We start from the raw sequence: 101,397 nt of genomic DNA, 5'->3' as shown, positions 1-101,397 counted from the left end.
GGGGCTACTGAATGTTGTGCTGGATATTAATTTCTTTAAATACCTTTTATTGGTATGGTTATACAGCACATTATGTTGCACGGCTGCATCATACTAATACGATTCATTTATAAACATCCAATAATATAGATCATGCTGTGTTATAAGAAACATGTTAATATTAATTGGTCTTTTGTACATTTTGCTTCTGTTGGTTATAGGATACTCAATTCTGTGCCTTGTAGGCCCCTGTTCTCTGAGTCAATCATCAGTAAAATGAGCAGCATTCCTTTTCAAATATAATACATTTCTATTAATTTACACTCCCCCGTATACCACATGTTCAGCTTATGGTGACACATTTATGTTGATTTGGATTTAATGAGTTGGCAATGCCCTTAAACATATGCTACTAATAGCTTTCTGCTGTAACAAATCTAGATTCATCATAACTGAATAGAGGTAGTGAAAGATATCTGTATGTTCCACACATGAGGAATTCCAGACACATTATGACATTAGGTTATCAGCCTTTACGATAATCAGACCAATAAAGCTGTTCAAGTAAACTAGACAGAAGTCATTCAGCTTAGCAGCCAAGTATTTCCTTATCTCCTCTTAGTTCATTCATTCAGAAACATCAAAGGCATCAAAAATAGACTTATATCAGTTATTCTATTTTTTTAATCTCTGATGATTCTAAGCCTCAAATGTACACATACATTTTCTTCTTCTCATGATTAACATGTAAAGTCACAGACATTACAATGGTTTCAAATGGTTGTGTACTTTGTGCAACCAGAACAGTGTAGTTGTAACAACTGAGTGATTAGAGACATTCTCATTTTGCTCAAAATGAATTAGGCCTGTCATGATCATGAATGTTTGAGTGATGATTACAAGTACAAGCCTAAAGTGGTCAAATTGACTGATTGGTTACAGTACTGTGCAAAGACCACTGTTACTACTGTAACTTTCTGGATTTTTGCACTGTTTTGTGTGGTAATTAGATAACTTTCACTGATTTAATTACCAGATGAAACAGCCATTTGGTACAAGTTATTTCATTTTCCAACATCAGATAAAAATTAACAGGAAATATAGGAAGTCTTCAATGCTAAATAATACTAATATTTAATGTGGCCACCCCACTGCTAACTCATCCAACCAATCTTAAAATCAACCAACTTGTAAGACTGAACTGTCTTAAAAGATCTGAAAGCAAGCCTCCTGAAAAGAGTGAAAGCTGTAATGAAGACAAAAGGTGGACACACTAATTGCTGAAATATTATACACTGCTCAAAAAAATAAAGGGAACACTTAAACAACACAATATAACTCCAAGTAAATCAAACTTCTGTGAAATCAAACTGTCCACTTACAAAGCAACACTGATTGACAATCAATTTCACAGCTGTTGTGCAAATGGAAAAGACAACAGGTGGAAATTATTGGCAATTAGCAAGACACACTCAATAAAGGAGTGGTTCTGCAGGTGGGGACCACAGACCACTTCTCAGTACCTTTCTGCTTTCTGGCTGATATTTTGGTCATTTTTGAATGTTGGTGGTGCTTTCACACTCGTGGTAGCATGAGACGGACTCTACAACCCACACAAGTGGCTCAGGTAGTGCAGCTCATCCAGGATGGCACATCAATGCGAGCTATGGCAAGAAGGTTTGCTGTGTCTGTCAGCGTAGTGTCCAGAGGCTGGAGGCGCTACCAGGAGACAGGCCAGTACACCAGGAGACGTGGAGTCAGTAGGAGGGCAACAACCCAGCAGCAGGACCGCTACCTCCGCCTTTGTGCAAGGAGGAACAGGAGGAGCACTGCCAGAGCCCTGCAAAATGACCTCCAGCAGGCCACAAATGTGCATGTGCCTGCACAAACGGTTAGAAACCAACTCCATGAGGATGGTATGAGGGCCCGACGTCCACAGATGGGGGTTGTGCTCACAGCCCAACACTGCGCAGGACGCTTGGCACTTGCCAGAGAACACCAGGATTGGCAAATTCGCCACTGGCGCCCTGTGCTCTTCACAGATGAAAGCAGGTTCACACTGAACACATGTGACAGACGTGACAGAGTCTGGAGACGCCGTGGAGAGCGATCTACTACCTGCAACATCCTTCAGCATGACCGGTTTGGCAGTGGGTCAGTAATGGTGTGGGGTGGCATTTCTTTGGAGGGCCGCACAGCCCTCCATGTGCTCGCCAGAGGTAGCCTGACTGCCATTAGGTACCGAGATGAGATCCTCAGACCCCTCGTTAGACCATATGCTGGTGCGGTTGGCCCTGGGTTCCTCCTAATGGAGGATGCTAGACCTCATGTGGCTGGAGTGTGTCAGCAGTTCCTGTAAGATGAAGGCATTGAAGCTATGGACTGGCCCGCCCGTTCCCCAGACCTGAATCCGATTGAGCACATCTGGGACATCATGTCTCGCTCCTTCCACCAACGCCACGTTGCACCACAGACTGTCCAGGAGTTGGCGGATGCTTTAGTCCAGGTCTGAGAGGAGATCCCTCAGGAGAGCACCTCATCAGGAGCAAGCCCAGGCATTGTAGGGAGGTCATACAGGCACGTAGCGGCCACACACAATACTGAGCCTCATTTTGACTTGTTTTAAGGACATCACATCAAAGTTGGATCAGCCTGTAGTGTGTTTTTCCACTTTAATTTTGTGTGTGACTCCAAATCCAGGCCTCCATTGGTTAATAAATTTGATTTCCATTGATGATTTTTGTGTGATTTTTTTTGTCAGCACATTCAACTTTGTACAGAACAAAGTATTCAATGAGAATATTTAATTCATTCAGATCTAGATTCAAGATTCAAGAGTTTTATTGTCATGTGCACAGCAGAACAGGCAGTTGCACTGTACAATGAAATTCTTACTTTGCTAGGATGTGTTATTTGAGTGTTCCCTTTATTTGTTTGAGCAGTGTAGTTAGCTTTTGATGCTGTGTATAATTTTCTGTTAAATAGGCTTCTGCTTTATTTCCTGATGCGGAAAAATGTATAACTTGGCTGTTTTGACTGGGAGTGAAATCAACTGGTGACCTCTGGCTTTTGCACAGTTCTATATGTTGCTTCATTTTAAAGACACAGCTCAAGCTCAAATAAACAAGCAATACTCACTGCTGCCCTCTAAATACCGCCAGTTAGAGCTAGAGTAAGAAGCATTAGAGTCAGAGCATTTGTTGTTTTTGTAAGATCCATGTTTCAATTCATTGCCTCAACCCAATGAAAATACACCTAGTTTATGTTCACATTATGCAATAATTGTGACAGGCCTCAAATAAATATAGATAATAAGTGTAATGACATTCAGTGCTGCATGTAGATTTTTCAGTTTTTCAGTCGGCTTGTTGAAGTAGTTGACCATTAGTACATGCTGTTAAGTACATACTAGATCAGCATTGGGAAAGAAAACATTGTCAAGGACTGCAGCTTGCCAGTTGAGCCTTTTTTCCCTTTGATAAGCAGTGCAGCTCCTCACTGGCTGCAGAGTTTATACTGTTTAAGTGCTTTATATTTAACATTTACATACTGTTTGGAGTTTTACATCTCATTCATCTGAAATTGTTATGTATCTTTATGTATTATTGTAGAAACATTCAGACAGTCGCTATTCACAGTCTCTGTATTTCCCTGTTTTATGATATTTTAATCTTTTAGTTCTAATTTATCTTCTGCTATGCATTCTTATAATTCAGACTTCAGTAGCTTCTCAGTAATAACATAAAACTGTTCTTTTAACTTTATTCCAACATTAATTCAAGTTTTTAAATTAAAAAATGATTACAGTGCAGACCTGAATGCAACCTAGAAAACATCTGAGAAGAAATCCCACCTAAGAATTTGCAATCTAACAATGTCTCACAGTGCCGTTAACAATGGAAAGCTGTTTTAAGCACCCATGGGTTAGACTCTCGTCAAATATGCTGCCCACCACAGCAGTGCACAGTCCTGTGTAATAAAGAGCGCATTAAGCTGATCTTAAACACACACAGATGATCACCGCAGGCTGCAGACTGGTATTAGGATACAATAGGAAATACATTTTTCTTACCAAGTCATTGAGGTGGACCCAGGGTAAGTGCGCTACCGTTTACAACTTGCAAAGTGATGCATTTCTTCCCCAATTTTGAACATCATTCATTCAGGCTCTTTGTTTTGCCTCCCTTTTTTTAAATCTGTTTTACGTGTTGGACCGCTGCGATCACTGCTTTGGATTTGGAAGGTTGTGCTCTGATATATGTTTTATCCACAAGTGCAGTTGCTTGGAACTAATTTCTTGGAACTAATCTCCCTGTTTGTTTCATGCATGTAGAAAGAGCAAGAGAACATTCAAAGTCCAGATCTTTAAAGGAGAACTCCAGCAATTTTCAACCTGATCTCTGTCTGATGCATCTGCAGCATATACTTTATTTCCACAAACAACAATTTACATATGTTTCTGTCTACTTTTATTATTATAATGAATATTACATTTACACATTTGTAATAAAAAGACATTTATAATAAAAATAAACTGGCAGGTGGTGAAACATCTTCTCATTTACTGCTATTATAAGTGAGTAGAGTGCTTTAATCCTTTAATTAATCCTTTAAATAATGAAAAATGTATCTACCGCTACATTTGTTGTAAAAGTAGTGACATCCTACAGAGGTGGGGCAGTCTCCAGAATAAGCTTTTCCGATTGAAAGAGTAGGAAGACTCTCTTCAGATGATGTATTTTGAAGGTGGAAAGAATATTAGAAAAATAGTTTTCATTAACTTGTGAATATACAAGGAAAGCTGATAACTAAAGGAAGTCAAGTTTCTTGCTTAACCCCTTAAATGGTCAGGGCCTACTGACAGGCTCAAAGTTTTATGACACACTTCTGTAACCTAAGAATAGCCCAACCAGTTTGCAATAAAGTCCCTGTAGTGACTGAATAATAAGACTTAGTTTGTAATAAACCTGGGATTTTTTTTTTTAACTTTTATTTATTGTTTTTTTCACGATATACAGTATACAGTACACAACCAAACAAACAAACATCCCCCCCACCCTTCCCATACCCTTTGCACTAGCTGGAAGAGACATCTTAAGAGAGGATAGAGTATGCAGTCACAATAAGCATTTAAACTTGCATTTTCCTGTGTATATATGGAGCAACACAAAAAAAAGGGGATCCAACATATGTAACAGATGGTAAATAAAATGGTATTAACATTTCTGTTATTTGGAAGCTACCTTATAGGCCTTAGTATATATCATTCTGTTATGGCTAATAATCAATGTGTGGGGAGGTCTGACAGCGATTCAAAATATTCAATAAAAGTTTTCCAATAAAAATAAATTTTTTTGTTGATCCACGCAAGGTAAATTTAATTTTTTCCAACTTCAGAAACATCATCATGTCTGTGAGCCAGGAGCTAAAAGAAGGGGGCTTGTTGGATTTCCATTGTAGTAATATTCTACGCCTGGCTATAAGAGAAGCAAAAGCCATAATCTGAGATTGTTTAGAGGTTAGTTGCAAACTGGAATCCGGAGTCCCAAAAATGGTGATGGAAGGAGATGGAGTTATGTTGAGATCCATGATTTTGGACAATGTTTTAAAAATGGAGATCCAATAGGATTGGAGTTTGTGGCATGCCCAGAACATGTGAGTTAGATTAGCGGGTATGCCCCCACACCAGTTACAGGTCTGATCTATGTGGGGATAAATCTTTGTGAGCCTAGCTTTACAATAATGAACTCTATATATGACTTTAAATTGAATAAGTTTAAAACGTGCGCAAGATGCCGATGTGTGAACTCGACGTAAAGCCTCCCTCCACCAGTCATCACTAAACTTGGTCTCTAGTTCTGCCTCCCACTCAAGTCTTTGTTTCTGAGCAGAGCTGTCATCTTCATGAGTTAGAATAAAGTTGTATAAATGCGAGATTTGGCCTTTCTGATCGTGTGTTAATTCAAATAGGATGTTGTGTGGGTCGGTTATAGGTAGTGTTGGGAATGATGGACAATGGGTACGCACAAAATCCCTGATCTGAAAATATCTGAACAGATTTCTTTGGGGGATCTCAAATTTCTCACGGAGGTCAGGAAAGTTAAGAAAAATTTTTGTGTTCTCATCAAATAGTTCTTTAAATTTGGTTATCCCTTGCTTTTCCCAAAAAGTGAAGGAGGAGTCCATGGTCGAAGGTGTAAAAAGATGGTTGTTCGTAATAGGAGCGTGCAGGGAGGCGTGAAAATCTTTAATGTGTGAACGAAATTGGGACCATATTCGCAGAGTTGAATAAACAATAGGATTTGTGGATTTCCTGGCAAGCGCTATAGGAAGAGAGGAGTGGATTAAGGCAGGAAGTGAAGATTGATTGCACGATGACGCTTCTAACAAACACCAATCGGCTCTAGGAGTCTGAAGCCAAAATATGAGTTTCTGGATGTTAGCTGCCCAATAATAGAAAAGAAAGTTGGGTAGAGCTAAGCCACCCTGGGAGTGAGGTTTCTGAAGCGTTCTGATACTTATTCTGGGGGGTTTGCCGTCCCATAGAAAAGATGAAATTAGTTGGTTTAAAGATCGAAAAAAGCTTTTGGGTATAAATAGAGGGATACATTGGAAAACAAATAGAAATTTGGGCAATATTGTCATTTTGACCACGTTTACTCTGCCCATAAGGGTGAGAGGCAGACTTTTCCATTTCTGGAAATACAGTTTAGTTTTCTGAAGTAATGTTTCTAGATTAATGTCATGTAAGTGAGAAAATTTGCGAGTAATGTGGATTCCTAAATACTTAAAATTTGAATTTGAAATGCGGAAAGGGAGAGTCGACAGATTATGAGAAGGGTCATGATGGGTGATTGGAAAGCATTCACTTTTCTGATAGTTTAGTTTATAACCTGAGAATTTACCGAACTCTTCAAGAATATGAATTATTCTGGGAACAGAGATTAAAGGGTCAGTGACAAACAGTAAAAGGTCATCTGCGTACAGAGAGAGGCGATATTCCTGATCTTGTCTGATAATGCCGTGAAAAGCAAGGGATGATTTCAATGCTATGGAGAGAGGTTCTAGTCCAATTGCAAACAATAGGGGAGATAACGAACAGCCTTGACGTGTTCCTCTAGTTAAAGAGAAATATCCTGATCTATTATTATTAGTATGTACACTTGCGTAGTGCTTGAGTAAGTGTGGGGGGAAGACATTTGTTATCAATCGCCTCCTGATACATTTCTAAAAGTATAGGTGCCAATTGGTTACTAAACTTTTTAAAAAACTCTGTAGGATACCCATCTGGGCCAGGGGCCTTGTGGCTTTACATGCTATAAATGGTCTTAACAATTTCCTCTAATGTAAGGGGAGCATCCAACTCATCAGCTACATTAGGGCCTAATTTGGGGATTTCAATGCTGTCAAGAAATGTATCCATGGGGGAATAGTCTGTAGGGAACTCTGATTTATAAAGGGTGGAGTAGTATGAGACAAATGTGCTATTAATTTCTCTCGGTTCTGTTGTAATATCCCCAGTTTTGTTTTTTATTTTATCAATCCATCTAGAGGCCTCTTTCTGTTTCACTTGATGGGCTAGTAACCGACTGGCCTTCTCTCCGTATTCATAATAAGCACCCTTAGACTGTAACAGTCTTTTCTCTGCTTGGGTTGTAGATAGTAAGTCAAATTTGGACTGCAATTCCGTTTTCTTTTTAAGCAAGTGAGGATCGGGATTAGAGAGGATCTGATTATCTATATCTATAATGGAATTTGTTAAATTTTCAAGTTCTATATGGCGACATTTGTAAACATAAGCTGAATATGAAATAATTTGGCCTCGAAGATATGCTTTCAAAGATTCCCACAGCAATGAAAATGAGGTGTCTTCTGTTTTGTTGTTTCTCAAAAAAGTGTCTATTGAGGAAGATATAAAATCTTTAAACGCATTATCAGACAGTAAGAGCGGATCGAGTCTCCAGTTTAATTTGTTTTTTTGAAAGTGGTGGAATTTAATTTTCAAAGAGAGAGGGGTGTGATCATAAATTACGCTCGCCAGGTAATCCGTAGAATCAACCGCTTCGATAAGTTTTTGATCAATGAAAAAGTAATCTATATGTGAGAAGGTTTGATGAACTGTAGAAAAAAAAGAGAACTTTTTCCCATTGGGATTATAGTGTATCCAGGGGTCTACTATACCATTTCTGCCCATAAATGAAGAGAATATCTTAGACATCATTGACGGTAACAAGGATTTGGGGTCCGAACGGTACAAATTAGGGTCGATAGCACAATTAAGGTCTCCTCCCAATATCAAAGAGTGGTTGTCCATATCCGGTAGGGAAGATAGCAATTTGTTTGCAAAAATGGTGTCGTCCCAATTAGGTGCATATACATTAACCAAAAGAACAGGAGTATGAAATAGGACTCCAGAGACAACAACATATCTGCCTCTGGGGTCAGAAATTACCTTTGAGTGTTTGAAGTCTATTTTCTTATTAATTAGAATGGACACACCCCTAGCCCTACTGCTGAAGTTTGAGAAAAAGGACTGACCGATCCAGGAGCCCTGGAGTTTGGCTTGATCTTTAGGGCGTAGGTGTGTTTCTTGTAAAAAAGCAATATCTGTTTTTAATTGTCTTAGATGTGAAATAATTTTAGACCTTTTTATTGGACCATTCAGCCCCCTTACATTCCATGATATGAAATTAACAGGAAGTCCATGAGAAATTCCCCCGCAATTAAATGCGTTAGCCATTATATTTAACAGAAGAAATGAAATAACAGAAGGTAGCTTTGTGAGGTATTCTCAGCCCATAAAATGATTGTTGGATAAAAAGAAAAAATATAAAAATGATAAAAAACACACCGAACGTGCTTGTGGAACTCCCAGCTAAAGTGCAACCGGTATAACCCAAAGTCCCTAAGCCCCCTTCCCCAAACGAAGACGGCAGCGGGTTATCCCAATTTCGCGGTTCCCAGTTAACCAACATTAAACCAAAAAATCCAAAACACATCGACAGAAGGCTCCGTGCGAATATTGAAGTCGGAGCACTTCGCCTCAAAATACTAACCCGCAAACGTTAAGCAGAGCAACAACATAGCTCGCGTATTTAGCTTTTCTGGTCTCATATAAACCCAATGACCCAGTACTTTCAGTGTTTGAGTACAAAATAACAATCAGGTACAAACAGTTCCAGTTACTCAAATAGTGAGCAGAATCCTTATGAACATTGTGAAATTACTACCTGAGACGTGGTGAATAAATGTCTAAACTCTGAGCAAGCGTTCAGTTGGCACTCGTCTAAAGCAGTCCAGTTCAGGACGCCGCTCGTGCCGGGCTCTCCACTCGGTCTAGGAACACCTGAGCTTCTTGGGGGTTGTCAAAAAAGTGCCTCTTGTTGTCGAGCAGCACCCACAAACATGCTGAACTTCAAGCCTCTTTCATACAGCCTGGATTTCACCTGTTTGAAGCCTGCTCTCTTTTGAATGATACTGGTGCTAAAAAAAAGCTGAGTTCTCTACTCCTCCGGAGCACTTTCTCTTTATCCTGAAAGTAGTGGAACCGGACAATCATTGCTCTGGACCTTCCAATCCTGTGAGCCCGGTCCAGAACCGGCGGTGTCGGAACGCACTCCTGTCCTAGTATCTTCGGGAGCAGGTCTGCCACGAAGCCCCTGGCATCAGAGCCCTCCACTCCCTCAGGTAGGCCAATAATGCGCATGTTGGAGCGTCTGGAGCGGTTCTCCAGGTCGTCCTTGTCGACGAGGCGTTTGTTCTCTGTTTGGAGTTGGGAGAGTGATTCCTCCATACTCACAATCCTGTCGCTGTAGCTTGATAGTGCGGATTCCAAATCTGTCATGCGTTGGTTCTGTGAGTCGACCAGTTGACGAATGGAGGAAAGTGAAGCTGAGATTGGAGCTAGCGCCTTCTCCAAAGCCGAACTGATCAATGTGGAGAGAGTATTTGTGAGCTCCGCCATCAGGGCCGCGCGTAGATTTTCCCATTCCGCGGGGAATCCGGCTGAGGGGTTAGCTTAGCTTCAGTTAGCATTGACTCCTCGTGAACAACTTCTTGACCTTTATTCCTCTGCTGGCGTTGCGACTTGGTTGTCATTGTTAGAAGAAAACAGCTACTGAGTCAGGTTTTATGAACTGGAGTATTTTTGAGTGCTGTAATGAGCTGAAAAAGTTCGAATTCGCAGCAGCCTCCTCGCCATGCGTCTTCCCCTCTACATAGCCAAACCGGAACCCATAAACCTGGGATTTTAAGTGGTTAATTATAATGGAGAGAATGGATGACTTGAACAAGAGAAATGATCAGATGAGGGTGACAACAAGCTAAAAGCTAAGATTAGTAAGGTAACTACCTGGCTATCTAGATACCTTCAGTTTAGTGGGGGTAAAAATTGTTAGACTAATGCTATCTGACACCACAGTGATTCCCAATGCTTAATACATGCTGAGTATTATAGGGAGAGAATACAAATGAACATAAGCATGACATCAATATACAATTGTGAATTCTGAGGCTGAGAGATATAATGCTGTGCTGCATAATACTGCATAACATCACAAACAACAAGTTTAATTTTAAACTGCAATTCCCTGTTATAGGAAGATTCATTTATTCTGCTAGGGAAAAAGGATAGTTTCCTTGTATGTGCTGTTAAACCTGCAATCTATTAGTCAATTTGATTCATTTTAGATAGCATTTTAACATTATTGCTGCTTGCCCAAAGAAATTCACAGAGGGTAGATTAATTTTCACCACCTATCAATAGTAGTTACAACATGAAATCCAGACATGCAGATGTTGACATCCACTGAAGAGGAAACTGTTTGTTTTCTAAGTTAAATACAGATAGCGGTTAGTTCACATGCAGATGGTGAGCATACATCATCATGCTAGTAACATTCAAGTTAGAATATTGACTTCGTAGATAAAAGATACAATTGCTTGCTTATATGTATTGAGGATCTTGCACATATGTGTTCTTTGCAGCAGCTATTGTAGCTCATATTGTAGGTCAGCTTTTTGGTGAACATCTGTTTTTAGTCTGGTCACTAATAATTGACTGGGACATTTCCTGGTGACGGCACAGCTAAGTGGTGTGAGGTGTCCCCTATGCAAACAGTGTTAGAAGCATTGTGTAGCAAGGTCAATTTGTTGTCAAAGGACCAATGTACTTGATGGCCTAGATTGATCATTACATTGGTAGTTGGGTTAATGCACTGGCAATACTTGAGCCTGTGCAACGCCAAAATAGAAATTGCACATTCTTAGCAAGTTTGGTGAAACATATACATGTGTAGCAGTGAAAGATAACTATAGAATAGGCATTTTTTGCCTTACTGGGGAGTTAGAAAGGTCTAAGACGCTTCCTATTTTATGTAGGGTCGATGTAAGCCTATGGGTTCTGACAATGGGGTACCTTCAGGGCCTTTTAGGCCTTCACAGAATTATGTAGTTAAATTCAGCAGGTATGTTAGTAAAGCTCTTATTGAATTGTTAGGTTTTAGTTGAAAAACAAAATGGTTAAATTCTTGACATGCCCAACAGAAAATGATCCAGTAGGGATTTTTTTTTCTCAGTGGTATCTAAACAGATACAGCCAAGCAACCTTTCCCATTGGTTTGACTTCATACAGTTGAATTTTAAAGCCCATTGCATCACATTAACTACCGGCATTATTAGGAACTGACAGAGGAATCAGTTTTGTTTTGATTTCCAGTAGGTGGGACTAATTTTGGAAGAAGAAAATGTCTAAGCATTCTCAAAGTTCTAGATATGTCACTGGCTGTGAAGTGATGGCCTAACCATTGTGTTTCAGTCAGATGTTAAAAATGTACAACAGCAGCAGCTGTTGGGTTTGTGATCTAATAAACTTGGAACTGCCTCTCTTCAGTGTCAAACGCTGAGCAAAGCCTGTTCAATATTGTCCAAGGTTTCAGAAAATGTCTGAAATGTGCAGAGCAAACTAATACAGCAGCTTAAAGTTGTCCAGGATTCTGTTAAAGATGCAGCAGCTGAAGCTGACTTCCTATTTGCCAGCTTGTTTTGCGAATTTTCCATTCAACCTTAAATGGTGCTGCAGTTACATTCTGGCGCCTGTACAAGCTGTCACATTTAAGGTGGAACGAAACATTTGATTAAGAAGCTGGCGAATAGGAAGCCAACTTCAGCCTTGTTTAAAGATAAACATCAGCTGTGCCTCTTGACAGTGCAGTTCTTTGAGAAGGGGATAAAAAGTGCCAGCATCCCCTTCACAGCCTGGAGTGGTACATTTCTGCACATAATGTGCCATTGTCATTGGCACATTATAACAAAGCAAGTATACCAGCTTGGCTAGAACGTGGGCTGGTGTAAATTTGAGGGTATACATATTAATGAGTCAAGACTGTTACATAACAGTTTAAGATGGGAATTGGAATCGGCCCATTTCATTATCCTCTTTTGCAAATGCAGGGTTTGCATTTGAAGGAGGAGACAACAGTGTTTGAGGTTTATTTTATTGTCGGTTCCATGTACCAAACTCTCCTTAGTCACTCATGCCACTGTAATTATAGTTCTCCATTCTATGGCACATTTAGGAGTAGTTGTAGTAGGCATTAATTCTGTATGTCTTTTTTTTTTTGAGGAGTTAATTTGTGCCTAAACAGAGGCCGTTACACACTACACAGGACATAAAATGTTAGGCTATTTTGTCAGGACTTGCTGACTCATGACTTGGTCAGTGCTCCTCCAAAACCTAATAATGGGTCATTGAAGTGTATTCACTGATTGTCTTGGGTCATTGATTTCCTTTAAAATTTGCATGTGCCCTTTCGCATTAATGTTGTTTTACGTTTACTAGGATGATCAGTGTACACACTCACAATCTGTAGGCTCTTTTTGTCTTTTTTCATTATTACTAGCACAATTGTAAATTTTGAAGGTCCTTTGAGCAGCTCTTTGCAACTCTTGTTTCTTTGTCAATCTATTTGTCAAAAACATTCACTGAGGTTTTAAAACTGCATCATGCCTCTGTCTCCCAGGTTGGTGTGTGTGTATGAATGCTTGCAGTCATGGCTCCAACTCACACATCTATCAGGGGTGGCATTTGCTTTCACCCTTGCATTCAGGACACACAATGGGCTCAGAGCTGGGCAGTGATGGACTGAACTCAATGCCAGACACTGCTGATGGATTTGGCAGACTATAGCAGTTGAAGGCAGTGGTTTGCACTTTAACAGCCTGGCTGTTGCATCAGGATTCTTAATAAAAGAAAAGTCATTTTTTTCTTTTCTTACTGAAACCTTGCATATAGATTGATACCAATACAGAGATCACAGTTATGACAGTTATTTTTATGCATTTAACCCCTTAAAAGGCCAGAGACCACCGGCGGGCCCGAAATTTTAAGACATACTTCTATAACCTAAGAATTGTTCAACCAGTTTGCAGTAGAGTCCCTGTAATTACTGCATAATAAGCCTCAGTATGTAATAAGCCTGGTATTTGTTTCTCTTTCAGGAAAAAAAATACATGTGCAAATGTGTGTAAAATTAGACTATTTACATGAAAGGAACTGGAGGTCTAGAATTATACTAGCAGATTGTTAACATTAGGCTACATGAGGCTACTATTGTTATCACATGACTGTTCTGAAGCTGTTCTTGATATTTCAGGCTAGATTTGTCCAATATACCACTGCCGATACATCGTAAATATCAGGTTACTTTTTGAGAACCACTGCAATCTTCAGTAGAGCTATTCGAGCTAGTTTTACAGTCCTAAAGTCCTGTAAAAGTTTGGGCACTCCTGGTCAAATGACAGTTTAAGGGAAAATAACTCATCTGCCCGATTTAATATAGAATTACTGTTTATTTGCTTAATTTAACATATTGAGGGGCAAAATAAATAAATGAAGGGACAAAATAAATCCATTGTGGCCTGTGCAAAAATGTTGGCACATTTTATATTTTATGTTGATTTTTTTTTTTGAGATTGAGCAAAATGTCAAAAGTTCATTTCCTGCAGAAGATGTGTTAACTTATTTATGTTAAACTTATTTCACATAGGATATCAAGAAAAGATGCCATTAGCCCATGGTTGTTCAAGCTTTTGTATATATAAATCTGATCAAGCATTTATGCTAATCTGTAGCTTTTCTTACCTTGGAATTTAAATTCATGATTTGTAGTATAATGTATTCCAAATGACCTTAACTTGGATTCATTGAACTGTGTGTGCTCAGTGGCCTAGAGAAACAGGCTTCCATAAAGGCCTTTTACCTGCGATCACTCCTCCGCATCACTGTCCAATCAGCAGCCATGCTTTTAGTCACTCGTTCACACTGCATTGGGCAAACAGATGTGTGTGTTTCAATGTTTGTCAATGTCAGTTGCTTAACCATTTTTCAGTGCCCAATAAGTGCTCTGGCAGCTGGACATGTGTGCACTGGAAAAAGTATTTTTTCAAAGAAGGCACACAAATGGTTATTTCTGCCTCCTTCTACCCATACACATGCTTGCATGCACATACACACATATACTCAAACAGATGCGTACAAACACACACACAGTCCACACTGCTTTGCCTCCTCTGGACCCTGGGTGACCCAGTGTTGCGTGCTTCAAAGACCAACGTTGCCTCGCTCATGCTATCAGGCTAAACCCACTCCCATTCTTCTTATCTCCTCCTCCTTTTGGGCGGTACAGCTGTCAGACCAGTCCTTTGGATTCCAGGCACCAGGGCAGAGCAAGTTAAGACTCAGCCAGGATAGAATGAAAGGAGAAGTAAAAATAGAAGAGTTGGGGGTTCACATATCAGTAGTGAGGGCTTAAGCTTGAAGGAAGGAAGCATTAAAGTTGAGACAGGACTTTATAGATAGACCCACAACTCTCCCGCTTTAAACCAGTCAGTGACAGGATTCCCTAAGAGCTGTGTTGGGGTGCTGTAAGAATTTCTTCAGAGCCAACGCTGACCACAATATTACACTTGCAGCTACCTGTTTGATTCACACCTTTAACAGGTAAGTACTGTGACAATTTCTCATGGCCTCTGAAGTTTTTTTATGTATGAAGTTAGAGTCTGTGCAACTTTAATAGTCTGTCAGATTTATGCAGCAGTAACTGTATTAAGAGTGAAATTCGAATAGCTTGAATTTCAACAAAAGAATGCCTGCTAACTCCACTTTTCTTTAATGTGTAGTATGTTAAAACACATTGGACTGTGATTTATAGTACTGTAACAATTTCCAATTCCCAGTATTTATGCAGCTGTAACTCGCTTTATAGTGAGAGTGCCGTATGAATTTCTAGGAACTTAATGCTTCCACTAACTCTACTACTCTGCAAAAGCTAGTCTTTTCTGTAACACAGGAGTGGAGTGTGGTGATTCAGGTAGCACACAGTGTAGACTAATGTGCCCCCAGGGCAGGTTCCTGGAAGTCTTCCTGAGTTACAGAGCAAGAAACTGCTCACAACTGTCCCTTTCACAGCCTTTACACAAGCTTATATTATTATTATTATAATCTTCTTTTCAAATGCACCAGGGAATTCCTAAGCCTCTGACAAAGAGCATATTTTGAGTATATGGAACTCACACTGAGGTGTTTCATGTGGGCTTGGTATGATGTAATCCCGAAGACTGGATCTGCAACCTGGATCTGTGAAAGAACATGTATTTGGCCCTTTGCCATTTATACAAGTTGAGAAAAGCTTGCTTTCTTGACATTCTGGTGTGTCTTGACAGTGGAATGATTAATGTGGCAATTATTTATGGTAGTTGATCAGCCCTTAACACAATACTGAGATTCCTGTATGTAAATGCATTGTCCCCAACTGGGTATAGCCACATTTTATACCACACAAAAAGGATACAACCACAAAAAACTGATTTGAAAACAGTTATTAATGAGTCAGTAATGAGATGTTTCTGTAGTGACTCTCTAAGACACAAGTGACCTCTGAGATAGAAGTGGGACTTATTTGGCATACGCTCAGCGAGTTAACCAATACTTTGCCTTTATCAGCCTACAGCTGTCAAAATGATTTTTTTTACACATCACATTATGTAACACTTGCTCAAGCTTTTGCTTCTTTTTTTTTTTTTACCTGGGGCGTAGTATGAAGGCCCTGCCCAAAGTGCAGATATGTGCCCAAACAGTGCTTGACAGTTCTCCGTCACCGTTCTGTTCAATGCAAACGGACTGAAGAATGCTGGGTGGGTTAAACCAATGTCATGCCAATGTCTGAATATAGTGCAGAGGAGTTACTCTATTATTCCTTCAAGAGTTAAGCTCATGCATTGGCTGAGTGCAGCCTTGATAAGCTTTAAAAAGGAGTTTTTAGATTTTCAATTAGCATTTTTTTTATCATTATGTTGGCCGATTGGCAAACACACATGTACGTGTGTGAATAAGTAGGAACGGCTAAATGCACCAGCAAAACAGCAACTACAGAAAATTAGGAGTAGTTTACATGACTTTTGCATTTCCAAAAATAAACAAGGCACTATGTGCTGATGTTCAGCTATTTGAAACTGTGCAGTTTGTGCAGTTACTGTACACTGGTTGTCACTGTTTTCAGGGTCTTGCCATCTTTTATATGGTACATGCAGTTTTCCAGAAGTATTGATGATACTCATAATAAACTCAGAAAAACACATTGTAGAATAATTTGTCACAGTAACATGTCATTATATTTCCCACACCTCTGAATACTCAAATGCAATTAACTCGCTTATGTCTAACAACTTAATAGAGTATGATTGGGAAAATGCCACTGAAGTTTTTCTGATTCAGATTAATCTAGAGTGGTGAAATTCTCTATAGTTACACCTTGTGTGACCATCAAATAGTAATGTTAGACATTTTTTTAATACACAAGTCTTTTATACTTTTATTCACAATTAAAATGGGATTTTTACTTTTTTACTGAAAAGCTGTACATTTAATATGATATATTAAACTTACAGTTTATCTGTATGTTTCTTCAATTTTGCAAAATTGCTACATTTCTTCATATTTCTGATCAGGCAAGTTCAGAGAACATATGGACCAATTCGGATATGGGCACTAACGGTTTAAATTATTGACATTTCTACAGTTTCTAGTGTTAAGCAAAAGAATGCTGGCCCACTTGCTGTCATTCGGCCGCTCTCTGGTGCGAAGGAAGAATGTGGACTGTCTGGAGGACTCCAAGCTGTGCCGCTGCCTCTCTACGGTGGACTTAATCGCCCTAGGAGTGGGAAGTACACTAGGGGCTGGAGTCTATGTACTCGCTGGAGAGGTTGCTAAAGGCAACTCAGGCCCCAGCATTGTGGTGTCCTTCCTCATTGCTGCCCTGGCCTCCGTAATGGCAGGCCTGTGCTACGCTGAGTTCGGTGCTCGGGTGCCCAAGACAGGCTCAGCTTACCTGTACAGCTATGTGACTGTAGGTGAACTCTTGGCCTTCATCACAGGATGGAACCTCATTCTCTCCTATGTAATAGGTGAATATAACAAGCTGTGGGACCATTTGGGTGTCTGTTTAATGTTTTGTTATCCCTGAAACTCTAGGGGCTGGTATAGCCTATGACTGATAGCTGAAGAATAAACCTAAGGTTCAAGGTGTTAAAAATCATTGTATTGTCAAATTACTAGTTGAAAGTATTGCTTCTTGATCTTGGATTTTCAAGTACAATATTGCATTCATTTTTTTCATTGTAAACACACAATCTGGCTGTATTTTGATGCAGGAACCTCAAGTGTTGCCAGAGCTTGGAGTGGAACCTTTGATGAACTCATTGGGGGCCATATAGAGAAATTCTGTACAACATACTTCAGAATGAACCTGCCTGGTCTAGCAGAATACCCAGACTTCTTTGCAGTTTGCCTTATCTTACTGCTTTCAGGTATTTTCTTTTATTCAAATGTTTGTTGGCCATGTGTCAATGCTGTGACAGTTAAGTGTTTCTCATATCATATCTTTTTTGTCTAGTAGGCAAGTTTGGGCATCTCCCTGATGTGGGTGAATGTTTTCTCAAATCCAGTAAACAAAGGTAGAGCAATATCTAAGCAATATCTAAGTGGCTAAGCAGGAGCTGCATTGACACAATGAACAGAACATGTCAGGGAGTTTTGGGGCATGGAGCATCTGGCATTGTGTTAATATCTAAAGTCTGTTGGCATCTGCCCCAATCTACTATTCCCAAAAGACTGACATTTGACTTACTGGACTAAGCATGGTGTTGCAAGAGGACACTCTGGACGCTATGTAAACAGAGCATTTCTCTTTTTAATTGTAGTAAGGCCACAGAGCCATGTTGGACATGAGAAGCTGAGGTTTACAATATGTAAAAGTTAGAGCGTGAAGCCCTCTGGTTCTGCTTGTCTAGGCTATCCAGAGCATGTACATAATATTGATTGCATTTTTTTACTAAAAATAAAAGGGGACCTAGAGTTGAGCTTTGTGGAACACCATGCAGTTATGTTGACTGCTCTCTTATTTCTTTGTGTTTTTCTTAGGCCTACTTTCCTTTGGCGTTAAAGAGTCAGCGTGGGTCAACAAAATTTTCACAGCTGTAAATGTGCTCGTGCTTATGTTCGTCATTATATCTGGGTTCGTCAAAGGTGACTCTCTCAATTGGAACATATCTGAAGAATCCCTCATAAATGTCACTATTGTGACAAGGTGAGAAATATTCTATATAAGGAATAGGACACCTTTTCCCAGTTCTAATACAGAGCATAAAGTTTCAGTAAGTGAAGAAATTACATTAAACTCACACTTGTGCATTACAGGAATCTGTCCTACACTGGAAATGTCACAAGTGATTATGGAGCTGGAGGATTTTTGCCTTATGGCTTTGGAGGAACACTAGCTGGTGCAGCAACATGCTTCTATGCCTTTGTAGGATTTGACTGCATTGCAACAACAGGTATAAACATAATAAAACAGACATAATAATAATAATGTATAGACATAATAAAAGAGCTTGTCCTGGTTTTAGTTAAAGTCACTAATTGTCAATTAGTATGTATGTAATGTATGAATCATTCATTTTTATGACGGAACATAGCAATAGAGTGTTCCATATGTTCTCTTGATCAGGTGAGGAGGTGAAGAATCCTCAGAGGGCAATTCCCATCGGTATAGTTTCCTCCCTGCTGATTTGCTTCTTGGCTTACTTTGGTGTGTCTGCTGCCCTCACCCTCATGATGCCTTACTATCTTCTGGATGAGAAGAGCCCACTGCCTGTGGCCTTTGAATATGTTGGCTGGGGACCTGCTAAATATGTGGTGGCAGTGGGCTCACTGTGTGCACTATCAACCAGGTAATTTTTGTTCCCTAACTTCGACTCGTCCTCACGGATTGGCTTTTAGGAATGTACATGTTAGCTGTAATTTAACGGCATATCAGAAAGCGAGCTGTTTACAAAGGTGAAGGTGTATCTAATTAGAAAAAAATCACTGTCTAATGTGATGTGCTTAATTGGGTCTATTGTGGATTGATTCCTAAAAACCTCTAATGGCTCTATTCTATGGTGGTGGTTTGTGTGAAAGAGCTGCAAGCATACATGGCCTTGCACTAGTGTCCAATCTCAGCTTTGTTGTGGCACTCTTTCAGGACAAAACCTAAGCATGCCCGGTGTCTTTCGTTTTTCCTGGTGAGTGAAATCAGTGATCGATTGTGTGCTCAGGTGAACGTTCAACAGTAAAGTCTGTGTTGTAGTAGAACTGGAACTTAACTATGCAGGGTGAATGCCCTATGGCAAAAAAATTGGGTACTCCAGTTCTCCAAAAGTATTTGAAATCTACTTACATGACAATGTCTGTCTCATAATAAAATTCTACTGTTTTAAGATAGTACCAATGTAATTTGCACTTTTATGAACACAGTTGATATAAAGATACCTATAACTTTATTACAAGGCCTAGAGATGATCCAGGAAAAATAAAGATGCCATGATTGAACGGCTAAATCCCTAAGTTCTCATTAAATGCTATATAGTGCCCACATTTGAAATCTCTAAAAGGTAACCTACCAATCATGACCACTATATAGCGCATAAGAGCTTTTGGGGATCTGGTCTTTAGCATGTAATCGTAATGCTCTGTGGCTGTGATGCGGTGTGCTGGTGTGAGGGGGTTGCCTGACTAACGTGTTGGTCCTATGCATGTCTCTGCTCTATATGCAGTCTGCTGGGCTCCATATTCCCAATGCCACGTGTAATCTATGCTATGGCAGAGGATGGGGTGCTTTTCAAAGTGTTAGCCCGAATCAATCCTAAGACGAAGACCCCACTTATTGCCACAATGACCTCCGGTGTAGTTGCAGGTGAGAGCTGGGGGTAAAACTTGCTGTGTAAAACTGGCGGCATGTTCCACCAGGCAAAAGTGAATGTTGAATTCTAGGCCATCTTTGGACAGTCAGAAATATTCCTAATTACACAGAAACAAACTCTTAATGGACACAGAACGGAAATATCGAAAGAAAGTTATACAGCTAAAACACAATGCCGGAGCTTGGCATTTATTTGTTCATTCACAGTTGCCTGTGGTGTGTCGTATGTTCACATCTGTCAAGACTTTGTGTTTGAACCATGACCCCATTTTTTGTCTCTAGCCTTTTGGGCGCCATGTTTCCTCTGCCCCGCATTCTGTTTGCCATGGCACGAGATGGCATACTATTCAGATTTCTTTCCAAACTGAGTAAGCGTCAGTCACCAGTAGCTGCCACTATGGCAGCGGGCACCACTGCGGGTAAGCTCCAACAGAGAGAGGCCTGGCACGGTCTGCTGTCTTGTTGTGTGTCAGTCTGGGTGGCGGTACAGTGTGTGCATGCTTGGGCTTGACGTGGTGGAGGATGCATGCTGTTGGTCTGGTGGTGGTAGTGTTTGTATGAATCTGGATGATCTATTTGGCTGCAGATGTGGGGAACCCTCTTTTGCACGTATGCCTTTTTCTTATTTGATTCAGTGTATGAAGGAATAATAATACCTGAGCTAAATGAATCAAATGCATAGAGTTGCTGCCACATCAAAAGCCTGTAACTCCAGTGTTTTGTTTACTTTAGTTTACTTGGTGCTCATGGCAAAGAAAAATGTTTTCTTCAAAAATGTTCACATTGAGTAAAAACTAATAGCCACTAACTAGCATCACATTAGCATGGTGTGATTTGATGTTGTGGATGACCAAACATGGAGTTTGAAATACTGGTCTAAGAGGTTTTAGAGAGCAAAATAGCACAGAGAAATTAGAATAATTACTTCAGTGTAAATGGTTTGACTTGGTCTTTCTACAACTATAGCTGAAGTTAATGAAACTGTGAAAGAAACTAATGCATGCAAAACTATTACAGCTATAATGTTATGTTAACCTAGCAAAAATCTGTACACTGACTGCATATTTCTATAAAACATAATCAGTTTTTTATGCCCGTACAGAAGTTATGATCTGGGCAGAGGTCTCTGTAGTATCAGCTGTAGAGAGATTCTCAGAGAAACAAGGGAAGTTGAAGACTTTGATGCTAGCAGGGGTGAGTTCAGTGGGTGTTCAAAGACGGTACACAGCTGAATGGTGGGTAGAGAGTAGAGTACAGCAGAAAGCACCAGGCAGAGGAGCTCAGGGAGTTTTGTTTGGGAGGCCCCTGTGAGTGTTGTGAGTGAAGTCCATACTGGAGTGGTTTGGGTTTATTAGTGTACAGTGCAGGCCTGCTGAGTGGAAGTTTGGGCACCTGTGTCAATGCACTGGAGTCATGGGGCATGTCTGGAATTGATTGTTTTAAATTTTAAATCAATAAAGCGTTTGCATCGTGTCTTCATGTCAGCTTTGTTGTTGTAGGATTCTATAATCATTATACATCATTTGTTGAGAATGCATTGAAAGTATGATGACTGCTGTACTTTTTTCTTTATAATAACTACCGCATTGAAAAAATGCGTATGATGCATTGAATTTACCTGATTCAAATGAGTACATTATTGGTATATGAGTTGTATTAGTTACTTTGGCAGTAATTGGGCTGATATTTCTTTTATTTGTGTGGAAATGAATCAAGTAAACCCAAAGCATCACTTTTTGCAATGTGAGTACTCCTTTCAAAGATAATAACCTGACTTTAAATTTGTCATTTTTTTCATGGATTTCGCTATTTAGATAACCTCTTCTTGAAAAATATGTACACAGATTTGTAATGTAGTGCCGGCACTCAGTGTGCATCAATCAGTGCTTATAGATATTTGATTTTAGTTATGAAAGCCTCAGTCAGCAATACATGAGGGATATTTTTTAAATCATTTTTCATTTTTATTATTGTTCTTCATTTATTTTATTTTTTTTATTTTATTTTAAAGAAACCTAAAATTTTGGTTTGACCAGAAATAATAATGGTGTGCCATCAGCTGTCCATGTCCTTATTCAGCGCTATACCTATAAAAAAAAAGGCAATATGTGCTCGAGTAAGTGTGCATGCTACCAGTGTGTACGAAAATCCTTGATTAGGATTTTCATAATCCATGGACCTTTTCTGTTGTTCTGTTGCGTTTGATATAATTTGTGGTTTGAAAGATGCTCACCAGGAATTCATAACATTTCAGTTTGACATTTATAACAACAATTTGGCATAGCCCATCTTAGGCCTGTTTTGTTCAAATGAATATCACAGTCTCACATCTGGGTGAATTCCTGATTAAGCTCTTTTCAAATATTCTCTTAAAGCCATTTTTGTGTCCTGTATGTGTTTTGCACTTAATTATTATTGGATGCTTATAATAATTGGATGAATAATTATTGGATGCTTATAACCACCAATTAGCATCATATGGACTGTATCCCTGAATCATTAAACTTCTATAGAAATTGACAAAAGTCTAGAGCTATTCTTAAAGGCAGCTGCTAGTAGTTTTAGCTTTGTAACATAATGTTGTCTATTTTATAGATAGCTGTATGCCATGCAGTGTCAGAAAGCAAAACTGTTTGAGATTGCTTAATAACTCAAAGTGTTTAATGATCTAGGCATGCATGTTGTGTGGTGTCAATTGGTGATATATAGCTGCTATTATTAGTTAGCTTCATTAGCCTCTAAACCTTAAAAAGTGAGATTTGGACACCAAACATGTCTTTGTTGATCAATTTAGGTCCATTTTTTTAGGTTTGAGTTCTTACCACACTATTCCTTTAATGTGGTCTTTACATTGTGTGCAGTGTAATTTAGTGTCTTTTGTAGGACTAATGCCATTTAAATTCACTGTAATACTTTATTATGTCTAATCTGTGTTTTTGTGTGTCAAACTCACAGCTATCATGGCTTGCATTTTTGACCTTAAAGCCTTAGTGGACATGATGTCTATTGGAACCTTGCTGGCCTACTCTCTCGTAGCTGCTTGCGTTCTTATTCTCAGGTCAGTGCCTATGGCTTCACTCTGCAAATTTACTATGTACTGCAAAACTGGCTTCCATGCTAAACAAACTTGCAAGCAGCTGTAGCAAAAAAATATAACAGCCTTCCAGATACGCCCCTGTGTTGCAGCGAATGTTATTGGATTAGGCCCATGGTATAATCAACTGAATACAACTATAGTGCAGGTCTCTGTAGCTTCTCTAGTTCGTAGATTTGTTTATTCAGCCTTGTTTTTTTCCAATAGGCCCACCTTAAAAGGGCTCAGAGTTTACCAAAGTCATAAAAAATGACCCATGTCATTTTTTTGACCCCTGTTAAAAAAAACAAAAAAAACAAAACAAAAATAAAACCCAGGAATTTTAAGAATCTGTGAAGGGTTGACCAAAGAACACATACCTTTAATGCACATACACCAAAAGCTATTTCAGCAGTTGGAAGGAGGGAGGAGGGCGTGCAGGCCTATGAGAGGCTAACAAGGGTTTTGCAGGCAGGGTGTCATAAACATGAAAACTGTGCTCACTAATATAATCACACCATAAGTGCTGCAGGGAAAAATCTGATTAGCACCCCATGTAAACACATTTTAGCATGATGAAACAGCTTTGTTTATTATTTTAGCATGTTTTCCCCTAGAAAACGTATTACTTTTGTTATGCAATAGCTCTTATTACATAATTACAATACGTTACATTTGGAGTATAGATTTGTGATTTACTTATTGATTTGTTTATTTCTTTATTCTAATATGAGGTGACAACAAAATCATTGTGAAAAACATTTTTTTTTCCTTTCTGCAAAACAAGCCCGCATGTACTAACACTCATTTTAAATCAAATTCAAATGATGAAGAAGCTTTAGTACTTCATCAAACACTGTATTACCTGAAAGTTTGTAATGCAGTAACTGTGGCTAAAAAATAATATAGTCATTGTCAGGGACTTTTAAGGGTTATATGTCCAAATAAAATCCCGTTTCAAAAAACAGTGGAGACACTATGCAAAATGTAACTGAAAATCATTTCTACCCTATATTTAATTGAACATATCACAGACAAAATATCAAATGTTGAAACTGAGAAATTCTATGAAAAATATATGCTCATTTTGAATTGAACACCAGCAACACATCTCAAAAAAGCTGGCAGGGGGCAAAAAACACTAGTAAAGTTGTACACAAGGGGGTACACAAACTTGTGCAGTGCTAAATAAAACATCTGGTGGAATCTCACGATGATTGGGTATAAAAAAAGCATGATTGGGTATAAATAAGCATCCGAGCACCCCCCATCTTTCAGAAGTAAATATGTGAAGGAGTTCACCACTGTGTGAAAACTATATCACGATAATTCAAGAATAATGTTACTCAATATAACAAAGAAAAGAACTTGTGGATTTCATCATCTGCGGTGCATAATATCTAAAAAGACTCCAGCGAAAACTTTATATGCAAGGGACAAGGCTGAAAACCAATATTGGCTGACTGTGATCTTCAGGCCCTCAGGTGGCACTGCAAACGTGTTGATAAAATGATTTTGACCTTGTAGCCTGTAGAAAATACTCCATCATAATCAAAAGCTTTTATCATTTCCCACCTAGTGCTCATGATTTATTGAGCCATTTTACTCTGATTGTTATATTCTCTTTTTTTTTATATTTGGGGGTTTCAAAAGTAACAGTTCCCATTTGTATAGTCATTTATTATACAGCTAAACCAGCTAGACTATTTGTCATGAATGTCAGGTTCCACTATGTTGTGACTGATAGCATGGACATAACAGACCTTATGTTTGATGATAATTGGTCATTTGTTTCAGGTACCGTCCAGACTCTGTACCTGAGAACAGCAGGATGAATAAAGAGGGAGAGGAGTCAGAGCTGACTGAGTCTGAGTCTCACCTCAACAGGCTGAAGGATGGAGAGATGACACTGCAGTCACTCCTCAGCCCCTCCCTGCAGCCCACAAAAGGCTCCTCCAATGCCGTCAACATTGCTGTTGGGGTTATAGGTCAGCATCATGTCTTTTGCCACATCCTCTGATTCAAACATCATTGATTACGTGTTCATTGGTTTTCTTTAGTAGTTACGTAAGTAGCATTTCATGACACTTTGTTTTCTCTAGATAATGTAACAGTTTTCCTCTGAGACGTGAGACCACTGGTGCTCTGACCATGTATTACCCGAGCGAGATTTCATTCTCTTTTTGCTGCCTCCATTGGTGAAGACTAATCTCACAGCTTTTCTCAAAGCAAAAACAGTTTGGTTCAGAAAATGCTGCTACGCTGCAAGCACAAGGGTCACCTCAGCTCCCACCAGCGCTACTGACCAAACTACTACTCAAATAGAAACTTGTTGACATAAAGTATAAACAGGCTGCTAAAGCTGATGCTAAGTAAGCATCACCAGTGGCTAACACATTTTCAACTGAATGGAGCGATTGTTCAGTTTAATTGCACTCATTCAAAACAATGGGGACAGTATTTAGTGTGATAAGTGTGTGGATGTGATGCAAAGATCGCAGCATCAGGGCTGTAAGAGCAGAGAACAGACTGTATAACTGTACACTCACACACAATACACAACAAAGATACATACATAACATGAAGATCGCAGCATCAGGGCTGTAAGAGCAGAGAACAGACTGTATAACTGTACACTCACACAATACACAACAAAGATACATACATAACATGAAGATCGCAGCATCAGGGCTGTAAGAGCAGAGAACAGACTGTATAACTGTACACTCACACAATACACAACAAAGATACATACATAACATGAAGATCGCAGCATCAGGGCTGTAAGAGCAGAGAACAGACTGTATAACTGTACACTCACACAATACACAACAAAGAAACATACATAACATGAAGATCACAGCATCAGGGCTGTAAGAGCAGAGAACAGACAGAGTCTAAACTGACTGAGAAAAGTGTATAATGTTGAAAACAAATTTATAACTAAATCAACACCCTGAATGCCTCAGGTTAGCAAGTGGTGATCAAATCACAAGACAGATAACTTGACAAAAAATATCTATTAATAATAATAGCACCACATACTTACTATACTTAAAGTAATAGTGTCAGTGCATTATTTATTAATGAAAAACTAGTGTATAGTTCATCGTATGCCTTTATTGATTTGTGTTATATATTGCTCTGTATGAGTTATTACTGAGTATAAATAAATATTAAAATGAGAAATGATTTCAAGCTTTTAAGTAGTGTGTAGATGAGACACTGAATGCCATTTGTTTGAAAATATGCACGTTTCAGATTGCTTGAAACTGAACCTCGCACAAATACTTGTGTATGTGTTTTCTCTTTCTACAGTCGTTACAGTATGTGTGATCAGTGCCATCACTACACATTGTGGACAGGCCATTCTCAGCATGGTGCCCTGGGTCCTGGGAACACTAGCAGTGTCCTTTGTTGTGTTTTTCATTTGCATCATCTTGGTCTGTAGACAGCCACAGACAAGCAAGAGGGTGTCCTTCATGGTATGTAAACTAGAAAAAGTGCAAGTGAAAAGAAAATGTATAGTTTTCCCCAGTACCCCAAATGTAGTCAATCAGCCAAGATGTTTAGTGTCAGATGTTTGCTGCTTTAGTTTTGCACTGAAGCTATGAGGCTAATGTAAATAACAAGTGATCAAAGCTCATACCCAACCTGTTAGCACTGTACAAAGCACACAGCAACACCACCACGTTTTACAAACTGGACTGTTTTGTTAAGCAATCTCAAGCGGACATGTTCTCATTGTTTCTTATACTTTCTGACATTCTGTTATCTATAAAAATGGGTGAAGGTGCATATAAAAGGCTTTAAGCTGGCTTAATCTGGTTTTATCTGAGCAATGTATTTTTGTCCATTTTTATAGGATAATAGTTAAGTCCTACAAGCTAAAGTTTTCTTGGGGACTACTTAGCTTTATAACTCCCTGCTTGTACCTCTCTTGGATGTACCTGTCATGGATCTGAATGAATTTCAAGAAAATATTTTATCATAAAACTGTCAAAAAACAATGACCCTGGCACCAGGCAACATATTCATAGCCATTTTATATGATAACTTTCTGTGAGGGAGGCTTTTAGAGGCACTAAACTCTTCAGATGTCTAGCTCATATCATTTCAAGCAGGTCAGTGGTGAGTTAAGCATTTTGGAGGAGGCTAAACTGGTTCCTATAAGCTTCTATCAACTACATTTGCCCCTTAGCCCCAGTGCAAAACTAAAGAAGCTAATAGAGTCCCAGAGGAAGGCAGTCATATTTCGACTGATCATCTACATTTAGAGTAAAATGGAAATGGTTTAAATTGGTTTTTTATGTCATATGTTTTGTTTTAATGACCTGAGTAGCAATAGAACATATCTGTAGATAGATAGATAGATTCAACTTTATTGTCATTACTCAGTACAAGTGCATGGCAACGAAATGCAGTTAGCATCTACCAGAAGTGCAAATAGTAGCAATAGTGCAAAAAGAGACTGTGCAATGTGTGCAATAAATAGACATAGTGCAACAAATTATAACAGTATATAGAATAAATTACTATTATAGATATGCAAAAATAGATTCACTATAGGTGTGTAGATATATACATGAACATGTTGGAGATGTACACTGTATTGAATAACTAATATCTGTAATAAGTTGATAGCAAAATGGATGAAGAGACACACGGGCCATCGCTATGAAATGCACATGCTTTTTTTGGCACAGCTTTAAATAGTGTTGGATGCAGTTTGGAAAATGCTTGTGTAGCACAGTGAATGTAGTTATATAAAGCATGTTGTGATGAAAAGAAAGATAAATACATAAATGAAACCATTATTTATACTTAATCTACACATTGAATACACATTTCAGTAACATATAAATATGACATATATGTATATGTGTACTTTTATTTACATATTAAAATCTCTATTTAGACATTTTAAGGCATATTTATTTACATATTTTTCATTTATTGTACATATATGTATTATTACATATTGCAATATATGTACTTATACGAAAAAGCATTGTTGGGAAAAAATGAAAAGACATGCCCCATTTATTTAAGCCACAGCCAACATCAAAAGCAATGAGGTGCATCAAAACAAACCTGCTTAATTTGCTCCCCAGACACCCCGGCTATGGTTGCATCAGTGTAGAGGTGATCTGTTCATTGCAGTCTGTTTAAAAGTGTTTTTGTTTGCTCTGCAGGTCCCGCTCTTACCCTTTCTGCCCATTCTGAGTATATTTGTCAATGTTTACCTCATGGTGCAGCTGAGTGGAGACACGTGGATCCGTTTTTCTGTCTGGATGGCTGTGGGTAAGTGCACACACACTGTCTCTCTCTCTCTCTCTCTCTCTCTCTCTTTCTCTCACACACATTCACACACACACACACACACACACACACACACACACACCAAACAACTTATTTAAGCATGGCCAGTAAAACTGATGAAGTAGCAGTTCATTAATACACATAGTAGAACATTAACTATATAACGCCATACTTTATACCCTTACATATATATACTACATAACTTTATACCCTCCTGTTTCATTATCTAATAGAATAAAATACTCAAAACCATATTGTATCCCTTTGGATGCTTGTGTTTGACTTTTGTTGTGCAACAGTCAGAGACCACTGTCTCTTAATTTCAACAACCTAACAAGCATTCAAGACCTGGTAGACCACAGAAACTGTCATTATTAGATAAACCAGCTAACTTCCAGAATCTTAAACTGTTACATAACAGTCTTCACTCATTAATGCACCCAAGATTTACATACATCAGCCCACATTTGAGCCCAGCAGTAAACAATGATAACGGAGCAACAGCAATGAAAAAGGCTAATTCTGTGCAAAAATGTATCATTCCAGGGTGTGAAGATAATGTTGGCCCTTTTCATACCCTTCGTTCATCTTTAAACGTGGCTGAAGTCAGCTTACTATTCAGTAGCTTCTTTATTAAATGCTCACTTCCACCTTAAATGCTACAGCTTGTACAAGTGTCATGATGCAACCACACTACCATTTAAGGTGGAACAAAAAATTCACAAAGCAATTTGGTGAATAGGAAGCCAACTTCAGCTGCCACATCTTTAACAGGAGCCCGGACAACTTTGATTCAAACATGTTAGTTTGCTCTGCACATTTAAGTGACCCTTATTAGTCCCACAACGGGGAAATTTCACCTCCGCATTTAACCCACCCGTGAAGCGAAACACCACATACACTCTAGTGAGCACACACACACTAGGGGGCAGTGAGCACCCTTGCCCAGAGCGGTGGGCAGCCCAATATGCAGTGCCTGGGGAGCAGTTGGGGGTTAGGTGTCTTGCTCAAGGACACCTCAGTCATGTGCACTCAGCTTTGGGGATCGAACCGACGACCTTCCGGTCACAAGGCTGGTTCCCTAACCTCCAGCCCATGACTGCCCCATTTCATGCCAGAGTCAAACATTAGACACTGACAAGCAGCTTCACTCTGTGTTTGACATAGAGAAGAGGGGCATTTTCAACTGTATTAGCATCACAACCACAACAGTAACCTGTAAGCAGCCATGCTGTGTGATTTTGTCCACTTTCTGACAGTCGAAGCCTGATCGAAGTTTCATAGTGAGCTTACACCTTTAATTTACTTTCTGTTGTTGTTGAGTTTTTAGAGTTTGTTGTTTGATTTTCAAGTAGCAAGTGTAGGTCATGTTAGCTACTAGCAAGATCAAAGTAGCTAGCATAGCTAACTAAACAGTGTGACGACTGAGCTTATTTATTTAGGTCCATTTCATTTCCCTGCCTGTGTCTGTTTCGACATGTTGCTTCTGTGTGAGCCATCGTGGTGCCTGTAAACCAGGAAATCACAGCCGAGCTCATCAAATTCATGAGCCCCAGATTAAAGGTTTTAAATGGGAGTGCAAAACCAAATCTGTAGTTGTTCATGGATATTTTGACTAGAAATAAAATAAATGAAGAATGGTCTCTGACTTGTGCACAGTAATGAATGTCATTTTTTTCAGACTTCATTTTTACATTGTTATACATTAAAATTAAATAAAATATATAATGTTTCTATTTAAAAATAAAAATGGTATAAGTGCATTATTTTTATTATTATTAGTAGTAGTAGTAGTCATAGTATTAAATGGTTTACTTGGAGTGTTTTTAAATTCTACAGTAGGAAAGAAAGGATAATATGAGTGAACCATAGACACGTAAACTGAAATGATTTACTCTCAAACTTCAACAGGTTTCCTCATTTATTTTGGATACGGTATGTGGCACAGCAGTGAGCTCCAGAGGCAAAGGCAGGCCACTAATGCTGCGCCAGATAAAAAGATGATGCAAAACAAGGACACTGCTGTGGAAAAACTTGTCCATCCGGAGAAAACCAGTCAGTTTTAAAGAATTAAAAATGATGCCTTAAGACTGTTTCTCTTATCAGCTATTGGGCTTTGTTAACCCCTTGACCAGCTGACAGTTCGGCTCTGCTCTGCACCTCCCCTAACAGGCCTGGTTTAGGCACACTGCAGAGAAATGTTTTGTAGCTTTTCTCATAAGATTGACATCCTCATGAATGCTGTGATGCGTGAATGTTATTATAATGCACAATGTATGAAATATGAATGTAGTTCTCAGTCAGCACTGTGCATTTTAATGAGGAGAGAGGAAGACAGTTTTAAAGACTTCAGCTCAAAATAAGTGAATGAGTTTAACACAGTAACTGACTGTTGCCTCCAGTTGTAGTATGTTTATATGCAACACCTTTAAAGGAATACTCCATTATTCTCCAACCTAATCTCTGTTTGCCACATCTATAGCATACTGTTACCATGGGCAGTAATATCCTTGTATTTATAACAGGATTGAACAGCTTTTGATATAATGGGAGTCAATGGTCCGGTGCAGGAGTGGCCATTATAAATGTGTTTTGAGTAGTGTTGTCACATGTTAATAACATGTTAAAATGCCTAAAGTGTAACACCACTGGTTTGTATGTATATACTAATTTCACTATATATGCATTTTTTTTAATCACCCTTTGAATCATTCGTAGTTCCACCCTGAAGCCCAGCTGTTTGCGTGCAGTTGCTATGATGCTGTAGCTGTAGCCCTCTCATTTAAACACAGCTTTTAAATGGTAAGTTCCATTGATGACTCCCTTGATAAAAGTGGAAAAAAAATGTCCAATTACTGACAAGCCCTGAATTTGTTTATGATGGAAGTACATTGAGTCTAAGGAAAGCAAAACGCAACGCTGATACCGGTAATACCAGTAACATCAATAATGCTAGAACCAGAAGACACCTTCAGCAGTTTACCCTGGACAGCGCTTGTAGGATATCTATGGATAAACCAACAAGGAACACACTAACAAAAACCATAGCAAACTGTAAATCTCAAGTTCCCCTTAAGACATAACATGGTGGTGTGAGAGCAAGAGGATACAGTTGTGGAAGAGTTGGAACATGCAGCTGCTGTTGCTCTCACTGGACATCGGTGATGAAAATTGGAAACTACATTCAGAATTTTTTCAGAATGATTTTCATGTTCAACCCTGCGTTCACATGATGAAAAAATATTGAAAAGTAGTAGATACATTCTGATGAAGCTTATTTTGCCTACTAACATAGCTATGACATAAATGTACAGTATGCATGTAGTGTACAGCCCTACAGCCCTATTCGAGCTGGAATCACTGGTGGCGGTGGTAGTTTAATTTAAAAGGGTTCAACAAGCCGATTTGTAAGGGACAAAGTAATTACCCTAAATGATTTCAGAAAGCCAGGATCGAATTGTCATAGTCCAGATGTTAACTTCATAGTCAAGATTATAAGAATATGGTTAAAGAATCCAAACATCCAAACAGAACAGCATTAGGCCAGTAAAGTGGACATATTTGACCTCACAAATGCTGCCCAACAGAACAGAATAACATCCATCCATCCATTTTCTAAGTCGCTTCTCCGTCAGGGTCGCGGGGACAGAATAACATTATATATAATATAGATCCCCCTGCGACCCTGACGGAGAAGCGGCTTAGAAAATGGATGGATGGATGGATGGATAATATAGATTACTGCACTTCTGTTTTGAATTTGAGGATAAAGGAACTGTACCAAATCGAACTCCCGCTCAATAAAATTGTGCTGATGCCAGGATTTGTTATTATACTAACATGAAGTTGATTGAAAAAGGACTAATATGACTGATGGAGCTCTGAGTTTGAGATAATTTGCTTTAGAATTATTACTTTGCAAAGTGGAGGATTGGTACTGGATTAAAATCATGATCTCTTTGGTTAGCACTCAAATTACATAACCGTCCCAAGTAAAACTAATCCAGCTTGAATAGGGCTTAAGGCAAATGTGATTATCACAATTAAATACCCAACATAAAGTGATTAATTATGATTCATTATTTCAATTGTTTGACATTTCTTTTATCAAATAAGCACAGAGAAATGTCACATTTACACTACAAATGTGGCAAATAGAGAATAGGTAAAAAAATGTGAGTATTCAGACAGTGAATAGACAGCTCAGAGAGTGTTTGCCAGTGCTAAAATAGTGTTGTCAAAATTGACCTTTAATTTACTAATGTAGTTACTCTGAGTTACGTTACACTTTTTCTTAAATCTACTGACCATGACCAGTATTTCTAAAAAATATATGTATATATTTTTAACTGTTTTCTTCTCATTAGCGCTTTGTTAAGGATAACAAAAAAGAAGAAAGTCACACTCACTTCAAAGTGCCTATAATAAGACTTTTTGTTTTATCATATTACAGTTTGGTGTACCCATGTCTATACTATCCTGCAGAGTTGATGGTGTCACAAGTGGCATGTAGTATAATTAGAATGTATGCAGCTCTATTTTGGTAGTCTAACTCTAAGGTTACATTCCTTGCTCTGTTTATGTTATAGACTGTCATGTCTTGTTTTGCCGTGGTCACTGTAGACATAGTCAAGTCCAAACAAATAGTCTTTCAGACTCACAAAATCAGTATAAAAAGAATCAAGCATGTTTGTCTTTCTCGAGAGCACAGAGAGAATAAGTGTTATGTTCGTAAGTATTTTGTAATAGAATGTGATATTAATAGCCTTTTTTTTGTCTTTCTTTGTAATTTGTAGAGATATAAAGACAATATATACAAGTGTAAATATTTGAGAACAAGAATGAAAGAGTTATTTGATGAAAATATCTGCGTTGGTATTAAAGCACCAGCTTTTGTCTGTTTTGTCCATAATCCGTGGGTATTTCTAATGTGGCCTCTATGCATTTTTTCATTTGTTTCAATTAAAGTGCTTTAACCCCTACAGACTGGCACTCCAAATGTGCTCTGTGTGTCTTACTGCTATACATCACTACTGCTTATAGTATTATAGTGTGATCTAATGATCCACATCACAGACCCTTTAATTGACCGCTGATACGCTGGAAAAATAATGCACTGAATTTGTTTTGTTTTCTTTCAGATGTGTACATTATTTCTACATGAATAAAATATAATGTCAGTACACATTCATCTCTGTTTACTCTATTCATCTAGAAATGATCTGCACATTTGCAAAAAGCAGATTCAGTGCATTTGACCATCGCAAGAAATGTTGCGCTGCTTATTATGAACCAGGAGTGTTCAGTCTGCACCACTGTTGTACGATTTAAATGGCTTGAAAGGAAGTTTGTGCTGAAAGTCACCGAGAGATTTCTGCTCAGATACTTTTGGCTTTGCGTCATTCGTAAAAGTGATCCTTCTGATTTCTTCTGTAAGACCTGTACAGTGCCTTTTGAAATAAACATTAGTCTTAATAACACGACTGTGTCACAGAGTGGATCTATTAAATTCAAACATCTTTTTCTATACATATTTCAAAATTAATAAAATGGGTCACTCCAAAACAGGATGAAAAATATAACCATCACCATATCTGTTGTAAGCATCCTTACATGCCTCCTATAGTGTTTCCACAACTGTAGAGTAAGATGTTCTGGTTTTAAAACTGGGAAACCCCAATTCTGATAATGTATCTTGAAGCTGGGAGGAAAAACTAGGCTGTTTTTTTTTTCCTGCTAGCTGGCTAATGGAGAAGGAAGGCAGCTGATGTTACTGTTAGAAAGCCAAATATATGTCCGTTTCATTAGCTTCTAAATCAGATGGATTTCATTATCCTCAGTGGTTGATGCATCTGCATAGGAGGGATGGACAGAAAAAAAAAAAATACAAACTCATGTCACACTAAAGGATACAGTGCAGTGCTACAGAATATTACAACACAAAGAAACAGTAGTAGGGTAAAATTCCCTTTCAATGTGCTTTTTTAAACTAAATCAGGTTATTCAGCAGTTTAAACATACCAAGGACATATCTAACATGTACCCTGAACCACAGGAGAATGGCTGTAGTTGAATTCAGTAGCTCAGCACAGATACAGCCACATTCTTAGATGCCGCGTTACCTGTTGTTCTCTATCTGAGGCGATACGTCTGCGCGTCCGCCATATTGGAAAGGTCAAGGTCTGTATGTGAATAAATTGACTTGTACTGAAAGATGATGAGTCTCAGGATTAAAGCGGCCACAGCTTCCTAGTAATCTAAGTTGCACGGACTGCTCTCGGCAGCTTTTATTGCTTTAATAACTAATACCGCTATTAGCCTTTTGCACCAGCAGACAAGTATTAGTTAGCGTGAGTTGCGGTACAATCCCAACCCCCACGCGTCAGGAAATCCATGTCTTAATCACTTCTAATCTTAATTCACATAAAATAAAGTCCCCAGAAACAGAGCAAGGTAGAAAGTCGACTTTCTATTGGCCAGCTTCTGCTCGAGCCTTTCGTTCCATCCTCAGTGTTGCAGCCGTCACTTTCTGATGCCTGAAGCTGCAAATGAAAATGAAGACAAGAAAATGTAAATGCAAACCTCTTTTTACCATTTCTTTTTCCAAACATCTAAGCAAATATCCTGCCAAAACTGAAAATGAAATGAAATACCTTCATTTGCAATTTCATTTTTCACACGAGCGCAAGCCGTTTGTGACAAAAGTAAAAATAATTTGAAAACGCCTGTTTGTCATTTTTTTAGTCGTTATAGAATAATGACTAAACAGCCTCGGGCAGCCCCAGCCATCTAAGGATAAACACGCCATGTTTCAGATCTGCTGACCAAACAGACCCAGAGAAAAGGTATCAGACCAAACGGCCTCAGAAAAAACTGTGAAAATGTTACACTTGCATTTATATCGAGATACACCATAGCTCTCTAAGTCATACGAACCAGTCTGTGCTCGACCAGGCTTGTGTTTGGTCTGATAACTTTTCTCTGAGAACGTTTGGTCTGATGCCTTTTCTCTGAGGCCGTTTGGTCTGATGCCTTTTCTCTGAGGCCGTTTGGTCTGATGCCTTTTCTCTGAGGCCGTTTGGTCTGATGCCTTTTCTCTGAGGCCGTTTGGTCTGACCGTATTTGTTCTGATGTTCAGTTTCACCAGATCTGATTCATGTTGTTTGATCTGAGATCTGAGTCAGGTGTTTCTTTGATGATGATGGCGATTCTACCGCAGACAGCTGAGGATGTCCTAAAATGTACCACGTAGCCCTGCCTCGTGCTAATGAACATATATTTACATGTTGGTCAGTTAGAAAATGAAAAGTGAATCTCCAGCAGGTGGCGCTGATGTTGGTTTTCATTTTCCTTTTCAATCTGACATGTAAAGCGCTTCAGTGCAGAAAACAGAATCACGGACGGTCACTTTGCTGTTGATTTATCCATTCTGCATTTTCGTTTTACTTTAAAATATTAAATTTAATTTAAAGAAATGAGAAAGTAAACTTTGCATTTTGATTTTAGTTTTGACACGTATCCTGTGTTTCATGAAGAAAAGCCAAAGCCAGAATGAAGTTTGTGTTTTCTTTTGTCTGTTAGCATCTTCATTTTAGATTGGTTTTCGTGAAAAAAACAGAATAACGACTAAAATGAAATGACAAAGAGGCATTTTCAATTTATTTTTACTTTTATCACAAACGGCTCATGCTCGTGTGAAAAATGAAATTGCAATTGAAGGTATTTCATTTCATTTTTCAATTTTGGCAGGATATTTGCGCAGATGTTTGGAAAAAGAAATGGTAAAAAGGTTTGCATTTACATTTTATTGTTTTCATTTTCATTTCCTTTTTGGCAGGATTTGCCTTCCATACCATTTAAGGTGGAATGGGAAATTGGAACAAGAAGCTGGCAAATAAGTTCTTCGGGTTTGTGTAGGTGCTAATGTTAATCTATTATGAATATCTACACGGGTTAAGTAATGCTTTAACTTACCTATCTACAAAGCCTTAACCATCACGGTAAATAAATAACTACATAAACTTAAGATGTCATTTTGGACAGTATCTTTTATAAAGTACCGCTCTGTAATGGTACTGCAGTCCAGCAGTGATGCTGACCGCCCTAAAGTGGCGGCGCTGTTGACGTACGTGGCTGAACCCAATGTGGCATCTAGGTAAGTATATTTATTTATGTAGCTCACATTGAAAAGTCATTCATACCACATTCTACCATTGTTCCAAATGTAGTCAATTACCCAAGACGTGTTTAATGTCTGAAATTTCTTGAGTTTTGCACAGGACCTAATGTAGCTAATCACTCATTTTTCTCAAACTTAGACTTGCTTTGTGTCTTAAACAATAGCGTAACTTTACTGTTAACCACACAATGCACAAAATTCAAACTGCTAGTACTATAATTAGCTCAGCAACAATTTTGTCCATTTTTAGAGACAAAAGTGTCATAATTGATCAGAAATCACATAAACTGAGGCACAGTAGTCATGCAGTTTGCACAGTGCTAATTGGCTTTACATGTTATCTATTATCCTTGTAGCTCCAGCGCAAAAATGAACAAGCAAACTTTAAACACCACAATGTCTTGACCGATTAACTGCATGAGGGGTAAGTGGGTTTTTTCACCAAACTATTTTCTTCTGAGTGCTTTAACAAGTGATTCTGATATCTCTTGCTGCAATAGCTTAAGCCACCAGCTGTGGGAGCTCTTTCATCTGTTGATCTTTTTGTCAAGCCATAGGCCAGTGTTTCTCCATCCTGGTCCTAGAGGTCTGCTGCCCTGCACATTTTAATTATTCTCTTGATTTAACACACTTTAAGTCAATAATGGGCTGTTAATTAGCTGGTAGGTTGGAAGCAGGGAAAACACTAAAATGTACAGGGGGCCCCCAGGACCAGAGCTGAGAATCAGTCTTATAGACCACAGTCCTTCACACCCTCAGCACTGCAGAGTTAAGTGCTTCTCAATGCAAATACAAATCAAATCAATCAGTCAAATACAAAGCTTCATCTAGTCAAGAAATTATCAAATACTTCATGAGCTTAATTAGTGTGAGGAAAACCATCAATCCCTGCAATGCTGTAGGTTCCCAAGGAGTGAAGAACAGTGCCAGGGAGGTTATGTAATAACAGTATTATGTGAATATTTGTGCATTAATCAAGAGTTTAGTGGAGAAACCAGAGGCATTTTACCTCATTTTCCACTGAAAGAAATCACTGGGTGCCAAGGCTTGGCTGTTTCTGAATATTTTATCTTTAAATAAATTGAATTGGTATCCCACTAAGTAGTAAGTCCAAGTTTATTGCATAAATCCTGCTGTTTTTGGACAAAGTGTCCTTTGCCCCACCAGAGGGCACCAGAACATTTTGCATAATTTTTGGGTCTGGTGGGGGAGTTGGAGGGTTGAAGGCATTCCCCTTTTCTTGCAGAGAATGACTCCTTCAGTGTAAACAGGTCAGTTGGTTCTTGGTTCTGGAGAATGTTATGCCTTCTGTAGAACCTGAAGAAAGCTCAGAACTGTCCCTGCACCATGAAGCTCTGGGTCTTCCTCACACTAGCACTGCTCTTGCTGGAGCTCCAGAATGGTGAGCCTATCTCCTTTTTCATTCTTCTGCTTTGTTGTTCAACTCCCACGAACATCCTCAGCTATAATTTTGAAAGTAATTGTGGGCGTGTGGCTTCTGGAGTTTGCCAGGAGTGATATTGGTGTTGGTGGGAGCGATGAAGATTCCAGACTCAGGGAGTGAGGTTGGGGACAGCAGCGAGCTCTACTTTGAAAAAACAAAATTTGTTATTTGGGATTAAACTTTTTAATCTCTTCTCATATTTAGTAGAGTGACATATTTCATCACCACATGCCTATTTCAAGCATTTATTGAAAGTAGCTTACTTTTATCTAGATATCGAACTCTTCGATATGTTTAAAGTCCAACTCTAGAGAGCTAATTTTAGAAACACTTTTATGAACATCTTTTACAAAGGTGCACATATCAATACATCCAATGTGAACACTGTCTACATCTTATGGCTCCATTTTGTGCAACAGATAAGTTTTATGTTAAGTGATCTGATCTTTTTTGCACATTTTGCACTAGTATTTGAACAAAAAAGCCCTATTTCCTGCTCTGCTGTTTATAGAGCTGTGGGTTGGAAACACGAAACGGATTAGCTTTCCAGATGGGAGAGTTCTGCTGAACTGTTCTCCTTCTCCACTCTCTGGCTCTGCTACTGAAACACTGAAGAAAATTAGACACACATTACTGGTGAAATGGCATTGCTTTTTCCATTCCTTATTTACATGGCAGAATAAGGGAATTCTAAAGTTGTGACGCTAATTTTCATTGAGATTCCATGTTACCTACATGCCTGCCATGTAATCTACATTTCTTGTAATTTTCAGATTGTTATAAGCTGCCAATAAAGCTTAGAAGTTCCACTAATGGCTTTGCACGGCACATCTTTCTCATGCTGACCCAGGTGCAAGTCGACATGTCAAGCGACAGAAAGATGCTCCTGAGAACCGTCTCAGACCAGGACGAAAGAAGGTCAAGTTGCGCCCTCCGGATGTCAGAGGAAAATCTCAAACCATTCTCACCCAGGTTCTGAACAAGGGCCGGTTCCTACGTCTTGGTGATACTCTAACCTTAAACCCTGGGAAAACGTTGGAACTAAGATGTAAAGGAACCAAGATTGGCTGGGCCTACCCTTCTTACTTGGACACCTTTAATGACTCTCGCCTCAGGTACTCCACTATTTTGCTCAGCAAGGATTGGAGCTGTGGGTCTTTCATTCAGGTTTCTCTAAAGATCTAATGCTACTTAAACTGTCAGGTGTTGATAGAGATTCCTATGAGTTTCAGCAGATCTTATTTTGTAATCCAAACTCAGAACAAACAAAGCGTAATATCACCTACTCTAGGGGTCACCAGTCTAATCCACAAAGGGCAAACGTGGCTGCAGTTTTCATTACAATCAAGCAGGAGCTCTCCTAATTAAGGATGTGCATTCTGACTGGTTTTCATATTCAAGTATCCATATTTTTGGTAGAACAGATATCTGTGACATATCCAGTTAACAGAATAAGGAGAAAACTGGAAGGAAAAAATACAACCACGACCTCTGCAGCCATGCTGACCCTTTGCACTTACCATTGGTGACCCCTCATCAACACCAAGAAAGTCCAACTCTTTTGGGAACCTAATGAAGTGACACCTTGTAGACTTTAATTTCAACCCATCTTTTCTCTGAAGACTATGAAGTTATTAGCGATGCTAATTAGGACTGAAACCCATTGGAGTACCTTATCTTACGTGTGTTTGATGACTCCTTTGTTATGTTTGTATCAGCATTAAGCAGCATGAGAAGTTTGGTCAGTTGACCCTGACATCGCCCTCTGCAGCTGACACAGGAGAGTACAGTTGCTGGGTGGTGCTCTGTGATGGTGAAGAATGTGAATCTGATCGCACCTCTGCCACTTACATATACTTTACAGGTACACTAGCATGTCTTAGAATGAATACCAGGTTTAAATACTGTTCCTGATAATGTTGCAGTACTAATATATTAGGCCCTGACAGTTAATGTCGTTCATCTCAGAGCGTAGATCATGCAAATATCTTTGTCTCTCTGCAAAGACAAAGATGAGCTGTTTGTCCCTTCGGCTATCCACTTTGAGATTGTGTACCTGAGGCCCGATAAGTCAGCCACTGTGCCCTGCCGAGTGACGACTCCTAAGGCCACAGTCTCACTGCACAGGGAGGTGCCACCAGAGGAAGTCTTTGCTGATGGAAGCCTCATCTCCTACAACCCGACTAAAGGTTTCATCTTGCAGAAACCCAGTCCAGAGCACGCAGGGGCTTTCTACTGCAAGGCCAACAGCACCACGAAAACCACCCCTCAGGTCTCCACTAAGTACCAGCTGCTCTATGTTGAAGGTCAGAAGGATACTGCTTATAAAGATGCAGGCATGTCTATTGAAGCACATGTAGAAGACTGATAGTTATACATTATTTTAAAGGAATACAACATTTTTCGTTTGCTGCATCTCTGTCAGCATCTATGCAGTCAGATAGCATAGCCAAAAAGTTCATTTGGACCCATTTACCAATGTCTTCCTAAGTTTTTTCATCAATTTGTTCTTGAGAAATGTTTTAAGAAAAAGTCAGAGCAAGATTCATGTGTTCTTAAACCTCAGAACTGTTCACACCTTTGTGCTCTTGAGTGTGTGTACATTCTGTTTTTACCTAAGAACAAATCCCAAATAAGAAAACACTGGTGAATGTCAGAATCTTCATGAAAACTGCATAAGTAGTTATGCAGTAGTTATAGTCACGCAGTCTCATCCAGGTTCTGGACAAGGACTGATTCCTACGTCTTAGTGATACTCTAATCTTTAACCAGAATCCATTGACTCTGAACTTATATAATATCTCGACTTTTTTTTGTGAACATAAATTCACTCTAAAATTGATGCCTGCAACATGTTCCGAAAAAGCTGAGACAGGGGAAATTTAAGACTAGGAGCACTGTGAAATGTTTATAAAACATCTTAAACAGGTGATGCAGTCATTTTTGGGTGTGAAAGGAACATCCAGAAAAGGAGTAACGAGCAAAAATCGGTTGAGGCTCACCGTAGATTCATCCGTAGAAATCCAACAGTTTAAAAATGATGTTCCTCAAGCAAGCGATTGCAAGCATTTGGGGATATTTCACTCCCTAAAATACATAACATCAAAAGATTCAGGGAATCCAGAAAAATCTCTGTGCATAAAGGACAAAGCTGAAAAGCACAACTGAATGCCACACCTGCCTGTATGCCAGGTTAAGACTGCACAGTGGAACATGTAAGTCAGCAGCATGCAGAAACACTACTGACATCTCTGGGCTTGATCTCATCTGAAATGGACTGATGCACAGGGGAAAATTTTGGTAGACCAAAATACATGGAAATAATGGGCATTATGTTCTCTGGGCCAAAGAAAAAAGACCATCCAGATTGTTACCAGTGTGAAGTTCAAAAGCCAGGGTCTGTCATGGCATGGGGGGTGTGTTATTGGGTGACCTGCACATCTGTGAGGGCATTTTTAATTCTAAACACATTATGGATGCTGCTTTCTAGACAATGTCCTTTTCAGGGGCAACCATGACTACAACAAGCCACATTCTGCATGTGTTTCCAAAGCATAATCAGAGAGTGCAGGTGCTGCACTGGCATTTCTGCAATCTAGACCTGTCTCCCATTTAATCGTGTGCAAAATACACCAATAAAAGGCTTGTATGGTTGAACAGTTGAAGACTTGTATAACAAAAGAGTGGCAAATACTATCGGTTTGCTTCTTCAGTGCCCAAGTAACTACTGAGTGTTGTTAAAAGGAAAAATGATATAAATCTGGGGGTAAACATGCTCCTGTTTTTCAGAACGTGTTGCAATCATCAAATTTGGAATGAGAATATATTTACGTTATATATATCACATTCATAAAGTAAAACAGCATTTTGTGGTTTTATACTGTTTTTAAGGTAATGCAGGTCAAAGAGAGTTTACTAATCACTGATTTCTGTTTTATCAGCATGTCACATACCATCCCTACTTTGTTTGTAGCAGCACAGTGAAAAAGCGTTTCTAATTACTTTTGATTTTCAGGTATATATGCCCGATCAGGCAGGGGTCTGTGAAAACAACACCCACACGACTACATACACTGCTCACATATTACCACAGATTCATCTGCAAAATTTAGCTCCATTTCTAAAAGAATGAAACCACTGACTGAAGTGCAAAAATATGTGTTTCCCATAAACGTTTCCTGACAGAATTCACTGGCTGCCTGGTTATAAGAGATTTGAGCCTGAGGTGCTTTCCATTCTTTTCCTTTGTACAGAGAAGCATGCCAAAAATGTTGTCCATTATAATCAACATTATGCTATAGAATGGTAGATGAAGATTAAAGTAAAGAAACTCAGGTATTTGGACGACAAGCACCATGTGATTTGTTTACTGCCGTGTGTATCCTCTCCCCACTTCCACATTCTAGTACCCAATGGTCCACCTTTTGCAACTATTGAGGCCTCTTCAAATGAAGTGAGTGGAGGGGACATCTTTAACATCACCTGCACTGTTCTGGGGGAGCCTGAGGTTGAGGTCAGCTTCAGCTGGAGATATCCCGGCCAGGTAAATAGAATATTGCTTTCTGGTAAAGGAGAGAAAGAGACTGGACATGATTCTTACCATAACAGAACATCTAACACCTAGCAGCAACACAGTGCAGCCTTCGAGTCTATAAAAAAGTGAGTTCTAGACTTGTGCTGTTGTATTATATTTGCTGTCCAGTGGAGGTCATTGGTCATTACTTTTCAAACAGGCCAGTTTTGCAGATCAGTTTATCATGTTTAGTTTATGGATGATTACCACAGACACTTTCCATGTATTTGGAAATTAACAGAAAACTAAAAACATTGAAGCATCTACCAACTGGCTTCTATTAGACAGTGCTTAAAATGATTTTGGGACACATCTATTATGTTTTTTTTTTTAACAATTATTTAACTTAATGTATTATGGCAACTGTGCATTACTGTATTCAGAAGTGCATAATTTCAGCTGTATTACAACTCTTCAATTAAAACTGTGTTCAACTGCGCAAAACAGAAACTAGACAAAATCCACTGAAATGTATTAAAGAACAAACCAAGGTACTGAGATAAAAAGAAGTGAGACATAGCAGAACGTGAAGGATATAAAAGGGTGCTCAGTTATTTGTACATCCCTCTGTACTTTCACAATTAGCAATGTAAGTAACTCAGACTGTTTACCTTTTTTTACATTCCATTCCAGGACCAGAGACCCGTCAGTATTCAGGACTCTTGGAGGTTGATAAACAGAGGCATGGGCCACACCACTCGCATCTCCCAGAGTGTCATGACTGTGGATGATGTGGAGACTATTGATTTTGGGAACTACATATGCACAGCCAAAAACACCCATGGAGAGACATCTGTGGCCACACTTGTGAACTCATATGACTAGTTTTTCCTAAACACCCAAGAAAGCATTAAATCTATAACAGACTGCTTTTACACAGACATCTTACTGCTGATTTGTATCGCTGGTACCACTTTACAGGGATTATTCAACATAAGGCTAAGGAATAAATGACTTTTTTGAAGGGGAAGCAGATGTTTTCATGTTAAGAAAAAAATAAAGTAAGGTTTTGTATTGTCCAGAGTGCTCATGTGTCTATGTGCTTCATAAATGCTATAATCATTATGTGTAATCCCTCATGGAAGCCAGTGTGTTACATGTCTCTGCATTGCTGGCAGTGAAAACAAAATAGGGCTGATGGTGGAGCTCAGTGTGGAAAGTGTGCAAAGCCTCTAATGGACTCCGTATGTGGAATGTGCAGTGCAGGCTCAGTGCTTATTTTGATTCAGCCTTAGACACTTTTTCCCCATTTTTCCTTCTCTCGCACTAGTTTTACTGAATCTTTTCTGTATTACTGCTGCCATTGTTAACGGATTTTGTAAGTTACCATGAACATATATCCATAGAAGGCTCCTACACTTTGAAACACTTTCAAGAAATGCAGGGAAGGAAGAACTTCACATTGTGACAAATCAACTTAATTGCTTTTAATATTACTTTATTTGCATATTTCCAAGAGTTTCAGTTTCACACCAATAAATTTAAACACCCACACACATTTCGTAGTTAAACAAATCCAAACATCTCATACATGTTCCTATTTCGTTTCACTTACTCATACAACCCCAACAAAGATATTTGAAATAGTCAGACCTGCAGTAGGAGGTTTCAGACAGTGAGGGGTGCTCTTGAGGCCATTGGAACATGCACGAACAGTCACTTCTTTTGGTCCCATGGTCATATAAGCTAGTTAGGGAAAATAAATTATTTTATCTCTTTCTTCTGGGCTCAATAAGATTCTAAACCCGTATTCATATTTTAATGCAGTTCTTATAGTGGCAGAGTTTTATCACTAACTGGAAGCAGTAATGAGGCTTTCTAATGCTCTGAAAGTTTAAAAATCCAAAACACTTTACTGACTTCAAATTCATGTGACCACTGAAGCCAGGCTTAACTGCAGCTTTCCTCAGACAAATATCCTCATATTACATAAAGTGTGGCAATCGAGAATTATGCCATGAGTTCATATACATTTGTATTATTTCAGACTTTTATCTTGCTCTTCAAATAAAGGGGATTAAAAACAGACAAATCTAACTATAAAAGGGTTTTTTCTTCTGGGAAATTTCCATGGCTAGTTGATACTACGCTCTTGTTCTTATGGTAAAATAAACAACGGTACACAGCTTAAAGGCTGTTAGTGGTAAAGCTTCTCAAATCACTGAAGGCCTTCATTCTTTGATTCTGATGGCACACTTGTCCTCTGCATAGAAACTGAAGACAGATTTTGGAAAAAGCATTTTATCTCTCCATTCAAAAGACAGCCATTAACACGTATTCCTGCATAACGCAAGACTGAGAACAATCCAGTGAAGGAAACGTCTAAAGTTAAAGCAAAAGAAAAGGTTACTGAGAAAAATGAGAAATTATGTACAAGCCCTGAGATTTTTTTCCCCTTCTTCCAAAATCAGACATGAAAGGCAAAAATACAAAAAGGTGGCCTCATTGGTTAAGTGCTTCTGTGCAATATTTTCTTCAGTTTTTTTTATTGTCATTCAGCTGTACAAGATTCACCTGAGAAAAGATCCATTTTGGATTAATGTCATTCAGGTGACAGGTCCCAGACCCACATAGCTAACATAGCTTTCATAGCTTTCTGCATGGAGGCGGAAGTCTCTTAGTAGCTGCTTCCAGGAAGCTGAGGGCCAGTGTTATCTGGGTGAAATGGGGGGGCTCGAGAAGAAGCCTGAGTTGCGAGGGCTTTGGAGAGTGATGGAGGGTGAAGAAGGAGAGGTTTTGCGGGGGCTGCTCAGGTCTCCATTCTGCAGCTTCCAGAGTAGCTCCTCATTTTCCATAGATAGACGCTTGTTGACTTTGGTCTCCTTCTGAAGAGATTCCTGCAGGACGGCCTGCTCTGTGGAGAGTTGCCTAAAGGGGGAAAAAAGCACACAATTGATTTTCACTAGTACAAATATAAGATCATTGGACAGCAAAAAATCTTTTCCTGTAAGCAGATCAAACCTATCTTCCATTACCAGCCACAACTATTCAGAAAAACCTTCAGTACAGTCCGGCACCTGGGCACACTTCCACAGACATCAAAGCAGCACTCTCTGTCCGATTAAAGCAATCTTAAAGCTACCCTTAGGACAAGTGTTTGGGTAAACACACTACAACAAGCACTTTGCATAATCACGTCAAGCCTTTTTTGAATGGCCTGGAGCAACCATCTGTGAGTGAACTAATTTCCATGGTGTGCAGCAAGCTCAGAGAAGCCCAGTGTACATCAAGTCGCCTGTTAGATAAATACACCTACCTTGTACCTAAACTCACTGGCCACTTTCTCAGGTACACTTAGGGGTGGGCAATGATTGTTTTTTCATTACTGTAATAAATTATGTGACAATGTGCTTTTCTAATAATATTGTGGATATCAGTGCTTAAAAGAATATTGACCAACAGTATGTTTCATTACAAATTCAGCAGTCTTCCAATACAAAAATAAATATATTTAAAATGTATTATTGTTTACTATACTTTAGAATTTGAAATACATGTTAGAATGAAATAATGTATTTGAAATGTAGGACACCCAGTACCCCCCCGCGACCCTGACGGAGAAGCGGCTTAGAAAATGGATGGATGGATGGATGGACGGACGGACGGACGGACGGACGGACGGACGGACATGTATCTAATGTAGTGGTCAGTAAGTGGACACAGTGTTTAAAAGCTCAGCAGCACTGCTGTGTCTAATCCAGTCTGCCAGTGCAGCACACACTAACACCTTGGTGCTGAGAATGTTTTACCACCCAAATAATACCTGCTCTGCGGTGGGCTTGTAGGGGTCCTGACCATTGACCAACAGAGTAAAGGGGGGGGTGGTACTCTCAGTACACAGAAATGGTAGTGAGTTGTTAGCATAAATTGCACTGGTACAAGTATCAGGCACAGCTGCATTTCTGAGGTTTTTAAACATCTCAATGTTAGTGCTGAGTTAAGAGTAGTCAGCCAAACAAACATCAAGCCATCAGTAGTCCTGTTGAAAGAAGCTGAACGTTGACAAAGACCTATGAAAGACCAGTACAAACTGTGCATGGAAAAAGATGAGCTACAACCTCTAAATATCAACATAGAGCGCGCATCATCGAGGTGTGTCTAATAAACAGGTCAATAAATGTACACAGAAAGGGAGCAGAGAAAAATGAGTACCTCGATAAGGCAGCATGTCTGTCCATTCTGGCTTTTAGGTCTTCATTTTCTTGTTGGACTTTCTTAAGACATTCATCAAGCTTCACATTTTTCTCCATCTGGAATAACACATTCAAACAAAATCAAAGTGAAGGTCTGGATTCAAGCCTTTTGCATCACAAAAAAATTCACATCTGAATTGCAACATGGTATAATATGAAATGCTGCTTTTAATTTATTTTTTCAGCTATTCTTAATTTTATTAAGCAGGGAAATATCAAGGATGAGAATCCAAAGGCCAAAATTAAGGCTGAGCTCACCAGTTTGTCCATTTGCATTAATTTCTTGTCCTGTTGGTGGATCTGCTTGTTCTTAATTTCCAATACCACTTTCAGACTTTCCAGCTCTTGCTCCAGGTAGAGTGTGTGGGAGTCCTTCTAGAAACACCAAAGGTTAGTGAGCCTCTTTGACACATGCAGAGGTTAAACAGAGGCAGAGGCATTGACAAATTGTTGATATACAGATGTTTTCTTTTGAAAATGCTTTTTTTTTTTGAACAAGTTACTTGCATATGAGAGTCAAAGTTACTGGGTTGCTCTTGTTACTGTCTCTCTTTATATATGTGAGCCTGCCAGTTCAATGGCAGGGTACTTATCTAAATCCTATTGTTGGCACTTTCAAAAGCTTTAAGAGTCAGAACTCACTTAACACTTTTTAGAGAGGTCTGTCTAATATTAACCCGTCACTCCCTGAAAATCGTTAGACCCTAAATGGAGAGAAGGGTTCAAACTTCGCTATCAGTGGGCACTATTCCTGTCTACCTGATTACACAGATAAACAGTACGGGAGCAGTCTAGAGCTGAGGGGTGGTATAAAACAAACCTGACATTTCTCAGCCAATTCTTTCCTCCAGTCCTCCTCTGCTTTCAGCTTCTCACTGAGCGAGCTGTTCTCAGCTGTGAGCTCCTCTATTTGATTCTGACAGAGGTGAAATGCATTAGTGTCAGTGTTTTGCTTTGAGATTATCTTAAGATTGAACTTAAATATAGTTATTGCCTTACAGATAATGTTGTTTCTGCATCTTTTAGTGTTTTTTCTAGAGTGTTCATCTCATGCTCATGAGATTGTTTGAGTTCTGAAGGAGACAGAAAACATAACCAATACAAAGTTATTTGTGTAAAGATTATGTATATATAATTATGTTTAAGGTTGGGTGGGTTGCGGGAACGGGGAGGGTGGGTTGCAGGAATGGGGGGTGGGGTATATGAACTTTGCATATGGAGCACTTAGTTAAAGGCTTGGGTGGAGAAAGAAAACATATTCGAGTCACCTTCAAAAGATTTTTCATAGTGCTGTTTAAGGCTCTCCACCTTCTCTTCATGGCTGGTTTCCAGTTCTTTCTTCAGAGCTTTATGCTTGGCTCTCAAATCCTCCAGCTACACAAGCAGAAAAACAGTCTCAGTATCTGAAGCACTCTGCCAAGTGTTTGAATGTTCGAGAAACCAAACAGAATGGGTACACACAACCTCGCTAGCTTGTAAGCCCAAATATAAATCACTTGCATAGTAATGTTTCAAGACAAATGGAAACTTAGTCACCAAAGATCAAATAACATTTAAGAACATAAGTGAAGAAATATAGGGATCATGAAATGAAAATATCTCTCTGGATGAGTTTTAGAGTAAATCACTGGGACATCCAAAAGAACTTCAAGTAAGAATGTCCAGAATTACAGTGAAGAAAACCATGCTTCTTACTCACCTGCTGCTCCATCTCAAGTCTGCACTTGTCCGCCTCCTCCTGGTATGTCTGGTGGACCTTCTCCCATTCTGCCGAATAGAAAGTCTTCAGGCGCTCCTCTAGGTCAGCCAGGTCGGAGCGGTGCTGCTCCTGTACTTTCTGCAGGACTCCATCGAAAGCTGCCCGCAGGTCCTCCTTCTCCTGCTCTAGACGTTCGCATGACTGTACAGAGCTCACTGTAGGGAAACAAATCAATCTTTCATTCAGTGTCAAAAGGTACATGACATTTGATCCAATCAAAAGTAGTAAACACAAATTGTTTTTAATGACAATTTTATTTATTGAGAGAAAAAGGCTGTTAAGCCCTATGTGGTCCTATGTTTAAAAAGTACCAGTCAGCTTAGCTACTGAATCAACGAGTTAACCAAATTTAATTGACTACTGGGTTCAACTTTAAAAGCCAAACCCAGGCATGATTACTGTGAGACCTGTTGGATCTAAACATCACAAACAGTACTGGTCTGGAATTGTGAAGCATCTAGAAGGTCTCAAAAAGCAGCACATGATGCCACATTCTAAAGAGATTCAAATACAGATGCGAAACAGTGATTGAAATCTGCCAGTCTGGAAAGGGTCACAAAGCCATTGCTAAGACTGGGACTCCAGTGAACCACAGTAAAAGCGATTATTCACAAATGGGGAAGAGTGTTGAACTTTTCCAGGTGGGGCAAACTTGTGCATCCACAGCTCATTCAGGAGGTCAGGAAAAAAAAACAAAAAAAAAACAGATGAGCATCTAAAGAACTATAGGCCTCACTTGCCTCAGGTAAGGTCAATGTACACAATTCCACCATAAAAACAACAACAAAAAAGACACTGGGCAAAAGTGCCATCCATGGCAGAGTTGCAAGGCACAAACCATTGCTGACCTAAACGACCCCAAAGAGTTTTGGGAAAACATTCTGTGGACTAATGAACCAAAGGTGGACGTTTTTGGAAGATATGGGTCCAGTTACATTTGGCATAAAGCTGACACTGCATTCCACCATAAGAACATCATAACAACAGTCAAACATGGTGGTGCTAGTATGATGATCTGCTTTGCTTCTGCAGGATCTGGGTGTCTTGTCATAAATCATGGAAGCATGAATTCTACTCTATATCATCAGTTTATAATCTAAAGCTCAAGTGCAACTGGGTTATGCAGCAGGCCAATGATCTGAAGCACACAAGCAAGTCCACCACTGAATGGCCCAAAAGACACTGAATGAAGGTTTCAGTGGCCAAGTTAAAGTCCTGACTTAAATCCCACTGAGATGCTGAGGCAGAATCCAGCAAAACAGTATTCATGGACATTCATGAACATTCAAAAACAAATCAATAGAGAAAAAGTATTCAGATATATTAATAACACCAACACTTTGTTTCAAAGCTTCTGTTGGCAATATCAGCTTCACAACATTTATGGTAAGAAGTATTTGTTTGGTTCGATTTTGGCCAATTCCTCTACACAAACTTATAAGATAACCTCTGATGGACTTGCAATTTCAAAATCCTCCATACATTTTCAATGGGAAAAGGGGAAAGAAGCTAGACCATACAAGCACCATTACTTTCTTTTTTATAAAACAGTTTTGAGTTATTTTGGCTGTATGTTTGAGGTCATCTTCTTGAAATATGTATTTTTTCACCAGACTCAATTTCCTTTGATGATGTCACATCATCAATGCAGCCCCATATCGTGATGCTCCCACCTCCTTACTTCACTGTGGGTTTGGTTTTCTAGAGGTCATACATCCAATTGTTCTTTCCTGAAACACGCTGAGCTAAATTACTGCTAAACAATTGCTTGCAGTGTAGTTCACTGCTTATTGCTCCTTGTATAACTGTTGTTTCTGCTGCTTTTGGGTCATCCTGCACTAATTTATAATGACTTCTTTCTTACCTTAGTGATCATTAGTCTGAGAGTGCGTTGTAAAATCTTGCATATCCAGGCACAATTAGCTGAACCAGTAATACTGACAGGAAGGTTTAAGGTCTGCTTTTTCCATTTGATTGCTGTCTAATAAACTTTGTCATTATTGTTGCTTATTGTGAAAAATTTTCACAGTAATGCTAAAATGAAATGCCCAACCCTTAAACCCACATAACATGCTTTTATTCTTCTAAGCCTACTTTAATATTTGTTATAGGCTTTTTAACCTTTAAATACTGCATGTGTAAGTTTGGTGCACGACTTTAAGCCAGAGCTTCAAAAGACAAGGTTTTGTTTTTTTTTTGTTTTTTTAAATGAAAACCCATTTGCTGCCTGGACATAAGGTCCTGCCAACTCCATACTATGATTCATAAGAAAAGTATTCTGCTTGGATACACAGTTGTCACCACGGTTATGAAATAACCGACAGCTCTACAAGTAAAGCTACAACTGATCCATGAGATTAAAAGTTGAGTTACAACTAAGAAAAGAGTTGTGACAGATGATAGTGTGATCGCTTCACAAGCAGGAACAGCACTTGAGTTGTGTGTCAAAACAGACACTTCCACAAATATTCCTTATTTTTGAATAGCTTCTATTATTGTTCGTAACAGATGCCTCTTAATCGACTCCCAGGGGAAGAAGAGACACACTGCTCTTGCAATGTGCACAGAGTTAAGTGACTGCTGGTATCACAGCTGCAGCTGCTGCCCTTTGTGTTGTACGTTGTGTATAAGGCTGACAAGTCAACCATTTCAAACTAGGAGGCTTGTGGGACCACTAAGATTTCTGGATCTAAATGCATGCCCAGTGTCCTTCAGCAGTTCACTTGCCAGTGTAGAATGGCTGGCTTCAAGAAAAGCGTGGCAACACAACTAAATGTAGGGTTTGCATATTTGATTGTATTTTATCATTACTGTGACAGAAGTTGGTACAAGAAACAATCAAATTACAAGTGATGTGATTATAATGGTGAGAATGTAGCATGAGAAGCCCAACAGGTACTGTGCTGAACTTAACCTCTGGTCTTCTGCTCTGGAGAGTAACTTAATCAATCAGTTAATTACAAAACACATACATGCACAGAAAAACAACTTCAAACGATTATTCTCACTCCCAGAATTGTGTGTAAAACATATAAAGCAGTAATGACCACTATCACAACAAACCTGCACCATCATCCGGAGCTTTTTAAGAAGGTAAATATGTATTTATTTGTTTTGTAGGCCTACACAAAGACCAAAAATATACATTTACTTGTTTTTGTAGTCAGTACAAAAGAAAAATGTTCAGGTAATGTGCCTTAATGTACTTGCACTTCTGTTGTAAGTAATTATATAAAATAATATATATATATTTTTTTTGCATAACAGTTTATGAAGCCTTTGTAATTTTATGTTTTTGCTATTTGCGTAAAGGTCAGATTAATATTTACATTGCCATTCAGTCAGAGGCACACTATTTTAACTATAATTTATCACTTATATCATTGTGATATCCAAAAGCTTTATCAAAAGGTCTCTTTATGTCCATATCTAGTTGTAACTGACATGTGACAGGTGATTGAAACCTGTCTTCTCTCCAGATACAGACTAATAATATCAGATCGCCACATGCAGGCTATTTCAACACTTTCAAAATAACACCATGTATTTTCAAAACTAGCTTGCCATCAATATTGACTCACAGGACAAAATGAGTCGCTCACCCTGGTCTGGTTCTAATCAGAAGTCAAAAGAAGGCACTTTGGGTCAATCAATTTGTAGCTGTAGCACAAAGCAGTCTATTAGACAGCACCTGGGGCAAACAAACAGTCACACCTTACACAAATACCTTAAACAAATATTTTCCAAGCTAGTGACAATCATAGAGGAGTCTTGAGCAAGATCTGGAAAAAGATCACTGATCAGACATACTGTATAGTGTCTTATCTACAACCTGTTCCCAGTATAGACATAAAAGCACCAGAGACAGCAGATCAGCCAGAGCAAACACTCACTAATGGCTGGATGGATTTCATAAATCTGCAGTGTAATTCTATTACAGGGTAAATTTATGCTGCAGAGCTCAGATGCATAGCCTATAAATAATCCAAATAATGTGAGCGAATGGAAAAGCAACAGACAGGAAGGAGGAGTCAGCTTGCCACTGAACAAGGGGACAGGAGAAAACATGGCATTACTTATCAAAGTGTTACTTATCATGAGCAGAACTGATATGAATGTATTCCAGACACTGGAGAAATCCAGCGAGTTGGCTGACAGCTGTACCAATCAGAGTTATTGTAGTTTTAAAATCCTTATTAGTTTTTAATTTAGTTTTTAATTTTGGTTTTTGATTTCAGTTTAATTAATATAGTTTTAAACCGGTATTAACAGTTTTAGTTTTGATCTTAAAAAGTAATAGATTTTAGTTTTTATTTAGTATAAGTGTGATGATAAATGCTGTGACATTAGGTGTAAGATAAGTGTACAATAAAATCAGCACAACACGACTGAGCTCAGCTCGAACTTTCCCTAAAGTCAAATACAGAACAGGTCCACTTGTAAACTCTCATTAATGCAAAAAAGAAAAAACACTAAAGATTTTTTTTTTCGGCGTAATTCTATTTAGTTTGTTATTTTTATGGTGGACATCACAGTTTTAATTTAGGTTTCGTGTTTTAGAAAACTCATTTTTATTTTTAGTACAGTTACTGAAAACTTTTTACATTGCTAGTTTTAGTAATAGTTTTAGTTAAGCATAATAACCCTGCTAAGAACAGCTATGCAAAAAAGAGGTTGATCATATTTTGAAGAATAACAGAAAAAAATAAACCTCGAATATAGTAATCACGTTTTGGGATTTCAACCCTAGCGAAGTACAACAAACTAGTGATCCTCATTGAGGTTCAGGGGCATCATGGCTTGCTGGCTTGGTGTATTTGCCAAGTTTACTAAACCTAAACCAATTATAATGATAATTATACTAATTTCTATAGAGTGAACGAATGTACAAACAGCTCTGCATGTATGCATGCAAGCCACATGGGGTCTAATTACATAAAATTACAGCAAGTTTTAAAATGTGGTGTGGACAAGGGCAAATTCACCAGCCATAATAAGTGTTCACCCTGATAAAAGGCTTTGAGAGGAGGACCAAAGCTTATGTGGTAAACAGGACTATGATTTTTCTGGAGAGATCTTTTTCAGGAAATCTACATTACTGCAATTTAATAAGACTAAGCATTTTATCTGCCAATTCTGGAGAGAAGCCAACATAAAATCTCATGCTCTAGTGCTCACATTTTGGTGACATCACTGAGAAGTGAAACTCATGATAGCTATATTAAATAGCAAGTGGAAATCAATATTTGAAGCTTGCACTGGTAACAAAATAGCACTCTCCATATTAGCATGGCTCATGTGAGGTTGGCAAAGGGAGTCATACGGGTAGGTGTCTTAGGCTTTTCTAGATGGCTGGAATGTGCTAATAAGCTGAGACGGTGTGATTGTAACGGTAAAGAAAAATCATGTGCAGGATTAAGACAGCAAGACATGATGGCAAAAATGCATAATAAAAACAGAATAAAAAGAAAATACAATGCCTTAAACAGATTTGCATGTACTGACGTGCAAACCACCAGGAAAAAATTTCAAGGAATGAATACAATCAATCATACATACAGTGTTTCTGTCAGAAAAACAATACCAGCTAAACAACAATAAGTGTTTCTGTCACTAATAATCCCCATGAAGAAGCCTGAGGTACTGGAGACTGAACCCTAACCCACTCCTCTCCTCCTATAACTCAACTCAATTAGACCAACTCCTACAGTAACTGTCCCTTCCTACAGACATAAGTAGGGCCTTGGGGTGCTTGTGCATGCCAGGACAGATGCCTCCCCCAACAGCGTCTGGAGGAAAAGGCATGTGGAAGAACGTGCATCTCTGAAATCACCCTCAAGGGAAAGCAAAGCTCTAGTGACTTTGCCATGCCATATTACAGGGCAGTAAAACAAATAGCTTCCCCGCCTCCCTGCCTTAACATCACAAATGGTTCACTGGCTGGTCCATGTGTAGTGGTGGGTAGGTGAAATTAAACAGAGGAGGACAAAAAATCGAATTACAGGACAGCAGGGGAAGCCAGGCCAGTCACAGTGTTATTGTGGGGAAACGGCACACCCACTGTTCTGCTCATTGATTACTTCCATTTGTGACAAGCAATCAGTTTATTAAAGCCATTTGCTAAGGGCTGTATTTTTGTTGATTTTTCCCTTTTCGTTCCACACATACTGGAAACTAAGTGTCACAAAGAAATGTAGCATATTACTGCTGTCATATTAAAACAGCATCTGGAAATGCCAGCCCTTAACTTTTCATAATAGATGGACTAACAGATATGGTTCAAAATTATACTGTTACATTAAAGGGCAACACACACACACACACACATACATATATATATATATATATATATATATATATATATATATATATATATATATATATATATATATATATATATATATATATATATATATAAAAATCTGGAAAAACTAAACTTTCCTCATGTTTGTTGAACAACGGAGGATAATGCAGTATGTAAACATTGTTTCAAAATGCACTATTCACTCCCCAGTGGATATATGGGAAATAAGCTCAAAAAAGAGGCTATTTTGGCTTCATTGTATTTGTGATGTCACAAAAACCAAAACATTTACATATAACCACCTATTCAGTTCATAATAGTTTAGCTCCGCCTACTTATTTTGAAGTTACATGGAGCATTTCTAGACTGGAGTGTTTCTTGAACAAGGCAAAATACAGAGATAAAAAAGACAAAAAGGCTGTTTAATTTTAAGGGATGATGAGAGGTCATGTAACTTTTTGGTAAATAAACCCTCAACAACATTACAAGTGCACCTTCGGTGCAATTACCATTTGGTAACTATGATGCTTTGTCATGACAGTAACGATATACAGCCTCAGTACTCACCAAGGTCCTCACGTAGGTTAAGCAGCTCCAGAGAAAGCCCCTGGCGCCGTTTCACTACTTCTTCATGCTGCAAACAGAGAAGAAAAACTCATATCAGGAACTCACATACAGTATTTTCCTTCTATGACTACTAATTCATGGCACAAGATCACCAGGGGTGAAAAGTAACAATGCTGCTGTTGAACTGTGATATTACATTATTTTGCCAACTGATGCCATCAGTTTTTCCTTCAAAATGCGCTTCCCACAGGAGTAAAGAAACAGGATTGAATAGAGCTTACAGATGAATTAAATCAGAAACTAAAAAAGCCAACTACTGCGCCACCGGATAACAACTGCAGTATTCACCAGCACTCACACTTCTACATCATCCTGAGGAGGAGACAAGCTCCTAACTTAGCTAAAGCACAGTGTAGAATGAGAAGCATCTGAACAGAGTGTAATTGGTTTCCTCATGCAACTGCGTAAAGAATGATGCAGTGTTGTAATCAGTCTGCAAATGCCTTATACCCCTACCACTTGGTTTTTGCTTTCTTTTTTTTTTTAAATGGAGAACAGCCAGACCCACAGCTGCAGTGCTCCAGTCAGCCTCCCAAAAACACAGAGGAGATCCAAAAAAATGTCCACAAGCTTTCAACCTGTGCCTTTCCCCGCAGATCAATAAAATCCCACAGACACATGTGTCTATGGGAGAACTGATAACCACTCAATTAGCAGAGTACACAGAATTGCATGAAAGACTGTCTGCCAAAGCCAAATGCCAGATGATGAGCCACTTATAAACTCACAAACCTCATTGCCCAAGATTAATTATTAAAAACGAGAGACAGACTGTACACGCTTTAGTGCAGGCATCTACAGAGATCTTATTTCTCGTCCTACCCTTGTCCCAGAGGTGAAGCTGAAATATCTTTACCCTGGGTCCAGCGCAGGGAACATTAAGGCACTCTTTGCTGCCGGAGCAGCCCATTGTCCGGCAGTCCTCTGTAGCTCTGCTCAGTCCAGAAAAGCAGAGGGGACAGCAGCTCAGGTGGAGGAACCACCACCACCTCCACCTCCCCACACAACTGCTCTCTCGCTCTACATCAGAGGGATGCCTGGATAAAGCCTTTCGATTGGCCCTGGCCTCGTCCAACCACTCGCCTCTCAGTGGCAACGACTTACTGTAATGTTGCTAATAGAGGAGCAGTAGAGCAGGAGAAGGCCGCATTGTGCACAGGGGCAACATATGTGTCCCTGCACTTTTAGACACCCACCACAGGCAGATGAAGAAAAAAAAAGGAAAAAAAGAAAAAAAATGAATAAATAAAAATAAGAGTCTGTCAGGACGTTGATCAAGTGGCACTTACTGAAATGCAGCATGTTATGGGAGGAGTGTGCAATGACCTTCCTGCAGGAGAAGAGAGGGGGAGAGTGCCTCCACTTTAGTCTTTCATTCCAGTGAAAACAGAGCAGTTGGTGCATTAACTGAGAACTATGTACTTCCTCACAAACCACTGCATCTATATCTCGCTCTGTCTACATATATACATATAATATAATGACATTATATTTTATGTAAAATTTTAAATTATATATTTTTTTATGCTGACTGTTGACAGCAGTCATCCTTTGCAATATGTTAAAATGTCAATGAATGACTTTAATAAATAAAAAAATGTAATGGATCACTAAAGTCAACCAAAATTGACTAAAGTCAAAACAAAATTCTCGTTCCATTAACCTTGTTCCATTCCAAGTCAAACATGTTTTTTCTATCTCCTGTAAACTTTTTAACTTTTTAGAGGCAAGATTTTCTTTTGACAGCAACAATATATTTAGTACATACACCAGTTCAGGCAGTCTTTTCACCTTGCAGAGATATGTTTGCACTGCAGGTAAAAGTGGCCCAAATCTGATTTTCTCACCAAATCCGATTTTTTAGTTTGCCTGTTCACATTATCTTTTAAATGTGATCTGTATGCAACATTAGTCTGAACAGATCAGCTCCTAAACCAACCCGTATGTGCAAAAGAACAAATACTTCATGTGACTTGTCCAGAGGTAAACACTAGTCGTTCCCAGTTTCGTCTTCACCAGCATTACAGGAGCGATTATGAAGTTCCAGTTGTTGACAGCTGGGCTCATCACCCACAGTGTGTTCGAGTTTGCGGTAAAAAGGGCCCGGTATTCGGCCACGGCCACTTCTTTGGCTCATGTTCTTGGATTCTTTAAACTGTTCTCTGACGCTTCAGCCTCAAGATCCTCTGGCTGTGATCGGCCGCTTTGTTTCAAAGTTCTTCAAACACAGAGTGGTTACGATGAGTCTCTTCTATTTTTTTTGGCACAGAAACATTAGCCTAAATGTTTATGAGTCTCATCAGCGTGAAATGATGACAAATGTCGAGTTGGACTGACGTGAAAGCCGCATGAATTCTGATCTGACTGTTCAGACTGCGTCGCATTGAAATCCGATACGTATCCGATCTGCAGCAGTACCAGCCGAAATAATTCATAATAATGCATTCATTGTCCAAATGAGACAAAATCAATACTATACAACTGATAAATAAACTGCTTCAGACATCAGTAATAGCCCTCCCTCAGACCCAAAGACAGGACCGCCGGCAATGCGTTTCTGTGCAATTTGTTAATACAGGCAATGAAAATGACACAGCTAAATGAAATGAACATGCACCCTCTCATAGTGAAATTATGGCAGTGTGCTAAGTGTTGACAACTCTTTGCAAACAAGTGATATGAACCAGCCCACTCCACCTTTCTGAATGCCTGGCTGTGCCTGTAACCATATTGAGTCAGCAGCTGTACATTCTCACACACATGGCAAGGCCCAACCCACTATTCTTAGGCTAATGAATGTTTAACGGACTCCACCGCAGGACATTGTGTTCCCATAACAAATACAGTCACATGTACGCTAACGAGTTATGTTTTATATCATTACCTGCCAACAGCAAAGAGTGAAGGTGATCAGGCTTTTGTTGTCAAGGCACATATACACTTGCTAAACACAAAAGGACAACATAGATTATGCTAGCTCAAATATGGTGTGATAGTCCCAGTATGCAATGCAAGCTGCATGTTAATGGTGGAAACCTGGAGAAATCCCGAGAGAATCCCCTTCTTCACTAATCCATTTTCAATCTACAATTTCTCTGTTCCTGGATCTGTGAATCAATAATCGTCATGCTAAGTTGTATAAAACATCAATAAAGCCACAAGCATTAGTATCAGTTCTCATGATATTATTTCAGGAGTGGTAGTGATCCGAGAACTGGGCCCATGCAAACTGTGCAAGAAGTATGCCGTACAAATACTCACTATGAGCTGCACTGTGTCAAGAGCTCTGGCTCAAGGCCTGACTAGCAGTGATGTCAGATGGAATGACACTTGAGAGGGCAAATAACAATGCAGAGGGTCTCTGGGAGTTGCAGAAAATCAGTCAAACTTCACTCTCTTAACATGTCAGAGAATTTTCAGGCACATATGAGTGTGCTTCTATTAGTGGACCATTGAGGCCTGCACTGTTGTTGGCAAGCTCATCTCCCAAGGTCAAAAACAGCTCTCAGCTCTTTCACTGAGACAAAAGTACTTTTTACATTAGTGCTGATGAGAGATAATAGAAAGGCTGCCCACCTTTTAACAATATTAATAATGTATAACATCACTAGCATAAATTGCTGAATGTGTAACTACAACACTGACAAAATTCATCAAATTGATCACCAGCCTGTTTAAGAAAACACAAAAATACTAGCGCTTTTATTTAGTTATTATTAATTTTCAGTGTTAGTGTGTCCACTTTCATTGCAGCTTCCAACAACAGCTTTCAACAACTTGCTTTGTTTTTTCAAAGAAATCTTCAGGAATATTTTTCCACTCCTCCAAACTTTCAAACAGTCTTAGAAGTTGTTTGCATTTGTTGCTTCTAACTAACCAAGTAATCTTAGTAAATTCATACTCCACATTTCAGATGTCCAGTTTCTGTGTTCTAGTGTAAATTTGCTTTTCCCAGTAAAATCTTCTTGACAGTTACATATTCTTCAGACCCAAAGCATCTTCCAATAGTGGAAAGAAAGACCTGCGATTTAAAAAATTTTATTTTTTTTTTTAGATCTCAAGCAAAAGTGAACCTTGATTTTCTCTGACGTTCACACAGTGCTGTACGTTGCTACATTTTCCAGGCTCACTATACTAATGGAACAAACCATTATGGCATTAACAAATAACTAAAGAAACAAAGACACAATAACATGTCAAACACAGGCAAAATACTTCTGTACTGGATTGATTTTTATCAATCAATTATTGTACATTTCCAATACTACTTTGGATGTAGTGCAGAAGCCGTCCAGCAGGGAGGCGTAGTTAATGGGATAAACTTGCCTTCCAAGAAACCTACTTGTGAAAGCTGATTACTGTGCCATGCGAGGGCATTACCACAACAAACAGACCAGGGGAGCACGCTCTCACCACTGCCTACACAGACACACACATGCGCACACGCTAAACAAAACATTCCACTTCCACAGTGCATGTAAGAGGGCTACAAACTCCACCCCAACCGTGCTTAGCTTTAAATGGCACAGCCAAATACACAAAAAGCTTTTACTTTCTTCTTCAGATGTTCATGATCTTTTATCATCAGTGTCAAAAACATTTGGAACCCACAGAATAAATATTTAAGGGCAATAAATACTGGATAACAGAAAAGCAAAGCTCTTGCTTACCTCTGCACAAAGGTTTTGTACAACCACAGTGATTGCCTCAAATCTGCAGTTGTGGGCTTTGAAACTTTTCTTCAGCTGCTGGATTGTCTGGTTCTTCTTCTCACAGAGAGCCTTGTAGTACTCCACTCCTCGTGGCTTGGTCTCTGGCGGCACCAGGTCTGGATGGCCATTCGCCTGACCCTGCTGCTGGCTTTGGGAGGTCGTCTTTGCCTTGCCCTTGTCAACTGTAAAAGACAACCCATTTAGAGAGGCTACAACATTCAGCATCTTATCCACCTCTGCAGTTTCATGCATCTTTGCTAGCTCCACTCTCTGCTGGTCAACTGAAGTTCCAGCTCGGAGATGAGCAGTTAGGAAACATACAGACATTACTCTGGCTCCAAACAGGAGTGCTGAATGAGATTACGTCCATCTACTGATCATATCGCCCCCTCTGCCCCTGGCCAGACATCAGAGCGCTCTTATTTTAGCAAGGACGTACCACAGCAGTTTTGATTTACATCAGCTTTATAAATACAACACCAGGGCATAATAATGGCCAGAATCCCTCTAATGAGATGGCATTACAGTGAGTGGACAGTGGGGGAGGCGCAAAACAAAACAAACAAACAAACAAAAAAAAAAAAAATAAAAAACACAAAAGGCACCTTCACGAATGTCACTTTCAAAAGTGGGAGGTATGCCTTTATGATCAAAGCTCTATATATATATATTTTTCTTTTTTTGACACTGGACACCAGGAGCCTGGATGGAGGCAAGTTGTTCTGTCTGAGCTATTACATAACAGCCCTATGAGGACTGGCTGGAAAGGACATTTCTGAAATAGCTCTTTTAATGAGGGAAGAGTGGTATTGGAGCCCTTGCGAAACCCCCACTCACACACCTTGACATTATCAAGTGTGATTTTCATAGTTTATGCAGCTTTATAATGTTACTTGAAGGGTGTCTAAATATTATTAGTATATTATTAACATATTATTTTAATTAATTTAATTAATTAACTTTTAAATTATTTGTTTTTTCTTAAGCACTTTACATGCCACTTTATTGTATGGGCAGTCAATTACTTATAAATATGCTATTAAGAATCATTCAACTGAAATTTAGTATGCTGGACAGCCGCATGAATGTAAGTAGACCAATGTGCATTGTAATTTAAATATCCGCATAACATGCACTTCAGTCTGGTTAACTTTTGAGATGAAGGCAAAATAAAATTTTTTAACCCTTGGGATAACAGTGCAACATTTAACCTCAAAAAGTGGCAATTAAATATACCCAAGGCACAACTATACTTGTGCCTTCTTCAAAACCATAAGCAAGGAAAACCATCACAAAAAACTGATTTAAACATTTATTAACATGTTATGAAGTATTTATATAAGATGGTATGAATGTGATATGCAAACAAGTGAATACCTTCAAGTGAAGTATTACTGAAACAAAGGCTGTGTACCAACAATACAAGCAAAATCAGGAATTTAAGTCTACTGCTTAGGAAACTTAAAAAAATAAAAGTAAAACATTTTATATGCTTACAGTTTTAAGAAAAACAAACTATTGCATTATTATACCACTGCAGACATTATGCAGGGTTTTCTTGGCATATACAGCAATGGATTCGTCCTTCCCTTCTGCACACCCCACTTTCTAAAAGCAAATAGTAAAAACCCTTGCATGTTTGTTCAGCTCTGTGTTCTCACCCATAAAACAAATAGAAATGTTCACATCACGTGTACTGATGGAGCCTGGACATTGTAGGTAGAGTGCACTCACACACAAATTTTCTAAGCTGTTCATTCTTCTGGGTTGCGGGGGGAGCTGGAGCCTATCCCAGCAGTCTTTGGGTGTAAGGCAGGATACACCCTGGACAGGTCACCAGTCCATTGCAGGACAGGTAGTGAGGACTCAATATTGCAAATAAAAAAAAAAATTGCTTTCCAAATCTCAGCTTGGGCAACAATTCCGCAACCACCAATATAAGCTCAGCAGCTTTTCTTTAAACCAGCTGTCAGTTCGGACATGCTGTTATGCCACTTACATAACATTTAAGGTCTTAATGAAATATGGACTATAGGTTACCACATGGTGCACATCAAAAAAGCTGTGCTGATGAATAATCTAAATCATATTTTAGATCTGTACTTGGTTGTGCGACATAGTGCCCTTTATCTTGTAAATGTTGCGTAAATGTCAGGGCAGTACCTCATCCCTAATCAGTGTATTTATTCAGGAAGGGGAACACGCAGTGGAAAACAAGTCTTCTACAAGAAATAAACAGACTGAAGTGGCTGGATAATTCAAATCAAACATTCCAATGCTGGTTTGTGTGTGAAAGCAAATGCCTTCCATGGCTCCCTCTATTGGTCATTATTTAGCAGCATCATTGCAGTTTAGTGTTCCAACTATAACAGACACATATCACTGTCTTGGTGTTTGTCAGTCAAACTGTTTCCCAGTTACAAATATAGAATACAGAAAGGTAGAGGCTATATTCCCAACCAGCTCTTCCAAATCAGTGTTAGGACGATGCTGTGAGAGGAGTTCCTGAGAGCAATCAACAACACCCTTGGTAGATACTTATTAATATTCCCCAGCCATTACTGACCTCTAGGGGTAGACACCACATCTCTGTAATAAATAAAATCAATAAATCTATCAATAAATCTAATCTTCAAAACTACAGAGTGTGCTTTTTAGCATGCCATACTCTCATTCTGTTTGATCATGTCATATAGCACAAAGTGAGTTAAGAAAAAAATTACCTGATGCCAGTTCAGTTTAATCCTTCTTTGCAAGGAGTCTCAGGGGAGTATTCTGCAATTCAACATACACAGGGCTCCAGGTGGCTGAGAATAACAGCTCTAAGGTTATATAATAATAATAATAATAATAATAATAATAATAATAATAATAATAATAGTTGTTTCATTTGTGTAGCACTGTTTTAAATCCAAATTTGCTTCACAACAGCAATGTGATACCATCACAGTAACAAAAAAATCAAAAATTAGTTCATAGCAGACTAAACACCCATGAGGACATGACATTTCACAAAGGGTCACTTTACAGGACAGATTAAGATAACAAATTCAGGACCGAGCCAGTTTGTGCCCAGAAAACTGTTTCAAGCCTGACAGAAAATGTTTCAACATTTACAGTAAAGCCTTCTCAAAGGAGTAAAGACTGTTGATGCAGCAAAGTGGGGAAAGAAAGCCTACATTAGAGCACAAACCTGGTTGAGATGTAGAAATAACAAGCAATTAACATTTTCCTTCCCATTCACTGAAGATACTTTTTCTATGTGGAGCCAACAGGGATTCTACTGCTAGCAGTCAAAGCAGGGAATATCAGAGCAAAAATGAAACACTCATAACCAGAAACTTTCTCCAGCTGATAAACATGTCCGTTTGGGTTTGTCTATAACGGTAAATGCATCATTTTACAATGATGCACATGATGTTCAATACAACTTGGGCAGGAAAACAGTACAGTATTTATATTTTCAGTATGGCTTTCTTACAGAGCATTTCCAATAAAGTAAAAAAAGTCTGGTCTATATCTACCACAGTAAAACAGACTGTGCTTTATAGAACCAATAACCACATGCTGTTATAAATGATTAATTCACATCTTACACCTGAATTATTCAGACAGGCCTGAAAAAGCAGATACACTCTGTCAGCACTGACATTTCTGCCACAGTCAGACCATGCTCAGTAACCTGCAGCATAGATTTTGCATACATTTCTTTTTTTTGTTTTATTTTGCTTACATTTGAAGCCTATGCTATACATTCTGCAGTAGGTAAAAATAAAATCAGTGAAACTAGAGGCCATTTTTGCAATATTTCCCATAACACACACACAAAAAAACACCCACATTAACCACAACATGATATTTCTAGTTTGTCAAAGAGGGCTTTAATAGTCACATAAGGAATGACATAATGAGTATTCATCATTCTCTTGTACCACTAGGGGCCAGCTCTGCCAGTCTGTGTGGGCTGCTGGTCAAATTCAAAACACTTGTTGTGCATTTTGTCTTTCAAAACCCAATTTAGAGCAGACTCAACAATATATACTAACAGCATTTAAAACCTGATTTTGTGCTTCAATACTGTTAATTAACGATTAATGTTAGATCAATGTTATTTCTAGTATGCTGGAGATAGATAATCAATCCTGAGAAGATTAGGTATGGTGAAATAATCAAAGCAAACTACACAAGTATGCCAATTAACTCATCACCAAAAAGACTGGATTATTTTCTGATTAATAGCCGCATGGGTTGTATCCCAGCTGCACGGTCTACCGTTATAAAAGCAAAGCACTGAAGAAAATGCAACAATGAGCCTTAAAATGAACCTTGTTAAAATGCATATCTAACAAACCTAAAAGACTCACTCAGATTTATGTTCTACTGTGAACATATAGCACATGGTGCAAACAGCCCAGCATTACTAACAGTGCAGACAGGAGTACTATCAATATACCTTTATTTGAGGGAGATATTTCAACAAGTGAAAGGAGATCTTTTCATAAATCACTCACTTTAAATATAGCAAACATGGTCTAATGCAAGAGGAATAATTACAGCACAGTCTCTCTCCAACAACCCTTATTTGGTCATTCGCTATAAAAAGAATTATGGGAACACACAATCTATGATGAGTCTTTCTATGAGCATTTTTCTCCTGAAGAAAAAATGTTTACAAGAAATTACTCTCGATCCAGTGACTACTGCCTGAAACCCTCCCTTAAGCTGCTAACTTGAGAACTGGGATTTCAGACTATGGTGTCTGCACATAAACACTGAAAAGCAGTTGACAAATTAGAGAATGACATTAAATGTGAGGGGGAAAAAATTGTACTACATGTTTTACTTGAAAATAACTACTTAATCACCTAATAGCTGAGAAAACATTTGCTAGTCCATAAAAGCTCCTTGACTATTTTGGGACAGTAAGTGGATGCCTTTTGGGCATGTACACAGGCAGCAAATATCAAATACTCTCTAGCAGCGAGAGTAAACAGCCAGACTAAAAATAGACTGGAAAACATCAGAGGAGATGGCACCTTGCAAGGAAGACTAATAAATTATTCCTGCATGTTTATATATAGTGAAGCTAAATTCATTAAAACAGTAATAATTTCGGTTGAAACTGCATGCTGTTTTGGAACAAACCTGTTCGAAATACCACTGTGCTCTTCTTGCAGCCAGACAGCAGCTGGAGGCTCCGGAGTAAGCCTTTAGCAGTCAGCTTCACGTGGATGTTGGAGAGGGAAAATTTGGGAGAGAACAGCATCTCGGCAATCCAAAAAGAAGTGTAACTAACAAGGCTTTTCAAGCAGAACAAAAAGAAAAGCATTCAGAGAAGCAGATCTGGTGCGAAGCCACATGCTGTGGGCTCAATGCATCATGAAATTATTCACCAAATCACTGAGGTGTAGGAAGAAACGTGGGAAAAAAAAAACTGCACTAGCAGCAAAGGTTACAATGAGACGAGATGAACGGATCCAAGAGCTCTCCTTCAAAACAGTGTCAAAAACTGCCTTGATTTAAAAAAAAATAAAATAATACAAAATTTTAAAAATTACTGCACTAGCCTAGCTAGGGGCAGATAAGCCAGAGAAGGAAGCACTTTAGCCCTGCAGACAGCAGAAAGCAGACAGCCCTAATCCACTAATCAGAGGTGGTCTTTTAAGCAAAGCTCTAGTAGCATCTCTCCATGGTACTGCTGCTATGGAGGTGGAGGATGCTAGGGAAGAGAGGAGGGAAAGAGGGGGAGGAGGGGGAGTGGGAGGAGTGAACAGCAGCGCCTCGAGCTGTGACACACAGCTCCCTCTCTTTGCCTTCACACACATGCTCACTCACCCTCTCATTTTCTCACACGAAAGAGGGCGACAGGACAAAAATGGCGGGAGTGAAAGCAACAGCTCACAGCGAGGTTATGCCTGGTGTACAGCAGAATTCAGCCATGCTGATCCTCCGCTAGCCTCCACTGTGCATATAAAACATGGGGTTTTAGCCTACAAAGCACATATTACACATTCACCAATTATAGAATCATGTTTTTTCTTCAATATTAGAAAATGAGAGTATATGCAAATTTGCATTTCTGAGACAGCACCACCTCATATGGCTATAAAATGCATTTGATTCATGAATCCATTAACTCTTGGGCAATGAATAAATCAAATACAGGTTCATGAACCTTTTATCACTGAACAATAAATTAAGTAACCGTAAAAGGTCATGCAATAAAGAATATGTTTTACTCAACAGCTATGGCTAGAAGCCTATATACATTACGTTTGTTGCATTTTCATGTAATACTTTATGTGCACTGTCCCGTGCCAGATTGAGATCACACATTGACCATAGATACCATATTGATGCTTTTGTAACAAAACCTCACATCTACAAAATGTTAACTTTTAAGGAAAAAAATCTTTTAATGGAAGGTAATGCAACTACTATTTTTGGACCATTTCTGTTGATTTGCCTCAAAATACAATAAAATACAATACAATACAATACAATGCAATGCTATGCTATGTTAAGGGTAACTGGAACTGATGTTTTCACATTATGCAAAAAAAAAAAAAAAAAAAAAAAAAAAAAAAAAAAAGATAAATGAACCTGTAATCACATATTTATACAACTAAATCAGAAAAGAACCATATTAAACAAACATTATTGCTGAAACTACAATAAATTGTTTCAAATTTGTCCAAATCATAGCAAGTACAGGCCATAATGATGTAGAAGAGCAGTCTCATGCTGTGCTCACAGAGTCTTAAACACAATGTAACGCGTCCAGCTGGACGCAAGAAAACAAAGCCTGCACCCCAGTGGGGCCATAATCTCCCATCTTTAGCGAGATACTGTTTACAAAAGGGAACATGTGGGCAGTTGCTGACAGCAGCAAACACTGCATGCCTACACAGCCCTAGAGTGCTGTCCAGATCCTAAAGACCATCTGTCCAAAACAAGAATCTAAAATCAAACCTTGGCTCTCTGAAGTGTGTAATTTCACAAATTCCAGAGGATATGTAAAGATTGGAATGCTAGCATACATGCACATTATATTAAAACAAAGCACTGGGACACAAAATAAACACTCATTACAGGCAAACAGAGAGAGGAGAACTTCAGTGGCAAGTAAAGTGCTACTGAGATTTCTGAAGAGAAACACACTTGGGAAGCCAGATTTAATTAGAGTTTATGCAGCACAAAAGTAGGGCTCAACAAGATAAACAGCTTGCCAGAGAGACAATCCAACCCCCCCATAACCTAAGCCCAACCAATCAATAAAAGAACTTGGTGACAGATTAGAATCATAATATGGTCATTCATATGATTAATCTTATTTATATATTATTGGCTGTCATCATCAATTGTTTTAGTAGTAATCATGGAATCTAGTGATTATTCTGGTGATTCAATAATCAGAATAAAAAAAAATCAAATAAAATAAACAAAGTTGGTGATCAATTGTTAAATACCAAGTCTAAAATCAAGGACACAACCCATTAAAATATCAATTATAAAACCAATAGCTCCGGTCCAGAAATCTAATTGAGCCACATTCAAAGCAATTATAAAATATTCAATATGCACACTTATGAGTGCACACATCAACTGCCTTCTGCATTAATGCAGCGAAACAGCCTGTAACCACATTCCTGCATACAGATACACAAGAACCTGAGGATTTGTTTAGATTGAGGAGCTGACAAATATAACATTCATGATATGACTAAAAACCAAAAAAGTTATTATGATGACAACTACAACAGGGGCTACTGCAAGTTCTATATTCTAAAGTCCTAAACTATGGTTGTACAATAAATCATATTTTTAGCATTATCACGTTAAGGGTGATAGAATGTGATGATAGAATGGCTCCAATGCAGTGTTAAAAGCCCAACAAGTGCATCTCTGCTTACAGGTAATTAAATAAAATGTTTTTTAAGCCTATAGCTGGTCAAATAATTATTATATATTATTAACAAATTGTGCATTGTATATTGGCACCATTGAAAATATTCTTAATTACTTACCCTTTTGGTCTTTCATTCAAAATATTAGAAAAAATCTAACTGCTACTGAAGCAATAATGATTGAAAGAAAAAACTAATTGTCATGAAACACATTTTTCAATGATACAGAAACAACAAAAAGTTGCCAAAATCAGGAAATGGTTACAAGAAGATAGCAAAAAAATTCAAAATGCCCATTTCTACTATCAGGGCAATAATTAATTATTAATAATAAGTTTAAAACAACTGGAAATTTAAGAATCTGGAAGTCTATTCTGACCCCACGCCCAGTGAGCAGGATTGTTCAAGGGAACAAAGAATCACAGATGGGAAATTGCTGAAATTAGTTAGATTTTGGGGTCACATCTCCCAAACCACAAACAAACACCACGTATATAACCACAAATTGTTTTTTGGGTGGAAGGGGGGTGAGTAGTTGCCATAAGTAGGTCTCTGCTGTCAAGGACCAAGAAACACAAGGGCCTACAGTTCGCCAAACGTTTCTGGGAGTAGAATCATATTTTATGGTCAGATGAGACCAAAGTAGATTTTTTTTTGACAATTAGGGGAGTTTCGTGTGGACACAAAGATAGCCATGCAGAAAAGTACATCATCCCTATTGTGAAGCACAGTGGTGGATCTGTGTACTGTGGGGCTGTTTTTCCTGCCAAAGGCCTTGGACAATTTATTTGGATACAAGGCATCACAGACTCTATCAAGTACCAGCAGAAATTAAATCAAAAGCTGACTGCCTCAGCCAGGAATATGGAATAATTTCAGGGAGAATTTAAAATATGTTAAGATTAACAAAAAAATATGTTAATATGATAAGAATTTAAAAAACAAGCACTGCCAATTCTCCAAACAAATAAAATGTAACTCGTTTTAGTTGAGTGTATTAGGCTGATCATAGCAACCCTACATTCCAAGCACAGCACCAGAGAGAGTGCTATATGAGAGCACAAACAGCGCAGTGGTACTGGCAGTAGGCTGTGCAGTGATACTAGCTGTGGCTGTTTTCCTGCCTGAGCTGTGTCATACTGACTTGGCTGCAGCACTGTCCCGGCACTGCTGAGACGGCAGTTCAGCAGAGCCCACATAGCGAAAACCAACTGCCACTGCATTCATATGGAAAACCACAAGTACAGAGATTTATTACACACTGAATACTGCTACTTTCATAGGACATATTCACCACTCACTCCGGACAAAGAGTAACAGCCGTGATTGGTGAGTGGTGATTGAGGTGATAACAGTAAAGGGATTTTACACAAGTCACCCAGATCATTTTTCATCTCGGTTAACAGTGTCACACCAATTTTTAAGCTTTCTTTGTACATATCCAGGTACATCCAAATTAACATTGTACCAAGGTCAGAATGACCTTTAAAAGGTAGCAAAATTATGTACATGGTGTTTTTCACCATCATAGTGTTTAGCAGCGAGTTTAATTACCTGATAAAGCCCCAATGGGTCGAATATGTCGTGGTGAAGCAGGGGTTTTCAAAACACTAGCCGAAGACCTCACAGATGTTTGGGAGGATGCAGACGTGTTTTTACATCCTGTTTCACAACACAGAGAAGCACAGGTTTCAACAGCATTTTTATTGATTGAGGTTTATGCCTGTTTCCTCCTTGTTAGCTTTTTAAGTGAAGAGTAGTAAGGGTGGATAAACCCTTTAGGCACTTGGCTAGGTGCACTGTAATGCAATTACAGTTCTAATTTGGAACTGCCTCTATTTCTGTATCAATGACTGAATGGACTATTCCTACTAAATCAGATGGTCATTCATTGTATTTCAGAGTCCATAAATGAAAGCAATGTATGAGGTAATGATAAAACACTACATGACGAAAGGTATGTGGACACCCCAACTATTTCGCCTAAACACATAGCATGGAAAACCTTCCCAAATAAAGGTAGTCTGGAAACTGTTATAGCTACAAAGGGGGGAGGGGGTAATACCCTTAGATTTGGAATATGTCCAACAAGATCCAAAGATAGTTAGTCTGCTCCAAATTTCAGCACAAAAGTAGACAGATCCAATACTTCTTAATGCAAAATATAGAGCATTTTTAATCCATCTGGGTTTTACCTGAGGAGGCTCTGGGAGGCACTCCCTGAAGCCTGGTTCTTACTGAAGCAGTTCTGTCACTAGGGGGTTTGCCAGTGACTCCCGAGGAAGGATCTACATAATCTGAAAAGAGAAAGACACAAATGACAAGTTTGCCCAACAGGAAAGCTTTTCATTCATCACACTCTTTTCTGTGCATCCAAGAATGCTGTAAGCACAAAGGCATCAATCTGCAGCAAGTGAGTAAACATTATTGTCTCTTTCGGAGTGATGCTATTGCTATGTTTCCATAGTAATGTGGATTAGATTACAGTTTCTGTAATGTTGATGGTACAAGCAAAGTATTGAGGTAGCAATAAAAAAATAATAAAATCACAGTAAATTACTGGAGACTCATTAGACTACAAATGATAAGAAGCTTGTATTAAAGACCTACAACACAGCTGAACACACAATAAGCATAGACAGCAGGATGCAATTCTGTCAACAATTTTAACTCCATTTGGTCTCTGATAAAGACTGAACACAAGACTTACTTTTCCATAGCTGAGTCTTAGGCTTCCCATTACAGGCAGCTAACAAAGGAATGATACAGAAGCGATAGGATCCAATGAAGAGGCATGTCAACAGAGTGAGATCACACTCAGCACATGCACTGGATTGGGGGACCAGGGTCGAGTTGGTGAAAATGTGCATGGAAAATTCGGTCCAGGTGCAGCTGCGGAGGCCTCCATATGCTGCCATGATCTTATCCAGTAAATTCAGCAATGCACAAAGAAAACAGGGTTCTCCAGTTCACACTGACCTTCTGTGGTCATATTGTTCTGCACGGTTTTCTAGCTTCTCTCTAAGTGAACTGGAGTGGAACAAACCCTGCCTCCAGACATCTGGGACTGTGGAGCCCCGTTCACAGAAAAGCATGGACATCCACCAATGAGGGAGCAGAAGAGTATTGAAGATGCTCAGAGGGAAAAAAGCCCTCTTTGTCTGTTTGGGGTTCCCCTACACTGTCTGCACTGACAAAATTGGCCTACATTTCAACTGTGCTTTGCTTCAGACTTAGACAAGACTGGTCAAGAGCCTGGTTCTACAGTCACAGGCAATTTATACAGACTGAAAAGGACTTAGTTGATTGAGTGACCAATTTAGGTCGCCTCTACATTCAACTACAGAGACACTCAGAGCCAGATGTGTGCTCTTTAAAGTAAGTGTCTTTTTTTTCAATCATGTCATTACAGGCCGCAAAGGCTCACATCAGTATTGCTGTAAACCAGTGGATATTTTACATGAACTCAGTAAAATCTAAATTGAGGATGACTAAATCCTGAAGGAAGGATTTAATTCTTCAGGACTCAGATTAAAAATTCCATCAACCAGCCTGGAAAAGTGGGTCAGTACATTTAAGTGTAAGGTACATCCTTTCTGCAAAGACTGTGGATTTGACATAAGTAAAAAGCTCAGCAGAGCTTCAGTGGCGATAATAAAAGGAGATTCACAGATGCAGCAAAATGCAAGCACACCACCATACTCTGCCATTTCACTGGGAGTAGTAACAAGGCAAGAATCCATTCAGTTTACTTTGTAGTGACACACTACAAAAGCCTTAGTGTCTCGTTTCAACTGGCAACACAAAAGACGGAGCAGTGTTTGAACTACTTAACTTTCTATTATTTTTGCCCCTCCCCCAGCTGAGCAACGCACATATTTAAAATTCAAAAACTGCACTGAAAATTTAATTTGGTCTTTTGCAACTATGCTTTTCAGAATTTATGCTATAAAGACTGCAACTGCAATGTTTGCAATTACTAAACACAGAACACTGTTCAAAATAAAGGACAGCTGGTGTGTTGAAATGATGTAGAAAAATAAAAATTGACAAAAATGGAGATAAATGGTTTTCTTTGGACACTGACACATCATCACAGGAATGATTCAGAGAATAAACCTAATCTGACCTGGCTTTCTATGTCCACTTGAGGCACTGGCACTTTTGAGTGGGCCTCTTGGCTTCACAGGCAGTTTTGAGGCTGAATTATGTGGGTGAGCACCAGTTAGAGAGAGTCTCGGATGGGTTCCCCCTGAAACCTCTGCTCCTGTACCCTCAGACAGTCGCATTTTCGTATTGCCTACAAAGAAAAGGGAGTTGAACATTATTACCCATTTTTAAAAACTTTATTTTAGGATAACTTCTGTCAAGCAAAGCAGAGGAATGGACATTCAGTTCCTCTGCAAAAGCTGTTGCTTTACCCAGACTGAAACAACAAATTCAGTACAGATAAAAGGGCAAAAGTTTTAGTTCTAAAAGGCTTTGGAAGTAATCCAAGGTTACAGAAGGCTCTGTGAACTTTACAGTGTTCCTGTGATCACAGGCCTTTTTAAAGGGCCAAACAGTAACAACTCATGGCCTCTGAATATGTGGCCAGAGCACTCAATAAATGTACTGGGGTTGTTCAGACAGTGTGGCTGGCTATGGCGATGTGGTTCTGGGCAATTCACTAACTTTCCTCTAGTGGCATGTTACATGAAAAGAAAAACATGTTCCCCATATGGTACAAGATGGCAGAAAAAACAACACAGACAAAATAGCCAGATGGGAAAGGGACTGGAAAGTGATATTTAGATATATTTACCTATTATATTTGACCAAAAAAGGTAATTCTGACAAATGTCTGTGAGAAGAACTGTAAACGTTCATCTGTTTCAACAGCAACACATTGAAAAGCACCATCTTTTACAACTATAAAACACATCAGAGAAAGATTCAACACCCTTTTCCTTCCTATGGTTTTCCCATTAAGCCTGTTGCTTTCCAGAGTACTGACCAACTCCATATGACTCATTCTTCTGTAACTACAAGAAAGGTCAGTAAACACAGAAGGGTGCGTTTGGATAAAACCTGCGAGGGACTATAAAGGTAGAAAAGTACATCTGCATCCTCCACTAGTCCCCTGGGAACACAACATAAGCTTTGGCCATTAGGAACAGGAAAGTCTATTGTCAAAAGTGTGTAGAGCATTTGCCTCCTTGTGGCAAAAAAAGAGAATTGCAGCCAGACTGAAAATACTTCAACTCCTCACTTTAGTACATCAAAATCAGAGTAACCTAAACAAAACGAGAAACTGCAATCCATGATTAATGACAAATTTCTGGTGTTCTGGTCCTGTGCTCTACCAGAGGTGGTGCAAAATTAAACATTGTGGAATGTCAGCTTTAGTGAATTATGGACAGTTACTGACAGACTGCACTGTATAGTTGACTTTAAACATTCTTCGTCAGCTTGAACAATGTAAAATAACTACAGCTTAAAATAAAAGGGTAAATTCAATTTATTTAAGATTTATGCCTCGGAAATGTCAAAATAATGTCACTTTTTGATGGTGGGATCACACACTGTAGACAAGTAGCACAGTAAACTGGAGATTTTCAACAGAAACCAGCTAATGATTCCTACTGAATAATTCAGAGGCAACCAATTAGCAGTAGTAACCAAAGTCCAGCATCTCTCTAGTCATTCAGCTGCTAGAAATCTCTCATTTGTATGATAAAACAAATGAGCAGTGCAGGTTTATACTCACTTAAAAGTTTATTAAATTTACAGCTTATTCATAAAGTTAACCAGAACTCTTTCAAGTAACATCACAATTGAAGACTCCCATCCAGAAGCTCCAGTGTACAAACTGAGCATTTCTTGAGTAACAGTTTTAAGATCAATTACATAACCAGCTGTAACATCCCACAGTGTGCCTGTATGAAGTTTAACACTGACAAATGTACATCTGATGTGAACCAAATCACAGAACAACAAAGTTGAATATTCTTCAAAAGTACTACAATCCTTGGCAAGAGCCTTACCAAACCAAGCCAACTCCATGTTGCCATGCAGCAAGCACATTTCCTTACCTCCAGACGTGCTCTGTTTGCTCCTCGGAGAAGGCATGTCAGTGGAAGCGCAGCCATTTTTCCCCGCCGTGCCAGGCTTGAGCTTTGATGCGGACGAAGGTGGCTGCCGAAGGTTTGCAGCTGCTGCGCGAGCAGCAGGAGCACCTCCTGCCCTGGAAGATGATGGCTGGGGGCCAGGTCTGCCTTTGCTCCAGTCACACGGTGTCGGTTCTGCCAGTCGGGATGCATGTGTCTGTAAGAGGAGTTCCCTTTCAGTCCCATACTCCCATGTGAAAAGCCCAAAATCTGTGTGCCCCACACTCACTACAGTGTTGGCCATAACAGAGCTGAAGAGTGTGAGCAGTGCTCAAGCTTACGCACGCTCAGAAGTCAACTTGCTATTGTACTACAGTCCTCCTGGGAAATTGAAAGCCCCTGCCAAGCACCCCCCACCTCCTTCACCCTCTATAAACACAGTGAGTGTACACATGGAATATATTTTCCTGAGACTGCGAGCAACAGAGTCTTATTCATTCAAAGTAGTAAATAATGAATTTCCTTTGTTGCTCGCTATGATTTTTTTTTTTTTTTATTTGACACCACATTTGTAACTACAAGTCATTTCTTTTGAGGATTAGTTTTGATTCGCATATTTTAACACCAACACATGCTTCTGCTGATTTTCATAATCAAGTCATGACTTGATATGGTATGAGAAGCAGACTCAGATTGTCAGCAGCTTCATGGCACAGCCTTAAAATAGGCAGGACTGAATGATTAGCTTGCCAAAGTAAAAACACAAAATAAAAGTAATAAGTATATTTACAATAATTTTTTCAAAACATCCTAGCATGGTAAACAAGTTTTGCCACAATAACATAAAAACTAGTGTTTCTCCAACTGCAATTAAAAAAACAGAGTAACTTTACAGATTTTCTACCCAATCTCAAATATTTACTCACTTTCAGAGTGGTTTTTTGAGGTTTCCCAGAAATGTTGAGTGACCTATCCTCTTGTTTTTCGTCTCCAGAAGAAGCATGTTTGTCTGCATCTTTGGCCAGTCCAGTCTGATTCTGTTTAGTCACTGCAGATAAGGGTTTTGCAGTGGTGAAAGCATTTATGGGTCTACAGACCTGTGGCTCCATCTCAGCAGATTCTACTTTTGCAGCTTTAGATGAAGTGGATGCTTCAGACCAGGTACGAAGTCGGGACTTTGGAGCAGGTGCTCCTTCTTGGCAAGTGGTTGAGCGGATTCTTCTACTCATAGTGCTTTGATCCTTTTTAATGCTACTAGAGGTAGATGCGATAGCAAGGTTGGAAGAAACAGCAGATGTTGATTTGGAAGGAGATGTTTTGCGTTGCAAGGAATGAGGAGTTTTTGTAGCCTGGTTCTTGTTGACTTGGTGAGAGATATTTGAGGAAACCTTCACAACTGCCACACTTGATGGTTTTAAGGCACTGTTGGGTCTTGATGCAACTTTAGATTTCACATTACTGAAGTCAGGCTTGGCAAACTTCTTGATCTCTGACTTGTTGCATTTAGGTGGAGCAGTCAAAGATGTTTTACGCTTTTGAGAATCAGAACGTTGCCGTTCTTTTATCTCTTGTGCCAATGGACTCCCCAACTCACCCTGACCCTTGCTAAGAGAAGAGTCTGAAAGGGATGGAAGGCAAAAGGTCTTCGAGCTCAAAGACTGAACAGGTGTAGAAGTTTGGACATTACCACTGATGTCTAATTCCTCAGAGGTGGCGAGTTGGAAAGTCTTTCCCTCAGCTGGTGTGGAGTGAGCGGACCCACTTGTGTGGCACTGAAACCTTTGAGCTTCTGGCTTACTTTTGTTACAATTAACTGGTGTGACACATTCTGACTGATCAACACCTGGGACCAAGTGTGAAGACCTACTGTCCCCAGTACCTCTATGAGGAACCAGAGATGCTGAAGTTGTCTGAAAGACTTCCTCTTCCATGACAAAAGTCAGATTGGCTGGCTGAATGAAGGTGACCCCAAACTCCTGATGTTTTGTGTCTTTCCCTGAAGTACTGACCATATTATTAAAAAGACCCTCACAGACATCAGGTAACAAACTGGGCATTAGGCCAACACCAGAAGGTATATCTGATGAATCCTCTAGGAGTGAGACACTGAGCAGTGGCTCAGACTCATGGAGAAGGAAACTGTTACTCCTAATGACCATCTCACCAGAGCTCACTGAGCTGCACCTCTCATTGGAGCCACAGCGTGACAGCTCAACAGAGCCTGGGACAAAGAACTCTTGCTCCGCAGAGTCAAGACGGGTCTCGGATCCTCTGCTATTTTCCTTAACAGTGGGTCCACAGACAGCAGCAGTGTGCTCCACACGGTCAGAATCAACACTGCCATTCTGCAGGCCTGAGACCATTAAAGTCACATTCTGACTACAGTTTCCATTATCAGTTTTTTCAAAGACCACTTTGGCCACGGTGTCTGAGTGCAGAACCACATTTTTATTGGAAGTCAATTCACTGATACAGTCCTCTGCCATTTCCACATCATCAGGGCTGTCTGTGCTGACACAACTCAAACTACTGGTGGTTCTCAAAGAATCAGGGGAAGGGTCAATAGGGCAAGTAATGTCATTTCCATTTCGGTCTTCCATAGTGAATGAAAGATGCATGACTTGGTGAGGAGCCTCCATGCCTTTGGCTGTTTAAATGATTTCCACCTCAGGAGAGCTGAATTGAATTTCCCTACCTCTATCTTCTTTTTGCCAGCTTACTGGAGTAGTAGGCCTCTCTCTCCACATACAGGGAATGTTCTCTGAATAATTTCAGAAACTGAAGCACCTAAGGGAGGAAAAAAAAAAAAAAAAAGACCTCAAGACTTCAGTGGATTTAGCAATGGACTGTTTTCCCACGAATAGCAACACACTTTACCTCATCTTCACAGCAGATACAGGTCAGACACGTTCTGTTCTAGCAATTTACAAATAATGTTACAAGCAGGGTTGGGAGATAATGTAATACAAAAATGAAAAGAATGTATCCAGAATACAGAAATTAATTATCTGTGTTGAGACCACATTACATTTTGAAAAGGTAATATTCAAAATACACATACATTTTAGGCGACTACTTTAAGCTTGCATTTCATGGTATGATGTTACATATACATCAAACAGAAGCATTCATATATTCAACATTTACAGTCAAATTTGCAAAACTAATCTATTTTCAATTTCTATTTTCAATTCAAATGAAAATATAACCCAACTGTTTTCTGGGTTTATAATACTTAAATAAAAACTAGATTTAGTTTTTACTCATTTATATTTAGAGCGCTTCTGACAACAATAAAACAACTTTTATGTGGGTTCCCTGCTGCATTTACCAAACAGTATTCCTCTATTACTTAGTTTACTGAGACTGGAAGCAGTTCTGCTCTAGGTACTATGGAGCAGCAGTGGACAATGATGCGAGAAAAAGAATTTACGATTTTTAGAATTTCATTTAAATGATAAACACATTTTTCTTAAACATTAACAGAAGAACTACACGAAGATAAAACCCAACCAGTTACAGCAATGGTTTGGAATGAATTTAGAAAAATTTACAACACTTTTTCCCCATGTACTTTATCAAGATGTATGCTAAATGAATTAAAAACACATTACTAAATACATTTAAGCATTCAGTATACAGAACACATTTGTGTATTTCACCCAACTCTAGGCATAACTTACTAAAAAGACAGACTTAAGGTTAAGACACTGGCAGTATGACATTAGGACCAATAACCAATAAACTGGAAACTGTAGTTGTTCACCAATTAACTAAGACCCATGCAATTTGGAGTTAAAATGTTATATAATCTATTAAGTGAGATACCTTTCCAGTAATGAGGACACGATACCCTACTGCATTTTTAATATTTCCAGGAGCAACTCCATTCAAAATGTATAAGCAACAGAGTTTGGGCAGCATAGCCATCACCCATAGTAGATCTTTCTTAAACTTAAGACACCCTCAAAATAATTTAAATAAACCTGGAGAAAAAACACAGCTGTACCATTAGTTTGTTAGAATCAAGAGAACCTGAAAAAAACACCTGAATATGAATTAAGTTTACAGGTAACCTTATATCCTAATTACGTTTATTGTACTATAAGACATGACTGAACATTTCATTTTGTCACCGTCACTAATACAAAAATGATGCCATTGAAACTAAATATTTTTATTAAAAAGTAAACATCGAAAAAGTCTTCTGCCTATGGACTAAAACTGTTTCGGCAGTGACACAGATTATTTTACATAATTCACTACGTCAAAACTTCAGTGGGTCAGACATTTACATAACCCAAGTTGTCTGGGCCATTAAATACCTTGAGAAATTCTAGAAAACAATACAGTAAAGCTTCTGATAGGCTAATTGACCTAATTTGAGTTAACTGGAGGTGGACCTGTGGCAGTATTTAAGGCCTTGCTTCAAAGTCTACTTGCTTCATCACTTGACATCATGGGAAAATCAAAAGAAAAACCAGGCAAGACATCAGAAAAAGAACTGTGGAAACTTCCCAGTCTAGTACATCCTTGGGAGCAATTTCCAAACACCTTGTGGACGGAACCACATTCATCTGTTCAAACAATAGTATGCAAGTTTAAACACCATGAGACCACATAGACATTATACCGTTCAGGAAGGAGGCATGTTTTGTCTCCTAGAGATGAAAGTACTGTTGTGCGAAAAATACAAATCAATCCTAGAACAGCAGCAAAAGGCATTGCGATGATGCTGGACGAAAATGGATCTTTTAAATAAACAATGACCCCTAGCATACTTCCAAAGTTGTGGCAAAATGGCTTAAGGACAACAAAGTGAAGGTAACAGAATAGCCGTTCTGTCTGGAGGAATGGGCCATATTTAGAGCAACTTACTGAGAGAAAACAGCCGAAGATTACCAAAAACATTTGCCACAAGTTAAACAATTTAAAGGCAGGCTACCAAATACTAACCAAATGTACGCAAGTTTCTGAGCCACTGAGAATGTGATGAAAGAAATAAAAGCTGAAATAAATAAGGGGAATATGTACCAGGAGGTCAGGAAAAACTGAGTTTAAAAGAACGTGGCTAAGGTGTATGTAAACTCATGACTTCAACTGTATAAATGAGCTTACCACTATCTATCTATAATTTAATGCCTTGGGTTTGTACAATGCATAACAAATCCTTGCAAATATCTTGGGTCTGAATGCTTACTTATTCTTTAATTTTTTTTTTTTGACTGGAGGACTGTAGTTTGAACTAATTTGGTAAAAGGGTTCATATGACTACTGGACATTAGCCAAAATATAGCATTCAGAGGAGTAACATGCTACTAAGCTGTATATTATAGTGAGTTTAAAGCATGGTGAATTTAGTTGCATGAGTGGTCACCGTTCTAACGGGAGGCCATGAGGGACTGGGAGCGGGCTGCTCTATTTAAAAGAGGGACGTTAAAGCTAATCAAAACAGCTCACTGTGATTTGGCTGAGATTGACTTAACTCTGCAATAGTGGCTGTGCTGCCAAGCAGACAAACCCTTTCTCTAAACAAAAGGCTCACTGTGGCATAGTTAGAGCATGATTAGGATATCAGCAGAGCAACACTTGCAAAACCTGAAACTCGCAAACTCTTACTGCAATAAGCCCAAAACCTTCTGTGCTGTTCAAAGAAAAGCATGTGCATGTACTACACTAAATATATTCAGAAAGCTTAAACTACAGAATATGAACTAGAAGAGCACAGAAAATCTGAACTTAAACTGTCGCATTAGATTTAACGTGGTGTCTGCTTGTGCCATGATCACAGTAACAGTCCACAGGGGCGGAAGCAGTTTGGCATGACACTGAACTGTTGGAAGAAAGAACCTGCATGCTCCACTGCACTCCTGTCAAGCACAATAAGAAAGGAAGGGAGTTTACACAAGGGGTAGAGTGAGGTTCTCTGCTGTCAAGCCTCTTACCAGAACAAACTGAAAATCAGCAAAACAACAAAGCTTTTACACAAAACTAATAGTAACATTTCGTAATCAAATAGTCTATTAAGAGGCTCAGGCTGCTCAGGGAAAGTCCATAATGAAAACACTGTGTCGCAGATCAAATGATTCTTTCCAACACAACCAGCATTGCATAAACAAACAAATCAGGAGAATAACGTTTCACTCTGTACTGGAACGGAGGGAGGTGCCTTTAGCATGTAACAGGTTACAGGTACCAACAAGAGGAAACAATTAACCATTGGGCAAATGTACATAACTGTCTCAGAGACCTGAGACAGCTGCTTTAAATTACACATGGTTATTATATATTAAGGCTAGCTGTAGGGCTGGGATTGCCTGTATAGAGGAGTATACATACCTGCTGAATATGAGGGAGTGTTACTTACTTCATGTCATGGAAATCTGATGCTTGGTGCATTAATCACACATCAGAATGACAACATCACTGTAGTATGTTTGTTGTGGAGGTACAGAGGTACATGCCCACTAATGAGGCAAGATACTGATGCTCAGGCAATCCCAGAAGAAAAAAAAGGCCATTAGCCAATCAAGCTAATCTAGTTTTTAAAAAAAAAAAAAAAAAAAGAGGAGTACCTCAACAGAGATAAGCCTGGCAATTCTTCTGAATTTAGCCTAATCTATCATGGCTAATAATATGAATTACTGCTGTTTATTCATTTCTCACTAATGAATACAGGATCCTTAGATATTTAACAGCAACTAATTACATAATACCCTCTTACATAATGTCTCAGAATGTAATTACACAATACCAAATGACATGTTGCTATACAATTAAGTATGTTGTATTGTATCACCACACTGTGACTAACATGTTAGCTAGGGGCTATGACATCTTAGGGCTAAAACATTAGATTATCAGTATCAGAAATTATCAGTCAGTTTTGTGAACCCAGTTAAGCCTAGCCCAGGATTAAATTACAAAATCATGATTTACCGCTGAAAAGTCTTTTTAGTTCAGGATTAAACTTAATTTGGAGCAGAGAAACCAGCCCCCAAAAAAGCACACCTTTTCAAATATTATTTAGCAATACAACAATATTTATCATTATTATGTAAAAGTCCATCAGAATATGCTTTTCCTAGCTTGATGTGCCTTTTATTAGCACTTGAAGAACACTAATAGAACACTATATGGCATATTTACAACCACTGCTTATTTATGATTTACGGGAAATGTATTGAATTGAGACACCACTGTATAATATCAAACAATTTAAATTAATTTTGTGAGTCTTTGCACCCGTAATAATTTCACCACAGCAAGCAGCTCCATGCCTGCAGTTCAGTCCATTGCAACCAAGAGTGCAAGTGCATATTTTCAGTTTGCTAACAAATCAGTGTGGACTAACACTTTGTTGTTCTTAATCCTCCAGCCAAAAAAGCTGAGCAAGAATTAATTCTTCAGTCTCCTAAAAGAATGAACAGAGTGAAAGGTTTCCCTGGAGACAGAAAGCCTGCTTAGTCACTTACAGTCTCAAGCAAGGCATTAAGGGAACAACCACTTCTCTGTTAACATACTACTAAGAAATTATCAATCATTGATGGCCATATGGCACCACACCTCTGCTGGGACATTCATACATTCAACAGTCATAAAAACGCCAGCTAAATTCTCAGTGCACAGAGAGCTCACATAAACGCTGGTCTGGGACTGCACTAGTCTGCTAAGATTTTATTTACACTGAAAACTGAAGCATACAATGGAGTCTCTGTTTATGGCATTAAACAGAAATGCCACCCATAGTAATAAAAATCATCTCTAATACAACACAAGAATACTATGGTATGGTATCTCAATCAAAAGAAGCACACATTACTAGGGATACAGGAATTAGTTAAACATATAGGGAATTCTACCAGACAGAATGAAACAGATGCTTACTACTGCACACAGACAGACACTTCTTTGAATAGTGCAACATTTTACATATTATCTGATGTGCCTTAAACCACTTCCTGATGGTTCAGGAAAAATGTTACAGTGGCATTTGCAATATACTACAGCCCTTCTCTTACTGGCACAGAAAAACGATGTGAAATGTGCCCAAAAACACATTATTTAAATCAACACAACTGTGTCCATCAGTTCACTTTTGGCTCCAATTGTGCTGAGGTATTTTTTGTGATGCTGAAATGATGTACACATTCAAATCAGGTAAATTCAATGCATAACTTCTTGTTGCTTAAAGCAATTAATAATTTGCTATTTTGCTAGCATACATTAATACTTCACAATATATCCCAGTATTAGAAATAAAAACAAACCAAGCTAATCAGCTGAAAAGCAAAAAAAAGACCTACCCATCAAAGAGCTGTTATATCCGACCTGTACATCCTCTTCTAGTCTCTTGTTCATCATGCCTTACGTTTTCCTGAGTCAGGAACTGCTCTCTCTGAATCAATCCCATTAGCGTGGTGGTAAACACTCTCAAGCACTCAGCTCTGTGTATATGTAGACCGGCAGAAGTAACCCTACTCCTCTTAGACATTCATCAGCCAGCTCAACTCAAAGCCAAACTCACTAGAGCATCAAAAACACACTGCTGAAGTGGAGGGGGGTCTTGTACAAGCTTACAGCAATGGTTTCTTACCTAGCAATGATTCACAGCCTTTTCTCCTGTCAGCACACCTTTGGGCACTGTGACTGTGCTCGTTTTAACACGCCTCTACTCATGCAGCACAGTTCAAGGTCCAGCTCAGGACTATGACAAGTTGCAGAGCTAAGTTTACTGGGGACAACCACTGGTTACTTTATCCCTACCAAGTCCCAGTGCAGAGAGGGAGGGGCCTCAGCACGGCAGGCCAAGAGCTGCATTCGCTGTTGCTCGGCAACCCAAGTCCTCCTTTTATGAGGGAGTTCAGGCCAGCCAGCTTTTTTGTACAGGACTGAAACTGAGACCACACACACATGTGCGCACACACAGACTTGGGGCCTTTCTGTCCAATACAAAACATGTGGTCACATTCATGAGAGATAAGCATTTAAAAGTTTTTAATAATATAAATTATAATCATTTCATTTGGCAAACCCAAAAAGGTCTTTCTAGTGATGTGTCATATGTCGAATGTATTATCTTATGATACTTGGACATTTGCACACAAACACAATAGCACCATTTAACAACGGTTATCAAAACACTGGGTACAATTATCATTATTGCATATTTCATATAACCTGCCCAATGATGTCCAAATGGACGGGACTAATGATTCTGTTTAACAAAGCATGCAGTGTTCTTTAAATACTGACAATTTCCAGAATATGTTCAGAAAAGCAGACTGTCTATCAAATAAATCAACTAAATCAACTAAATAGATCACAATGTCAAAACGTCAGCATACTGGCCACCTCAAGCTGTTGCTGTTTTATTATGACATAAAAAATAACAGTCAGTGTAAGTGTTAAACATGGGAAAAACAAAAAAAATGTGACTTTTTTCAGCTTGACCCTCCTCTGTCAACACACACACACGCACGCACACACAGGTTATGTAATTTCTGGGGATAAAGGACATCAACTAGTAAGCTGTGGGTCTAAGTCCTGACCTTTAGAATGCTCTTCTAGAACACAGTTCTATTCCTGCCTAATCCATATAAAGTCCTTAGAAAGACCTGAAAATACATAATCTTCACTAACAAATAATACCAACTAAATGCTGCAACCCAGTCAAGCCATTGTATAATGGGTTACAAAATAAGATTAACTTTAGTCAAATCAACCATGGTACACTGATTAAAACTGCCATCCTATTTTAAAGTAAGGCAGTAGTAAAACTGGCAACGATGACTGGAATAAAATGTCTGCAGTAGTTGAATGGGTTGAACAGCAAGATATACATAAGCACACAGGGCATTTCACACATAAACAGTGATTATAGTAGGATCAAAAAGCACAACTGTGGCAAGATTATGCTTAATGGAAAATGACTGTTTGCAAGTTCCACTTTAATGTTCTGTTACACATTCCAAACTTGCATTCTTTACAAACATTGGGGGCTAAAATAATCAGATGAATGTTTATCTGTCAATATTAGGTTTTCAATAATGAGAGATTAAACTTACTCATACACAAACTTTCTCAGTATTGAGTGCCATAGTCAAAATGTGAAATGGTATGCAAGCAGGGTGGCATCCAAAAGCCTGTACACAGAAGAGAAGGTCCTTCTGAATTAAATGGCAATACAGCTTTTGCCCTTAAGCTCATATAAACCGAAAAGCAATAATCCACATTTACTGCCATAAGAGAAGTTCAACATATTGCCATCCATGCTATCTTTGTGACTAAAATGCAGTAAATCTAGCTATAAATGTAAATAGGGGAAATGGAAAAGTAAAATCTAATTTAAACATCCAATGCAAAGGGAACCTATTCTAAAACCTGCAGTGGCATCTAAAAGAAAAAAAACAAACATGCCATTTAAGTTGCATATGGATGCCATTCAACACCCTCAGGGCTGCAGAGCAGCATATCAAGCCATGGCATGCCAGACCTACCCCATTCTTCTCTGGGTGAAGACATACAAACTACAGCACTGTACTCTAAAGCAGAAAAGCACAGATTCAGTGTACAGCTGCTCTAGACACCTGCCTTTCAACACAAACTCATCAGAGCCTTTCAAGAAATATTTTCTCTTCATCTGGCCAGAAAAGCTCAAGACTCAAGCAACTGATTTTTTAAGTCAGTTCTACCTGTCAAATGGAATGAGAAAAATAGGCCATTACAAGAAATGCAGGAAAACAACTTTTGAAATTACTCATTTATTTCTAGTAACTAATTCCTCTCCAACTCCTCTTCCTCATGAGGTCACCGGTCCCTCTGAAGCACAATCTATTTCCTGAACCCTGCTAGTCAAATTGTTTTTAGCACCTGACATACACATATCAGAAGGCTATCCTGGGTGTCTGGCAGTGCTTTCTAGAAATAGTGCTGGGGTGTAAACATAGTTGTAAAGCTATGGGAGGCCACTGCCTCCAGGGCAAGTCAATGAATGAAACAATGTAAGGATTTAGAGAAGGAAACACATACTATTCTCCATTTTTATAGCTGTATTTGTGTAAAAATTATATGACTATATGGTGATTTACAAATTACTCCAGTTACATGTAAAAACAAACCACGCAGCAATTCAGAACACATATTCTATACAAACACACACACACTTGGGTAAAAGGTACATTACTTACAATTATTTAAACGTACATGTTCTTAAAGTATGAATATAAAAGTACTGTGAACTGGATGGGGGCGATTACATCAACATAACTGCAATAGTTCCCAGCACTTTTACTTATTTACTTAATTACATTTAAAAGCAAGTACTTTTCAACTTGCCATTAAACGCATCAGGTGTCTTTAACAGCTTTCAAGAATTGTTAGGTAACTTACATACCGACATAGGCCTCAAACTAGAGGTAACAGCGAACAGAGGTCTGGAGAAAACGTTGTGAAGCTTTTGATTCAAAAAAAGCAACGTGTAAGGTTTTTGTGTTATAACAACGCAGCGTTTGACGAGTGCTGTGTTCACATAAGGCAACGAGAGTAACAACATTAAAGCGGGACAGGTCAGCGGTCTTACTTGAGTCTATGCTAAGCTAACGTGCTTAATCGCCGCGCGCCTCACTTTCTGAACGTAGCGGCTGCACGCGACCCGCACTTGCGCGGGCAAAACAGAACGTCCGAGGCTCTGGCGCGGATTTATACAGACCACCAAGAGCTACAGAACTCTTCTAAACTGTGTCCTGAACTGTGATGGGATACATTTCTCATCGTTCTTACAAGTTCTAGCCTTTTGACCCTTTTGGTTTTCCCCACAACATCAGAACACGGTCATTGTGTACATTTACATTCCACTGCACGTTCATATGTGGCTAGAGCTATAACATTTATTATAGCGCAGCCAGATGTATTTTTATTTTGACCTTACCTGGTAAAGTTCAGCTAAAATAAAACCTACAGTGCTAACTACGTATCTGGTGAAGTGAAGCCTGCGACTCCAGAGAAGGGCTGGCCTGGCGGTGTTTACAGAATTATCAGTGCCACAATTGAGCTCTCTGGGCTCCGCCCACAAACGCGCTCTTTCGTAGTTCGCAGCAACTGTTGCTAGGTTGATCAAGCTTTACAGAACGCGAGCAAACGTTTAGTTACGGGTCATTTCAATCTGATATAAGAAAGCAAGACTAAAATTCACTGTTTCTGCAATAAACACACATTCCGTTTCACACACATACATATATATATATATATATATATATATATATATATATATATATATATATATACTGTGTATATACTTACCGGCCACTTTATTAGGTACACAATAAAGGGTTGGACCCCCTTTTGCAGTCCGTCTGGCACCAACAACTATGCCACGTTCAAAGTCACTTAAATTCCCTTTCTTCCCCATTCTGATGCTCGGTTTGCACTTCAGCAAGTTGTCTTGACCACCTCTACATGACTAAATACATTGAGTTGCGGCCATGTGATTGGCTGATTAGCTGTTGAACAGTACCTAATAAAGTGGCCGGTGAATGTGTGTGTATATACACTGCTCAAAAAAATAAAGGGAACACTTAAACAACACAATATAACTCCAAGTAAATCAAACTTCTGTGAAATCAAACTGTCCACTTAGGAAGCAACACTGACTGACAATCAATTTCACAGCTGTTGTGCAAATGGAATAGACAACAAGTGGAAATTATTGGCAATTAGCAAGATACACTCAATAAAGGAGTGGTTCTGCAGGTGGGGACCACAGACCACTTCTCAGTACCTTTCTGTTTTCTGGCTGATGTTTTGGTCACTTTTGAATGTTGGTGGTGCTTTCACACTTGTGGTAGCATGAGACGGACTCTACAACCAACACAAGTGGCTCAGGTAGTGCAGCTCATCCAGGATGACACATCAATGCGAGCTGTGGCAAGAAGGTTTGCTGTGTCTGTCAGCATAGTGTCCAGAGGCGATACCAGGAGACCGGCCAGTACACCAGGAGACATGGAGGAGGCTGTAGGAGGGCAACAACCCAGCAGCAGGACCGCTACCTCCGTCTTTGTGCAAGGAGGAACAGGAGGAGCACTGCCAGAGCCCTGCAAAATGACCGCAGGCCACAAATGTGCATATGGCTGCACAAACCTTTAGAAACTGACTCCATGAGGATGGTATGAGGGCCTGACGTCCACAGATGGGGGTTGTTCTCACAGCCGTGCGGGACTCTTGGCATTTGCGGGGAACACCAGGATTGGCAAATTCGCCACTGGCGCCCTGTGCTCTTCACAGATGAAAGCAGGTTCACACTGAGCACATGTGACAGACGTGACAGAGTATGGAGACACCGTGGAGAGCAATCTGCTGCCTGCAACATCCTTCAGCATGACTGGTTTGGCAGTGGGTCAGTAATGGTGTGGGGTGGCATTTCTTTGGAGGGCCGCATAGCCCTCCATGTGCTCGCCAGAGGTAGCCTGACTGCCATTAGGTACCAAGATGAGATCCTCAGACCCCTTGTGAGACCATATGCTGGTGCGGTTGGCCCTGGGTTACTTCTAATGCAGGACAATGCTAGACCTCATGTGACTGGAGTGTGTCAGCAGTTCCTGCAAGAAGGCATTGAAGCTATGGACTGGCCCGCCCGTTCCCCAGACCTGAATCCGATTGAGCACATCTGGGACATCATGTCTCGCTCCATCCACCAATGCCACGTTGCACCACAGACTGTCCAGGAGTTGGCGGATGCTTTAGTCCAGGTCTGGGAGGAGATGCCTCAGAAGACCATCCGCCACCTCATCAGGAGCATGCCCAGGCATTGTAGGGAGGTCATACAGGCACGTAGAGGCCACACACAATACTGAGCCTCATTTTGTTTTAAGGACATTACATCAAAGTTGGATCAGGCTGTAGTGTTTTTTTCCACTTTAATTTTGTGTGTGACTCCAAATCCAGGCCTCCATTGGTTAATACATTTGATTTCCATTGATTTTTCTGTGACTTTGTTGTCAGCTTTTAACTTTGTACAGAATAAATTATTCAATGATAAGATTTCATTCATTCAGATCTAGGATGTGTTATTTGAGTGTTCCCTTTATCTTTTTGAGCAGTGTGTATGTGTATGTATATATATACATATATATGTATATATATATGTATATGTGTGTATTACACACACACAAACAGGGTGTCAAAAGTCACAGGACACCGTTTTATTTAATTTTTTATGCCGTCACAAGCCTCCACGATGCAGTACTGAAGGTAGTATTTGTTGTGGATTTTCTTATCATACACAATTTATATATATATATATATATATATATATATATATTTTTTTTTTTTTTTCTTTTCTTTCCTAAAAGTATTTGCTCGTCTGCCTTCACATGCATGTGAACTTGAGTGACATCCCATTCTAAATCCATAGGGTGTAATATGTTGTCGGCCCACCCTTTGCAGCTATAACAACTCTTCAGCTTCAGTGTGTTTATGTGAATTTTTGACCATTCTTCCAGAAGCACATTTGTGAGGTCAGACACTAATGTTGGACAAGAAGGCCTGGCTCGCAGTTTCCACTCTAATTCATCCCAAAGGTGTTCTATCAGGCTGAGGTCAGGACTCTGTGCAGGCCAGTCAAGTTCACACCAAACTGGTTCCTGTGGCCATGGAAGTGGTTGGAACACCTGAATTCAATGATTTGGATGGGTGACTGAATATTTTTGGAAATCATCAGATTCAGAATACTTTATTGATCCCAGAGGGAAATTTCAGTTATTACGGTTGCAACCATTTATGTAAAAAAAAACACTTTAATAATTTAAAACAAAAAGAGAAATTTGCAATATGTACACGAGATTTAAGTTCTTATGAATACAGTAAAGTGTCAGTGACTGTGATAAATATTAAACATACTGTATAAAGTAATTCAAATTATTGTACCTCTGAGTTATTGCACACATTTTTATTATTATTACACATATGAACAGTACAATTTGGTATTGAGTACTGCACAGATGAACCATAGTATCACACACTGAGGGAGGAGTTATAGGGTTTCATGGCCTCAGGTAAGAATGACTTCCTGTGGTGCTCTGTGGTGCATTTTGGCAGAAGAAGTCTTGCACTGAATGAGCTCCCGTGTCTCATCACTGTGTCACAGAGTGGGTGGGAGCCATCGTCCATAATGGCCTGCAGCTTAGACAGCATCATTCTCTCCGACACTGCCGTCAGTGAGTCCAGCTCTACACCCACAAGATCACCGGCCTTGCGGATCAGTTTGTTGAGTCTGTTGGTGTCTGCCACCCTCAGCCTGTTTCCCCAGAATGCAAAGCATAGAGAATAGCACTCGCCACCACAGACTCCTAGAAGATCCTGAGCATAGTCCGGCAGATGTTGAAGAACCTCAGGCGCCTCAGAAAATAGAGACGACTTTGGCCCATCCTGTAGAGGGCGTCACTGTTCTTAGTCCAGTCCAGTTTATTGTCAATATATACTCCCAGACATTTGTAGTGTCCACACTAACCCCTTTGATGGACACAGGGGTCACCAGTGCCTTGTCTCTTCTTTATGTATGTGTATATATATATATACATATATATATATATATATATATATATATATATATATATATATATATGTATGTGTGTGTGTGTGTGTGTGTGTGAAATAATTTTTCAGAATTTGAAAATGCCTGTTGCCCTTTACATTGTGTATAAATTTCATGACGAATGGACCAAAAGAACAAATATATGTGTTAGATACTGATAGTTGTTGTAGTCAATTAATTACATATCGTTGTTCTTGAATTGTGCCTCCTGTCCTCCTGCTGGGATAGGCTCCAGTGCCCCCCCACAACCCAGAAGGATAAGCGGTTTCAAGTGTGTGTGTGTTCTTGATTTGTTATATCAGCTCACATATTGTTGTAGTTTGTCTGCTAAATAAAGTAAAATGACAACATCCACTAATCATTAAATGCTAAAATAATATATTTAATTGTAGCTATTTAAATTTTCTGGTTGTGTAATGGTCATCTATCTGGTTATCTAACTGGGCCCAAACATTACATATCTGCGCATTTCTATTATATGCAGAAACATACTTATGGAAAGCTTGTGCTGTAGATTTATTTATGCATGGATAAATTTACAAAAATTAATATTAGGTTACTTCATTCATCCCTAAATTCAACTTAATGAAATTAGGCTGGAATTTATTGTCACTACATAATACAGAGTGTTACTAAGCTGGACTATTGAAACAATAACAAATTTGTAACCACATTAGCTTGATTACATAACAAAAAAATCTACACCTGAACTATCCTAATTCTTTTGTGGCTTTTGACATCTACACAAAATACTACTACTACTACTACTACTACTACTACTACTACTACTACTAATAATAATAATAATGACTCTAAATTTTAAGGAAAAAAGATGAAAATGGCTAAAGTTTTTCATTATGTTTAATGAAATTTTGGTCAACGATGTTTTTGTGGGTGGAGCATAGTTAGATTAGTAAACTTGAAGAAAAGCATTTTTTTTTAAAAGCATTTTCATGTTTCATCATTTTACCTTCAGTCCAGTAATTCAAATAATCACATCCTTATGTTTAAGCATTTATTAATTTTTATAATCTCATCACTCAGACAACAGATTCATATCATACTGTTGCCATTTTACAGACAAATATATTTTGGGGGAAACAATATCTTATTAGCCTTTGTGAATATACAGGCTAAGCATAAACTGAATATCAACTTTGCTAAAAGTTACTCAGTGCTCTATATACGACAATTGTTCTAATTTTTGCATATATATGTTCTGCAAAATAACTGGGCAGTTGTTAAACATGTGAAGCTAGATGTCATTTGGTTCAAAGTCATTTGGTCTGATCTTCATCTCCACAGACTTGAGGGAGTACCACCAGCCGTGCCATGTGTACCACACTATCCCGTTGTCAGTCACTGCACTGTAAGGACCCTTATAATAGAGACCATTCAGATTGGCAGAGTGACATCTAGAGGAAGGCAAATGAAAGAACAGCTTCAAAACTCAGGGAACCATTTCTGTTGATAGTAAGTGTGTTTCCTCATTATTGCTGTAAAAGCAGGGCCAATGAATGTTTACTGAAATTAATATATCAGCTCCATATAAAGAATGACTTAGGCAGATTCAACCAAACTTCATTAATCTCTAACACAATCTGTAGAGTTTAACCTTTCAGTGGCCTTTTAAAACTGTAGCTTACTAAGTGAGATCACAGTATCTAGAGCACAGACCTGTTGAACCACCAGCCGGCCTTATCCTCAAGGGCACAGCTGCGGTCATAGCGATCATTGTCTTTATCCTTCGTGCTGAATTTCATCCCCTGGTGGCTTGCCCACCACTGGACTTCAGGGTGGTAGCTACCTGAGAGTGCGTCTCCTGCATTCCCTGTGTATGTGCTGAAGTGCAGCTGGTAATGGTTCTGGAAAAAAAGGAGGAAAATGGAGAAGGTATGGTGCAAATTAAAATACATTAGTTTAAATAGTATATATTATAAACAGAGGGACAATTTCACAGCTTGATACCTGTTCATTGTCAACTTTGAACTTTCTGTATAAGGCAAAACGTTGGCTGCCTTCAAAGTCCTCCAAGTTGATTCTCAAGATGTAGTCACCTACATGGCATAATATCACTTTATATAGAAGCACATGACTAAGATATTAATAAATACATTTCACTGTATAAAGCGTATAAAAAACATGTCATTTAAAGACAACATGTCTTTAAAGACCACAGAATCTCGTTTGCATGTATACTACATGCTTATGTGTCATTACACTTTGCTCATACATGAAGAAATAGCTCACCTTGGGATGTCAGATAATGTAGGTTGTCGTTTCCCAACCAGAACTCTCCATTTGCAGATTTCAGGTCACCAAATCCAGCCTTGTAATCATTCCAATCCCTGCAAAGGAAAACAATGGATTCACTGGAAAAGACCAGCAGAAGAAACATCTATCTTGTGTTCTTCATATATGTATATACATATTATACTGTTGCTGTTGTTAGAAAACCTTATATGTTAAAAATTGTAACCTTGTATCTTAGAACTTTGTTCTAATGTTGGGGAGAGCAGGGCACAAACTAGCATGGGGTAAAATGTAAACCAGACTTTTTGTGTAGTTAAAAATGCCCAAGTACAATGTGCTTTTGCATTTCAAATTTTGAGAACAGTTGGGCAGAGATTTCAGACATTATCTATACATCTATAGTGAGATCTAGCTAGACCAAAGTAAAGCCTCCATATGGTGGGGTTTGTAACTCAGTGTTCATATCCACCCATAATAATTCAAAACTGTTTTTTAATAGGTGTAATGTAAATCATATATAAATTTGATCATTTTGACTTTGTGTTAAAAAATAAACTGGCCTTGTTTGACACAGACTCTTTTCACTAATCTCGTTAATTTTGATTAATATACTGTATGTTTGTGTATTTAGGATGGGAAGCTCACCTTGTCGAAACAACATAGAATTGTATTAATTGTTTTGCATTTACCAGACTTTTTTTAGCAACTGTTGCAATTAGCCCCTTATTCCATTAGAGTCAATCCCATCTAAGGGATACATTGTGATATTTATACACACTGCCCTTGGCTGAATTGTTCATAAACAATAGATGCCCCACTCTCATCAATATTGAATTAGGTTTTATTTCTGGTATTTTTGGATCATTTCTATTGTTCTATTTGTCATGAAATGCTCACATAATGTAAAGGGAGGCTAGCATTTTCAAATGATGATTTTTATTAAAATATTACAATGAATTATGTCATATTATGTAAGTTTTCCTCTCACCTTGTACCTACACTCCTTGTCCATTTTATCAGCTCCACTTACCACGTAGGTGCACTTTGTAAGTTTCCCTGCATACTTTCTTAGCCCCCTTTTACCCTGTTATTCAGTGGTCAGGAACCCCACAGGAGATTGGAGCAGGAATTATTACTACAAAATGGACAGTGAGTGGCTGGCCAGTGTATATTTACAATGAAAATTTGTCCTCACCTGTCAAAAGACTGGCTACCATCAGAACGTCTTTGGAAGACTGTCCATCCACCCCCCTCTGTCATATCACAGTAAACTCTGAACTGCGCAGGGCTCCTCAAAGGTTTAATCATGTAAAATCCACTCTCTTTGTTTCCGCTATTGAAAATCTGAGCACAGTCTACAATGGAGAAAACAATATCAGCAAGTACTGCGTCCCAGCAAAATCACAAACACACCTCTAAGAACCAGTATGATCTCCTTCATAAGACTACCTGCATATTGTTTATCTCCCAGATCAAAAAAGTTCTCTTTTGCAGGATTCAGGGTTTGCTGCGTGAGGTTCATCAAGCGCTGGATCATCTCCTGCTGCTTCATAGCACGAATCTCCATAGACTTTAACTGTGCACGAAGCCTGTCTCTCTCCAGCTGACAGTCATCAGGGGACTGCACACAAACCCAATGTAAAACAGTGTAATCAAAATCATTAAACAAAGAGTTCAATGTGATAAAAGCATGAAAGAAATAAGACAATAGAGAAACAGTAACCATACATACTTTGGCAAAGGTAATGATTCTGTTTAGAACCATGAGTTCTACATACATCTATTTGTATGCTTAAATGGTTCTTTGCATGGTGAAATGGTTCTTCAGATTGATGGAGCATGTGTTGCATGTGGTTCAATATAGCATCATCAATGTTCTAAGACCATATACATTATTCATCAATCTAAAAACCCATAGGTCTATATAGAATCATTGCCTTTACTAGTGAACCATAAAAAATACATCTTTTCAAGTGTCAAAATTTGACATAATACTTACCGAAACAGCCAAGTCCAAAAGCAAGACAATCCAACTGAGAAAATGTAACATTTTAGATGTGTCCCTAGAAAAATTCTAAGAATGAAACAGAGTTTAAGACCTCAAAAACATGATAATCTTGTACAACGTTGCTTGCTGATCCTGAGTTTGTGGAATGAAGACCCTCCAGAAGTCAGTGCTGTTCTGCTTGCCTCCTAAACTGTGTTGGAAATGGGAGTGATCTTTATAGAGCAACAGAGATGAACAGATACAGAAAACCTCCAACAAGCAACTCACAAACAAACCCAAAAACAGGAAACCAGTCAATTTGAGCATCGTGGCTTCAGTTTTCCAAAATAAAGTGGAACAAGCAGTTATCTGAGTTGAATTAAAGGGGCTTATTTGTTTGTTACTGAATGAAGTATTTTCTTACCCAGTTATCTGAAGGATCATTTTTGGTTAAACTGTCTTAGATCCTGTTTTAGGTTGTATAAACTGTATAAAACGTTTCCTTAAAACAGTTGTGACATTTCGTTGGGCAAAACAACAGACAAAGCTTAAAAAACAAAAGACCTAGAATAGAAGAGTTAACTTTCCACATGCCCACACAAGCTGGCTGAGGTTCCCAGAAGCATACCTGATTTGATACACACATAAAATTGAAATGTGAAAAATGTGTGTCAGGTACATTAACATGTGGTGAAGCACAGCATTCATCAAACTGACCTCACAGCAATGAAGAACAAAAATATAAAAAGAAAAATGAGAACTAACAAATAGTCAGAGTAAACCCCATTATAAGCCTGTAATCCTGTTTACCTATATTCCTCTGTTATGAACCTCACAAACTAGCCATGTAAACTGTTATTACGAGATGCTGTAAAGTCAGTTCTGACTGCTAGCAACCATATGGACAGTGCTTCTCCAGAATGCCCTGCCTTCTATTTGGGCCTTTGGGCCTCCTAATTGCTCCTTCATATCTCTGATCGTGTCCACTCATTTTATTGATGCCCGTCCTCTTCTTCTTTTACTTTCAACTGTTCCATGTATAATTGCCCCCCCCTCAGTTTGGTTAATTGGAATTTGAGTGAGAGGCTTAATTAGCTTGATTTGCTTTCTTGCCTTCCAATATACTCTTAAAAGTCCTTGCCCAATGTTCAAAGGCATCAGTGCTTTTACTGTCCCACTTTGTTATTGTCCAACCTTCACATTCATAAGAAGAAAAAAACAAAAAAACAAACAAACAAACAAAAAAAACAGCCTGGATGATTCTGATCTTTTTTGTGGAGACATTTGAAGAGCGTTCAGACTCCTTCATTCTTGTTCTGCTGTCAATCTGCCTCTTATTTCTTGACAGCTGGATACTTTGTTGTTAATAACTGATCTAAGTAAGCGGAAGCTGTCCACACTGAATTTTTTCCCATCAGTGGTGAAGTTAGTGGTCTTTCCTGTTGTCTAAACCTTCGTTTTCTTCATTTCAAAGAACTTCTTCTTTAGCATTCCATATAAGGGCTTTCAGTTCTTCTGACATACCACTATGAGTGTGGTGTCATGTATTTTTTTTAAAGGTTATTGATATTTATTCCACCAATCTAGAATCCTTCATCATCTTTCTCCAGTTCTACTTGTCTTATAAAATTTTCAGCATACGGGTTGAACAAGTATGGTGATAATATGCAGACTTGTATAACCCCTTTGCTGATGTGGAGCCAGACTGTCTGTCATGACTGTGGCTTGTTGAGCAGTGTAGAGTTCCTCACTTGAACAATGAGCAGCTCTGGTATACCCATTTTCCTGGAGACAATCCATAATTTGATGGAATCAAGCATAAAAAGGCAAATCAGTGGGTATTTCACAAACCAAGATTTCTTAGTTAGCCAGATAATTTAAGCCCAAAGATGAAGATTGTCCAATAAAAATGTCCTCAGCTTTTTTCCTATTGGACAGGTTTGATTTTGGCATATGTTATGTGGCTAATCTGAGAAATCCTGCTTTGTGAACTACCCAGGCTCTAAAACTAGGTAAACACAACTGTAATTGCAAGGATAAGACTGTCATATACATGGAAAAAAAACTTAACTGAAGATTCTGCTAGCATCAAAAATAAAAACGATTATATCAACTTTAGCAAATTTGTGCACAAGTATTAACATTAATGTCAACCTATATATTATACAGCAGATGAAAACTGTATTTGGTAACAGCAAGTGTGGAGTGGCCGCTTCAGCAAGTGTTCTGTTAACTGAAGCTTGTTGGAATAAGTCTTTGTAAATGTGTATATACATAATGTGAGTTGTCACATAGCCTTATGAACACTACCCTCATCAAGGGATTGACCAGTATTGTGATGTCCTGCTGCAATATTTTGATCTAAGCTTCTGTTTTAGGAAGAAATAAAATGATGATGGTGTGTTTTTGTCTGAAAAATCTAAGAAATACACAAACTATGTACTTAAGTTAAAGTAGAGATACCCAAGGTAAAATATTACTCTATTAAAAGTAGAACTTCCTCCCTTTAGATATCCACTTGAGTAAAAGTACAAAAGTATTTACCTTTAAATGTACTTAAGTATTGAAAGTACAAGTACTAAAATATTAATTATGCCTCTAATGTCCTATTATCATTTTTGACTCTTGCCTCATTAACTCATTTTAGGTGAAAATACTCCAGTGTTGGTAAACCAATCTTTTAATAGAACGTCATTAATTAGTCTGATGTCATGAGCATGAAACACTGACAACTTCCATTAGGTAGAACTGAGTGGCTATGAAATAACTTTTTGTAAACAGGTAAAGTTTCAGTTTAAGATTTATTTGCAACTTAGTTACAAGTTTAGGATGAATAAAAACTTGCTTTAAATACAGGTTCACAAATGAGCTTCCTTTTCTATATTGTATCTGTAGGTCTCTGTTCATAAACATAAACAAGCCAAAACAAATTTACTATAAAATGAAAGTGTTTGTATAAATTCACAAAAAAGACACGTCAATCACAACCGTATATGTGTACATATTTCTATATTGTGGTCTATTTACACAAAGTTAGGTTAGTTCATCATTTATGTTGAACAGACACTCCCAAAATGTTATGCTGCTGCTGCACTGATGTTGAACTGTGTGCTTGCCCTGGTTTGGTATGTCCAACAGGTCAAAACAAGCTTAAAACAAAGTGCGCGCTGTGCCCTGATTGGTGTTCTTGTTTCATGCTTCTTTCGTTTTGACGTTACGTTTTTATACACACATACGCCAAAAAAGAACAACAGATTTCACATAATGTAGTGAAGTAAAAAGTAAGATATTTGACTTTGAAATGCAATGGAGTGAAAGTAAAAAAGTCACCCAAAATGCAAATACTTCAGTAAAGTACAGATACACAAAAAAACTGCTTATGTACAGTAACAAATTACATTTACTTAGTTAATGCACACCAGTGTTGGTGAAGAACGTGTCTTCCGAGGATGAGTAAGTTATCTGTTACTGTCATCAGATCTTCATCAGTTATACCTTTTATTAGAGCCTGTGTGTGTGACATTACAACGTAAAGATGTACGACGTGGTTCAAAAAACTCCCACCAAATTCATCCCCTCATCAAACTTCTAAATGATTATTTCAGGATAGCATGTTCCTTTTTCTCCAAACTCAGTAATACTATTTCTTTCAGCTTTAGCAAAAATATTAAATAGTGCTGTTGATATTAAATAGTGCATTGTAATAAGGCTGACAGCAGGTTTGGAGTCTCCTCCTTGCTTTAGGGCTACATAACCCAATTTACATTTCAAACTGACTTGGTCAGTGTGGTTGATGATGTCTTTCTGGAATAATACGGTCAAGTCCCCTGCTAGCCAATTTATGCAAAGTATCTGTCCTTTTTGCCTTCGTGTCAAGCATTTTCCAAACTGACTTGATGTCAGAAGGTCTAAAGGTGAGGTTTTCTCTTCAAGGGCCAAACTGACCTTCATCTTTTTCCTACTGTGCATGAAATGACCATATGTTCTGTCAAGCTAATATATATATATATATATATATATATATATATATATATATATATATATATATATATATATATATATATATATATATATATATACACACACACACACACACACACACACACACACACACACACACACATACACAGGCTGTTTGTTACTGTGTCTTTAAGACTAATATACATAAATACCCTTTCTTCTGACTGACTGCTCTGCATTTAAATAGCAGTCTGATCTGCAATAATCGTTTAGTGTGAATGGACAGAGCTATAAGCTACTATAGGCTGAATAGGATATTTCTGGATATGTTAGTTTTTATGAGAACACAGAAACAGCTCAATCAAAACAAGCCGTTTTTGAAGATTAGTTTCCATAAATAGACTTTATTAACTTGGAGTGATTGTACATTTTGAAACTTTAACAATACTTGTACAACATTAAACTGCTTTGTTTAAAAAAAAGCAAGGAAAATTCAGATTGAAAAATCAATGGCACTTTAAATTAGATTTCTTAATGCTGCACTGCTGATATTTTCATCTCCTCTTTAAAAAAAAGCTCTCTCAGTTAGCTGATGTGTGAGGGTGAAGGTGTAATAAAACGGATGAGGAAGTGTGCAATAGGACTGGCAGTTCCTCATGCCTTCATCAAAAAAGCAGAGTGACACAGCTTCTCTGCTGATTATGCTACAGCACATGTGACTTACACACTCTGTTAAGACTTGATGTATCACATTAGATAGAGCTGAAAGTTAAAAAAAAAAACAATCACATGCTTTGTTGCATTTTTCTGTTTTAGTGCTGGTGCAATATTGGATATGTCACAAATCTTGGGTTGAGAGCACTTCCCATATAACACTAAATGAGGAACAGAAAAACAGAACATTGATTACAGCTGTCCATGAAATAAAACCATAAAAATACTCATAGTATTTTACACATTTATTTGGAAAAGGAAAAAAAAGTCCTTATAATAAAAATTATAAAAATTAATTTATTAAATTTTTTATACAGCCAAGATCATACAGTCTGTTGTAAGCAGGATCATGTCTACAGAAATTTAATAAGTGATGCAACTCCTTTCTATTCATAAAACCAGTGATTACTGTCACAGTGTGGTCACAGAATAAAATATTTACACTTTTATAACAAGATTTTGGGAGAAATAATTAATGTTGCCATAAAAATGACAATTAATATTACGTAATGATATTAAAGAGGTAGAGCAATAGCCAATATGGTATTTAAAACAGCTTTTAATTTGTGGTGACATCACATTGTGGTGACATCACATTGGACATCACCAAGGGTTACATGGATTTGGACAGGCTCTAATGTAAGACTCCAGTTTACCAGTTGAAACTTCCATGAGTGAAGTGTAGGTGGTCAGCTAGACAGTGATGGAAACAAAATGTCCACTATTAAAAGATCAAGCTTGGATTTTTTAAAGAAAATGGCCTTTTTTTAGGCTTTATCTTGGTCAGTTCTTGCTAATGAAGGGAAAAAAATTCTCACCTTGTTTAAAACAGGTTTTGTTGAAAGGACATCATATATTGTCTGCAAGGTGATGTTCTGAAAAAAAAACATGCATTTCATTGGTGAGTACAGTACATTATGACAGTGATTAATAACATTAAACAATAACTATATGTTTTGAATACAGATACATATATTTGAGTGTAATCACTTACTGCTTGGGTGATTTTATTCATGCATTTCATAGCTGGTGTCCGCCGGTCATCCAGAAAGAATGGCTCTTCCCAGTGATCATAGTTAGTTTCAAGGACATACCATCTACCAAGCTTCAAAGCAATCCTTCACAATCATAAAAATAATGTACATGATTAAATATTGTATTCAATTTTGAGTGTAGGCTGTTTAAATGCTGACTCTTTAGTGTGACAAAGAAAGCTTACTCCCAGATGTCCAGCGTGTTGATTCTAGTTCTGGTTATTACACAACCCTGACCCGTCTGGTTTCCGCCCAAGATGAAGTAGGCTGGGGCAAGCAGCTTGGTCTGAGCAAGCTCGTTTTTGGCATCTTCATAACTGTTAAAAGACATAATTTTTCGTTATAAAGATTCACTTTGGTTTATAACATGACTTTCATCATGGTCACATTACATATAGGAGGCAAGTCTACTCTGAAGCTGAAGCAGAAGCTTTTCATACTGATAGAGGAAAGAAAATCTATTAGACAAAATAGTAGGCCGCTAGCAAGAGATACAACAGAAAAAATGGAAGACTGACTCAACCTGGTTGCATTTTCCAGAACTCTGCGGGTGAGGAAGCTCATCCACATTCCATCTCTCTGGCCAAGAATCCATTCCAAGATTCCTGTGAGAAATTATATGATGTTATCGGTCTCCTGAACAAAACAAGCACCGAGTGCCAATGGAGTGCCATTCTGAAGACCACAGTCAAAGAGAAGGTCTAAAACATACTGTCCATTAGTAGCAGGCAAAATACTGTACCTTCTTGTTACGCCTTACCTATGTACCCTCCATCAACGCTGAAGCGCTCATTCACTGTTAGAGTAAACTCTTTCTACAAAAAAATAAACGTTTAATTTTCTTCTGCTTTTATATAAAAAAAAAAAACAGAGATGGGGGTAATTTCATCAAAGTCTTGAAACACTTACAGGTCTAATGCCAGTGAGCATTCCCACATATCCTGCAAAGCTGGTTGATTTGAAGACTGTTTTGTTATTTCGTTTGAAGTCAACATTCACAACAAGTGGCTTGAGCTTCTCGGTTATGGTCCATGTGTGAGTTTTTCGATCCCACCTTTCAGAAAAACACAAGGTGGTTCGAGTCCATTGTGAATTAAAAGGCTAACACACAGACACCAAAAAGCCTCGACAATATACACAAACAAAGTTTACCCCATAAACAATCCAAAGTCCAAATTCCGTGCATGGTATATATTCCCTGAAAAAGAATGTGTAATTATATTTATGGACAAATGTATCAAACTAATGATGACTCACATGTGGATAAAGACTGCAAGACATACACTTCTCACCTTTTAAGTCTTCCACAACTACTGATGTGCACACAGTGAAAATTTCATAGAAGATATTAAACAGCACAACTTCTCCTAAAGGATTAAACACAAACAGAAATGTGTTTGTGATC

The 101,397-nt window shown here is 38.7% G+C and overlaps 5 protein-coding genes across 16 annotated transcripts in view; 2 read left to right on the top strand and 3 right to left on the bottom strand.

Moving 5' to 3' along the window:
• The first annotated feature begins 9,148 nt into the window (after positions 1 to 9,148).
• slc7a2 (solute carrier family 7 member 2) lies at positions 9,149 to 31,364 on the top strand. Of its 4 annotated transcripts, none has more exons than XM_017704110.2 (12): positions 9,149 to 9,666; positions 17,055 to 17,439; positions 17,686 to 17,841; positions 18,455 to 18,620; positions 18,731 to 18,867; positions 19,041 to 19,263; positions 20,128 to 20,267; positions 23,229 to 23,331; positions 25,144 to 25,334; positions 26,665 to 26,831; positions 28,542 to 28,650; positions 30,580 to 30,734. In XM_017704110.2, the coding sequence occupies exons 2-12, from the start codon at positions 17,076 to 17,078 to the stop codon at positions 30,732 to 30,734; spliced, it is 1,911 nt and encodes a 636-aa protein (XP_017559599.1). In that variant the 5' UTR covers positions 9,149 to 9,666; positions 17,055 to 17,075. The 4 variants fall into 4 exon arrangements, with proteins under 4 accessions (XP_017559599.1, XP_017559600.1, XP_017559597.1 ...); XM_017704111.2 differs by lacking the exons at positions 9,149 to 9,666; positions 20,128 to 20,267 and adding exons at positions 13,936 to 14,977; positions 20,556 to 20,692 and having other exon boundaries at positions 30,580 to 31,364; XM_017704108.2 differs by lacking the exon at positions 9,149 to 9,666 and adding an exon at positions 13,936 to 14,977.
• A 6,730-nt stretch (positions 31,365 to 38,094) lies between these two features.
• pdgfrl (platelet-derived growth factor receptor-like) lies at positions 38,095 to 43,887 on the top strand. The gene is made up of 6 exons (XM_017704107.2): positions 38,095 to 38,249; positions 39,142 to 39,406; positions 40,010 to 40,155; positions 40,298 to 40,597; positions 42,698 to 42,834; positions 43,498 to 43,887. Exons 1-6 carry the CDS (start codon positions 38,195 to 38,197, stop codon positions 43,687 to 43,689), a joined length of 1,095 nt encoding a protein of 364 aa, XP_017559596.1. The 5' UTR covers positions 38,095 to 38,194; the 3' UTR covers positions 43,690 to 43,887.
• Positions 43,888 to 44,281: 394 nt separating this feature from the next.
• Positions 44,282 to 86,465, bottom strand: mtus1a (microtubule associated tumor suppressor 1a). Of its 8 annotated transcripts, none has more exons than XM_037540431.1 (15): positions 82,762 to 83,020; positions 75,382 to 77,242; positions 74,441 to 74,672; positions 72,496 to 72,666; positions 70,562 to 70,663; positions 69,921 to 70,028; positions 60,418 to 60,641; positions 55,688 to 55,754; positions 48,757 to 48,971; positions 48,326 to 48,431; positions 48,057 to 48,130; positions 47,878 to 47,973; positions 47,316 to 47,432; positions 47,017 to 47,114; positions 44,282 to 45,732 (listed from the first exon to the last, which is right to left on the bottom strand). In XM_037540431.1, the coding sequence occupies exons 2-15, from the start codon at positions 77,092 to 77,094 to the stop codon at positions 45,516 to 45,518; spliced, it is 3,540 nt and encodes a 1,179-aa protein (XP_037396328.1). In that variant the 5' UTR covers positions 77,095 to 77,242; positions 82,762 to 83,020; the 3' UTR covers positions 44,282 to 45,515. The 8 variants fall into 8 exon arrangements, with proteins under 8 accessions (XP_037396328.1, XP_037396327.1, XP_037396326.1 ...); XM_037540430.1 differs by lacking the exon at positions 82,762 to 83,020 and adding an exon at positions 86,385 to 86,465 and having other exon boundaries at positions 45,516 to 45,732; XM_037540429.1 differs by lacking the exon at positions 82,762 to 83,020 and adding an exon at positions 83,052 to 83,183 and having other exon boundaries at positions 45,516 to 45,732.
• Positions 86,466 to 91,045: 4,580 nt separating this feature from the next.
• fgl1 (fibrinogen-like 1) lies at positions 91,046 to 94,517 on the bottom strand. Its single transcript, XM_017704041.1, has 7 exons — positions 94,297 to 94,517; positions 93,747 to 93,918; positions 93,493 to 93,652; positions 92,295 to 92,392; positions 92,013 to 92,101; positions 91,722 to 91,909; positions 91,046 to 91,459 (listed from the first exon to the last, which is right to left on the bottom strand). Exons 1-7 carry the CDS (start codon positions 94,345 to 94,347, stop codon positions 91,300 to 91,302), a joined length of 918 nt encoding a protein of 305 aa, XP_017559530.1. The 5' UTR covers positions 94,348 to 94,517; the 3' UTR covers positions 91,046 to 91,299.
• Positions 94,518 to 98,628: 4,111 nt separating this feature from the next.
• Positions 98,629 to 101,397, bottom strand: part of asah1a (N-acylsphingosine amidohydrolase (acid ceramidase) 1a) — a 4,409-nt gene continuing 1,640 nt past the window's right edge. For both annotated transcript variants that reach the window (XM_017704103.2, XM_037540349.1), the window contains exons 6-14: positions 101,285 to 101,359; positions 101,145 to 101,190; positions 100,902 to 101,046; positions 100,753 to 100,807; positions 100,516 to 100,597; positions 100,178 to 100,309; positions 99,953 to 100,076; positions 99,777 to 99,833; positions 98,629 to 99,651 (exon numbers count right to left, since the gene is read on the bottom strand). In XM_017704103.2, coding sequence (XP_017559592.1) covers positions 99,562 to 99,651; positions 99,777 to 99,833; positions 99,953 to 100,076; positions 100,178 to 100,309; positions 100,516 to 100,597; positions 100,753 to 100,807; positions 100,902 to 101,046; positions 101,145 to 101,190; positions 101,285 to 101,359 — 806 coding nt within the window. In that variant the 3' untranslated portion in view covers positions 98,629 to 99,561. The remainder of the gene's footprint in view (positions 99,652 to 99,776; positions 99,834 to 99,952; positions 100,077 to 100,177; positions 100,310 to 100,515; positions 100,598 to 100,752; positions 100,808 to 100,901; positions 101,047 to 101,144; positions 101,191 to 101,284; positions 101,360 to 101,397) is intronic.

This window comes from Pygocentrus nattereri, chromosome 8 (assembly GCF_015220715.1).
Source record: "Pygocentrus nattereri isolate fPygNat1 chromosome 8, fPygNat1.pri, whole genome shotgun sequence".
Classification (NCBI taxonomy): domain Eukaryota; kingdom Metazoa; phylum Chordata; class Actinopteri; order Characiformes; family Serrasalmidae; genus Pygocentrus; species Pygocentrus nattereri.
The sequence above is the reverse complement of the archived record's forward strand: the minus strand, read 5'-3'. Positions and strand labels throughout refer to the sequence as shown.

Excerpts from the sequence above, each read along its gene's own strand:
- mtus1a (XM_037540430.1), bottom strand. The coding sequence starts at position 77,094 with ATGGAGGCTCCTCACCAAGTCATGCATCTTTCATTCACTATGGAAGAC. Across the intron at positions 55,755-60,417 it reads TACAAAACCTTTGTGCAGAG|CATGAAGAAGTAGTGAAACG; the intron begins GTAAGCAAGAGC and ends CTCTGTTTGCAG. Across the intron at positions 48,131-48,325 it reads CTATGAAAAATCTTTTGAAG|AACTCAAACAATCTCATGAG; the intron begins GTGACTCGAATA and ends TGTCTCCTTCAG.
- slc7a2 (XM_017704109.2), top strand. The coding sequence starts at position 17,076 with ATGCTGGCCCACTTGCTGTCATTCGGCCGCTCTCTGGTGCGAAGGAAG. Across the intron at positions 18,621-18,730 it reads AATGTCACTATTGTGACAAG|GAATCTGTCCTACACTGGAA; the intron begins GTGAGAAATATT and ends TGTGCATTACAG. Across the intron at positions 23,332-25,143 it reads GCTTGCGTTCTTATTCTCAG|GTACCGTCCAGACTCTGTAC; the intron begins GTCAGTGCCTAT and ends CATTTGTTTCAG.
- pdgfrl (XM_017704107.2), top strand. The coding sequence starts at position 38,195 with ATGAAGCTCTGGGTCTTCCTCACACTAGCACTGCTCTTGCTGGAGCTC. Across the intron at positions 39,407-40,009 it reads TTTAATGACTCTCGCCTCAG|CATTAAGCAGCATGAGAAGT; the intron begins GTACTCCACTAT and ends TGTTTGTATCAG. Across the intron at positions 40,156-40,297 it reads CACTTACATATACTTTACAG|ACAAAGATGAGCTGTTTGTC; the intron begins GTACACTAGCAT and ends CTCTCTGCAAAG.
- fgl1 (XM_017704041.1), bottom strand. The coding sequence starts at position 94,347 with ATGTTACATTTTCTCAGTTGGATTGTCTTGCTTTTGGACTTGGCTGTT. Across the intron at positions 92,393-93,492 it reads GGTAGCCAGTCTTTTGACAG|GGATTGGAATGATTACAAGG; the intron begins GTGAGGACAAAT and ends TTTCCTTTGCAG. Across the intron at positions 92,102-92,294 it reads ACATTATCTGACATCCCAAG|GTGACTACATCTTGAGAATC; the intron begins GTGAGCTATTTC and ends TATGCCATGTAG.